We start from the raw sequence: 144179 nt of genomic DNA, 5'->3' as shown, positions 1-144179 counted from the left end.
GCAGACGAATATCTCTGGCATCTGTGGGGATTGCTCGCAGCGTCTCAGCCACACTGGGTTTGCCCCTGCTCGCAGCGCGTGTGTTGTCCCAGTCTATACTGCACAGGCTCTGGGTTGCTCTGCCGGGAACTGTCCAAGGCCAGCGCTGGGTTGTATGCACTTCCCAGGTCTGAGCAGCTCAAGTTCAGTTTCTCGGATACTCCACAAAGGCACAGACTTGGCTGGGTCTGCGTTTTGTGCCTTCCCGGGTCCGAGCAGCTCAGGTGACCAGGTGTTTGGCGAGCTCGGTCGCTGCGACTTATCGCCTCCCCAGTCCCTGCCACTCGGTTTTCTGGGTGTACAACTGGCGCACCTTCTCAGGCGGATATCGACCGGCCAAGCCCAAGAAGTCTTGATTAGCAACACGCCTGCCTGCAGTTTGTATCAGATGCCTTTCTGGGGCCGCGGTTGCCCATCCCCCCCACCCCCCCAGCTCTGCTGACCTCCCTGCCTCTTTCAGCGGGGGATGGGGTATGGGCCGACCACAGCCGGCTCGCTCTGCTCAGCCCTTTGTTCTGTGAGCGGGGCTGGCGGAGTTTTAGGTTAGAGCTTTCTGCCTTTTCGTGGGGAAGCTAGCCCAGTCTGCTTTGCTATCCCCAGTTCTCTCAGATTGTTCTCACAGCATTCAAGCCCAGTCCTCTCTCTAAGCAGTTCAGTCGGCTCCTCCCTGCCCAGCCCCCGCTTGCTAATGGTGTATGCAGGTGTCTGAGCTGCTTCTCTGCTGGGAGTTACCGTTTGGCGGGTAATCTGTGGGTTTTAATTATTTCTTTCTTTTTCCTCCTGGTTATGTGGCCCTCTGAGGTTCTAAGGCTTGCCACAGACTAGCCAGTGAGAGTGTTTCCTGGTGTTTGGAAACTTCTCTCTTTTTAAAGCCTCCCTTCCCGGGATGGAGCTCCGTCCTTACCTCTTTTGTCTCTCTTTTTATCTTTTATGTTTTTTCCTACCTCCTTTCAAAGACAATGGGCTGCTTTTCTGGGTGCCTGATGTCCTCTGCCAGCATTCAGAAGTTGCTTTGTGGACTTTACTCCACGTTCAAATGTTCTTTTGATGAATTTGTGGGCGAGAGAGTGGTCTCGCTGTCCTATTCCTCCGCCATCTTGTTCCTTCCTGACAGTTTCTTAGTTATATGACCCAGCAATTTCACTCCTAGATATGAGTTATGAGAAATGAAAATATATCCACAAAATCTTTAACTTGAATGCTCATAAAGGTTTATTCTTAATACAGCTTCAAGACGGAAACAACGAAAATGTCCATAATATGGTGAATATATCATACATTTTGTTATGGGAGATTATTGTATATGCTCAAATTTCTTTCTTTTAGTCGTGTCCAACTTTTTGCAACCCCTTTGCAACTACATAGTCCATGGAATTCTCCAGGCCAGATTCCTGGAGTGGGAAGCCTTTCCCTTCTCCAGGGGGTCTTCCCAACCAAGGGATTGAACCCAGGTCTCGTGCATTGCAGGCAGATTCTTTACCAGTTGAGTTACAAGGGAAACCCTGGGAGATTATAATTCCATACTAAAAATGGTTGAACTATTGATAAATGAATTTCAAGAGCATTATGCTAAGTGAAAGAAACCCAACACTAACTTCACAGTGATATACTGCATGATCTGTATAAGTACATTTGTGTGAAATTTAAGAAATGACAGAGAGCAACATAAGATGAATATCTATTGTGGGCTGGGGGTTTGAAGACTGACTCAAAGAATATGAGTGAAAATCGTGGAAGGATGGAAATTTTTATATCCTGATGGTGGTGGTGGTTATATAACTGAATTTGTCAAAACTATTCAAATCATACTTTTATAAAGTTGATAAATTTTTGTATGTTTATTATACTTCAGTGAAAGCTAATTAAATGAAAAAAATCAGAGTAAGCTCAGAGACTCAATATCTTCTATTTATTTTTAAATCCCCAAGTGAGAGGAGTCCTCTTGCCTTTCCTCTTCTTGAGTAATGAAGTTTTATGTGTTCTAGAGCTAAGTTTAAATCTTAAAGTGTCTCTGACACTTTCAGAATTCACATTCTACCTTCAGAATCCAGTGGCTTAGAGAAACAAGAGGAGCCGTTAGGGTACAAAGAGATTCAATAAATAATATAGCTATTATATCTAGAATAATGTTACAAATGAATGTTCCTAGAAAATATTATGATTCTGTAGAGTAAAAGTGTATCATCCTGAATAATGTTTAAAAATAATACCAATTTTTTGTTGACATATTTAATAATTGGTCACTGCTTTCCCGCAAAAACCATTCAATTTTCAAGTTATTTTCATTCTTTTTCACTCAGGATCCTTGAAAATTTATTCTATCAATTGACTCTGAGAAATCTAATCCCCACATTATCTACTGAAGCCTGGGATTTTTCATGCTAGAAAATCCTACACATTACAGATATTTTTACCCATCAGGCTCATTACATTTATATTTAATCTGTTTTGTGATTGTATAAAATTTCAAATAATGTACCATACTGGTGTTTAGATTTTCTGTGACTTAAAAATTGTATAATTAAATCACATTTTGGGTTTAAAAAAATGATCAGCAACACAGTTAAGCTGTATAGAATTTAGTTTTATAAATATTGTGTAAAAATAAAAATCACACATGGAGTTCATAAAAATTCTTTAGAATATACTACATCAGATTTTCTATTTCTTTCATTTTTGTTTTTCTAATAGAAAAAGAAAAGTAATTTTAAGAGTAACTGAAAATACATGCTGAAGGAAGAGACCTATGAAATCAGGTATTTCCAATCAAAATTGCTACTTCAATAATGGATATTTGTTTTTCAGATGTATGTGCTATAATATTAAAAATATCTTTGGGCTAAAATTTGTCTTTTCATGAAGAAAAATAATGAGTTATAAGGAAGAATAAAATAGATATTATTACTCCATGGGTTTCCTGGTGGTAAAGAATCAGCCTGCATTGCAGGGACCTGGGTTCACTCCTTGGTTCAGGAAGATCCCTGGAGAAGGGAATGGCAACCCACTCCAGTATTCTTGCCTAGGAAGTCCCATAGACAGAGGGGCCTGGTGGGCTACAGTCCATGGGGTCGCAAAGAATCAGAGAGCACTGAGCGACTAACACAATTACTCCTTGGTGTGGTGTTCAATGATGAGCTTATCTCTTTCTCTTAAGGATCTGATTGCATTTTGTTATGGAGAGTTCTGTAGCAAGGGAATATCTGAGGCTCAAACCGCGCACATAGATGCACACATTGGAACTCAGTTTTAAACCGATGTTTAGGGCCTTGTCCTCTTTCCTATTGCCAAACTAGTTTCCTTAAGTGTGGCTTTTGGGGTTGGATGGTGTATGTTCATCACCTTTACAAACCCCCACCCGAAAAATATTTTGTTATTGTACTCAGCCTGTTGGCATTACTTTGCCAACAAAGGTATGTCTAGTCAAAGCTATGGTTTTTCCAGTAGTCACGTATGGATGTGAGAGTTGGACTGTGAAGAAAGCTGATCACCGAAGAATTGATGCTTTTGAACTGTGGTGCTGGAGAAGACTCTTGAGAGTCCTTTGGACTGCAAGGAGATCCAACCAGTCCATTCTAAAGGAGATCAGTCCCGGGTATTCATTGGAAGGACTGATGCTAAAACTGAAACTCCAATACTTTGGCCACCTCATGCGAAGCACTGACTCATTGGAAAAGACCCTGATGCTGGGAAAGATTGAAGGCAGGAGGAGAAGAGGAAGACAGAGGATGAGATGGTTGGATGGCATCATCGACTTGATGGACATGAGTTTGAGTAATCTTCAGAAGTTGGTGATAGACAGGGAGGCCTGGCGTGCTGTAGTCCATAGGGTCGCAAAGAGTCAGACACGACTGAGCGACTGAACTGAACTGTGGCACAAATGCCAGTCCTCTCTTGTACCTTGGCCTAGCTTGATTTGTGGGAGGCCTGAGGTCCTTGAAAGGAAGAGCAGTCATTGTTTGAATGAACCACAACAGACCACAGAGGAAAGGAGCTCAGTAAACAAGCAGAACTGGCCCATTGCAAGAGGAGTGGAATTGTGGAGCAGTCCCAGAGAGGGTGGGGGTGGGGGGACTATTTTACAGTGGAAACAAAGCCAAATGGACTGACAGAGTTCATTCAGGAGCCAGTGGGAAGGTGTAACTGAAATGCCAGCAAGTGATGCCTAGGATTGAAGGTGTGGAATTGGGCTGAAGCTGCCCAAAACAACAGTGATGTTTACTTTATTTCTCTTGGAGAGGTAACAGGGTCAAGACTTACACATTCTATAAGAAAGATTTTGCCATTTTAAACAAATCAACACTCACAAATCATATCCCTCCCTGCCCCATGGTTCATCTGCCCCATGTAATCCTTTGGTTACAGAAAGCACTTCAGAACAAAAAACGCAGGCTGGCTGTAAAGCTTCTTTCACCAAGACCCAGCCTCGGGGCTAAAATGGAGAGTTCTGCCAGCCATCAAACTTAACAGCCTTTAAACATGTGCAACATTTCTCTAAGCAAATTGGTTCCTTAATATGGTAAAATGTGCGGCACCCAAGGGGAAATGCTGGTGATCTCATAGCCCAAAACTGATGGAGTCACAGCACTGTATTCCTGAAAAGCACTCATACTTTCCACTTTGATAAAACCAGAAGCACATACGAGAGTCAGTAGGTTTTGACATCCATTGTTTATTCTCAGTGAACTTTTCCTCCTATACAGCACAGCACAGTGGTTTAATTCATGGCTTATGAGATATTTTTTTAAATATAAACCATTCAAATTTTTTCTATATTAATCAGTGGTTTCTAAAGATCCACAGGGATAAATAAACCCTGCAAGCTGGCAGGGGCTTTTCATGGCATAACCACTGGTAGTTATAAACAGTAAACAAAACATAGTAACCATTTTAAGCACAAGAGATTGCTGTATCACAGGGGGCATAAATCATTAGCTTAATAATTTCAGCAGCAGTGTCTCTAAAGCAAAATTAATCCAACAGTTCCCCCTGTGGCAATAATGAAGTACTGTCATGTGAAAAGAGAAAAACAACCCAGAGAAGGCACGATTGTGCCTTGGCTGTGACTGAAAATCCAAGTTCAACAAATAACTGTGGAACTCTTGTCTCCGTGCTGCTCTTTTGAGAGGTGGGAAGAGGGTTGCCTCCAAACCCCAAGTCCATTCTTGTAGACATTTTGATGAGCACAAGCATTCAAATGGGTTCAAGGCCCCCATGGCTAGCATGTGCCGGAGTTAGGGCATGAAAGCGATGACATATTACAATTGAGAAGATGACAAATTTCTCTTAGCTGCATAGGCAGACATTATTCACAGATTTCGAGAGAGCCAAAAGAATGAGAGGCCCAGGACAGGACAGATGACAAAGCTCCCCTTCTCGGGGGCTCGCAAGCTAAATGGTCAACAATCTGATAGAAAACATTGCAATTTTCAATGTCAGGCCACTGGACCCAGCCACAAGGGTAGAACTGACTTGTCTTTCCCATGAACTTCACCAAGCACCAAAGTTCATTTAAAAAAAAGTGTTAATAGTTTGTTCATTCTAGTTAAGGGTCCTTGACAATAGGACATTACCAGGCAAAAAGAGTTCAGGGAGACTGTCTTGATCTCCCTGGTGTTCAGTCACTATTACAGAATCTTCCTTTTTTCACCCTGATTTCTTCATCTCTTTCATGAAATCAATATAGTCTTGTCATTATCCTTACAAAAGAAAGTTCTGATTGGACACGATTTTTTTTCTCCCCTCAATAATACCACTTCTTTAATGGAGCATATTAACTACTAACAATAGTCCCTATGTTTTTAGAGTACTTATTATGGACAAAACTACCTCTTCAAGCATGTCTTTGGTTTTAAAAGTATATGATTCAATCAAGCAGAAACTGTATTACTGGCACAAAGCTGACTTCCAACTTGACTGCCTTTTCCTTTATTGCCTATCTTCCTGTCTAGAATGTAAGCTTCAAGATACTGCTTTAGTTCACTGCTATATCTGCATGACCTAGAACAGCAGAGTGCCTGGCACAGAGCAAGGGAGGCACTGAAGAAATGTTAGATGAGAGAGAAAAACAATGGAGTAAATTTTTTTTCTCCATTAGACAATGGGGAAGAAAACTAACACTAGAGTTACGTGATACTTAAAGTCAAGAATGTCAAGTCATCCCTTAGGCCCTCCCCTTTCTCACGGTGATTTGCCTGTAACCCTGTGAGCTTGAGCACTTATGCACCCCTGGCCCTAAGTGCTCCAAAGGTCAGTGTTTCTGTTCTACTAAAAAATCCCCTCAAGTGTTTCTGAATCCAGTCTAAAATCCTAGCCCTTCTTCCCAATTGAACTATTTGCTTGAGAGTTTGGCTTGAGAATCTAAGGTCTGACCTGGAAATAAATGCTGATTACTCGTGATCTTGTGGCCAAACCAAAAGGCCAAAGGTCTTTTCCCTTTCTACTACTGTGAATTCAAAATGGTATTTTGGCCAAACAAAACATTCTATTATGCACTATAAAGGGCATGTAAGTCAAAACCTCTGGCCTTAGGAATAAGTTAAACTGGTCACAGAGAGCCTTGAAAAAAAAAAAAGCCTCTGTGCTTCATTTCTGATGATATGCTTGCTTTGTCCTAAGTTTGATCTTAGAATTAATTTTTAAATATAATGTTGTGTAGGTCTATGTTGGATTATTCCTGTATTTATGCTGCCATTATGTATTTAAACTTACTTAAATTTCTTTTCAGGGCTTCCCTGGTGGCTCAGAGGGTAAAGAATCTGCCTGCAATGTGGGAAATCTCATTTTGTTCCCTGGGTTGGGAAGATCCCCTGGAGAAGGAAATGCCTATTCACCACTCCAGTATTCTAGCCTGGAGAATTCCATGGACAGAAGAGCCTGGCTCAGAAAGTAGGATTTAAAGAACTAGATCAAATTAATTTGAAATATTAATTATACAAGCATTTCTAACATATTGTTCTGTCACTAGAATCTAATCATTTGAATCCACTAAGGCAATGAGCGGTAACTGTTCCCTATCTTTTCACAAGCTCCCTATTAGTTGAATGTGCAGAGCTCTTTTATGACTTATTTCTCCTAAAACCTCTGTTTCAGTATGATTTCAACTGAATAAAAATATCTGGGGGGAGTGTGGGAAGACTGATATTTGCCTTAACCCCACGTACCCTTTAGTGATGGCCCTGATGACAACACACATCTGGATGTTTTGAATCATCCCAATGATTGATTCGATTTCTCCACTCTTCACCTAGACTTTTGGCATTGCACAGACAGAGCTATATCATTTTGGGCTTTAGTCTGTAACTTGCTTGCAGCTGCATGCTTTGCACTACACTCTGCTTCACCTTTCCTCTTGGCTACACTTAGCCTGGCCTCTGAATGTTTCCGCCCCCTTTCCACTTCCATATGTCATTCCAGCCTAAGTGAGCACCAAGCCTCTTCTGCTCCCTGTCCAAGACACACTTCTTTCTTGAATTCTTGAACCCAATCATAAGTCACTGGGTGTCAAAGTATTCCTTTATAGCTTTATAGGAGATTGCAATGGGTAAGGTGTGATCAGAAATGCCCACTCCCCTAATCTAGCAATCGAAAGTGTTTATCGAGCACTTCCTTTATGTTTAACGTATAGCCAGGTCCTGAATTCTGAGGGCCTAACTTATGAATTTCCACTCTCTAATCCTATCTCCTCTCCCAGTGTGAGCTGCATGGAACAATTCAATTTCATTTAGCCAAAGCTGACTTCAATGTCTGTTTCTTGAAAGACATACTGCAAAGATGCCTCAGGGGTTACAAAGATAAATTGCATATATCCACTGACCTCAGACCAATTTCACAATACATGTAAATGGGATTCAAAATTATGAAAAACTTGAAACTGTGGAATTAAAAAAAAGATTGTACCTAATTTGAACCAATGAGAAATTAAATTTACTTATTTCTTGAAAAACTGCCCAATTTGAAGACTGAGTTAATTGCAAACTGTGTTTCTGTGATTGCCATCACCTATAGCACTAGTAAAAAGAAACACAAGCCCTCCTTTGTCAGTATTATGAGAACTCTTGGTTACTAGTATTCGAATTTCTGAAAGTGAGCTTTGGTTTTATAACCTAAGCAAACACTGTTATTATCATTTCAAATCTCATTTTTTATAGCCTTTCACAGTGTTATCCAACTTCATTAAGTGGTGCTGCCAAAGCTAGTGCTGAAAACAAACCAAAAATCAATAACTTTGGAATAGAAGTAAGATGGGATAAACCACTAGAAGGAGAACAAACAATCACCAACATTAATTTTGGAAAGAGCCCTCAGCAAAATAATAAAGGAAATGTAAAAAACAACTTCAAAGCAAACATACACTAAAATAATTATGAATTTTTATAAGTTCCAAAATGCGTGCTCCCTTTGGGAAAATTTGTTTTGAATTATTTGAGTTGTAAGTTATATAAAGTCTCCAGGAATAACATTTCTCTTATATGAAAAGCAAGTGCCCTGTACTTAAATTTTATTTCCCACTGCTCTCCCTTACAATCCCTACAGTTTAGTTAGCAAAGTCTCTTTATTATTCCACACATCCTCTGCCAAGGAAACCAGTATTATTCCTTTCACTATTTCTTTTATTATTTTTATGATGCTCCTCTTCCTGTTTTAAATATCTTCACTCTTCCTACCCACTAATCCAAATATATGGCCCCGCTTCAAAGGCCCAATCAAACTCCACCTCATCGGCAAAGTTCTACCTGACTTAGGACAGTCATAGGATTTTATAGTTGGAATGGATCTTAGAGATAATCTAGTTCAAATATTTTCCAACTGTGCAAAAGAGAGACATTTAGGAACATTTCAAAAGAGAGTCAGAAATGGAAAGAGCAGTTTAAGTGGGCAGCAGACCCTAGGGCCCTCACCCTCTTTCATCCAACACTGCTTTTATCATATCAGTTGTTTCACCTTTCCAAGAAAGAAATTGTATGAACAATAAATTCTGGAGATCTGGGGAGGTAAAACCCATGGTCCAAAATGATAAATAAACCAAGGCTGTCCACTGAATATCTTATCCTGGTTTACAAAGAGTCTAGGACAAAACTAAGCTAAAATTCTAGGATCTCTGAACTTCCAGCCAAGCTACACTGATTCACTTTATCACTAGAATTTCCTACTAATGACTCGATGGGCCTTTTGTTACTTGCACATTTGTGGTTTGTCTGTCCAATAACACTGAGTGCGACTGCCTCGTGACAAGGTGTAATTTTTTTCACTTTTTTCACTTTTTCCCCTTCTATTTGCCATGAAGTGATGGGACCAGATGCCATGATCTTAGTGTTTTGAATGTTTCATTTCCAATCAGCTTTCTCACTCTCCTTATTTACCTTCATCCGGGGACTTTTAGTTCTATACTGTTTATCTCATAAGTTCTAATTGTTCTATCTCTCTTCTTTCTCTATACACTCTATTTCCTTCCCTTGAACATGTTAGACTCCCAAATCTGCTTTTCTAGGAATGCCTTCTCATCACTGCCTTTATATTAGAGCAAACGGAGCCCACTCCTAAAATTCAAACTGTAGACACCTGCTCTGCCCTTCATGAGCTGAGCAGCCTGCAAGCCCAACAGGCTGTGCTCATCTGGAGCCTACATCCTTCCATCCAAACCACACTCGGGTACCCAGGATCTCAGAGTTCTTACTTGAATCTCACTGAGTCTTTTCTTCTTGAATCTGAGTTATATTAATATTTTTGATGTGTAAAATGTATTCTGAGATGCTGGAGGTGGCAAAGGAGTGGGTGATGGTGAGAAGGGGCAATTGCAGGCAACAGTAATGTAGACAGGACTTAAGCCTGAAGGTTGGGGCTTCCCAGAAGTGCACCTGAGACCTGTTCCAGGGTTGGAAGAAATAGGGGAAACTCTTTCTTAGCTTGTCTCCAACATTTTAGTACAGAATTCTAATTCAAACGTGGCCTTTAAGGTTGATATGAAGGCAATTTTGTCATGGTAGGAGGATAGACTACATTTCATTTAGCAATTCTGACTTGATTTCTAGCTTTTAAATATTTAGCATATGTTATGGGGTCTTCCATGTTTACTCTTACCTGAGGACCCGCAAATCTTAGGGAAAGACATGAGTGTTTTTTATCTAAAGTCAACATGAATTTCTGACTTTATACTGGTCTTTTTTAAAGATGCACATGAAACTTAAAATATCAAAAGCTAGGTCAATATCTTCCTTCTCATCTTATACCTGCTTGTCCATGTTTGTGGATGGCTTCATCACTTTTCTTAGTTAATAGCTTCATCATCTACATAGTCACTAGCTAAAGGTCTTAGAGTCACTTTCAACCTTTCTCTTACCTAACCTTCAGGATTCAATCAGAGATAAGTTATATCCCATGTCAAATATCTGACTTCATCTTTCTCCAAGCCTGTGAGCTAATCCATTTTACTGGCCATTTAACTGCTCTATTTCTGTCCTTCCCTCTTTAATCCTCTAATCACATTTCCACCAGAATCAGCATGTTCACTTCATCACCTTGTCCCCCATCCCTGCCCCATTTTCTACAGAAGACAAATCCATTTTCAGTTTTAAGATCTTCACAATCTGACCCCTGCCCACCCTTTCAACCTTACTGACTTCCAACAATCATTCTTGTCTCTTAGCCTTCATATTCTCTATACAGCCATACACATATGTTTTACAATCTAGTCAATCGGACTACTGACTAATCCCAGGCGATTTGCTCATTTATAAACCTGTCATATACATGTACATTTCACATACATGTACATTTACTTAAACTACTCCTGTCTTCACTGCTTCCTTCCTCCTTCGACTTCTGTAAACATCCAATTAATTATTCCTTTGCCATTCACTCTATGAAGCTTCTACAACAACTCTAGCAAAATTACTCTTTTATGCTCACTTAACATCATTTATGGACTTCCCTGGTGGCTCAGAGGTTAAAGCGTCTGCCTCCAATGCGGGAGACCCGGGTTCGACCCCTGGGTCGGGAAGATCCCCTGGAGAAGGAAACGGTAACCCACTCCAGTATTCTTGCCTGGAGAATCCCATGGACGGAGAAGCCTGGTAGGCTACAGTCCACGGGGTCGCATAGAGTCGGACACGACTGAGCGACGGAACGGAACATTATTTATACCACAATTACAGTGCTTCCATGTTTTGCAAGTTATGAATGGGCACCTTTCTGCGCCTTAAATACAAATTCCATTTATGCAGGGAATAGTCAGCACCCATTTCTGCATATTCTTCACTCCGTGCGTATTATCTTCATGCCTTGCATACTATGTCTCCTACATAGTAAGTGCTTTGTAAATATTTGTTCAATTTCTAAGCCAGATTTAAACAGAGATTGGTTTTAACAGAAATACAAAGTATACCATACATCAGATTAGGGAGAGAGGACTATCAGGATGCCTTTGTTCCAGTCCAATCTACTGAGCAACCTTCAAACACTGACTTTGTCACAAGATTCTAAGATTTCGCTCTCCAGAAGGGGTTTCACATCTCCTCTAAGAGCTGAAGTGCTGTGTCTGAAAAGCTTTTTGGGGAGCTCTGAGGAAAGGCATCATGGAGCTGCAAGCATTATTACAGAGAGGTGCAGTGTTCAATCCAGCACCAGCCACCTGTGGAGCCCCAGGTTTCCAAAGTTGACTCACACAGTTCAGCCACAGATTCCTCCAAATCACTTACGACTCTGCACATAAGCTTCTTGCCTGAAGGCCATCTGGATATGCAGAGTTTTCCATCCTCTAGAGTTTTCCAAATGCCTCCAATTCTTGCAATCAACTGCTCTGGCATAAATGTGGTTGCATTTCGTGTTTATAGCATTTCTCCTGGGCAGTTTATGAATCTGTTTCTGGCACTTTCCCTCAAATCATCTTGGGAATCACAGAATGAAGATAGGCAGTCAAAAATTCAGGCTGTTTAAATTTTCTGCCTGGGGATTTCCATATCCTTTTGGTTGGTAGAACTGTGACAATAAAAGGCTGTCATTTTACTCAACCAATATGCAAATGAAAACCACTTGAGTCTATCAAGTATCTAGATAATGGTGACAAACCACATGACAGTTTCAAAGCGACTTTCACGTGTATTATCTAATTTAATTCTCGTTAGTTCTGTGAGGTATGAGCCCTGTTTCACAGATCAGAAACAATGGTTCACAGATTTTTTTTTTTTTTTAAGTACAGAGCTGTTTAATTAAATGGTTCAGCTTGGAGTCCTGATGAACCTACTTGCAGGAAAGGAAGATTTCCTCCAAACACAGAGAACGGACTTGTGGACACAGTGGCAGAAGGACAGGGTGGGATAAATTGAGAAAGAGATCCAACCAGTCCATTCTAAGGGAGATCAATCCTGGATGTTCATTGGAGGGACTGATGCTAAAGCTGAAACTGGGGGGAGGTGGGAGGGAGGTTCCAGAGAGAAGGGATATATATATATATATAATTATGACTGGTTCCATGTGTTGTATGGCAAAGACCTACAAAACACTGTAAAGCAAGTATTCCCCAATTAAAAAAAAAAAAAGTCTACTGAACCTAAATCCCATGAAGTTTAGTACAATGTTACATAAGGAAGTAGCCAAATAATTAAAAAATATACCAGCTATCTTACAGATAAAAAAAGTAATTATTTGCAGAACTAAGCTATTTACAGGATAGTAAATTCTCATTCACATATCACAAACTGTGCTTATGAAAAAGTACAGCTCAATGAGGGGGGGAAAAAGTCTACATTACACTATATTAAGGGAGTGCTGCAGTCCATGGGGTTGTAAAGAGTCGGACATGACTGAGCAACTGAACTGAACTGAACTGAAAGGCAGTTTTGTATATTAAAGCATTACACTATATTAAGCACCAAAGAATTGATGCTTTTGAACTGTGGTGTTGGAGAAGACTCTTGAGAATCCCTTGGACTGCAAGGAGATCCAACTGGTCAATCATTAAGGAAATCAGTCCTGAATATTCACTGGAGGACTGATGCTAAAGCTCAAAATACAATACTTTGGCCACCTGATGAGAAGAGCAGACTCATTGGAAAAGACCGAGATGCTGGGAAAGACTGAAGGCAGGAGGAGAAGGGGATGACAGAGGATGAGATGGTTGGATGGTATCACCAACTCGATGGACATGAGTTTGAGCATGCTCCAGGAGTTGGTGATAGACAGGGAAGCCTGGTGTGCTGACATCCACAGGGTCGCAAAGAGTGGGACACTACTGAGCAACTGAACTGGTACTAATGCTAAAGGCAGTTTTATGACTGATCAGCAAGGTTTGTATGATAAACTGAAAAGTAGATGAACAATAAGTAAAAGAGAAACAATAATTTTCACCAGCCATTATTTCTTTAAAATTACCAAAGTTAACACTATAATTATGCAAACTATTTTATATATTCTATGTAAAAGTTGTCATAGATTTTTATAATGCTAAAGAAAGTTCATTCTAGGATATGTTGTATTCTGTGCCCCACAATATGATGTTTGGTTTTTATCAGTAATTATTTATACTGTTTCAAATATTGTTCATTATAAGGCACTAAAGAATATGAACTTTAAATATCAATTTAGCAATATTAAGGCCAGTCGGACACGACTGAGCGACTGAACTGAACTGAACTGAAGGCCAGTTTAATTTAGAGACTGGGGTAATTCAATGGTATTGATAGTGGTTAGATCTATTTCTGGTATTACCTTCTTGATTTGGGGTAATAATCTGTTCTTTTGGTGCCTCTTTTTTGGCCATGTGAGTATAAGCAAGACAGTGTGATCTCATTTTTCCCTGTATGTGATAAACAAAAGGTAGAAGTGGAGAATACTCATGGTCCATTTGCATGTCTTGTGCTAAGATCATTTCTTAAATTATGTGAGGATCTATTGATGTCAGTTATCTAATCAAATAAATTTATTTCACTTTCCTTCGACTTCATAAGAATTTACTGTTTAAATTTTTGTTGTTTAGAAATCAGTCCTAAATATTGATCAGAAGGACTGATGCTGAAGCTGAAATTGCAATACTTTGGCCACCTGATGCAAAGAATTGGCTCATTGAAAAAGAGTGAAGTAAGCCAGAAAGAAAAACACCAATACAGTATACTAACGCATATATATGGAATTTAGAAAGATGCAAATGATAACCCTGTATACAAGACAGCAAAAGATACACAGATGTATAGAACAGTCTTTGGGACTCTATGGGAGAGGGTGAGGGTGGGATGATTTGGGAGAATGGCATTGAAACACGTATGTTGTCATATGTGAAACGAATCACTAGTTCAGGGTCAATGCATGTTATAGGATGCTCGGGGCTGGCATGTGGGGATGACCCAGAGGGAGGATAAAGGGAGGAGGGAGGTGGGAGGGGGGTTCAGGAAGGGGAACTTATGTAAACCCGGGGCGGATTCATGTCAATGTATGGCAAAACCAACCAATATAATATTGTAAAATAATTTGCCTCCAATAAAAAATAAATTAATTACCAAAAAAAAAGAAAAAGATCCTCATGCTGGGAATGATTGAGGGCAAGAAGGAGAAGAAGGGGACTACAGAGGATGAGATGGTTGGATGGCATCACCGACTCAATGGACATGATTTTGAGCAAGGTCCAGGGGTTGGTGGTGGACAGGGAGGCCTGGTATGCTGCAGTCCGTGGGGTCACAAAGAGACAGACATGGCTGAGAGACTGAACTGAACTGATACTTAAAATTAATCAGCCTCTTCTCAGTATACTTTTCTTTCTAATATTAATACCTAAGAATATAAATCAATATATTGCATTAGCAGTATTTTCACAAGTTTTGGTATGTAGTGTCTTCATTGACAATCAGTATTAAATACTGAGTGATTGTCATTATGAATTATTTCACCTATAAATTATTTAGACTCATGTCTTCTGATATTTAAACATGGGGAAGGAAATAAAGCTATATATTTTTATTGATTTCTATTTTTATTTCAGTGTGATCAGTGAACATCATCTACCTAGACAATAACTGGTATTTTGGAGACTTCCCTTAGGTTCCAGTAGAGGTTCCAGTTCAGTTCAGTTCAGTCTCTCAGTCATGCCCGACCCTTTGCGACCCCATGAATCACAGCATGCCAGGCCTCCCTGTCCATCAAAAAACTCCCGGAGTTCACTCAAACTCATGTCCATCGAGTCGGTGATGCCATCCAGCCATCTCATTCTCTGTTGTCCCCTTCTCCTCCCGCCCCCAATCCCTTCCAGCATCAGAGTCTTTTCCAGTGAGTCAACTCTTCACATGAGGTGGCCAAAGTATTGGAGTTTCAGCTTTAGCATCAGTCCTTCCAATGAACACCCAGGATTGATCTCCTTTGCAATGGACTGGTTGGATCTCCTAGCAGTACAAGGGACTCTCAAGAGTCTTCTCCAACACCACAGTTCAAAAGCATCAATTCTTCCATGATCAGATTACTTCACAGTCCAACTCTCACATCCATACATGACCACGGGAAAAACCATAACCTTGACTAGATGGATCTTTGCTGGCAAAGTAATGTCTCTACTTTGTAATATACTATCTAGGTTGGTCATAACTTTCCTTCCAAGGAGTAAGCGTCTTTTAATTTCATGGCTGCAATCAGCATCCACAGTGATTTTGGAGCCCCCCAAAATAAAGTCTGACACTGTTTCCACTGTTTTCCCATCTATTTCCCATGAAGTGATGAGACCAGATGGCATGATCTTCATTTTCTGAATGTTGAGCTTCAAGCCAATCTTTTCACTCTCCTCTTTCACTTTCATCAAGAGGCTTTTGAGTTCCTCTTCACTTTCTGCCATAAGGGTGGTGTCATCTGCATATCTAAGGTTATTGATATTTCTCCCGGCAATCTTGATTCCAGTTTGTGCTTCTTCCAGCCCAGTGTTCCTCATGATGTACTCTGCATGTAAGTTAAATAAGCAGGGTGACAATATACAACCTTGACGTACTCCTTTTCCTATTTGGAACCAGTCTGTTGTTCCATGTCCAGCTCTGACTGTTGCTTCCTGACCTGCATACAGTTTTTATATATTTTAAAAACAAATCAGGAGTTTGGGATTAAAATATACACACTGCTTAAAAACAAGGGCCTACTGTATAGCATAAGGAAGTTTACTCAATATTCTGATATAACCTAATGAGAAAAGCATCTGAAAAAGAAAAAATATATGTATATGTATAACTGAATTACTTTGTTAATATACCTGAAACTCACACATCGCTATAGTCAAATACAAATTTTAAATTAAAAGCATGGGAATTCTTTTAAAAACTGTGTATTGCCACATTATACATGGTCCTAAACATGTACATTAGATTGGACTTGTTAAGTATATATTGTTCAAATCTCTTACAAATTTGCTAATTTTTATTTGCCTGGTCTATCAGTTTTTGAGAGAGTTAAGTTAAAATCTTCTACTATCATTCCTTTTAATGGCCTTTACTATTTTGAGCCTATTTTCTAGGTTGTGAATATTTAAAATTATTCTCTTAGTGAAACATTGCTTTTATCACATATGAAAGCGTTTGTAAGAATGATGTAAGTCTTAAAAACTATCAATCTTGTTTGATAATAATACTCTATACAAGCTTTCTTTTAATTAGCATTTGACTAACAGACTTTTATCCATGCTTTCACCTTTAGCTTTTTTGGTCCATAATGCTTTGAAAAGTTCCCTAGAAAATATTTTCTGTTATTTATTTAATATCAGAATTTCTATTTTTTAGAAGACAAGATGATTTACACATTTTTGTGAATTACTCATATATTTGGATTTATGATGTTTTTCTTTAATTTTTTTCCCCTCTTCTTCCTTCTATTAATTCAGTTCTAGTCATTTTTTTTCTTTCTTGTTACTGGTTTATGTCTACTATTCTGTTTCTATCCTTTAGTTTTTGCTCTCAAAAGTTTAGCATGTATGCTTAAATTAACAGTCTAAAATTAGTCAGTATTAATTCTCCTGTTCCTACAGGGAACAAAATTCCTTTTGTACAATCTATAATATTCCATGTTCACATCTATAATTTCATTACTAATTTTTTTACAGATTTATTGATATCATTCACACATCATACAATTGCCCATGTAACAGATACAATTCAAAGTGCTTGTATATATTTATATACTTACAGAGATCTGCAACCATCACCACAATACATTCTAGAACACCTTCCAAAGATATTCTCCATCCCTTAGACAGAAATCCACATGGCCCAACCCTCAGCCCTCAGTTCAGTTCAGCCGCTCAGTCATGTCCGACTGTGACCCCATGGACTACAGCACGCCAGGCTTCCCTGTCCATCAACAACTCCCAGAGCTTGCTCAAACTCATGTCCATGGAGTCGATATGCCATCCAACCATCTTATCTTCTGTCATCCCCTTCTCCTCCTGACTTCAATCTTTCCCAGCATCAGGGTCTTTTCTAATGAGTCAGCTCTTCACATCAGGTGGCCAAAGTATTGAAACTTCAGCTTCAGCATCAGTCTTTCTAATGACTATTTATGATTGATTTCCTTTAGGACTGACTGGTTTGATCTCCTTTCTATCCAAGGGACCCTCAAAACTCTTCTCCAACACCACAGTTTAAAAGCATCAATTCTTTGCCACTCAGCTTTCTTTATAATCCAACTCTCACATTCATATATGACTACTGGAAAAACTATAGCTTTGACTAGAGGGACCTTTGTTGGCAAAGTAATGTCTCTGCTTTTTAATATGCTGTCTAGCTTGGTCATAGCTTTTCTTTCAAGGAGCTAGCTTTTTCTTTTAATTTCATGGCTGCAGTCACCATCTGCAGTGATTTGTAGCCCAGGAAAATAAGTCTGTCACTGTTTCCATTGTTTCCCCATCTATTTGCCATGAAGTGATGGGACCCTCAGCCCTAGGAAACCACTAATCTAATTTCTGTTTCTATAGATTTGCCTACTCTGCACATTTCATATAAATGAAATCCTACAATATGTGATCATTTGCATCTTTCACTTTAACATGACTTTTCAAGATTTTTTCAGGTTGTAGCATGTATTAGGATTTCATTTCTCTTTTTTTGCTAAATAATATTCCATTGTATGGATATACCCTATTTTATTTATCATTCACCAGTTGATGGACACTTAGGTCATTTCTCCTTTGGTTAGTATGAAAAATGCTATTATGAAGGTTTGTGTACATATTTTTGCACTGACATAGGTTTTCATTTCTTTTAGGTATAAACCTAGATAGGAATGGGATTATTCAGTCACATATACCCGTATGGTTAGCTTTTTAAGGAACTGAGATGATTTTCAAAATAGAAAAGCCATTTTACATTCCTGCCAACAGTTGTCATTTTTACCACATCCTCTGTAACACTTAACCTAACTGTCCTTTTGATTGTAGCCTTCATAATGGGTGTGAAGTAGCCTTTCATTTTTCAGTTTGACTTGCATTTCCCAAATAACTAATGATTTTGAGCAGCTTTTCATGTACTAATCACTTGTATATCTTCTTCAAAGAAATCTCTCTTCAGATCCTTTGCCCATTTTTAATTGGGCTATTTTTCTTTCTATAATTGAGTTGTAAGAACTCTGTAAATTCCAGCTACACGTCCTTTGGGGATGAGATGACAACATGGGATGCCTTACTATTTACTTGCTCCTTAATTTAGCAAAGTTGAATAGTTTTTCAAATGTGTTTTATAGTTCTTTTGTTAATTTTATTCCTATTTCATGGTTTTTTATTCTATTGCAAATGAGACTTTTTTATTAATTTCGTTTTTTGTTTGTTCATTGCTACTGTATAGAAATATAATTGATTTTTGCATTCTGATCTTGTATCTGACGGGCTTCCCAGGTAGCTCAAGTAGTAAAGAACTCTCTTGCCAATGCAAGAGATGTGGCTTCAATCCCTGGGTCAGGAAGATCCCTTGGAGGAGGAAATGACATCCCACTCCAGTATTCTTGCCTGGGAAATCCCATGGACAGAGGAGCCCAGTGGGCTACAGTCCATGGGGTCACAAATAGTTGGACACAACTAAGCATGCACACACACATCCCTGTCTTATTCCTAAAGTCTGGAGAAAGCTTTCAGAGTCTCAATACTAACAATAATGTTAGTTGTGGGTTTTATTGTTGATGCCTTTATTAGGTTGAGGAAGTTCATTTTTGGTCCTTTGTTTTTTGAGCAGTTGTTTTTTTTTTTTTTTTTAATCACTAAAAGGTGTGGGATTTTCTCTATTGCTTTTCTAATCTGTTTTTAAAATCCTCTCAGATAAACACTATAATACTGTTTTACTGTCAAGCATATTTATATTCACTGACTTTTTACAAATTTTCAAACGTAGCCACTGCTTTTGTATTACATGCTTTCTCTTTGGGTTTAATCTTGCTGATCCAAATACATAAGATATTTCAACAAAGTTTATGAATGCAAGCCTGCTCATTGTTTGAGAATTTTTTAAATCTTTTTTCACTTTTCATTCTTAAATAATTGTTTAATTTGATGTAGAGCTATAGATTAACATTTCGTTGCCCTCATAATTTTAAAGATATCAATCCATGGTCTTTTTATTCCTCTCGTTGCTCATGAGAAGTAAGTTGCTATCATTCTTTATCAGTAACTATATTTTTCTTTTTATTATTTTCAAGATTTTTCTCTTTGAAGTTGGCAAACGACACCAAATTCAACTGTGCTATGGCTTTATGTAGATTTGTTTTGCTTGTCTAACTTAGTAAATAATTTGCTTCTGCAATCTGAAAAGTCACATCTTCCTTCAATTCTAAATAATTCTTTGTCTATATTTCTTGAATATTGTCCTTCATCAATTCTATTAATTCTTTCTTTGTTTATGTTCAACTTTACACATCCATGGAGGGTTTTGTTTTTGCAATGGCTATATTTTTATTTCTAGTAGTTCATTTTGTTCTTTCTCAAAAAACTTAATTAATATTTATAACCTATCATTATATTAGATTAATGTTTCAACTATTTAATAATTGTATATTTAGCTGAAGAACTATAAACATACTTATTAATTATTATCACTGTTTCTTAGTTCAGTTCAGTTCAGTCACTCAGTCATGTCCGACTCTTTGCGACCCCATGAAACGCAGCACGCCAGGTCTCCCTGTCCATCATCAACTCCCAGAGTCCACCCAAACTCATATCCATTGTGTCAGTGATGCCATCCAGCCATCTCATCCTCTGTTATCCCCTTCTCCTCCTGCCCTCAATCTTTCCCAGCATCAGGGTCTTTTCAAATGAGTCAGCTCTTCACATCAGGTGGCCAAAGTATTGGAGTTTCAGCTTTAGCATCAGTCCTTCCAATGAACACCCAGGACTGATCTCCTTTAGGATGGACTGGTTGGATCTCCTTGCAGTCCAAGGGACTCTCAAGAGTCTTCTCCAGCACCACAGTTCAAAAGCATCAATTCTTCATACCGTATAGTTATGCTTGCCTCGGTTAACTCTGCCTTAAAATTCTTTGTACCCCAAAATGTACATGTATATAAACATATTTTAAATACCATCTTCAGTGGGAGATTGTTTGTTGCCTCTGTTAACTCACAGCAAAGATTGTGTCTTTGTAAAAAATAACTTACATAGATAATATATAATACAAATATGTATAATATAAATACAGATCTTTATATGTATATATATATAATATATACAAACAGGGTACACATAAATAGATTATCCTCAGTGGGTAATTTATTTTTTCTTTTTGTGTCCCATGCATCCAGGGGTACAGAATTATCCTTAGAATAATTTTTTTCTTTCTTTCTTGTTTCCTTAAGTGTCAGTCCCAAAGGATTCTTTTGGTCTCTGACAAATTTTTCTATTTAATTTCAAAACTTGTTATTTCTGCTTCATGTATTTACTATAAGTTTTGACCACACACTAGCTTTTGATGGAGACTTGGGTCCTCAATTTTTCTCTCATGATATTACCTATAATTCTCTGTCTGTCTGCTGCTGCTGCTGCTGCTAAGTCGTTTCAGTGGTGTCCGACTCTATGCGACCCCATAGACAGCAGCCCACCAGCCTTCTCCATCCCTGGGATTCTCCAGGCAGGAACACTGGAGTGGGTTATAATTCTGTCTAGGACCTGGCAGTTCAGCAACACGTCGTTGCACTTGCCTGGGTCTCTCTATGGGGCTTTCTCTTCTAATGCCCTATCCTAAAAAGACTCAAGGCTGTACCTGATAGTCCTTTGGGCATCACTCCAAGGTTCATTTTGGATTTGAGTTATATTAATTTCTCATATTTAGACTTAGGGGTTTTCTTTTCTATGTGTTTGGCTATGTGCTTTCTTAATTAGTTTCAGTTCAGTTCAGTCGCTCAGTCGTGTCCGACTCTCCGCGACCCCACGATACATGATACTATATCTAGTGCTGCTCCATGTCTACAGATGAAGAGTGATCACAAAAACAGATTCATGCAAAAATAAATTCCATTTGTGCCCAGTAGAAATTTTGAGTATTAAATGGGAAGAATGGCTTGGAAAACTATTTCACTCTCTGATTTTATACTTTCAGGTACATTTTCTAGTGCTTATAACTGGCTATGATAGCAAAATATACAGAGATAATGTAGTTTTGTTCAGTCTTCTTGCTGTTGTTGTTCAGTCACTAAGTCGTGTCTCACTCTTTGTGACCCCATGAACTGCAACAAGCCAGGCCTCCCTGTTCTTTACTATTCCCTGAGTTTGCTCAAACTCATGTCCATTGAGTCGGTGATGCCATCCAACGATCTCATCCTCTGTTGCCCCTTCTCCTCTTTCCCTCAGTCTTTCCCAGCATCAGGGTCTTTTCCAAAGAGTTGACTCTTCCCATCAGGTGGCCCAAGTTTGGAGTTTCAGCTTCAGCACCAGTCCTTCTAAAGAATATTCATGGTTGATAGGATTGACTGGTTTGATCTTCTTGCTGTCCAAGTGACTAAGTCCACATTCATGCCTCAGTTTTGAACCAATAACCAATAGTTCAAAATGATTTTTCACATACATAGTGAAAAATCTGCAAGAGGTGTCTAAATAAGGAAAAAAAAAACTTTACTTCAATATTATGTCCAAAACTTTTGGTTTGCTTTTTCATATGCACAAAAGAAGTGCAGACCACAAATAGTATTCTTTTTAATTGAAGGATAAATGCTTTACAATGTTGTGTTAGTCTATGCTGTACAACAATGTAAATCAGCCATAATTATGCATATATCCCCTCCCTCTTGAGAGCCTCCACTCGCCCCTCATTCCACCCCTTAGGTCATCACAGAGCACAGAACTTAGCTACCTGTGTTATACAGCAGCTTCCCTCTAGCTATTTTGCACACGGTAGCAACTTCACTTTCACTTTTCACTTTCATGCATTGGAGAAGGAAATAGCAACCCACTCCAGTGTTCTTGCCTGGAGAATCCCAGGGACGGGGGAGACTGGTGGGTTGCCGTCTATGGGGTCGCACAGAGTTGGACACGACTGAAGTGACTTAGCAGCAGCAGCAGTGTATATATGGGCTTCCCTGGTGGTTCAGATAGTAAAGAACCTGTCTGCAATGTAGGAGACCCAATTTCGATCCCTGGGTGGGAAGATCTCCCTGGAGAAAGGAATGGCTACCCACTTCAATATTCTTGCCTAGAGAATCCCCTGGACAAAGGAGCCTGGCGGGCTACAGTTCATGGAATCGCAAAAGAGTTGGACTTGACTAAGTGACTAACACTTATTTACTTAGTGTATATATGTCAGTGTTACTTTCTCAATTCATCCAACCCTCTCCTTTCCCTGCTGTGTCCACAAGTCTGTTCTCTATGTCTGTGTCTTCATCCCTTCCCTACAAATAGGTTCATCAGTACTATTTTTCTAGATTCCATATATATTCATTAATATATGATATTTGTTTTGTCTCTTTCTGACTTACTTCACTCACAGAGAGCATTTTTATGGGCCACAGTCTCTCAAGGGGCTTCGCAGGTGGCCCTAGTCATAAAGAACCCACCTGCCAATGCAGGAGATGTAAGAAACAAAGGTTCAGTACCTGGATCAGGAAGATCTCCTGGAGGACAGCATGGCAACCCACTCCAGTATTCTTGCCTGGAGAATCCCATGGACAGAGGATCCTGGTGGGCTACAGTCCTTAGCGTCACAAAGAGTGGAACACAACTGAAGTGCCTTAGCACACAGCACGTAGTCTCTCAAAATGAATTAACAATTTCACTAATTTCCTCTCCACTGTAGCCAGCCAGCATGCCTGTCTTAAAATTTAAATCAGATCATGTCTCTCTCACTGGTTTCCTATCTCATCAAACATAGAACCTAGCCCTCCCTATGAATCTGAAAAGGCCTGAAAATCTAGCCTCTTAATACTTCTCATCTCTTGCTACTATCCTAGCTCATGTCACCACAGCTGTATTAGTCTGTTTGTTTCCTCAACATGCTATGCAAACCCTAACTCAGAGACTTCACTCCTTCAGTCCCATTACTTTGAATGGACTGAATGGGCCATTCACTCCCTAACTTTCCTTAGTCCCCTGATCAGAAGTTCCTTCCATGGCAGTCTAACAAAGTAGAAATCAACACACACACCCCACTCCCCAACTCTATTTTTTCCTTTCACAGCACTTGTTAGCATCTGACACAGTATCCATATACTTGGTTATCTGATTATTGTTTGCCCTCTTCCCATAGGATATACAATCCAGAATGACAGATTTGGGTTTTTGGATCCTTTCTCTTTTTCTAGGGCTTTCATCTCCAGGGCCCAGAAAATTGCTTAACACATAAAAAGGTTTAATCTGAGAGTTAATAAAGGAATACTATAATATATACTTTTGAAAAACAAAAAGATGCATGTAAAAATTTTTGTTTATTAAGACTATTTACTAGATATACATACATATTTGTATTAAAATTTAATGCATATTTCAATAGAAGGGATTTGATTTAGGTCATATCTGAATGGTCTAGTGGTTTTCCCTACTTTCTTCAATTTAAGTCTGAATTTGGCAATAAGGAGTTCATGATCTGAGCCACAGTCAGCTCCTGGTCTTGTTTTTGCTAACTGTATACAGCTTCTCCATCTTTGGCTGCAAAGAATATAATCAATCTGATTTCGGTGTTGACCATCTGGTGATGTCCATGTGTAGAGTCTTCTCTTGTGTTGTGGGAAGAGGGTGTTTGCTGTGACCAGTGCATTCTCTTGGCAAAACTCTATTAGCCTTTGCCCTGCTTCATTCCATGCTCCAAGGCCAAATTTGCCTGTTACTCCAGGTGTTTCTTGACTTCCCACTTTTGCATTCCAGTCCCCTATAATGAAAAGGACATCTTTTTTGGGTATTAGTTCTAAAAGGTCTTGTAGGTCTTCATAGAACCATTCAACTTTGGCTTCTTCAGTGTTACTGGTTGGGGCATAGGCCTGGATTACTGGAAATAGATTTAAGGGACTAGATCTGCTAGAGTGCCTGATGAACTCTGGACAGAGGTTCGTGACATTGTACAAGACAGGGACCAAGACCATCCTCATGGAAAAGAAATGCAAAAAAGCAAAATGACTGTCTGAGGAGGCCTTACAAATAGCTGTGAAAAGAAGAGAAGCAAAAAGCAAAAGAGAAAAGGAAAGATATAAGCATCTGAATGCAGAGTTCCAAAGAAGAGCAAGGAGAGATAAGAAAGCCTTCCTCAGTGATCATTGCAAAGAAATAGAGGAAAACAACAGAATGGGAAAGACTAGTATATGAAAAAGCAGAGACATTACTTTGCCAACCAAGGTCCGTCTAGTCAAGGCTCTGGTTTTTCCCGTGGTCAGGTATGGATGTGAGAGTTGGACTGTGAAGAAAGCTGAACACTGAAGAATTGATGCTTTTGAACTGTGGTGCTGGAGAAGACTCTTGAGAGTCCCTTGGACTGCAAGGAGATCCAACCAGTCCATTCTAAAGGAGATCAATCCTGGGTGTTCATTGGAAGGACTGATGTAAAGCTGAAACTGCAATACTTTGGCCACCTCATGCGATGAGTTGACTCACTGGAAAAGACTCTGATGCTGGGAAGGATTGGGGGCGGGAGGAGAAGGGGATAACAGAGGATGAGATGGCTGGATGGCATCACCGACTCTATGGATGTGAGTTTGAGTGAACTCCAGGAGTTGGTGATGGACAGGGAGGCCTGGCGTGCTGTGATTCATGGGGTCGCAAAGATTCGGACACGACTGAGCAACTGAAATGAACTGAACTGACTTAATATATTTATTTCATTTTATATTTAATATATTTATATATAAAATACACACACATGTTCATTATCAGATTCAAAAGTATGGGTTTATGAATTTAACTGATTAGAAATCCATAAGTTAAATAATAATGGAGAAAAAGTGTTCTTTTTTGCAATAATTTCTTCAAAGAACTTTTCATCTTCATCTCATACATGTGGGAAACACAAATAACCTCAAAAAAGTCTTATTATCTAAGTGATTGCTAGTACTCTCTCAGAATACAGAAGAGAACGCTCTAGGGCAATAATATCAGTGTAACCCCAGGAAGGAGAATCTACAGAAAGCAAGTGCTACTGCTTTGTATACTCTGAGAAACTGTTCCATACCATCTGTGAGTCAGAATAAGGATTAAAATGAATACTAGTTGTCAAATATTCTTAAGTTTTTATGTAAAGTGATGATGGTTGAAGAAAAAAGGCATTCCGATGCCTTAATAGATTCTCTCAGCTATGAGTGATTATTAAGTATTAGGGGAAATGCTATTGAAATATTAGCTTCCTGTCAAAGCATTAAAACTTAAATAACAATAAATAGCAGCAGATGGAGGGAGAAAATGTAGAAATAAAGTACTGTTTAAATCCCTGATTATCTAAGAGCTCATCCTTTTATTTAGCATTAATTAGAAAATGGTACTTTTACATAAATAGTAGGTTTTTTCAAATATTTTTTGATGTGAACCATTTTTTAAAGTCTTTATTGAATTTCTTACAGTATTGCTTCTGCTCTGTGTTTTGGTTTTTGGCCACAAGGCATGTGGAATCTTAGCTCTCCAACCAGAGATCGAAACCGCATACCCTGTGTTGGAAGATGAAGTCTTAACCACCAGACCACCCGGGAAGTCCCAAAGGTTGGTTTCTGAATGAGAAAAAATTTTTAAAATCTGAAAGAAGAGGCATCTTTTGATAATCAACATTCACCAACTCAGGTGGCTTATCAGTGGCATATGATGGAAAAACATCATGGAACTTTGAGAGGTAGGTTCATCCCTTGCTAGAGCAGAGACTTTAGTTATAAATGCATCATGCAATGTATCAGGTCAACATATCAAGCTGGAACTTGATAAGAAAAATTGGTGGATAACTGTACCTTTCCTTTTTTATTCAGTTAGTTGCATATAAATACATCAGCAATCTTTACTACTCTTCCCTCACTGGATCAAATTTGGTTGTTGACATAAGCCAGAGAACAACCAATCTATTATTTAATTTGTCTTCAAAACACAGAGTCTAAGCCAGAGTGAAACAATGAACAAGAAATCAGATTGCCTTTAGAGGCCATTTCTAAGGAAAAATAAATAAATTCTTGCAGCTGCCTCTTTTATATGCCCACTCCCTACCCTTATCTACTTAACTTCCTACACATTCAGGATAGATAAGCTATACTTATCTATAGTTTATCTATAGACAAATCCAGAGAGCAATTTCTTCTGTCTCTAAGGGAATAACAGTCAGAATGAGGAATTCTTGGTTTTCATCTCAAAATGCATTTCCCTAGATCACTTCTGTGATATTTCTCACTTTGTTTATACAGATTTATACTTCGTGTGCCAAGTTTTCATTGCTCTTTATGTCATGTGGCAAACCCGAGTATTTTTACCAAGATAATTCAACTGGTACAGGGCAGCTGAAATAAGCCCTTCTCTCTTGACTTTCTATTGTCATTGTACTCTCAAAAAATGAATCCCTGTTGAAACATAAGAGTTTAATTTGATTTTGGCACCTGGCTACCACTTGTGGGACCCTTGTTGTTCTTCTGATAGAGCTTGAATTGCTATGGCTTGGTCAATGTCTCTATTGATAGGAAGAGAGAAGAATACGAATAACTAACACTTACCTAAATTGCTTCTTGTCAAAATGTCCTCACTGCTTTATTTCACCTAAATTTGAATGGACCACTCAAAGCACTGAAGTATTCTACTGCGGGAAAAGCCAAGAAATAACTAAATATGCCAGTAATATGTAATTGGGCAACAAACATATTAAAGATGAGGTTAATATACATATTAAATATATATATATATATGCATTATTGGTAAACTTTTTACATCAACAAGAGTACAGTTTTTTTTTGCACTGCAAATTAATAGATTATAAAATCAGTAGGCTTTTCATGAAAGCAATTAAGAAAAATGGAGGCAGAAACAACTTCAATCTTTTAAGAATATTTTGTCTTTAAAATAACTTTCTGTAAAATCACCTAAACTGAAACATAAGTTAACTCTGATTCCATGAGTTCAGGGGAGTCAAATTAAACTTGAAAACATCTTTCATTTCTATAGCTACTTTATTATATTTACACAAGACTACAAAAAATTAATTGGGTGATTTAAGTGAGTCAACTGTCACATATATTATGAGGTCTGCATGTGTGTGTTATGAAGCAATACTGACTGACTATGAGTTCAGTCTTTTGCCAATTTATTTAGCCAAGATTGCTAGAAGTTACTTAATGAGCATGAACACACAAACTCTCAGTAAACCTACAGGAAGAAAAGTGGTCCATGACCTAAAAGGACCCCTCTGTTAGGCCAGGGAGATGATGAAGGATGTTATGTCACTGGTCCCTGTGTGTGATGCTTGTTTACGTTGCCAAGGCACGTGTGGCAAATTTGCAGAGTTGGGGCGGGGGTAGGCTAGGTGGCTAGGATAAAACCAGTTTTTAAAAAGTTTTTTTTTTTTTTAAAGAAATACTATGTATTTCTTAAAAGCCTAGGAGAAGTACTTTTCCCCAATTAAAATTTAAGAATGTATGAATATTTGCAGAATCTAGTCTCTGACCTCCCAGTACCTTTACCTATTCTTTGGTAATCTATGTTGATTCTTTCAGTTTATAGGCTATTACAGTCAGGGTTAAAAGGCTTAAAAATTATCTGTTGATTACATATAATGGTTAAGAGGAGCTGTTCAAGGAGCTGGCTTGCATCCTGGTTCCACCATTAACAAGCTCTGTGGCTTTAGGACATAACATTTAAACTCCTGAAGCCCCAGTTTCTTTATCTGTTAAATGAGGAAAATAAATAATGCCTACTGAAGAAAGAGTTGTAAGATTAAGTAAACTAAAAATAGAAATTAATATACTGTCATTCCCTCAGAAGTATTACCTTTTTACACTTGTCAGGGTTTTCAGTTTCAAGTAAGTAGAAACTGACTTTGGCTAAATTAAATAGAAAATAAAATTATTCATCAAGATACCAATAACTTAGAAAACCAACTGAAAGAGTAGCGAGCAAGGCTCTGGCAGAAAACCAAGGGAAGTTGTTTATACATCATAGTCTAGGACACAAAAACTGATTCCATTGCTACTAGATTCTTAATGCCACACTATTGGCCTCTCAACAACTCATGTTGGCTAGGAAAAGTCTCTAACTGATCCTACTCCTGTATTATTCAAAGCCACAAGCAAGAGAATCTTACTAGTTAAGCCAAAGACATTTATCCATATCTACGGACTAAAGAGTTAATACAGACCCCTTGTGTTTCTAGAGTGGAAGGTGGGCCTGTCTGCCATCTTATAACTCCTCCAAATAAGAATAGAAAGGAATATGGGGCACACCAATGACCTGTAAAACAAGACTCAAAACATTTCAGGGCATTAATATCAAATGAAATGCATTCTGTGACCACAATTCCGATTCTGTTAAATTAGAACTCAGGAAATAAAAGATATTTTTAAAAGCCCAGGTATCTGTAATTTTTGATGTTCATTTAAAAATAATTCATTCAAAACAGAATTCATGAAAAAATTATGAAATATTTAGAAATGAACAAGAATGTAAATATCAAAACATGAGATGCAATAAAATGGGCATTTTGAGGGAAAGTTATAGCCTTGAAATGCTTATTTTAGAAATAAAGTTGAAAAGTAGTGACCTAACTGTCCAATTAAGAAAAAAACAATAGGATAAACTAAAATATCATTACTTGAAATAATAAAGTAGACTTCTGATACTAAGGAGAGAAAACTCTCAAACAATTTTTAGGAGTGAAAACATGGATATGTCACAAAATAATAGGGATTTTAAAAACAAGAAGATAAAACCAACACTGAAAAGCTGATAAATTTAAAATTTTAGGTAAAAGAAATCAATTCCTAAAAATTAATTCCTTACTAACTGGATTCAAGAAATGAATCTAGAGTCGATAAAGTTCAGTGCATATTAAAGTAACTGAATCAGGCTGAAATTCTTCCTACAAAGAAAAGTATCAAACTCAGATGATTTAACTGACTTCAAAGAAGCAGGTCTCTCTACTGTATCACAATTACTTTAGAATGTAGGAAAAGAGGAACTATTTTCCAACTCATTCTATGAGTCCAGAATCTCCTTGGTACCCAAAGCACAGCAAACACAATAGATGAGACAGTTATGATTTTTTTCTCACTCACAAAGATATTTAAACTTCTGGGGAAAAAAAACAACAAAACTACCAAACTGAATTCAGCAGCAAACACAGACAATCACCTGTAACCAAGATGAGCTTTATTGCAAACTTGCAAAATAGTTTGTATCAGAAATCAATACATGTCATTCATCAAATAAAAAATTGAAATATGATATATCTTCTATGAAGATGTATCTTCTACGTAGAAGATATTTCATATCATATCTTCTATGAGCTTGCCTGCTGTCTCAGATGGTAAAACATTTGCTTGCAATGCGGGAGACCCAGGTTCAATCCCTGGGTCAGGAAGATCCCCTGGAGAAGCGAATGGCTATGCATTCCAGTATTCTTGCCTTGAGAATTCCACGGACAGGGGAATCTGGCAGGCTACAGTCAACAGGGTTGCAAAGAGTCAGATGTGACTGAGCAATTAACACATTATTTCATGAAGAAAACTTATAAAAAGTTATTTATAAAAACCCATATTCATTATAATGCCTCTTACCAAACTAGAATAGAAAATGACTCCTTCATCTTAGAAAATGTGTCTCCCCAAAACAAGAGATGATTCAGTGTGAGCGAGCACTGGGAAATTTTCCTTTTTCCTATATCACAACTTTTATTCAACATTTTCCTGGAAGTCCTACCAGCACATGATCAAAAAACAAAATTCAAAGAAATGCACACTGATTAACAAGAAAAAAAAAACTATCATGATTTTTAAATGATATAATTGTAATCTTTCAACATCTCAAAGAACCACAAACAAATTATTAGAAATCTTGAGAAATTAGGAAGAGAGCAAAGAAGGAAATCAATAAGCAAAAAAATCAATTTTATTTGTAAATATTCTCAAGAGTTAGGAAGTATAATTTGAAAAGGCGACAGTTTTCATAACAGCAATGAAAACCATACGACACCTGAGAATAACCTAATAAAAGATATGTAAGACCTGTATGGATGTGAGAGTTGGATTGTGAAGAAAGCTGATCGCCGAAGAATCGATGCTTTTGAACTGTGGTGCTGGAGAAGACTCTTGAGAGTCCCTTGGACTGCAAGGAGATCCAACCAGTCCATTCTAGAGGAGATCAATCCTGAGTGTTCATTGGAAGGACTGATGCTAAAGCTGAAACTCCAATACTTTGGCCACCTCATGAGACGAGCTGACTCACTGGAAAAGACTCTGATGCTGGGAGGGATTGGGGGTGGGAGGAGAAGGGGACGACAGAGAATGAGATGGCTGGATGGCATCGCCGACTCGATGGACATGAGTCTGAATGAACTCCGGGAGTTGGTGATGGACAGGGAGGCCTGGCGTGCTGTGATTCGTGGGGTCGCAAAGAGTTGGACATGACTGAGCGACTGAACTGAACTGAACTGAAGACCTGTATGGAGAAAATGATAGAAATCTGTTAAAAACATACATTAAAGATGTTGGAGAAACACCAGTTTGGGGATAAGAAAATTTAAAACTATAAAAATACTAATTCTTGCCAAATATAGACTGAAGCCAAGTGAAATTTGACAAGCTAATTCTAAGGTTTATGTAGTAGAATAACCAAGGTGTTCTGAAACAAAAGAAGAAAGGAAGCAAATTTCTGCATTAGATATTTAGAAATATTTCTATAAAACTGTGAAATAGGACACATGAGCAGAGAGAGATAAGTCTTCCAATAAAGAATAGAAAGATGGAATATCAATATTTAGGCAACAGTGATATATGAGAGATACATATATAGTAGCTCAACAGAGAAAGGTGGGGCTTTCCAAAAATCAGAACTATGACAAATCATTATCCATAAAGAACAAAAAGAAAAACAACTCTAGGTAGGTGAAAAATTTAATGTAAAAAGCAAAGCATTTGGTTGAAAACATAGGATAATATTTTTATGACTTAGTTAAGAAAGCCTTTTAACATACAATACAAATTCACTAATCTTAAAAGTAATATAATAAAATTAGCTACATTAAAACAATGAATACATGTTTATCGAAAGATATCACAGAATAACAAAAAAAAGTCACAAAGTGAAGGAAAATATTTGCAACACATACTCTTTTCTCAACAAAGAACTGGAATCCAAAATCCATAAAGAACTCCTATAAATTAATAATAAAAATAAAGAACTAGAAAGTCAAAAGAAAAACTGATATGAACATACATTTCACAGATAAGAAATGGCTAAATATATGTAAAGTTGCTTAACCTCATTAGGGATCAGGGAAATAACTATTGACACCAGAATCAGGAATCTTTGGTGGCTCAGACAGTAAAGAATCTGCCTGCAATGTGGGAGACCTAGGTTCGATCCCCTGGAGGAGGACTTGGCAACCCACTCCAGTATTCTTACCTGGAGAATCCCCATGAACAGAGGAGCCTAGTGGGCTACAGTCTATGAGGTCACAAAGAGTCGGATACAACTGAGCAATTAAGTGCACACACAGACACATATCCAATAAATGTGTACAGATTAGTAAGTGTGATCGTACAAAGTGTTGGAGAGTATTCATATAAACTGCTCCGGGTATTGTAAGTCAGTAAGTTGTTTAGCATCATCATCCAAAGTTGAGCACTGCATACTCCACAACCCAAGGATTCTACTCTTCTTATATCCTTGAGTCTCCTACTCTTAAATACCAGGTGACTGAAAAAATGTTTATAGAAGCACTCTTTATAATATCAGAAAACTGAAAACCATCTAGTGTCCAAAAGAAAAATAGATACAAAATTATGGTGTAGTCACATATTTGAACATCATATAACAATGAAAATGGAAGAACTATGTGTGCTCAGCCTCTCAATCATTTTCGACTCTTTGAGACCCCACAGACTACAGCCCTCCAGGCTCCTCTATCCATGAGATTTCCCAGGCAAGAATACTGAAACGGGTTTCCATTTCCTTCTTCAGGAGATCTTCCCATGAGGGATCGAACCTGTGTCTCCTGCATCTCAGGTGGATTCTCTACCACTGATCAACCTGGGAAGCCTCTGAAAGAAGTATTACTACATGTAATAACATAGATGAATTATAGAAGAATAATATTGGATACAAAAACAAGGCCCAGAACACCACATACAATATAGTATCACTTGTAAACTGTAAAACAGACTGAAGTATCAGTCAGTTCAGTTCAATCGCTCAGTCATGCACGGCTCTTTGCAACCCCATGGACTGTACCACACCAGGCCTCCCTGTCCATCACCAACTCCTGGAGTTTACTCAAACTCATCTCCATTGAGTCAGTGATGCCATCCAACCATCTCATCCTCTGTCGTCCCCATCTCCTCCCACCTTCAATCTTTCCCAACATCAGGGTCTTTTCCAATGAGTCGGCTCTTCACATCAGGTGGCCAAAGTATTGGAGTTTCAGCTTCAGCATCAGTCCTTCCAATGAATATTCAGGACTTATTTCCTTTAGGATGGACTGGTTGGGTCTCCTTGCAGTCCAAGGGACTCTCAAGAGTCTTCTCCAACACCAAAGTTCAATAGCGTCAATTCTTCGGCGATCAGCTTTCTTTATAGTCCAATTCTCACATCCATTGGCTTCCCTGGTGGCTCAGACGGTAAAGCATCTGCCTGCAATGCAGGAGACCTGGGTTCAATCCCTGGGTCGGGAAGATCCCCTGGAGAAGGAAATGGCAACCCCTTCTAGTACTCTTGCCTGAAAAATCCCATGGACGGAGGAGCCTGGGAGGCTACGGTCCATGGGGTCGCAGAGTCGAACACGACTGAGCGACTTCACTTTCCTTTCCTTTCCTCGTGTGACTCCTGGAAAAACGATAGCCTTAACTAGACAGACCTGTACTGCAAAGTAATGTCTCTGCTTTTTAATATGCTATCTAGGTTGGTCATAACTTTTCTTCTAAGGAGTAAGCGTCTTTTAATTTCATGGCTACAGTCAAAATCTACAGTGATTCTGGAGCCCCCCAAAATAAAGTCTGCCACTGTTTCCACTGTTTATATATACATGAATGAAAGAGAAAAGTTGCTCAGTCGTGTCCAACTCTTTGTGACTCCATGGACTATACAGTCCATGGAATTCTCTCGGGCAGAATACTGGAATGGGTAGCCTTTCCCTTCTCCAGGGGATCTTCCCAACTCAGGAATTCAACCAGGGTCTCCTACATTGCAGGCAGATTCTTTACCAGCTGAGCTACCAGGGAAGCCCGTGTACATATGTGTGTGTGTCTGTATGTGTGTGTGTGTGTGTGTATTTTAAAAAGATAGTTTAGCATATATGCTAACACAATAAAATTTATTAAAAGAAAGAATAAACACAAAATTCACAGAGAATGTGGGGAAAGAACAGAAGCTATGAAAGAGACTCAGATATATTCAAGGTATTATTTTAAAGCCCTTGTCATGATTTCTCCAAGTGTAACTGCATTATCCAGTGAAACTGTTTCATAATCAAGCAGATGGAACAATCCCTCACATTTATGTTAACTGCTTTGCCCTTGAAAACAGTACCTTCTTAGTACCAGACACTGAAGACCATTAGTGCTGGGAACAGAGAGAAATAAGATCCAGTCTGTATCCCCAGATAGCTCATTCAGGTCCCTTCATTCATTAACTCATTCTTCTCCCCATCAAATTTTCTTCAAGTGCCTATTATATGCAGGATCAGAAAGCACAGGGATAGAAGGTAAATAAACAGTCTCTGCCTTCCTGAGGGTTACAATTAGTTTTCTACTAGGAAAAGCAGGTGGCACAGTGGTGGAAGAATCTGCCTGCAATTCAGGAGACACAGGAGAACTGGGTTCAATTCCTGGGTCACAAAGATCCCCTGGAAGAGGAAATGGCAACCCACTCCAGTATTCTTGCCTGGAAAATTCCATGAACAGAGGACCCCATGCATCCTGGGAGTCTCAAAGAGTCTGAGTGACTAACACAAAGGAGAAGCAAACGCTGAACTATTCATCCAACGATTACTGAATTATATTTCTTATAAATTGTCATATTGGATAAGTTCAACCACTGAGGAGACAAAACACAATCACAATTTAAAGTGTTAAACACTGAGAGTATTAAACATAGGGCATTGCAACAGCAGAGAAGAGTCACCAAACCCAACCTTTGTAAGACCGGGGAGATGGAGTGATTGGCGGGAGGGCAGGTTGGAGTCAGGGAAGAAATTTCACAGAAGCCATCCATTTTAAACAAGTTACTGCAATGAAGAAGGAAGGGGATCATGGCTTTCATTTTCCTCTCCATATAAGCTGCAAGGAGAATTATTTTAAAAAATAATTATTTTCTACCCCAAATTATTTTGTTTTCCTGACATATAGGATTGTCCCAATTTTTATGATCCATCCTTCTCCATATGAATTCGGAAGGGTGTGCAGCTAACATGTGCCCTGGGCACCACCCTTGCAGCATCTGCTTCTAATTAGGTGATTCCGGCTGTCCCTGGGTGAATGACTTAGCATGACTCTGCAGCCTAATATTTTTTAAAGGAGCCTGATTATTTTATGACACAAAGAGTCATACTAAACAAAGCTAACCCATACTCTGTTGAAGAAAATATATACTTCCTAGCCATGAATAGTGAGGTTAAATGACTTATGCAAAGTGCAGGTACCGACAGTTGGATTCTAGGTTTTTTAATATATTTTTAAACTAAGGGCATGTACTTTGATAAGTCCAGTCCGAGTTTGCATTTTCGGAGGGTTTTTCCTGTAGGATGACTTCTTTCAGCAGCCTCCCCCGTTCATTTTTATGAGTTAAATCCAAGTTGCAAATAAATGGATCTGTCATCATTTTTCAGAACGTGTTGTTTTCAACATGACCTGCTGATTCTCCCAAGTGCTCACTGTTACTGCGGAGTCATGGTAGCACGGCCCATCAACCCCTTTTGCTTGCTTTTTGGCCACTGAACCCCTTGCCTTTCCTTTGACCTCCACCCAAGTGTATAGCCTTGCATCACGCTCTTTTCCAGATGTCTCTGCTTTTTATTTGATTCAAGTCCAAAATATTTTAACTTGAATTTCTCGACTTATCCTAAGACTAACAATGCTGCTGGACAAAAGCCCGACCTTGCACAGTGAAATCTAGGTAGCAGCACTCGCTCAGGTGCACAGCAACTTCCCCATCATATTTCTTTCTTTTTTTTTTTTTTACAGTGTTCTCCTTGTTCTTTTTTTTTTTTTTAGGTAATTAATTTATTTTTTATTGGAGGCAAATTATTTTACAATATTATATTGGTTGGTTTTGCCATACATTGACATGAATTCGCCCCGGGTTTACATAAGTTCCCCCTCCTGAACCCCCCTCCCACCTCCCTCCTCCCTCCTCCCTTTATCCTCCCTCTGGGTCATCCCCGCATGCCAGCCCCGAGCATCCTATAACATGCATTGACCCTGAACTAGTGATTCGTTTCACATATGACAACATACGTGTTTCAATGCCATTCTCCCAAATCATCCCACCCTCACCCTCTCCCATAGAGTCCCAAAGACTGTTCTATACATCTGTGTCTCTTTTGCTGTCTCGTATACAGGGTTATCATTTGCATCTTTCTAAATTCCATATATATGTGTTAGTATACTGTATTGGTGTTTTTCTTTCTGGCTTACTTCACTCTGTATAATAGGCTCCAGTTTCATCCACCTCATTAGAACTGATTCAAATGTATTCTTTTTAATGGCTGAATAATACTCCATTGTGTATATGTACCAAAGCTTTCTTATCCATTCATCTGCAGATGGACATCTAGGTTGCTTCCATGTCCTGGCTATTATAAACAGTGCTGCGATGAACATTGGAGTACATGTGTCTCTTTCAATTCTGGTTTCCTCGGTGTGTATGCCCAGGAGTGCGATTGCTGGATCATATGGCAGCTCTATTTCCAATTTTTTGAGGAATCTCCACACTGTTCTCCATAGTGGCTGTACTAGTTTGCATTCCCACCCATCATATTTCTGAAAACAGCCCCTCCAGTGTTCTTTCACTCCCCATGGTGTTGTTAAGAAAGTCAAATGAGATCCAGTATGTGAAACTGCTTTGTACACCGTAAAGGCATTCGGACAGATAACTTTCTTATAGCTTTAATCTTTAGTTGATGTAGCTTGGTTGATCTGGTAAACAATAAATTCAATGAATGGCTTATCTTGCTAGATCTGTGATATGGATTGATATAAACTGTGACACTTGCTTTATATACTTGTCTCCAGGAGCCTACTGTGAACCTTGATTCTCAACTGAGCTGCACATTAGAATCCACAGGGAGATTTTTAAAAATCCTGATGGCCAGGCCACACATCTCAGAGCAACACATCAGGCATTCTGGAAGTAGGATTCAGGCATCAGGTACGTTTTCTTTTTAAGCATCCCAAGTGATTCCAGTGCGTGGTCAAGCATGAGAGTCACTAGTCTTTGTTCCTTAACATCCTATGTGGACCTCGTCACAGCCCTTAGCACGCTGCATCAAATCTGCGTGCCCTTGTGTCCACCTGCCCTCCTCGACAATAGCTTCCTCCTTTATTTTATTTCACTTCTTTTCATATCTAGAACTTAGCACCATGAATTTTACACACCAAGTTATCAATAAATGTTAAATTAAATGGAAGAGAATTATAAATTGGTCAAGATCCCTTTGAATGATTGTTCCTATTATAATGACCAGGGAAAGGCTCAAAAGAGGTTAGGGAAAGATGACTGGGTAAAAGCTGAGCTTTTGTTTGTTTTAAATATTTTTTAAGCTATGGCTGTGACTTTTAAAAGATAGTCGGAAAAGCTATTACGTCATCTCTGAGAGAAGAACAACATCTTTTTGATATGCAGCATTTAACTTTAAGAGTGAAAGTTACTGAACTGAAAACCAGGTGGTGAATTTTTAAATAAATTTTAACCATTTTAATTAACTAAGATTTATTAGAGTTCTGTAACAAGAATTTTCTCTCGATGTTCTAAAACACTGGTCCCAGTACCTTAGTATACTTAAGAAGGGACTTGCAACTTTGTTAAAAGTTCAAAGTCCTCGGCATTAATCTCAGAATATCAGATTTAGGAGGTCTAGCATGGAACAAAATATTTGTTTGGGTTGTTTTGGTGTTTTATGAAGCCCGAAGAATATTTTATTCTCTACACAAATTTATACTATCTCAGGCTTTAATCAACATGTTAAAGATGCAATATCAATCAGAAATTACCATATCAAAAAATAATGCACTGCTATCAAAACTCTAATGCTAGAATATCTCTACAGTAAAAGATTTCCAAGATCAGTATTCTAAACCACATTAGGGGCCTTATTTTGTATGAAATTAATTAAAGGCATCATCATTCATCCTCAAGTAATATTGTTGGTCATATAAGATTAAATTAATACAGTCAAAACTAGCTAGCTCAATCTCCTTTAAAAATGTTTCCCTTCATGGCTATGCTCTTATTATTATACAATTTGGTTTGCTCCCAGTTGAAACTGGCTGCCAGTGTTGTCAATCCTACAAGAGCAATTATCAGATACACTAATATTCTTAGTTGTGATAACAGAATCCACTCTACTTACTTGAAGCAGAAAGGGTTTTATTACGAGCTTTGGGTGGCTCACAGAATCATCGGGAGGCCAAGGAAACAGACTTTAGGCGGAGTTCCAGGAATGACTCCCAGAATCACACTCCCAACCGGCCCACCCAGGAAGCTGATGTGTCTGCCAAAGTAAGGAAGCTGGAGATGCAGGAGGCTGCTATTAACAGCTCTGCCACAGCCCACTCTGAGAAATGGAGGCATCACACTCACTGGCTCTCAGGTCCAAACCAAAATCTTCCCCAGGTGCCTTTGATTTCTAGAAACCAAATTCCATGTTTGTTCCCAGCAGGAAGGGATTCTCCCTTGGAAAGTGGGATTTACATTGTAGGGAACAACTCACATGTAGACATGGTGTTCCAAAGTTTTGGGGTAGCTGATGCTCCTGTACCAGATAGGCCATTACAATGATTAACTTTTTGCATCCCAAAACACTCTGAAGTGCTTTTTGGCTTTTTGTTGCCTATCTTGATAAAAATCCCTAGGTGCTCCTCTAAGCATCCTGGCTGCTTCAAATCAGTGACTGGAACATTTTAGTTTCACTTGGACTATTTGTTTCACCTGTAGAGATGGGTTTCTTTTTTTTAATTTTTTATTGGAGGTTAATTGCTTTACAATATTGAGCTGGTTTCTGCCAAACATCAACAAGAATCAGTCACAGGTATACATATGTCCCCTCCCTCTTGAACCTCCCTCCCATCTCCCACCCCATCCCACCCCTCTAGGTTGTCACAGAGCCACTGGGTTGAGCTCCCTGTGGTGGGACAAATTGAGAGAGTAGCATTTTCTGGTTTTATATGGGCAATGAAATGAATTTTGATAGAAATGGTTGAGTCAGAGCCTCCATGTAGATACAGTTTAGGCTGACAATTCACCTTTGAAAGTATACAGATTTTTTTTTTTCTTATTTTGAGAGTATACTAAAGTTTTTAATTCTTGGGAGGGAGGAGAAGAGGCCGGAAATAGAATAGCCAATGTTAAAATTAATAATGTGTATCTATAGCAAAAAGGGAAAAAAAGATGTCAAAAGTGACAAGATTACCAACATTATCCTATATTAACCAGCATACAAGTATGATCCATAAATAAAAACATAGAAAGAAAGGGAAGGAAGGGGGGAAAGAAGGAAGGGCGGGAGGGATGGAGGGAGAAAGAAAGAAAACAAAGAAAAGGCTATTTACATTAGTTTAGATAAAGCCACCTGACATTTGGGATGGATGCCAATTAAAGAAGTAGGCAAAATCCAGTTGAATCTGAAAATTCTATAAAGCAGCATGAGTTTCCTTTAAACAAAAAGGGAGGTGGCTTGAAATTAATACTGGGCTTAGCTCATTGCGGCTCTCTTGTGTGAATTATCTAGTACAAATACAATGCATGTGAAGAGCTTCTAGGAGTCCATTATCACTTGCTATTGGAATCTCTGCATGTGCACTTAATGGAAACTTTCCAAATCATCTCATGAAACCCAGTTTTCTTACACTTTGCCTCTAGTGAAAAATTTTTTTTTCCTTATTCTACCACTTGGTCAAGACTTTGAAGTAGTCAAAAATCTTTATTCTCAGTAATCTTAGTCTACCTATCTGGGAACATAACTAGCCTCTTTGCTATTACCCAGGGGACCAGGATCTTTATAAAGTTACCTACCTTATCCCTCATTCCAAATACATTATCTGATTTAATTCAAGCTAAGAAAAAAAAAAAAAAAAAGGACTGATAGCTTAAGGTTCAGTATCATATCAGGAAATATCTGAGCCAAGTCTTACATTCAAAAACAGCAACAACAAAAAAGACACTAATGGTAGTCTAATGTATCACACAATAAACAGAAGATTTAATGAGGGTTAAAAGAAAGATAGATACACATATAAGAAATATATCTCTCCATTTACACCTGAAACTGAATGAATCTATAAAGGAATACGTATGAATATGATTGCCTTTCCAAAAAGTCCTAAGCCACATTTTTAAAGAACAAATAATTCATAAGGAACCCCCTATTTCCACCCCCCTCCATCACTAACTCAATTCCAACCATTACTGCATAGCTTATAGTAAGACAGAAAAGCCTCCAGCTGGGACTCCAAGTTTCCAGGCCTTCCATATCACCACCAGAGTCATCTTCCAAAAATAAATATTATGTTTGGTCACCTCTCAAAATTCTTTAAAGATTCCCAGTTACCCAAAGGATAAAGCCCAGATTTCTGATGATGAAATAGCAGACTCTAATTAATATAGCAACAGTTTATTCAGGTCCTATTCAGCCATAGGTCCTAAGGATTTTTCACTGCAAAGATATAGCCCTGCTTGGGTTTAGAACTGACCCTACACAAGCCAGTTATCCTTTTGGGAGGATTGGACTGTTCGGGTCTAGAACTTGTCTTGCTGCCCTAAGTCTGGGGTTCTGCTGTGTTCTCTCCAATAGGTCAGATTCTCTAGTGTATTGGTTCTAACTCAGATAGCACCAACTGAGCCTTGTGAAGACAACAGTAAGGGTAATTTCCTGAATCCTAGCTGTTTCTGCTCCAGGATTACAGCAACTTCACTAGTTTGTAACTAAGAGATCCTAATATGCTTTTGGCATACTCCACATCAGTGACAGTCCGACAGTCTGGTTGCTGATTCTCTAATGCACTACCATGTTGTTTTGTACATAAACCCTGGCCCGTGTTATACACCCTTGTTAGGCTTTCCTTACCTTCGTCCAATCACCCAACCTCGGCCAACCTTTCAAATGCCACTCCTATGAAGTCTTCATTAAAACCCTAAAACTTGCTCCCACTTGGCACATGCTTTGATTATAGAACTTCTCAGGTTGCATTGTAATTTTTTTGTTCTCACATATGTTTACCCCAAGAAGACTGAGACCTCCTTAAGGACTAGCTTAGCCCTTAATAGCTCCTTCCTCACTCACAGCTGAGACCATATGTGCCCTATAAAAATGTCCCTGGGGCGCCTCCAACATTTCATGGACTATGTCCAGGATCTACGCCCACTCTTTGTCCAAATCCCTCATCCGAGTCTAGTACTCACTTGCCTCATATCTAAATGCCTTATTCTTGGTTAAACTGGTGGATTCTGCCCCTCTGCTTTGCCTCCTAAGGTTGAGCCCTTAAACTGTCTTCCTGGCTTTTAGTTTTGGTTCCATCCTTGAAGCTACTTGAGTAACTTGCTGATGCACCCCTACTGGCCACAAATACACCAACCAATGTCCAGTGCAGCCTCTAGGGACTCTAACTTAGGTTCTGCCTATTCAAGTAGAGCATTTGGATAAAATAAACTAAGATGTTTGAGGTTTATGAAGCAGTTACTAACGAAAGAGAACAAAAGATTTTTCTTCACAAAGAGCAATTATTGATTTATGTCTTGAAAAGAAGGTTGGAGAGATACCTGCATGGCAATCCATGACTTCAAGTCAAGCCAAGGGCTCTAGAGGTTCCACAGATGAAACCCAAAGTGACATAAGGTAAAAACAAAGACCATTTCGGCTATTGATTTATTCGATGAAAACAATGACAACAGTAAGAACCAGTCATGGAAATATTTTATCACTTCATCCTTCACACCTCTCACCCAATCACACTGACTTTTCTAAGTTCCTCAAGCATATCATGGTTTTCTCATGCTGTTGAGCCACCTATACACACTACCTCAGAGGGTCTTGCTTCCACATCTATTTTTCCTCTCTGATCATCATTTTCAACTTTCAGATTTCAGATAAATATCATCTCCTCTTGGAATCCGTTTTTGGCTTCATTATTGTACACAGTACTCCTCTCATTAAAAGACATTTCTTTGTTTGCAACTCCCACTAGACTTTAAAACTCAGGACAGAGATTGTGAGTCTAGATATCGCAGGATCTAATACAAGTTGTACATTTAATTTATGTTCAATAAGTATTCACTGAGTGAATTAACAGATGACAGTCCTTACTATCTACACATCATATGGCTGGTCACAGGAGGCAAGAAGGCGTGTGCACAGATGAAGCCAAAAGACACTAGAGGAACGATGGGAAGGTGGGGAGGACGGACAAAGGCCACTGATCTGGTGAAGTCACTAACCAGAGCCTGATGAGTGACAGAACATCAGGGCCAGAAGAAACTGTCGATATCAAAAGACATAGCTGAGAGAACACAAGATATTGATCGACGGGAACACAGTAATAAGGAACCCTGGATCAGGAAATGTTCACAAGTGTTAACTTTAGAGGTATCTTTGGGAAAGCAACAAGTTCACATGAACAAGAACAGAGAGTCAGGACACTTTAATGATCCTATAGGAAGCCCACAGATGTAATACAGAAAGACTGGGAAATTGCACAGATCAGCAGAGTTTGTGTACAGGCATGGGAAGGAGAAAGGCAAATATCCAGTTTTAATAACTGGGTCATAAGATAGTGATTTTGTGTCAAGAGAAAGTTAAGAGGTCCAGTCATTAGTGCTGTACAGAGGCAACACCACAGAAACTCATCTTCCTGCTTTTCTTCTTCCCCTTAGTATATGCTGGACACAGAAGTCTGAGTTATTCCTTTATTATGTATATCAGATCCCATTACTTCTCTGCCTAAATGCCTACATTGGCTTCCCATCATACCTACAACAAAATCCAAAAGATTATTATAGCCTACAAGATAATACATGACCTAGCTCCTGCCTGCTTCTCTGACTTTATTTTGTAATATATTTCCTCTTACAATCTCAGGTCCAGTCGTCCTTATGCTCCTCCCTTCCTCAAACACATTAAGTTTGTTCCTGCCTCAGGGCCTTTATACATACTGTCTTTTCTAAAATTCTTTTCCCTAAAAATATTTGCATGACTTGCTTACTTCCTTCCTTCAAGTCTTTAGAGAAAAGTCCTCTCCTCGGAGACAGCCTTGCTAAACTATCATGCCACTGCCTACTCTTTATCCCCTATAATGCTATAATTTTTACAGTCCTTAATATTTCTTAACATCACACTGTGTATTTATTTTGTAACCATTCTCCCAGTAGAATGTAAGCTGATGAGAGCACAGACCTTGCCTGTTTAGCTAATTAGCCTAGTTTCGGTGCCTAATACAATGCAGGTACTCAGTCAATACTTATTAAGCAATGACATAAGTTTTCCTACATCTTCCATGGCCAATTTGGTTGTTTTCCTTTTCTTCCAACATGGCAGTTGGTATGGGGTAATCAAAATTTATCAAAAATTCATTTCTCACTTTAAAGAGATTTCACAGGATAATGGCAGCATCCTAAATCCAAATCTTTGGACAAACTCTCCTCAAAATCCATAAGATCAAAATATGGAGCACAAATAAAACCATACATGAATCGTGCTTTCAGACATATCAGGAGATGATAAAGACCATGAATTTTAAATTCTTGTAAACAGAGAAATAAAACTGAATTTCCAACAGAACTCCCACTGGAATGCCCACCATGGTTGCCAGCCTGTGGATGCAAACACTGGCAGCAGTGAGTTTTAAGAGGCTGTGGAAAAGAAGAGAGGAAGCAGTTAACAAAGGTAAAGCATAGAAAAAAAAGTCATTGCTATAAAAAGAAAGACTGTCACTATGCCCTAAACCACAGATCTGGTTTGACAGTTTATAGCAACAGCTATAGGAAGGCGTTTTGAAAGTAAGCAAGGCCCAGAGAAGGCAGTACCAGAGATGCAGGGCTTGTGGGGATAAAGAGGTAAAAACAGAAGGATACCTTCATACAGGTAGCTGTAAGAGGAAAAGAGGGAAATAAGAGGAGTATTACAGAGCTTCCCTGGTGGCTCAAATGGTAAAGAATCTACCTGCAATGCAGGAGACCCGGGTTTAATTCCTGGGTTGGGACGATCCCCTGGAGAGTGAAATGGCAACCCTCTCTAGTATTCTTGCCTGGACAATTCCATAGACAGAGAAGCCTGGTGGGCTACAGTCCATGGGGTCGCAAAGAGCTGGACACAACTGAGCTATTAACTTTCAGTTTTCAAGAAGCCTAAGAAACAAAAAAAATCACAAAACATGCCAATCTCTACCCATCCCTACCACCAACAATGTCATCCATTAAAGAAATTATGCTTCACTATTCTGAGAAAAAGGTTGCTACTGAACTAGGATGTCAGTCTATAACATTGCTATGAGTTCAAAAATGCAGTCAAATTGCATACAAAGCTACTGCTGGAATAGCCCAGAAAATTTGAATCAAATTATTTTACTGGATAAAAATTTCTAAAGCAAGCACCAAACATGAAGCATTGTATCATATCTCTCCAAGCTGAGTTAAATAAACTCAAATAACCATTTAGAGACTTAAAGTCAGAAGTATAAAAACTAATGGAAAAATAAACAAAAACATCAGGAAAAATGTAATGTCAGTTGCTTGGTTTCCTAGATGATAAAGTGACTTCAGAAACTGAGAATAAATTGCAAGGTACCAAAGGGATATCTGAATGGAATTTGAAGGAGGATGTAATAAGGAGCAATAAAGAAAAACAAAACAAAACAGTACAAGAGAATAAAAATAAAACAAAGAAAACATAAAAACAGTCCAGGGAAAGGTGTCTGAAATGGAAAATAGCAACAGAGAGTAACAAATCCATGGACCATACCAGCATTTAATAATAATAATAAAAACCAAAACCTCTCTACAAATAAAAGAAAACCTGTATCTACTGAAAGTGTTTGTCTCCTACAATGCAACCTACTGTGCTGGCAGGCATCCGTCTGGGTCCACCAGCATTGCCCTGTGGGACTTAAATGTGACTGATGGAAAAATGAAACTCTAGCTTCTGCTTTTACCAGTTAAGACCTTCATCTTGACCCAGGAATCTCATGTCTTCTACTAGTATCCACAAGACAACAGCAAGCTAATAACTTGTTAGCTTAAAAATATGGCAAAATTTAGACATATAATTGTTGACAACCAGAGAGTCTCAATACTACATAAATTATTTCAAAGCGTGGAAAATAAAACTTCTGAATTATTTTTATGAAATAAATGTAATGCCAACAGCTAAACCTAATAACGGTAACCCACTCCAGTATTCTTGCCTTGAGAATCCCATGGACGGAGAAGCCTGGTAGGCTACAGTCCACGGGGTCGCAAAGAGTCGGACACGACTGAGCAATGGAACGGAACGGAAACCTAATAAACAATGCAAAAATGAAAATTACAGACCAATATACTTATCAATATCAAAGCAAAAATAATAAATGAAAATTTTACTGACTCCAACACCATTTTAAGAAAACAATCCACCATAACCAATCTACAGTATTTATATCAGAAGTGTTAAAACTGTTCAAAATTAAGAAATAAAGTAAATTAATTTAACAAATTAATAGATCTAAGGAGAAAAACATATTGTTTTTCTTCATAGATGCTGAAAAAGCCTCTAATAATATTCAATATCCATTCCTAGTAAAACAGGATTGGTTGGCTGTTTCCTTAACATGAAAGAATGTACGTGCCTCTTTCCTAAACCCAATATACTGCTTAAAAGGAAAAGCAAAAAAAAAAAAAGCAAAAACTACAAGTATTGCTATCAAGGAGAAGAAAAAGGTAAGAGTACCCACTATTTCTACACTATTTAACAATGGTACTAGAAGTATTAGCTAATGCAATTAGATAAGAGAAAACAGCAAGAGACATAAAAATTGGTGAAAATGATTGAATAACATGAGTGTAGCTGGAAAATGGATAATAAAACTAACTAAAACAATAACAGAATTAGTCACATAACAATATAAAATAAACATGCAGACAGCAAAATTCTTCTTGTACACAGTTAACTAGATAAAAGATATAATAGAAAAGTTCCATTTAGAATAGTCACATGAAAATTAACGAAATATTCAAAAATGAACGTACAAGTTATATGTAAAACTGATGTGAGGAAAATGATAAAACACTTGTAAAGGACCAAAAACAGACATGAACAAATGGAAGGCTCTCCTTTGTTCTTACACAGTACATCTCAATATCATCAATTGTATCAAGTTCTTTCAAAGTTAATTTATAAATTAAATGTTATCCTAAAATAATATCCCTGGGATTTTTACTTAAGCTTACTTGCCTTACTTTTATTTGCCTTACTTAGGCAAAACGACAATAAAATTCATATGAGAGAAAGAAGCACATAAAAATAGCCAGGAAAACATTTTAAAGGAGAAGAGATGAGCAAGAACTAGCCATACCAAATGTTAAAACATACTACAAAGCTTCTTTAACAACAGCTGTTCAGTAGAATTTTCTGTGATGATGGAAATTTTCTGCATCTGCACTGTCCAACATAGTAGCCACTAGTTGTGTATGGCTAAATGAACACTCAAAAATGTAGCTACTGCAACCCAAGAACTGAATTTTTAATCTTATTTAATTACAGTAAATTTAAAATTAAATGCTACATGTGGCTAATAACTACCGAATTTAAAAAAAATAGCTTTATAATCAGTTAAGTATGGGGCATGAATAATGGGCCAATTCAAATAGACAATGTCTAGAAATAGATTCTCTCTTGCTCTTTTATCGTATATGTATGAAAATTTGTTATGTGAAGGGTACTATGTCCAATCAATGGAGCAAAGATGACCTTTTAAAAAATTGTGCTGGAACAAGTGGATAGTCATTTAGAAAAAGATAAAACTACATTTAGTCCTCATACCATAATCAAGAATAAACTCCGATCAGTGATTTAAATGTAATAAATGAAGCTATAAATGTTCAAGAAGAAAACATGGGTGAATTCCTCATTATTAACCTTGGTATAAAGGAAAACTTTATATGGCTCAAAGTCCAGATGTAATAAAAAAATTGATAAATTTGACCATACAATGTTTTTTAAACTGTGAATAGGAAAAAAATCTTAAGTAAAATCAAAGACAAATGAAAATAGAAAACTGCAACAAATATCAGAAAAATGCTAATATTATTCATATATAAAATGAAAATTGAGGAAAAAATATTTTATAAATGCCATGGAAAAGGGCAAAGGCATAAAAATATGATAAACCAAAAAGTGGCCCTTAAATGTATGATAGATGTTTCATTTTATTCATAGAAAGAGACACTCACATTAAAATTGAGTGAGATAACTTTTCTCATTTATTGCATTGGCATAACTTCAAAAGCTTATAATACAGTGTCAGTAAGATCCACCCAGAAGTTGCTGATGGGAAGACAAAATGTTACAACACTTCTGAAGGGGTATGGATTTGGCAATATTTAACACAACTGTATATGTATTTGTCTTCTGATGCAGTATTCCCACTTCCTGGTATTTTCCCTGAACAATATGAAGATACATGCAAGAGATTACTCACTGCCTCATTATTTATAGTTGCAAAATATTGGAAACAACCTCAGAGTTCAAACATAGGAGACTGGTTGAATATACCGTTACAAGCACACAATGCAGTAACATAGGAATGTAGGGCTGCAAAAGAGAATCCAGGAAACTTCAGTGAAGCAACAGGAGATTAAATCCCAGAATATATGAAGTGAAAAGAGCAAAGCGTAGGCGTATACATCAGTTTTACATTTCCTAAATCTGATTATTTTAATGTGGCTATATGGGAAATATCTTTGTTCTTAGGAAGCTAATAAAGAGTACAAGGAAATGATATATCAACCTACTTACAAGTGGTTGGATGGTATCGCCGACTCAATGGATATTAGTTTGAGCAAACTCCAGGAGATAGTGAAGGACAGGGAAGCCTGCTGCACTCCATGGGGTGGCAAAGGTCAGACGGGAGGTAGCAACTGAATGACTGCAAGTGGTCCAGAAAAAGCAACAAGAAAAAGAGAAAGAGAAGAGGAAAGCAAATATAACACAATGTTCAACGTGGTGAATCTGGATAAAGCTAATAAGAGCTACCAGGCAGAATCAGGACATCTCTTAAGCACTCCCAGAACAATCTGTTAGTTTCCATCTTTCTTCATCATTGATTGCAAGTTGCTGAATTCTCACTCACCTTTGTCTCTCTATCACTTCCAGCAGGATATGATACAAGTTCAATTCAGTTCAGTTCAGTCACCCAGTCATGTCCAACTCATTGTGATCCCATGAATTACAGCATGCCAGGCCTCCCTGTCCATCACCAACTCCCAGAGTTCACCCAAACTCATGTCCATCGAGTTGGTGATGCCATCCAGCCATATCATTCTCTGTCGTCCCTGTCTCCTCCTGCCCCCAATCCCTCCCAGCATCAGAGTCTTTTCCAGTGAGTCAACCCATCACATGAGGTGGTCAAAGTATTGGAGTTTCAGCTTTAGCATCAGTCCTTCCAATGAACACCCAGGACTGATCTCCTTTAGAATGGACTGGTTGGATCTCCTTGCAGTCCAAGGGACTCTCAAGAGTCTTCTCCAGCACCACAGTTCAAAAGCATCAATTCTTCGGTGATCAACTTTCCTCACAGTCCAACTCTCACATCCATACATGACACTGGAAAAACCAGAGCCTTGACTAGATGGACTTTGGTTGGCAAAGTAATGTCTCTGCTTTTTAATATACTATCTAGGTTGGTCATAACTTTCCTTCCAAGGAGTAAGCAAGCGTCTTTTAATTTCCTGGCTGCAATCAGCATCCACAGTGATTTTGAAGCCCCAAAAAATAAAGTCTGACACTGTTTCCACTGTTTCCCCTTTTATTTCCCATGAAGTGATGGGACCAGATGCCATGATCTTCGTTTTCTGAATGTTGAGCTTCAAGCCAACATTTTCACTCTCCTCTTTCACTTTCATCAAGAGGCTTTTTAGTTCCTCTTCACTTTCTGCCATAAGGGTGGTGTCATCTGCATATCTGAGGTTTTGACATTTCTCCCAGCAATCTTAATTCCAACTTGTGCTTCTTCGAGCCCAGCGTTCCTCATGATATACTCTGCACATAAGTTAAATAAACAGGGTGACAATATACAACCTTGACGTACTCCTTTTCCTATTTGGAACCAGTCTGTTGTTCCATGTCCAGTTCTAACTGTTGCTTCCTGACCTGCATACAGGTTTCTCAAGAGGCAGGTCAGGTGGTTTGCCATCTCTTTCAGAATGTTCCACAGTTTATTGTGATCCACACAGTCAAAGGCTTTGGCATAGTCAATGAAGCAGAAATAGATGTTTTTATGGAACTCTCTTGCTTTCTCCATGATCCAGCGGATGTTGGCAATTTGATATCTGGTGCTTCTGCCTTTTCTAAAACCTGCTTGAATATCTGGAAGTTCACGGTTCACATATTGCTGAAGCCTGGCTTGGAGAATTTTGAGCATGACTTTACTAGCATGTGAGATGAGTGCAATTGTGCGGTAGTTTGAGCATTCTTTGGCATTGCCTTTCTTTGGCATTGGAATGAAGACTGACCTTTTCCAGTCCTGTGGCCACTGCTGAGTTTTCAAAATTTGCTGGCATATTGAGTGCAGCACTTTCACAGCATCATCTTTTAGGATTTGAAATAGCTCAACTGGAATTCCATCACCTCCACTAGCTTTGTTCGTAGTGATGCTTTCTAAGGCCCACTTGACTTCACATTCCAAGATGTCTGGTTCCAGGTGAGTGATCACGCCATCGTGATTATCTTCATCATGAAGATCTTTTTTGTACAGTTCTTCTGTGTATTCTTGCCACCTCTTCTTAATATCTTCTGCTTCTGTTAGGTCCATACCATTTCTGTCATTTATGGAGCCCATCTTTGCATGAAATGTTCCCTTGATATCTCTAATTTTCTTGAAGAGATCTCTTGTTTTTCCTATTCTGTTTTTTTCCTCTATTTCCTTGCATTGGTCACTGAGGAAGGCTTTCTTATCTCTCCTCGCTATTCTTTGGAACTCTCCATTCAGATGCTTGTATCTTTCCTTTTCTCCTTTGCGTTTTGCTTCTCTTCTTTTCACAGCTGTTTGTAAGTCCTCCTCCAACAGCCATTTTGCTTTTTTTGCATTTCTTTTTTTTTGAAAGAGTAAAATATTTATTATTTTTTTCCATTTTACAATATTATATTGGTTGGTTTTGCCATACACTGACATGAATCCGCCCCGGGTGTACATGAGTTCCCCTTCCTGAACCCCCTCCCACCTCCCTTCTCCCCTTATCCTCCCTCTGGGTCATCCCCATGCACCAGCCCCCAGCATCCTGTATCATGCGTCGAACCTGGACTGGTGATTTGTTTCATATATGATAATATACATGTTTTAATGCCATTCTCCCAAATCATGCCACCCTCGCCCTCTCCCACAGAGTCCAAAAGACTGTTCTATACACCTGTGTCTCTTTTGGTGCACTTCTTTTCCATGGGGATGGTCTTGGTCCCTGTCTCCTGTACAATGTCACGAACCTCCATCCAGAATTCATCTATCTATCAGATCTAGTCCCTCACATCTATTTCTCACTTCCACTGTATAATCATAAGGGATTTGATTTAGGTCATACCTGAATGGTCTAGTGGTTTTCCTTACTTTCTTCAATTGAAGTCTGAATTTGGCAATAAGGAGTTCATGATCTGAGCCACAGTCAGCTCCTGGTCTTGTTTTTGCTAACTGTATACAGTTTCTCCATCTTTGGCTGCAAAGAATATAATCAATCTGATTTTGGTGTTGACCATCTGGTGATGTCCATGTGTAGAGTATTCCCTTGTGTTGTTGGAAGAGGGTGTTTGTTATGATACAAGGGAAGCTCTCAATTACAGTGTGAATGACTGATAAATTAGAAGAGAGAGGTCACGTGGATTGGCTTCTCCAGAAAAGGGATCTCATAGAAGGTTAAAATTCAAAAATTTATTTTAAAAATGGCTAAAGCTGGGGGGAAAGGAGGAACAGACGGTGAATATGGGCAAGGGGAAACAACTTCCCCTGCACAGGAGCAGGAGTGAACTAGGTAGAGCTGGAGACAGAACTGAGGCCTTGGAATGGAATTAGTATCAAATATGTTTGGAGAGCTGATGAAGAGAATCAGACTACAGAGCCTATAAATGGAGGCAGGAAGTTTGGGGAGGCCTGAGAAATTCCTCTTGGGTTCCCAGGTAACAAACAACCCAATATCCAAAATACACAGCTCCTCCTGTTGGTCTGTTCACACTGGGGAAAAAAGTAGGCCAATGGTGAGGACTCCGGCTGTTTCCCTTTTCAGGGCTGGTCCGTGATCAAGCAGGCTTCCCAGTTGTTCAGATCCTTCTTTTGAATTCTAACACAGGACTCCAGACAGATGGCAGCTAGGTTTGACTTTGCCATTACACAGCCACAGGAAAATGCTGCCATTCGCTAGATTTTGTTGTATTTTTTTTTTTTTTTTTAATGCACTGCCCTAACCACATTGTTTCATGCTCTGCAAGTTTTGCTTTGATGAGACAATGTGAAAAAATAAATGATAATCTTAAATAGGTTTTGGCTTTAAAGGGCAGAAAGTAAGAATTTCAGTTCCTATGATTAACTAGGTATGGCTTACACTCTGTGAAGTGCCAAAGCTTAACTTGAAAGATGTTAAATGCTTCAAGCTGTGCAAGCATGTGTTTCTTCAAATGGGCAGAAGTGAAGATCATGAACACAGGCAGAGCTTTAATTAAGGGGTATACATAGTTGCCTCAGTTACATACATAGGTGTTATCAGGTCTACAAATTATGTATTCATTCATTTTAATTTTCCTGTAAAAATCAACACTAATCCATGTCTATGGATTATGTCTATGGTATATGTCTATAAGAGATTCAAGATATGAGGATATGACTAGAAAATAGACAGTAATCAAATTGACTTCAGATTGGGTAATCATTTAAAACTAAGAGAACAAACTGCTATTCTTTACTCTTGCAGGCCCAGGCAGGGGAAGAAAAGAAATGAGTTGAAATTCAGAAAAAGATCATTTATACGTAGAATCTAAAATATGATACAAATGAACATATCTACAAAACAGAAATAGACTCACAGACATAGAGAACAGACTTGCAGTTGACAAGGAGGGAGGGGAGGGGAGGGAAGGATTGGGAGTTTGGGATTAGCAGATGCAAACTAGTATATATGGTATGGATAAACAAGATTCTACTGTATGGTACGGGGAACTATACTCAATATCCTGTGATAAACCATGATGAAGAAGAACATGAAAAAGAATACATATATATGCACATACATAAAAAACTGAGTCACTTTGCTGTGTAGAAGAAATTAACACAACATTGTAAATGAATTGTACTTCAATAAAATTTTTTAAAAGGACACAGCCATTCATTCTTTCATTTGATGCCTTGCTATTAGATTAAGAAGGTGATTATTTCTCAGCATGTCTAGAAAAATATATCCTCAAGATATCAATAAACACCTCTAAAAATTCCCATATCCCCAGCTGTCTACATGCTGAGGCATTTGCAAATTGATTATATAATTGCTCATTCAACAAATATTTAGTAAGTACTTCAGTTCAGTTCAGTTCAGTCGCTCAGTCGTGTCCGACTCTTTGTGACCCCATGAATTACAGCATGCCAGGCCTCCCTGTCCATCACCAACTCCCGGAGTTCACTCAAACTCATGTCCATCGAGTCGGTGATGCCATCCAGCCATCTCATCCTCTGTTGTCCCCTTCTCCTCCCGCCCCCAATTCCCCCCCAGCATCAGAGTCTTTTCCAGTGAGACAACTCTTCGCATGAGGTGGCCAAAGTATTGGAGTTTCAGCTTTAGCATCAGTCCTTCCAATGAACACCCAGGACTGATCTCCTCTAGAATGGACTGGTTAGATCTCCTTGCCGTCCAAGGGACTCTCAAGAGTCTTCTCCAGCACCACAGTTCAAAAGCATCAATTCTTCGGCAATCAGCTTTCTTCACAGTCCAACTCTCACATCCATACATGACCACAGGAAAAACCATAGCCTTGACTAGACGGACCTTTGTTGGCAAAGTAACGTCTCTGATTTTTAATACGCTATCTAGGTTGGCCATAACTTTCCTTCCAAGGAGTAAGAGTCTTTTAATGTCATGGCTGCAATCACCATCTTCAATGATTTTGGAGCCCCCAAAAATAATCTGACACTGTTTCCACTGTTTCCCCATCTATTTCCCATGAAGTGGTACTTAGGAAGTGTCAAATACTTTTCTGAGCACCAGGGATATGGTAGGGAGAAAACTGATGAAGATAGAATCCCTGCCCTCCAAAACTTACATTCTAGTAGTGACAGATAAAATGCTGAACAACATAACTAAGTAGAAAATACAATATACTGCTGTTGGTAAAGAAAAATGAAGCACAGAAAGACAGAATATGTTGAGGAGGTGGCAAATGTAATTAGGGTTTCGTGGGAAGTCTCTCTGAAAATATATTTGAGAAAGGACATAAAGGATGTGAGGGGATGAGCCACGGGGACAGCTGAGGAAAAAAAGTCACGAAAGGGAAGCAGGGAACACCCAGGACCTGCCTGGTGCATCCTTAGAGGGTAGGAGGGCAATGTACCTGGATCAGAAGGTTCAACTTAGAAGTCAGCGAGGAGCCTGATCAGAGCTGTGGCCATTTCGGGTAAGGATGCTGGCTTTTATTCTGAATAAAATGAGGAGCCAAGAAGGACTCTAAGTAAAAGAAGGACCACTCAACAAGAAAATCACTCTGGTGGTTGCAAAGAAACAATCACAGGGAAACAAAAACAGGAGCAGAGAGACAAGTCAGAAGGTACTGAAATAGCCCACAAAGAAGATGATGCTGTCTGCGAAAAAGGTTGTGCAGTGAAGTGGATGTATTTTGAAAGTATACTGATTTTTTAAAAATGGGTTTGCTTTCCTCTTAGATAAAATATTTACACTGAGGCAAGAGCTGTTTTTATGAAGTAACAGAAAAGAAGAAATGATATAAGCAATGTACTTCAGGAAAAGGATGGGTTTGGATGGGCTAAAGTTAGGAGGAAATGTGGAAACAGGGCAAAATAAAATCTCAGGATACCTAGAAAACCTAAAATGAGGCATCCTAGAAGGGGAAGGATATGAAGAGGTGGAGCGCTTCAGAGATAAATTGGCCCCTGTATAGTTTTTCCTAGAGCCTGTGTGTAACCCTACCTGTTAGGCCACTGGATTTTTCCACTGTCTTTGAATGTCAGCCCAGGTGGCTCAGTGGTAAAGAATCTGCCTGCCAATGCGGGAGACACGGGAGACACAAGTTTAATCCCTGGGTCGGGAATATCCCCTGGAGTAGGAAATGGCAACCCACTCCAGTATTCTTGCCTGGAAAATTCCACGGACAGAGGAGCCTGGAGGGCTGCAAGTCCATGGGGTCGCAAAGTCAGACACAATTAGCATGTACACACACACACACACACACACACACACACACACACACACACACCTCAACTCAGCCCCAACTTACAGCCTCTGGGCAACCATATCTAGGTTCATAAGAGCTGTAGGTAAATCAGGGAAACAGAAGTACAGAGAAAAGAAAAAGAAGAGAGAGAAAGGAAGATGTTCAAGAAAGAAAAAAAAAGGAGTATAGAAAATACTTTAATAGGTTACAAGCCATTCCCGTGGCCACTGTTTTGTAACATGCATGGTCCCATCAGCAGACCAGGTCAAGGGCATGCCAGAAAAATGACTGAGGGAGGAGGAAACATTTCTTTCTAGATGGATCTGATAAACTTTGTGCATGTAGGGTCAGCTCAGGTGGTGCAGTGTGTAAAGGATCCACCTGCCAATGCAGGAGAGGGAGGAGACGCGGGTTTGGTCTCTGGGTCGGGAAGATCCCTTGGAAGAGGAAATGTCAACCCACTACAATAGTCTTGCCTGGAGAATTCCATGGACAGAGGAGCCTGGAGGGCTACAGTCCATGCGGTGGCACGAGTCAGACACTAGTGAGCATGCGCACTCACAGGCACGCACATGCGTGTAGAGGACAGGATGTCTGGTACATTTTAAATATAATCACAGATTCTTATTGTAATCATTTTACAAAGATAAAGACACTTTATATTATCACTAAATCATCTTAGAGTGTTTTAATTACCTTTGATTGTACAGTTATTTTCAACTCAAGATGTAGAAAATAATTGATTATAAAAATCAGGACTGGATGAAATACCAACAAAAATTTCACTGGACTGGATTTATCTGACCAAGTTAGACAGCTCAGATAGAACATTCAAGCCTCTGAGTGGATTTTTTTGGATCAAGTAATCATACAAAAATGAGTAATCCAGTGTGGCTGTCTGAATTGATCAAGCAAACAAGGAAATTGTAACATTTCTCCCTTATTTGTGCTGTGTAGATACAGTTCAATTGCAGAAAGGCAGCTTTAAAAAAATTCTAAGGGGATCATGTTGGCATGGAGTTTTCCATGTCTTAATTCTCAGCATCTTCTCCTAATGACTTGTTTGAACAGAAATGTGGTTTGTGATCCAGGATTGAGGACAAATGGTGCTGGCTGTTTATTATTATTTTGTGGGCTCTTTCAGCTTTTTTATCGCAGTTCATGTCCCTGTCATGATCCTAACATCAGGTTGCTGGGTCATTACTTTCCTTCCTCCTCTTCCTGTCACACATCTGGAAACTCACCAGCCTTTCTCCTATCTAACTGCTGACCAGGTCTATTTAGAAAGCAGCACCAAGCAGCAATTGTGAGGAACCGCCCTTCTCCCTGTTCTTGAATTTCTCTCTTTCCCCGGCCCCAGCACATACTGTGCCATCTTCCCCGTGGCAGCAATCTGGGTTAACACCAGTCCTCACCATTAAGGCCACAGAAAGTGCCACCGCGAACCGTGGTGCATCTACACATTTGCATTGCCCTCTTCCCTGCTACCAGCTCTTCTCTACTTCATAGGGGGCTTACATCCTAAATCCCATTTCATCGCTCTTCCCCATTATATAAATAGTCACCTTAAGGTAATAATGATAACAGCCAACACACCAGGGTCTAATAAATGCCAGGCACTCTTTTTAGCCACTGTGAGTATATAAACAAAATGGCTAAACACACACACACACACACACACACACACACATACTGGCTCATTTGCTCTTCATGCAAGCATTGTGCAATAGACACTTATTGGCCACCTCTTATAGACGAAGGAACAGAAATACCATTAAGTAACTCGCCTGGTGTCACACAGTTCACAAGTAGGAACTCAAGGCCAGGCAGTCCCCAGGCTCATAAGGGCCTTATGTACATTGCTATAGTAATGTACACATTTCCTGGACTGCCAGCAGTTGAGGGGTTTTCTCTGCTGGTTTTCCTTTAATGATAGACTAGCTCTCATCCGCTGCATGGATGAAATGTGGTGGTTTCCTCTCTTCCCAAGACCAGGAGGGAGGCAAGGTCACAAGTATGGCCCCCCTTGGAGGTGTGACTGCAGAATTAGAACCGGCATTGACACTGCTGAGCCCTTACTTCCCCTAAGTTCCTCTCTCCCTCTGTTCTCAAAGACTGTGGAAGCATCAGAGGAACTAGAAGAGCAGTTGTAAGTTGTTAAATCCCCATTTTAGTGGCCAAAAAGTTACTGGTTGATGTGTGGTGTAGATCCAGAGGTCTAGCTCAAAGGAGGCTCACAGAGCTGATGGATTCATTCATAGCACTGACTAATGTGCCAGGTACTAGACTGGCTGCTAGTGTTCAGCAGGCTTGTATGTTTCATTGCATGACAATCTTTAGTTATTCTTTCATTCCTCTTATGCTATTTACTGTCATTAAACACATATTGGATAGCACCAGGTAAGTTTCTAAGTTGGAAGATATGAAGTTGAAATATAATCTCTAGGCTGCAGTTCCTCATGTCAACTGAGGAATCATTGCATGATGACTCTCACTGTATTCAATATCCTTTTTTATGGTAATGTATGTGTCTTTGTTCACACAGCCTCAAAAAAAAAAAATGGTAACTTCCTGAATAACGAAGCTTTGAACATTAAGAAGCACTTTTAATACAAACCTATAGCCAAGATTTGAATGATTAATCACTTTGGCGCTTTCATCTCTCTGACATTTTGCAGAATGCTCCATTTAAACTTATTGAACTTATTTGCAGAGCAGCAATGGAGATGCAGACATAAAGCACAGAGTTGTAGATACAGTTGGGGAAGGAGAGGGTGGGACCAACTGAGAGTGGAACTGAAACATATGCATTCAGTTCAGTTCAGTCGCTCAGTCGTGTCTGACTCTTTGCGACCCCATGAATCACAGCACGCCAGGCCTCCCTGTCCATCACCAACTCCCGGAGTTCACTCAAACTCATGCCCATTGAGTCGGTGATGCCATCCAGCCATCTCATTCTCTGTCATCCCCGTCTCCTCCCACCCCCAATTCCTCCCAGCATCAGAGTCTTTTCCAGTGAGTCAACTCGTCGCATGAGGTGGCCAAAGCATTGGAGTTTCAGCTTTAGCATCAGTCCTTCCAATGAACATCCAGGATTGATCTCCTTTAGAATGGACTGGTTGGATCTCCTTGCAGTATAAGGGACTCTCAAGAGTCTTCGCCAGCACCACAGTTCAAAGGCATCAATTCTTCGGCGATCAGCTTTCTTCACAGTCCAACTCTCACATCCATACATGACCATGGGAAAAACCATAGCCTTGACTAGACTGACCTTGGTTGGCAAATGTCTCTGCTTTTTAATATGCTATCTAGGTTGGTCATAACTTTCCTTCCAAGGAGTAAGTGTCTTTTAATTTCCTGGCTACAATCAGCATCTGCAGTGATTTTGGAGCCCAAAAAAATAAAGTCTGACACTGCTTCCCCATCTATTTCCCATGAAGTGATGGGACCAGATGCTATGATCTTCGTTTTCTGAATGTTGAGCTTCAAGCCAACCTTTTCACTCTCCTCTTTCACCCTCATCAAGAGGCCTTTGAGTTCCTCTTCACTTTCTGCCATAAGGGTGGTGTCATCTGCATATCTGAGGTTATTGATATTTCTCCCGGCAATCTTGATTCCAGCTTGTGCTTCTTCCAGCCCAGCGTTCCTCATGATGTACTCTGCATATAAGTTAAATAAGCAGGGTGACAATATACAACCTTGACGTACTCCTTTTCCTATTTGGAACCAGTCTGTTGTTCCATGTCCAGTTCTAACTGTTGCTTCCTGACCTGCATACAGGTTTCTCAAGAGGCAGGTCAGGTGGTCTGGTATTCCCATCTCTTTCAGAATTTTCCACAGTTTATTGTGATCCACACAGTCAAAGGCTTTGGCATAGTCAATGAAGCAGAAAGAGATGTTTTTCTGGAACTCTCTTGCTTTCTCCATGATCCAGCTGATGTTGGCAATTTGATCTCTGGTGCCTCTGCCTTTTCTAAAACCTGTTTGAACATCTGGGAGTTCACGGTTCACATATTGCTGAAGCCTGGGTTGGACAATTTTGAGCATGACTTTACTAGCGTGTGAGATGAGTGCAATTGTGCAGTAGTTTGAGCATTCTTTGGCATTGCCTTTCTTTGGGATTGGAATGAAGACTGACCTTTTCCAGTCCTGTGGCCATTGCTGAGTTTTCAAAATTTGCTGGCATATTGAGTGCAGCACTTTCACAACATCATCTTTCAGGATTTCAAATAGCTCAGTTGGAATTCCATCACCTTCACTAGCTTTGTTAGTAGTGACGCTCTCTAAGGCCCACTTGACTTCACATTCCAAGATGTCTGGCTCTAGGTGAGTGATCACGCCATCGTGATTATCTTGGTTGTGAAGATCTTTTTGGACAGTTCTTCTGTGTATTCCTGCCATCTCTTCTTAATATCTTCTGCTTCTGTTAGGTCCATGCCACTTCTGTCCTTTATCAAGCCCATCTTTGCATGAAATGTTCCCTTGGAATCTCTAATTTTCTTGAAAAGATCTCTTGTTTTTCCTATTCTGTTGTTTTCCTCTATTTCTTTTCATTGATCGCTGAGGAAGGTTTTCTTATCTCTCCTTGCTATTCTTTGGAACTCTGCATTCAGATGCTTATATCTTTCCTTTTCTCCTTTGCTTTTCGCTTCTCTTCTTTTCACAGCTATTTGTAAGGCCTCCTCAGACATCCATTTTGCTTTTTTGCATTTCTTTTCCAGATGCGAGAGACGCCGGCCCCAGCGGCGCAGAGGCTAGAGACGCCGACCCTGGTGCAACCGACCACGCAAAGAAGCGCTGCTGTGAGGAGCTACCCCATGCCTGAGGCCAGGGCCGGCGGCCGAGAGGAGCTACCCCATGCCTGAGGCCAGGGCCGGCGGCCGAGAGGAGCTACCCCACATCCAACAGGCGGTGGCTGCGCGGGTGCAGGAGGGCCGAGAGGAGCTACTCCACGTTCAAGGTCAGGAGGGGCGGCCTTGAGGAGATACCCCTTGTCCAAGGAAAGGTGCAGCGGCTGTGCTTTCTTGGAGCAGCTGTGAAGAGATATCCCACGCCCAAGGTAAGAGAAACCCAAATAAGACGGTAGGTAATGCAAGGGGGATCAGAGGGCCGACACACTGAAATCATAATCACAGGAAATTAGTCGATCTGATCACATGGACTACAGCTGAATGTGGTCCACTGGAGAAGGGAATGGCAAACCACTTCAGTATACTTGCTTTGAGAACCCCATGAACAGTATCAAAGGGCAAAATAATAGGATAGTGAATGAGGAATTCCCCAGGTCAGTAGGTGCCCAGTATGCTACTGGAGATCAGTGGAGAAATAACTCCAGAAGGAATAAAGGGATGGAGCAAAAGCAAAACCAATACCCAGTTGTGGATGTGATCGGTGATAGAAGCAAGGTCCGGTGCTGTAAACAGCAATATTGCATAGGAACCTGGAATATTAGGTCCATGAATCAAGGCAAATTGGAAGTGGTCAAACAGGAGAGGGCAAGAGTGAACATAGACATTCTAGGAATCAGTGAACTAAAATGGACTGGAATGGGTGAATTTAACTCGGATGACCATTATATCTACTACTGTGGGCAGGAATCCCTTAGAAGAAATGGAGTAGCCATCATGGTCAACAAAAGAGTCCGAAATGCAGTACTTGGATGCAATCTTAAAAACGACAGAATGATTTCTGTTCATTTCCAAGGCAAACCATTCAATATTACAGTAATCCAGGCCTATGCCCCAACCAGTAACGCTGAAGAAGCCGAAGTTGAACGGTTCTATGAAGACCTACGAGACCTTTTAGAACTAACACCCACAAAAGATGTCCTTTTCATTATAGGGGACTGGAATGCAAAAGTAGGAAGTCAAGAAACACCTGGAGTAACAGGCAAATTTGGCCTTGGAGCACGGAATGAAGCAGGACAAAGGCTAACAGAGTTTTGTCAAGAGAACGCACTGGTCATAGCAAACACCCTCTTCCAACAACACAAGAGAAGACTCTACACATGGACATCACCAGATGGTCAACACCGAAATCAGATTGATTATATTCTTTGCAGCCAAAGATGGAGAAGCTGTATACAGTTAGCAAAAACAAGATCAGGAGCTGACTGTGGCTCAGATCATGAACTCCTTATTGCGAAATTCAGACTCAAATTGAAGAAAGTAGGGAAAACCACTAGACCATTCAGATGATAGTTCTCAGGCACCATCAAAAGACCAAGAAGTGGGTGGTGGCCCAAAGTCTGGAAATCCACACCCCTTCTCAAAAAGAGTTAGGAAGTATCAACTACAAACAAAGCTAGTGGAGGCCATGGAATTCCAGTTGAGCTATTTCAAATCCTGAAAGATGATGCTGTGAAAGTGCTGCACTCATTATGCCAGCAAATTTGGAAAACTCAGCAGTGGCCACAGGCCTGAAAAGGTCAGTTTTCATTCCAATCCCTAAGAAAGGCAATGCCAAAAAATGTTCAAATTACCGCATAAGTGCACTCATCTCACACGCTAGTAAAGTCATGCTCAAAATTCTCCAAGCCAGGCTTCAACAACACATGAACCGTGAACTTCCAGATGTTCAAGTTGGTTTTAGAAAAGGCAGAGGAACCAGAGACCAAATTGCCAACATCCGCTGGATCATGCAGAAAGCAAGAGAGTTCCAGAAAAACATCTATTTCTGCTTTACTGACTATGCCAAAGCCTTTGACTGTGTGGATCAAAACAAACTATGGAAAATTCTGAAAGAGATAGGAATACCAGACCACCTGGTATTCCTTGAGAAATCTGTATTCAGGTCAAGAAGCAACAGTTAGAACTGGACATGGAACAACAGACTGGTTCCAAATAGGAAAAGGAGTACATCAAGGCTGTATATTGTCACCCTGTTTATTTAACTTATATGCAGAGCACATTATGAGAAACACTGGGCTGGATGAAGCACAAGCTGGAATCAAGATTGCCAGGAGAAATATCAATAACCTCAGATAAGCAGGTGACACCACCCTTATGGCAGAAAGTGAAGAAGAACTAAAGAGCCTCCTGATGAAAGTGAAAGAGGAGAGTGAAAATTTTGGCTTAAAGCTCAACATTCAGAAAACTAAGATCATGGGATCCGGTCCCATCACTTCATGGTAAATAGATGGAGAAACAGTGGAAACATTGGCAGACTTTATTTTGGGGGGTCTCTGAAATCACTGCAGATAGTTATTCCAGCCATGAAATAAAAAGACATGTACTCCTTGGAAGAAAAGTTGTGACCAACCTAGACAGCATATTAAAAAGCAGAGACATTACTTTGCCAACCAAGGTCCGTCTAGTCAAGGCTATTGTTTTTCCCATGAGCATGTATGGATGTGAGAGTTGGACTGTGAAGAAAGCTGATCGCCGAAGAATTGATGCTTTTGAAGTGTGGTGTTGGAGAAGACTCTTGAGAGTACCTTGGACTGGAAGGAGATCCAACCAGTCCATCCTAAAGGAGATCATTTCTGGGTGTTCATTGGAAGGGCTGATGTTGCAGCTGAAACTCCAATACTTTGGCCACCTGATGCGAAGAGCTGACTCATTGGAAAAGACCCTGATGTTGGGAAAGATTGAAGGTGAGAGGAGAAGGGGCGACAGAGGATTAGATGGTTGGATGGCATCACTGACTCGATGGACATGAGTTTGGGTGATCTTCGGCAGTTGGTGATGGACAAGGAGGCCTGGAGTGCTGTAGTCCATGGGGTCACAAAGAGTCAGACAGGACTGAGCAACTGAACTGAACTGAACTGAATCCTCTCACTCATTAAAATATGCAATCACCCAGCCTATTAAAACTAACCACAGGACATTTTGAGACCACACTCGGCCTCTGTGATGACCCACATTCTGTCTGTGGAGTGTACTTCTCTCTGAATCTGAATAAATCCGTATCTTACCTATCACTTTGTCTTTGACTGAATTCTTTCTGTGATGAGACATCAAGAACCCAAGCTTCATTAGGCCCTGAAACCAGGCACTGTGGGTTTGGGCTGAGTTCAAATCCCAGCCATGTGGGTTTCAAGTCCCAAGCAGGATTTTGGCTGGGTTTGAGTCCTAGCCACCTGGTTCGAGTCCCAAACTGGGTTTCAGCTGCGTTTGAGTTTCAGCACGTGGGTTCAAGTCCCAATCTGAGATAAACAGTTTCAATTGGCTTCTCAATTCCCTCACAGGAATATAGCGCTTACATTAGCATGTAGTCATTTTTTTTTTTTTTCATTTTAAAGTATCCCTGGGTAAGAATCCATTCAGTTCCGTTCAGTTCAGTCACTCAGTCGTGTCTGACTCTTTGTGACCCCGTGGACTGCAACACTCCAGGCTTCCCTGTCCAGCACCAACTCCCGGAGCTTACTCAGACTCATGATGAGCCCACATATTTCTGCTCACTAGAAAAAGCATTTCAAAAAGCCATGGTAACAGCTAGAATGAGAAAATGCAAGCTTCAGAGGCCCAATTTTACATTATGTTAAAAAGTATTTGAGGTCAAGAAACCACAAGGAAAGAGAAACATAAATATATTTTATCTAACTTTTAGGAAAATATACATAAGATAACTAAGTATGTGTCCAATAGACAGTTCCAAATATGTTGGGAATATTTAGAGAACTGACTTTTAAAGAAAGACAGAAGACCCCGATCTGGTTTTCTGAGGGTTCCTGGAAAGCCCACTATATAAAGATGAAATACATTTAAGTAACTGTTAAAGATTCAGCATTTGAAAATGTTTCAAGCTAAAACTAACCAGAGTAAGAATAATACAGGCCACTACAGTAAAGTGGGGAAAGGGATATAAAATTTTTATACACAGAAAGCCTTCAAAAAATGTATAGAAAGCTAGTACAAGGGTTCAGAGGTGCCATATGTAAAAATAAGTAGAAGCAGGGCAAAAGATTTTAGCTTTAGCAGTGAGTAAAAGGATTCTATGCCAAACCACAGGAAAATATTTCAGTGAAAAATAATGGGCTCTTGAAATAGATTTTCAGAATAAAGGAGCAAAGGTAAAAGCTGTTTTCCTGACAAAATATTAATAAGAAATTAGAGACAGGAGAAAAAAATAACATGACTCCAACTCCAGTGATTGTTACTTCCTTAAGGAGGAGGATCAAGAAAAAAGGGAGTTGGCCAGCACTGGGAACCCATTTCCTGGAATAACTGGAAAAATGTTTTAAAGTGAGATGATGGAAATTAAAACAGCAATGAAAAGGCTAGAAACAGATAAGGCAAAATAGATAGCAGGTCTTAATATGATACCCTTATTATTACTAGATCGATAGCATACTGTTCTACTATGTCAACATCTTTTGGAGCAAAGGGGTCATATAAAAGGATTAATAAAACAACCCTTTAAAACAATAAAGTAAACACATTCCACATGTTTTAGAGGAAATGAAGAAAAAATTAGTTTAGAGTAAGCTTGTTTAGGTATCTTATGCCAGGTTAGATTAGTAAAAATTCAAACCAGAAGTAAACACTATTTTTCCAAAGGTTGAGAATCTAAAATCAAAGGAGGCGCTCAGGCAGTGTGTACCAAAGATCTGGTAATTTTCTGGTTAATTTGTTTAATGTGGGTAGCTTCCAAGTCCTTTTTTTTTTTAAACTTGTACTATTAAAATTATCTTTCTATAGTATTAACTATGTAATACCACGTTCCCTCTTTGTACTTTCTGAATATAGCATGAGAAGTACAGGTATTTGATTAAGACTTTTCAGCAATATTTATATACCAATAAGTTATGAAATAAACTGTACAAATATATGTATTAAATTCATACAATGATGAATCCGAGAAAATACATACAGATCTACATCCTTTATATATATATTGACTCAGTTTGCTCCTTACAAAAAGCCTGTAAGTAGATTTATTATCATCCACATCTCATAAGTTGAAAACACAAAGGCTCCAAGATTTGAGTGATTTGCCCAAGATCACCGGAGAAGGCACTGGCAACCCACTCCAGTATTCTTGCCTGGAGAATCCCAAGGACAGAGGAGCCTAGTGGGCTGCCGTCTATGGGGTCGCACAGAGTCAGACACGACTGAAGTGACTTAGCAGCAGCAGCAGCAGTAGCAGTAGCCCAAGATCACAGAGCCAGTCACTCTGATTTGAATTTAGGCTACCTGAGGCCATGGTCTCTCAGTCACTATGTTATGTAGCTATTAAATAAACAGGGAGGTAACATAGCCTTATGAAGCTGAGCTGTTAAAAGTATGAAAGACATGGTGTGAGAGCAAAGGAAGGCATATCTTACTCTGGTGGGAAGCAGGTTTAGGAAATTCCTTGAAAGGTAAGCAGGAATTCACTTAGGTAATATTGATAAATTGGAGGTCATCTCTTACAGAGATGTAAATATATGGTGTGAGAAAGCATTCATCTGAGGAAGCGTGAGATAGCTAACAGTTAAACGTCAGTGGCACACAAAACAGAAGCATGTACACTCACTAACTCTTACTAATTTCTTTTTGCAACTTCACTGCAAAGTGAGTCTTCATATGCTAAATGTATCTTCCTTAATCTGAAGCCAAAAGTTTGTTTCCTTATGGAATAAAGTAAACTTCCATATTAACTTCAGGAGATAACTAAGCAATTGTTTGGTGCACTGGAGGTAGATTTCATTTCATCAGGATGGCTTAAGTGACTGGCTGATCATTATAAATTCCAAGTATTGTGACTACTGAACAAAAGCCTCAGCAAAATAGATAAAATATTTGATTCAGTTGTTGATAAAATATTTGATTCAGTTGTTGGCAAGTCTAAACTGTATGGAGACAGAGAATTTAAAAAAAATCATTTTTTTACACCCTTTTCTGTAGAATCCAACGTTAGAAATATTTCATCTTCCTACAGAACATAGCTCTCCTTGTTTCTATTAGCATTAACTGGTTCTACAATCCCTGTTTTTAAGTTACTTGAGAAATTTTTTAAATGCCACACTATCGTCTGTTTTCTCACAGAAACTTTAGTGAAATGAGTAAGAATACAAATATAGACAATGCTATAATGAAGCAGCTTCATCTATTATAAAGACAGATTAGCCTGTTAACAATTTAAACATCTGTTAGTCCCTCCCATCCTTAAAATCATTGGTGTCTTTTTTATAGTATTCTCAATGAAATATTAATAAGTTTCTTAAAATGCTTTAGAATTTTCTCTGAGTTAATGTTTAACATTTTATTGGATAATTCACATTTTAAATAAACAGAATTAGACAATTTTGAGACTGACCAAATTTCACGCTCACTTACTACTATCCCGATACTCTATTCCTATTTGAATTCCTTGCCATTTTCTTGGAATGAAACTAGACCTTAGTTTTGAAACTATGGTCGGGCTGCTTCATTCCCATCACTATTTCTACCACTCCCCCAATCCTGCAACACCACAACTCTTTTGCTTTCAATGATTCACACAGTTCTTGCTAATTGATAACACCGAGCTGTGCACTTCTGCTGAAAACCAAAGCTCCTTGAAGATTCAGCTCCTATACTTACTCATACCTACTGCTAAGATCTTCGCCTACTGATGCCAGAGTTAGTCATGTTCTTTAAAGAGCCCACGGTCCCTGCTACACAGCTCATTCCCCACAACTGCCCCTAAACATCATTCTCATAAGTCCTGCAAATGACACACTCCATAGCTAAAAACATACTAATCATGAAAAACACCCAACACCCTGCCTGATTACCACCACATGCTGGGAGCTCTGGCACTCCACCCCTCTACTCTTCAGGTCAACTCACAGCAATAAAGTTGCTCCCTAACTTCCCAGCACACACACGCTCCCAGATGCCAGCCATAACATTGACATTTCCCCGACACGTCCATCTCTCCAATGGGATTGAACTCAATCAGAACATCTATCTCAGGGACCCTAACTACCTGCTGCTGCTGCTAAGTCACTTCAGTCGTGTCCGACTCTGTGCGACCCCATAGACAGAAGCCCACCAGGCTCCCCTGTCCCTGGGATTCTCCCGGCAAGAACACTGGAGTGGGTTGACACTGCCTAATGGCAGGGACCTTAAATTACCATAGCTCCAGAATAAGTTCAGATGGAGGGAGTTGCCTCTATCAAGGACCATTTATAATGGGGAAGAACAAATCTAACTCCATATTAGATCTGTTCCTTTTGCTTTAATCTTTCTGCTCTGTTGCCCGAGCTTATTCATGCTGGCTCTGTACCTTGTGTAAAACAATGTTGCCTATAGCCTGATATATACAGGATAGTCTATTCTCAGGACTCTGACCTTTAAAAGTCCATTCTATAGAGATGAAAAGTTGCAAAACAAATAACATTTGTCTTGTTGAAGGTTTACAGGAACATCAGGAGCTGACCTACAAGGACAAAGCAAGAACAAAGGATTCCTACACCAAGAAGTTTGCAACAACTCACCACACTCCTCCTTCACCTTGCTTTTAAAAATGCTTGTGGTGTTTTAGAATGAGTGTGGGGTTTAAAAATGAGTGTGGGAGTTTTGGGGCACGATCCACCTGTTTCCTTGCATGGCCCTGCTTAAATAAACCTTTCTCAGCTACAAACTGATGTTTTGGTTTATTTGGCCTCACTGTGTATGGGGCACACAAATTTGTGTTCAGTAACACACTGACTGATGGATATTGTCAGCCTAAGATGTTGCCTTTTCAAAAAAATAAAAATGACGGAAGAAGGAAAATGGTCTCTCCAAGGCATCTGGAAAGTCTGAAAATGATGAACACCATGACAACTGTATTTTTACGTGGAGTTAAGTCCCTTAGTTGCAGCCATGAAATTAAAAGACCCTTACTCCTTGGAAGGAAAGTTATGACCAACCTAGACAGCACATTAAAAAGCAGAGACATTACTTGGTCAACAAAGGTCCATCTAGTCATGGCTATGGTTTTTCCAGTGGTTGTGTATGGATGTGAGAGTTGGACTATAAAGAAAGCTGAGCACCGAAGAATTGATGCTTTTGAACTGTGGTGCTGGAGAAGACTCTTGAGAGTCCCTTGGACTGCAAGGAGATCCAACCAGTCCATCCTAAATGAGATTAGTCCTGGGTGTTCATTGGAAGGACAGATGTTGAAGCTGAAACTCCAATACTTTGGCCACCTGATGCGAAGAGCTGACTCATTGGAAAAGACCCTGATGCTGGGAAAGATTGAGGGCCGGAGGAGAAGGGGATGACAGAGGATGAGATGGTTGGATGGCATCACCAACTCAAAGGATATGGGTTTGGGTGAACTCCAGGAGTTGGTGATGGACAGGGAAGCCTGGTGTGCTGTGGTTCATGGGGTCACAAAGAGTCAGACGCAACTGCGACTGAACTGAAGTCCCTCACTGGATACACCTACACAAAATTTAAATTAAAAATATAGCTTGATGAGATCCTTTTTTAGAATTATCTTGTATTAATTTCTGATACCTAAAGTGAAGATTTATTTTTCTTTTTATGGTTTGGATGAAACATGGTTCTGAGTGATTTTACATTAGTATTAGAAAATAGATAAGAAGTTAAGTTGCCCTCTCCTCATCATGTATTCATTTCTGCATAATATGCTTTAGTGGAATTAGAGACTTTCATTGAGGATTACTCTAAAATTCCAGTGACAAAAATAAAATGTAATTGATCTAATCTTCCCTTTCACTCAGATGACTATTACTTAAAAATTCAGACCATCTTTAAGAATTTTATATAGAGAACAATTTCTACTTAAGTTTAAAATGAGGAAAGATACCTTCTAGAATATGCTAAATTACAAAAATATTAATTATATGAAAGTTTGTCACTTCTGCACAAACTTCTTCTGGATAAGACTCTTCTTCACTCTAGAAGAATCACTTTACAGAGAAATCCTACAATATTGCTTTAGCTGTGTAGTAGGAATACCACAGGGAGAAGGAAATGGCAACCCACTCCAGTATTCTTGCCTGGAGAATTCCAGGGATGGGGGAGCCTGGTGGGCTGCCGACTGAGGGGTCACACAGAGTTGGACGCGACTGAAGTGACTTAGCAGCAGCAGCAGGAATACCATATACAGCACGGACCAAGTATTGTATATTCCTTGAGAGCATGATCCATGTCTGATTTATTTACTTTTTAAAATTTGCCTGGTCCCAAAATACCGAGGGACAGTGCCTTAAACACTACTAAATACTGATGCTGAATTAAAATAGTAAAGGTACTTGAAATGATTTAATTTCAATATATTATATTACTTTGACTTTACCATTTCAAAATGTAGCCTCTTTGCAATTGACCCAAATTCCCCAGAGTTTTCAATATACTTGAATTATGTCCAACTACCACATCATTAGCTGAGATAAATTTCATTACATGGGATTAATATAAGGAAGTAGATGGGTAAATTCACTGTAAGATATTTATTTACAGATTTATCACATCACATGAAAACGTGAGTTTAAGGCAATTGAGAAAATCCACTATTAAAGAAGAAGAATAAACTGGAACAGATTCTCCAGAAAATGTTAAACTATTTTGGTGGATTTTGGTTTTGTCAAATTCTTAAATATGTTTGGCCTAACACATTTCCCTTTAATTCCCTTAATATACCCTGTGGATTTCCACAGAAATGTGAACCGTATGTTTCTGATTCATTTATACTTAACTCATCAACATGTTTAGTAAGAATGATTTGAAGCACAAAGCCTCATGAACAGTTTCTGTGGGCTCTTTCACTTTACTTAGTAAACAATGAGAACCTGAACCCAGAAATCCTGGGGCCTCATTTAATACTCAGATTCCATAAAGAATGAGAGAGTTCTTAACTGGATCAGGCACACTTTGCCTTTGACGGCACCTCGCTCCAAATCTTGCAGCTGGGAGGAATTATTTTGATAGCTGGCTCTATTTTTTGTCACTTTTATTTTAGAGACTATAAGCCTTTGATGGTGCAAAAGTTGTTGGAGTTGGGACCAGCTGACACCCAATCAGCTCTGTTTGTTTACGCAGGATGAGGCTCCAACTGCCAGGGAAGTCTGTTCATCCAGAGAGTCTGAAAAGAAGGCTTTCCTCTACCAGTAGTAAATTAAAAGGATCAAGCAGTATAATCTTATAATCTCTCATGACCCAACCACTACAGTTATTACAGTTTGCTTATCTATATAGAGAGAGACAAATTTTTACCTCTCTATAGGATATGAGTGAACAAGTACAAAATTATCTACTTAATGACTTCATCAAGCTAATAATTCCTTGGTTTTTCTCATCTAATTCCAGTATATTAGATAAGGCATGGGGACACATGCATTTCCTTTCTTTACCAACTTGGAAAAACATACACTAAAGGTCTATGTCTGAGTATTTAATGAGAGATATTTTGCTCCCCCATTGGCTAGTATGTCTCTTAGCCTACCATCACATGGGATTTTATTTTTCTCATTAAAATGGCTGACATCTGGGTTTAGGAAATTAGCAACCATACCTCCTGTTCCTCCTCCTCCTTCATGGGCATCCCTCCAACAGCTTGTCAGATCCCAGTTTCCCTGTGGTTTGTGTTTATAAAAACCCTTAAGGCTCTGTAATACATTAGAGATAATCTGCTTATACTGATATCTACTTTTCCCTCCACCCACCCCTGCTATGTCCTTCTTCACCAAACCCCATTTTTTCCCCTGTTCCATCTAAGGACTCTTTTGGAGACAAAATCTTGGTCTAGAGGCATTCCTTCCTTCTGCTCCTCATTGAAAAACAGAAATAAAAGTCTTCTGGCTATGAGATATATGTAATTTCTGTAGAAGAAACTTAAAAACAAAGGATTAGCATACTGAAATAAGAATAATCTGAAGGAAATTCCTAGGAAGAAAAACAGCTCTCTTTCATCAACTTTCTCTGGAATTAGAGAGAGATGAAAGAGATATGTGTGGTATTTGGAGGGGGAAAAAAGTGTTCTTTTCAATACAGAGCATAAAATGTACCTCCTGAGTTTCATAAATGAAGGTCCTGAGCTTTTCTTTTATCAAATGAAAGAGTGGAAAAAAATTTTATCAGGAAAAAAATACAGTGAAAGAAAATCATGCAGAATGGGTCCTAAACCACTCGTTTAATAAAACATTCCTGGACCAAGGTGTTGTGGAAAATAAGGCACTAGGGATGGAAGTGTGTTATCCTTCATTTATAATCACTAAGAACTTTTTATTTCACCGTTTACATAAATCATTATGCCTTATTAAGATAAAAGTCTGCCTTATTAAGATCAAAGTCCAAAGTAGGGAGAAGAAGAAATTCCTAGAACATCTATATATTTTAACATCCTTTAAATGACCTGCCTCTTGAGAAACCTGTATGCAGGTCAGGAAGCAACAGTTAGAACTGGATATGGAACAACAGACTGGTTCCAAATAGGGAAAGGAGTACATCAAGGTTGTATATTGTCACCTTGCTTATTTAACTTATATGCAGAGTACATCATGAGGGACGCTGGGCTCAAAGAAGCACAAGCTGGAATCAAGATTGCTGGGAGAAATATCAATAACCTCAGATATGCAGATGACACCACCCTTATGGCAGAAAGTGAAGAGGAACTAAAAAGCCTCTTGAGGAAAGTGAAAGAGGAGAGTGAAAAGGTTGGCTTGAAGCTCAACATTCAGAAAACGAAGATCATGGCATCTGGTCCCATCACTTCATGGAAAATAGATGGGGAAAAAGTGGAAACAGTGTCAGACTTTATTTTGGGGGGCTCCAAAATCACTGCAGATGCTGATTGCAGCCAGGAAATTAAAAGACGCTTACTCCTTGGAAGGAAAGTTATGACCAGCCTTGATAGTATATTAAAAAGCAGAGACATTACTTTGCCAACCAACGTCCGTCTGGTCAAGGCTATGGTTTTTTCAGTGGTCATGTATGGATGTGAGAGTTGGACTGTGAAGAAAGCTGATGGCTGAAGAATTGATGCCTTTGAACTGTGGTGCTGGAGAAGACTCTTGAGAGTCCCTTGGACTGCAAGGAGATCCAACCAGTCCATTCTAAAGGAGATCAATCCTGGATGTTCATTGGAAGGACTGATGCTAAAGTTGAAACTCCAATACTTTGGCCACCTCATGTGACGAGTTGACTCACTGGAAAAGACTCTGATGCTGGGAAGGATTGGGGGTGGGAGGAGACGGGGACGACAGAGAATGAGATGGCTGGATGGCATCACCGACTCGATGGACATGAGTTTGGGTGAACTCCGGGAGTTGGTGATGGACAGGGAGGCCTGGCGTGCTGTGATTCATGGGGTCGCGAAGAGTCAGACACGACTGAGTGACTGAAATGAACTGAAATGTTCTTTTAAAAATATAGTGTATAATGTGAATATACTAGTTGAATAGTACGTGTATACATTTCACAGATACACGTGTATTAAAAGAAGAGGCTCCAAATGCCCTTTGTTTTGTTTTACTAACAGAGATGCCAAATCAAAAATAGGTGTAGGGTCTACCAACTTATGAAAATAAATCCTATCTGACAGAGAAAAGTAAATACTGTAAGATATCACTTACATATGGAATCTTAAAAATACAACAAACTAGTGAATATAAGGCTTCCCTGGTGGCTCAGAGGTTAAAGCGTCTGCCTCCAATGCAGGAGACCCGGGTTCGATCCCTGGGTCGGGAAGATCCCCTGGAGAAGGAAATGGTAACCCACTCCAGTATTCTTGCCTGGAGAATCCCATGGACGGAGAAGCCTGGTAGGCTACAGTCCACGAGGTTGCAAAGAGTCGGACACGACTGAGCGACTGAACAGAACAGAACAGTGAATATAACAAAAATGAAGCAGAGTCACAGAGAACAAACTCAAGGTTACCAGTGAGGAGAGGGAAGGGTGAGGGCAATTTAGGGGTAGGGGAGTAAAAGGTACAAAGTATTAGCTATAATAAGCTACAAGAATATGTTATACAATGTGAGGAATATAGCGAATATTTTATAATAACTATAAATGCACTATAACCTATAAAAATTGTGACTCTATATTGTACACCTGTGACTTTCATAATATTGTACAGCAACTATACTTCAGCCTATCAATCAATCAATCAAATCAAATACCGGGCTGGTAATTCTGGACCTGAGGCACAGTTTCTGACCTGTGACTATTCAGCTGTTTTCCCTTGGACAACTCACGTAGGTCTCTGAATTTCCATGTGAAGGTCCAAAATTAAAATAGGTACTGCCTGTGGACCCTATTGGCAAAATACCAACTGTACACATTAGAACTAGGGACTTGAAATTCACAGTGACTTGCCACTGAACAGGTGAATAAGACTGTCATCAAAGAGCTGGGAGTCTAAGAGAAGAAGAAAATGTAAAAGCTTAATAAATTTTCCGATTCTGTTGCAATCTTTATAATGTGGGTACCAAAACTGCTTGTCCGACTTCCTAGACAGTGACATGTTAGACACGGCAGTGTCTCCTTCTCAGGAGAAGTTTTTGAGTTTAAAGACACAGTTTATGGACACAGGTGAATAAAGTGGCTTCAAATCGAGAGCAAATAAAGGCTCAAGGTCAAAACTAAAGAAAGAAAATAATTAACAATTTAGAGTCAGCTTTTGTAAGTACTCGTCTAAACCTTCCATAGTTATATCTTCATATTTCTACCATAGAGAACTTCCTGGGTTGTATGGTTTATTCAAGGCCCACTTTCTTAATATATTATGATTCATAGTCTTAAATTAAGATTCTTGGATGTGTCCCTTTGGAGTTTAGAGAGTCAGTTTTTATGTTCATCCAACTAAAAGTTCAACCAGTTTATTACACTGCTCAGCTGCAAACAATATGGAGTATTTTTACTTATTAATATTTACTTTCAAAATTAAAATATCTTTATGGGACATACCTTCCTTAGTATATTTTTTGGTTTCTTGAAAAAACAGAAGTAGTTTTTAATTCATCTTGGATCCCTCAAAGCACCAAGCATGATTTTTTTTCACAGAGCAAGTGCTCAAAACAAATATTGAATGAATGAAAGTACATGAGAGAGAAAGGTGATAGTAACTTACCAAAATCAAGAAGAGTTTTCCAAAATGCAATTGGTAGACTGTTTACATCATTCACCCTTCTGAGACTTTGTTTGAATACACTGTATTGGGCTCCACTTCAAACCTATTGAATCTCCCATATTTTCATAAGCTCACCAAGAGATTCTGGGCATGCAAAGTTTGAGAACCACTGCCCAAGAGGAATGTCAATTCTGCACCCTTTTCAATTTCTAGTAACTATCGGGGCATGAAGGATAGTTTCTATTTTGAAATTTCTTGAGACCTAACCTTTCCTTTTGCTTCTTAGCTTATTTTGTTTAGAATCCATTCTGAATCCCAAGACTGCATATTTGTCATAATTTGACAGTAGGGATCTTACTGTAGAGGCAGGAGGTAAGGGGACCACAACTAATAATGACTACAATGTATTGAGTACTTGAAAAATGCCAGGTTTTGTTTTAAGCATGTTTTATATAGATTTCTTTATTTAATACTCTTGTTAGTTACTACTGATTAGGTATTCTTATTAGGTCCTTTTTACAGATAAGAAAACTGATACACCTAAACTAATAAGTAATTTCCCTATGGTCACACAATCAGTAAATGGTAGAGCTTGGGTTCAAACCCAGACAATGTGGTTCTAAAGTCTGCACACTTAGCCACTCGGCTAAACTGCTTGACAAGAACAAGTGATAAAGAACAAGGTTCTAAGGAGTTCGAAGAAAGAGATGATTGTATTGCCATAAAAAGATGACTTCTAACTGAGAAAATGTGAATGCTGTGTGTCTCTGACTCTCAGTTATTAAAGCCATTGTGAAGATATAATTTGATATTCTTTTCCTGAACAATAGTAGCTTAGCTACAAGCTTCCCTGGTGGCACAATGGTTAAAGAATTTGCCTACAATGCAGGAAACCTGGGTTGGGAAGATCCCTTGGAGAAGGAAACTGCAATCCACTCCAGTATGCTTGCCTGGGAAATCCCATGGACAGAGGAGCCTGGCAGGCTACAGCCCGTGGAGTTGCAAGAGTCAGACACAACTTAGTGATGGAACAACAACAACAGCAGAAGTTTAGCTGCTCTCAAACCCATGACACCCCAGTCACAGATGTTGTTCTTGGAGCTGGTGGCTCTGGTTGATCTTAGTATGAGCTGTCACCCAGGAAACTTGCGTTCTCAGTGTGGGGAAGTCTTATAGTTATAGGGAAGTTTAGATAATGGAGTAGATATCCAAGTGGAACTGAAGATTCCATAGAGGGCACAAATAAAAATATAAATTTAAGGGAGCAAAATTAACATATTCTTTGTGGACACACTAGAAAGTGGAGGCAAGGAATTTCTTACACGCCTTGATGCCAGCCCAGGATATATGAGACTTCTCCGAATCAAAGGAATATGGTAGTATAGACTCCAGACCAAGTCATTCTCACCAGCCTGAAGTCACTGTCTTAGAGAATCTGGTTTCCTTGGAGTTGGGAAAAGTCACTCCCTTAGGTTCAGAAGAATTGTACAGTCAGAGTAGGTGATGACAGGCACTTTCCATTTGTGTGTGTCAATCACTCAATCGTGTCTGACTCTTTGCAACCCCATGGACTGTAGCCTGCTAGGATTCTCTGTCCATGGATTTCTCCAGGAAAGAATACTGGAGTGGATTGCCATTCCCTTCTCCAGAAGATCTTCCTGAACCAGGGGTTGAACCCAGGTCTCCTGTACTGCAGGCAGATTCTTTACCATTTGAGCTACAGGGAAGCCCTACTTTACATTTCAGTCCTTTCGAAAGAGGAAGGATTAGCTCCATTCACTTTCTTCGCAGATTAAGACAAGACAGAGACAGTTGTGACACCAAGTTGTCATCAACAGGAGGAATATAATGTTAGATATGTCTTTCTGAGACAGCTTCCTAATGCTCTGCTTGTTCCCCAAAAGACATAAGGAACATGATCTTAGTAGTCAGGGGAACAGGTTAGTTTAAAAGGAAACTAAGACCCAAAACTCTCTGTGTTAGTGAGATGGACGCACATATCAAGTGTTTATCAAGCACATTCTGAATGCCCACTACATGCTGGGCATAATGCTAGTCTCTCATGGGAGAATTTCCTGCAGGTCATATGGAAAGGTATGTCATACGGCAAAGAGTCATGGCAATAAGACAGATCCTAGTCACTAGATCTGGTCAACAAACTCAGGAAAAAAACAAAGTAGATCATTCTTCTGAGGGATCACCTTGAACATTGATTAAAATCCCATGATAAGGTTAAGAAAAGAATAAAAGGATTTTTCTCTCCCTCAACAAGGTAGGATACCTTTTCAAAGCAAATCCTAAACATAAAATTGACAAAAGTAAAAGATCTCTCAAAAAATATGCAACAAAAGTAGCTTTCAGCAGGAATATCATCACATATATAAAATGAAATGTGAGTTGTTCACTATCAAGAAAGTTCAAAGCCCTTCAAGTGAATTTGCTTGAACTGTTTAACAGCAAAATAAATATGATGGGTGGTCTGGTATGGGCACCTGTCCAAGTCCAATTGCACTACATTTTCATAGCATCAATACTTAAACCACCCTTCCCCCCCCCCCCCCCCCCGCTTGTTGCATCAACAGCAGTGCATGGGATCATCTCCAGAATGCATGGCAACCAACATGTTATACAAACACATTTGCTTCATGAGGTAGACTCTGTCATTTTCCAGGAAATACAAACTAAGCAAATAAAGAAGGGATTTGCCTGTTGCAACTCAAAGCTCTACTACTTGAAATACGTTACATGGAGCTGAGGGATGAGAATTTATCTCATGAATAGTCAGGATACTTTGCAAAAGCATGAACATCATTTTCAGGCTCAAATGACAGAGAAGAGGCTAAAATGCAAGTATTCTGACTTTTAAACCAGTATGTTTTCCATTCCACAGGGTGCCTCTCAGTTCAATTTTCTGTATCACTGAAGCCTGGAATAGAGTTACTGAATATCCACCAACGTTTTTCCCCTCTTTTTAATATTGAAGGTGTGGCCAATAGGTCATATAGATTTGAATGCACACCTCTGCCATTAACTTGCTGTACTAAACAAGTCACCTAACTTCACGCAAGTCCATTTTTCTAGCCTATATCTACTAAATTGTAGGGGTTTTGAAAAAATTGGAAGAAGATTCTACCAAGCTATAAGTACCATGTAAGTATGTTTGTATTAACAACAATAATCTCCCTGAAGTTGAGGATTATATAAACACTTGTTCAATTTAAGCACCTTGCATAGAGTAGCAAGAGTAATTGAACAATATTAAACACTTGCTATGTGTCAGGCACTGCTCTAAATACTTTACTCATATAAACTGATGGAATCTTTAGCACAAGCCTATGAAGGCGTACTTTTTCTTCTCATTCTGCATGTATAATATCTGAGGCTCAGAGAGGTAAATGGAGGAACTGAGATTCCAGGCCCAGAATCTCTATTTCATGACCACTAACGCACAACAGCAACAGTCAGAACTGTACATGGAACAACAGACTGGTTCCAAATAGGGAAAGGAGTGCGTCAAGGCTGTATATTGTCACCTTGCTTATTTAACTTATATGCAGAGTACATCATGAGGAACGCTGGGCTGGAAGAAGCATAAGCTGGAATCAAGATTGCTGGGAGAAATATCAATAACCTCAGATATGCAGATGACACCACCCTTATGGCAGAAAGTGAAGAGGAACTCAAAAGCCTCTTGATGAAAGTGAAAGAGGAGAGTGAAAAAGTTGGCTTGAAGCTCAACATTCAGTAAACAAAGATCATGGCATCAGGTCCCATCACTTCATGGGAAATAGATGGAAAAACAGTGGAAACAGTGTCAGACTTTATTTTGGGGGGCTCCAAAATCACTGCAGATGCTGATTGCAGTCATGAAATTAAAAGACGCTTACTCCTTGGAAGGAAGGTTATGACCAACCTTGATAATATATTAAAAAGCAGAGACATTACTTTGCCAACAAAGGTCCGTCTAGTCAAGGCTATGGTTTGTCCCATGGTCATGTATGGATGTGAGAGTTGGACTGTGAAGAAAGCTGATCGCCGAAGAATTGATGCTTTTGAACTGTGGTGTTGGAGAAGACTCTTGAGAGTCCCTTGGACTGCAAGAAGATCCAACCAGTCCATTCTAAGGGAGATCGATCCTGGGTGTTCATTGGAAGGACAGATGCTAAAGCTGAAACTGCAATACTTTGGCCACCTCATGCGACAAGTTGACTCACTGGAAAAGACTCTGATGCTGGGAAAGGTTGGGGGCGGGAGGAGAAGGGGACGACCGAGAATGAGATGGCTGGATGGCATCACCGACTCTGCGGACATGAGTTTGAGTGAACTCCGGGAGTTGGTGATGGACAGGGAGGCCTGGCGTGCTGTGATTCATGGGGTCACGGAGAGTCGGACACGACTAAGCGACTGAACTGAACTGAATGCACAACATGTTCAATATAATGAACAGCACTGGACTGGTGGCCAGCAAACCTGCACTATTCTACTCTAGGGACGTCCTAGCCGGAGCCTAGAACCAAACACATGCTTAATAAAACACTTGCTGAACTCACTTGAGCAACACGGTCTTTCACATGTCTGTCTCCTGCTTCAGCCACCTACCTCACTGACCTTTGTGAGTCTCAAAGAGAAAACACATTTAATGCAAGTGTTAAGAGGCTACCTGATGGCTCAGCAGGTAAAGAATCTGCCTGCAATGCAGGAAACACAGGAGACGGAGTTTTGATCCCTGGGTCAGGAAGACCCCTGGAGGAGGCAATAGCAACCCACTCCAGTATTCTTGCCTGAAAAGTTCCATGAACAGAGGAGCCTGGTGGACTACAGTCCAAAGAATCGCAAAGAGTTGGACACAATTAATCAACTATGCATGCAAAATGCTACTAGCAATAAATGTTAAGAAAGAAATGATAGCCTTGCCTAGATAGCTAGACTGATCTGCTTCATTATTTTCTTCTTGGTCTAACCCGGTATGTCGTGAATTAGGTTTAGACATCAGAGCAGAAGCTTCTGACTATGTGCCCATGTAGGGAAGAATCAGAAGACCTTGAAAGACTTTCGCAAGGCCAAGGATCTTGCTGCAGCCCATCCAAATTCCATCATGGAACATGCAAGGCCCAAGGGATGGCTCAACTGCCAGATCACTTCCCGTGCTATATCCTGAGGCCTCCACATTTTTGGCCACTCACCCCAGCAGGCCCTCCCCGCTACAGTGGTCTGGCTGACCACTTTTAAGATGTGAAATAATGTAAGCCTGAAATATGACTATTACCACTTATCATGGGTTGAATATTATCCCCCCCAAATTAATGTCTATCCAAAACTTCACAATATTAGTTTATTTGGAAAAAGGGTCTTACAGATATAACTAGTTAATGATCTTGAGATAAAATCCTAGATTTTGGAATCCAATGACTGAGGTCCTTATAAAAGAAAGGAAAGGGAAATTCAGACCCAGAGACAAAGAAACAGAAACGAAGGCCATGACTCACCAAGGACAGTAGGAGCTACCAGATGCTAGAAGAATCAAGAAAGAATGACTCCCTAGAGTCTTAGGAGTGAGAATGACCCTACCGACACTTCAATATCAGACTTCAGGCCTTCAGAACTGTGAGGGAATAAACTCATGTCTTCTTATGCAATTCAGTTCGCGATGATTTCTTAGAACAGCCCTAGAGAACTAATCCACACTCTTACTGCTTATTCCATAAAGAATTAGAAAAGGTGTTTTGATGGGTTTAGAATTTACTGAAGAATCAGATTCTAAATCTAGAACTAAATTAAAAATTTTATAAATTGCACTCTATAAGGGGAGAAAATTCTACTAATCACATTCTACATGGAAAAAGCAGAAGTGGGCAACATTTATTTTCACTCTTGATGGTTCAATAATGAGAACAAAATCTACTTAAGAGTTGAGGGACTTTTTTCCCTTGTGTAGCATACTTCCATGTAATTATAAAACAGCATGCTATTAAAAGACACAGTCTATTTTTTTTAAAAAAAAGAACTTAAAGGAAATATATTAGAAAAAATGAATTTCAAAAATATAATAAAATACTGTCATATTTCTGCCATCAAACAACCATTTCCAGAAATATTTTCATTACTCTCAGTTACTACTGATCTATCTAGCCCAGTTTTGCACTTATTACACGGTAAAGTTTATTTAAAATATTCATTAATCCACATTTTTCCACAACCTAAATAACTAGGGACCATCAAAGATGATATTTTAAAACATATTTTTAACTGGGCTCATTTATACATTTTTGACTATTTTGTCCTATATTATTACCCAAAGTGTAACACAGAAGAGACCCTCAAATTTTAACTTAGTAGGAAAAGAAAAAAAACCTATAAAAATTTTATGCTTTTCAATCAAAGGTAGTGCTCCCAGCATGGTGCTCACCATGCGTGTGCAGCTGTGACTGAAAAAACTCAAGGTGTGATTAAACAGTCTTTTTCATATAATCCTCCCTTAAAGGTTTTTTAATTGGAACGCGGCCATCATTAACAGAGCCTGTTCACCAGAAGTCTTTGCTCCAAGTGACGAAAGGAGCCACCCAACTTCTGACTCCTTCATGCCAGGCTGATGCCTGCTACTGCCACCTCTCAATAGGGCACTGCTCCATCACACGTCAGTTTTAATAAAGCAAATAACATGATGATAACTATGTTTATGAGCCTTTGACATCCAGTGGCTTCAGAAGAACCTCATTTTTTCACAGCACAAACAAGAAGCACTGGGGCAGGTCTTCCTGGATGGAAAATTCTCCTATGTACACATGCACCCCTCTCTGCATTTCCACGCTGCCCTCCTGGCTATTTTCTGCTTTCCTGGCCCAGGAACTTGAGGACCACTTGAACTCTTTCTTCCGTATGTTCCCTGCCTCTGGTTTGTCACCAAATCCTTTCACTTCTTGACCGAAGCCGCCTCCTTTCATGTCTTGGTTCCAGCTTCTGTCTCCTGAGCATGATCAAGGACACCCTTGGGCACGCACACCTCCCCTCTGAGATACCTTCCACAGTCTGCGTCCAGGCAAATGTGCCTAAAACATTACTCGCGTCACGGCATTTCTTTGCTTAATATTTTGTTATGGCTCCCAACTGTCCACTAGATCAAAGTGCTAATCCCATAATGGGTTTTCAAACTCTTCAATAATGTAATTCAATGCATCTCTCAGTCTGGCTTGTTCTTGTAAACTCCAGGACAGCAGTGTTCCCACCGCTGCCTTTCCAGCTGGGGGAAGCGTGATGACTCTCTCAGCATGCCCTCAGTTCTTGGATTTTGAGCATAGAATGTCCTCCCTCTTTCCCACTGTTGTGTCAAAAAAAACAAACAAACAAAAAAACTGTACTCATTCTTAAAGATCCTGCTCAGGCTTACTTCCTCAGGGAGTCTTCTCACACTACTTTACTGCACATAATAATATTCCACCTCTGAAATAATTAACTCTCAAAGTCCTTAATTATATGTAACTGCCTGTCCTTCCATCTTTCTTGGTCCCTCGTTCTCACTAAATTGGCTCAGAGACTTTGCTGGGATCTGTGGGCTTTATCCTCTCGTTATCTTCCCAGTCTACCTGTCCTTTCTCAGCTTGATGCTGTCCCTACTTACCTTATACAGTATGACAGTCTCATCAGTTCAATCGATAGTCCCATCTCCCCTTGCTCCTCTGCCTTGCCAACTCCAAGACAAGATTAATAAATTGTTCCATTTCTTCAGTTTCTTTTCAGTAGCTATGGGTATAAATTTGATGACAATGTATATCCGCTCCTTTAAATTTTCTATATGCATTTATGACTACTTAGTAATTCTTCCCCATTTTTATACAGCTGCCTTTTCCTTTCCTTTACAGATTTTCTTAAGTCCTATTCTTTTCATTGTTAGAAAATGGCCATTATAAAGTACAATCATGCTCGGTTTCACGATCCCCACACTCCAATGTGCCTATGCTCCTTTCCAGTCTTACAGGGAAGAGCATTCCTACTCTGTGAGGCTCTTGTTCCCTTCCTCTTCTATCTTCTTTGAATTCTCGTCCAAGCCATTGTTCTCCCTCTCCTTGCATCTCTTGTCAATTTGTATAATAAGCTCAAACCACCCCCATATTTTCAAATACCCCTTTTTAAAGCTTTGCCTCCTTCTGGATTTGACAAGTAAACTTCTGAAAGACGACACTGGCTGTGCTCACTCTTCCAGTCCAGATTCCCAACCTGAGCAACCTGAGGCCTAGCCTCACTGCTTCATGGAAAATGTTCTCCAAAATGTGTAAGTGTACATTAGCATACTATTCAACCACTAAAAGGAAGGAAAGCCTGCCATTTGTGACAAGATGGATGGACCTTCAAGACATGATATGAAGTGAAATAAGTCAGACAGAGAAAGACAAACACTGTATTATCTCACTTATGTGTGGAATCTAAAATCAAACAAACATATAGAAACAGAGATTAGACTTTTGGTTACCAGCGTTATGAGCAGTGAGGGAATTGAGTGAAGGTGGTCAAAAAGGTACCAACTTTGAGTTATGAATAAGTACTGAGGGTATAACATACAACATGATGACTATAGTTAACACTGCTATGGAGTATATTTAAAAGTTGGTAAGAGAGTAAAGCCTAAAAGTTCTTACCATAAGGGAAAAACATTTTTTATCCATATGAGATGATGTATGTTAACTAAACTTATTGTGATAATTATTTTACAATACATGTAAGTCAGGTCATTATGCTGCATACCCTAAACTTATATGGTGCAATATGTCAACCATATCTCAATTAAAAAAAAAAATGTTCCTGGTCACCTCCCTCCTACCTATTAAATCTAATGGCCTCATTTTCATTCTATAGCACCCACAGGTGTTTACCTAAATAACTGTCTCAAAATAATTCTTCTTTGCTTTCATGACATTCCTCCATATTTCCTTGTACCTTCATGATTCCTCCTGAGAATTTTTCACTGATTTCTCTTCCCTGGCCTAGTCCTTTTATATGGGTCTTCAAAAAGTGTTTTTTCCTAGTTTCTCTTCCCTCCTACTACCAATTTTCTCTAATGGTTATTTCTTCAATTCCCGTGGTCTTATCTGATTCCCTGATATTGATGACTCCCAAAGTTTACTTCCACCCTCAGTCTAAGCTTTAGACACCTATTTCCAAGAGTCACCAACTTCTGTTGACACCTCAAATAACCCGGGCAACGGTGGACTCATTATCTTTACTTTTGCTCTTTCTTCTATGTTTTTTGCGCTTGTTATTGCTGTGTTTAATTGATCAGTTGTGTCCAACTCTCTACAGCCCCATGGACTGCATGTAGCCCACCAGGTTCCTCTGTCCATGGAATTTTCTAGGCAAGAATACTGGAACAGTTGCCACTTCCTTCTCCAGGGCTTCCCAACCCAGAGATGGAACTAGCATCACCTGGACTGCAGGCAGATTCTTTACGGCTGAGCCACCAAGGAAGACAAAATGTCAAGAGCACTGGTAGGTTGCCAGCTATATTCTGAGCACGAAAACAAAGATAATTGACAAGTCTATATTCTTTTTTTTTAATTTATTTATTTTAATTGGAGGCTAATTACTTTACATTCTTGTATTGGTTTTGCCATACATTGACATGAAACTGCCCCAGGTACACATGTGTTCCCCATCTTGAACCCGCCTCCCAACTCCCTCCCCATCCCATTCCTCTGGGTCATCCCCGTGCACCAGCCCCGAGCATCCTGTATCATGCATCGAACCTGGACTGGCGATTCATTTCACATATGATAATATACATGTTTCAATGCCATTCTCCCAAATCATCCCACCCTTGCCCTCTCCCACAGAGTCCAAAAGACTGTTCTATACATCTGTGTCTCTTTTGCTGTCTCGTATACAGGGTTAAGGTTACCATCTTTCTAAATTCCATATATATGTGTTAGTATACTGTATTAATGTTTTTCTTTCTGGCTTACTTCACTCTGTATAATAGGCTCCAGTTTCATCCACCTCATTAGAACTGATTCAAATGTATTCTTTTTAATGGCTGAGTAATACTCCATTGTGTAAATGTACCACAGCATTCTTATCCATTCGTCTGCAGATGGACATCTAGGTTGCTTCCATGTCCTGGCTAGTGCTGCAATGAACACTGGAGTATATGTGTCTCTTTCAATTCTGGTTTCCTCGGTGTGTATGCCCAGGAGTGCGATTGCTGGGTCGTATGGCAGTTCTAATTCCAGTTTTTTAAGGAATCTCCACACTGTTCTCCATAGTGGCTGTACTAGTTTGCATTCCCACCAACAGTGTAAGAGGGTTCCCTTTTCTCCACACCCTCTCCAGCATTTATTGCTTGTCACCCCCATTGCTTATATTCTTAAAGAACTTATGGTTCCTCTCTAGAGCTTGGAGTATAAAGCAGGGTGATGAGAAAAAAACACATTTCAATGCCACCTACTTAATAGTTAGAACCTACTACAATTAACCAAAATCCTTCCTGTTTTTACCATTTCAGTGTATGTAATTGTAGACTCAGTTATAACGTGTAGTAGTAACACTGAGATTAATAACAGTGATGGGGAAATGGGTTCATTCCTGGAAATCATCTGCATTTGCAGAATTTGCGTTTGTTTGTGAGGAAATAATCCAGTGATGCATTTTATTAAATTATGAAACATAAAAATGATAATATGACTGTACATATAACTGTAGTCTTTGGTTGTGTCCTATAAAGTATATTCAAAATCTTTGGGGAATTTGGGGAAAGTCACTTTTCAGTGACTTACTAAAGTAATTCCACATTTTAAAAACTATAGCCAGTGTTCCCTCATTTGTCCTATTACTTATTAGTCAGCATATGATTTAGACTGCCTGAATGGTACTTTTCCCAATAGTAGTCATGCTTTTTAGTTTTCTCAGTTAGTATTTACATTTTTGTCTTTATTTACTACCATAGTATTATCTGATGCTGTATTAGGTTATGTATGCTTGACTCCATTGGAGATACTTATTCAACCAAATGATAGGATATTCAGAATGTACTGTGCTAAATGCTGTGGGTGAGTAAAGGGTATATCAAACTTTAGTCCTTCCCTTGGGAGTTTACATTTTGTAGGGAGACAAGAAGTATACCTATTTATAATGTAAGGTAAATACTACTAACTTCTTTAGGAAGGTTTCAGATACAATTTTGACAAGTTTAGAGGAGAAGCATTATATTTCTAGCTATGGAAAATCAGGGAAGGTATATATAAAACAGATGATGATAGTTATTTAAATGTAATTGGTAATTCCCAGCTACTGGACCCCAGAAATATCCACAAGCCTTAGAAGAGGGTCCTGAGTTGCTCTGTCCCCTCCCTTCAGTGAAGTCTGGTGCTTCTCTATGGGGATGAAATGTACCCTGACTGTGCCTGCTCTTGGCTCTTTTCTTGCTAACCTTGTTCTGGCTCTGTCAGGTGGGTTCCTAGCCCCTGCATAAAGGGATTTCTCCTCATGATAAATATGGGGCTTCTTGCTTTAATGGTGTCATGCTTGTGACTTTAGACATTCAAGTAGGCTTATGCACTTGCACAGGGTAAGCCTGCACTAGATGTTTGCAGATTGAGTGCTGAACAAATGGCTGATGAGTGAGAATGAGTGAATGGCCATCAGACAGGAAACAAATCAACCCAAAAAGATCAGTTGCATCCTGATTTCAGTATTAAATGTAAATTACCTAAGAGGACTCAGCCTTATTTTCTGAATGCCATTATAGGTGTTTGATAAATGTTTGTTGTACCTGGTGTTCCTCAAAAATCTCAATGTGTGTATTCATATTATAGCATTTACATTGTTAGGGAAAATTCAGTCTCCTTGTAAAAGGGATAATCCTGTTTCACTACTGGATAAATAGATCATTATACAGTGTTTCCAACAGTTTTCCTAGAAATGACCCCTTTGGGGTTCAAAAAAGGAACAAAAGTGATTAGATTTTATAAATGTTATGCCACTTCTTATTACATATAGTATTCAATAAAAAGAAAATCCCACAAGACCGTTCTGTTTGTCCCAGGGGTCTAATACCATAAAATTTCATTCTTACAGCATCTACATTTTGCCATTTGTTTGTCAAAAATGGGGTGGAGGTAAAAGTATTCTTTTTGCCAGTTTATGTGATGCCATAAAGCAGCATTTTTCATTTTTCAACACTTATTAGCTCAGCTCCCCAGCTGTGCAGCACCACGCCCTGGTGTGAAATTGAGAGCGAGAACTCTGACAAGTTTATATTGGCCTAAATTTATAACTTTTCTTTTAGATGGGGGAAGGGTTGTGTGTGTTTTTTTTAAAAGAACATTATAATTGTGTGATTTTGTATCACAAAACTTCTATTGTGTGGAATAAATAGCTTATGAGAATGATTTTGAAGATACCATGTTTGGCTCCCCTAAACAAATATAAACAGCTATGTAAACAGAGAAAAAGTGATGTTGGAAGTTAGTTAACTAATGAACTGATTGACCCATTTAATCTGGGTGTTTTTATATCCTGCAAAATATATATATAACCTAGTGCCTTGCATGACAAATATGCTAGAAATTGTGAGCCAGTAGAGAAAAAAAATAAGTTCAAACTCTACTTAAATAGTTGGATTTTACTGTGATTATTTCTATAATCACTTCAAATCTATATTTTCCTTGTTTTTTGGAAAGAAATTTCAAAAGGAACAACTTTAAATTGCTTTCACAGAAGGTTTGGTGTGGTCAGCAGAAAATGGGTTAAAACAATTACTGTAGCATGATGCAGCACATTAAAATGAAATGATTGACGACAAGCTAAAAATTTTAAGATAAACAAACTTAATCCTTGGCTTTTTCTTTCCTGCTCTCACACACACCCTAACATGTGATGAACAAGGGGGAGATTCTTTAAAGCATTTTTAAGATCCATCTTGAGTAAGACAGTACAAGTAAACTCAGATAAAGCTTTTTATATTTATGTTGTGTGAAAGGCTTAAAAATCAACACAAAATCAAGCTTTCAGTCTTCTAGGAAACAATACTTTACACTGAGAGGTAGAGTAGAAGAGCCTTTACAAATCCTATACAAGGCTTGAAAAATATGATTACATTCTCCCAGCTATGATTGGTGGTGGCTGGAGTGGGGAGATCCATGTGTTAAGACTTGGATAATGCTCAAGCTGGCACTGATAGTGAATAAGAATGTTTATGTGCAGTCAGAGTAAACCAGAAGCAACTTTAATGGGCTTCATAGCTTAGTTTGCACATGTTTAATGCAAAATAACAATAGGAAATCTCCTAAAATAATTTAAAAAATCCAGGGCTTTCTTCAATGTAGTGAGTCCTTTTAATCCTAATCCTAATTTTATTCCAGGTGGAAAGCCAGCACACTGGACATTTCAGTTTCAGCAAGCACGTATAAAAGTGACATTAACTTTTATGCCAAGTGAAAAGATTATTCTATAGAAATAAAAGAGGCATCTTTAAGAGAACTCACTGAAATTCCATCATTTCAGGCATTTTTAAGAGAACTTACCCAAATTCCATCATTTAACTTGGTTTCCTTGAAGTACAAGGAAATTGCAAAAGCAGGCAAATAAGTCTAGGATGCAACCAGTTACATGGAGAAACCTGTTTTGGAGCAGAGGGAACTGCATCTGGAAAGAGGAAGAAATGGTTTTACATATGTCACTTGGAACTTTGAACAACAGAAGAAAATAAGAACAATCTCAAGTAAAAACCACATGGCCAAAAGTTATACAAGGGGTCATCCCAACCAGCCTTTATACATAGACCATATTTTAACTTGGGAAGACACAAAGGACAAGCTAACTTTTAGAAACATCTCAGATCACAGTTGATTCTTCTTTCTAAATAGAGGAGTGACATGGTCATGTATGTAACAAGGTAGCTCTGGCAACATAGAAATAACTTCAGTTCAGTTCAGTTCAGTTCAGTTCAGTCGCTTAGTCGTGTCTGACTCTTTGCGACCCCATGAATCACAGCACGCCAGGCCTCCCTGTCCATCACCAACTCCTGGAGTTCACTCAAACTCATGTCTATCGAGTTGGTGATGCCATCCAGCCATCTCATTCTCTGTCGTCCCCTTCTCCTCCCGCCCCCAATCTTTCCCAGCATCAGAGTCTTTTCCAGTGAGTCAACTCGTCGCATGAGGTGGCCAAAGTATTGGAGTTTCAGCTTTAGCATCAGTCCTTCCAATTAGGTCCTTTTTAATAGACGAGGGAGAGACAAACACTACCTGAATTTAGGTAGTGATTTTTAGGATGGAGGGAGGGCAGATTTGGACTGGGTTACCCACTGGAATTGGAGATGAGGTATAGGAAATAATCTAAAAATGACTGCCTGCTGGTGTTCTGATGAAATTATTCCCAGGTGGTGCTAGTGATAAAGAATCCACCTGCCCATGCAGGAGACGCAAGAAACACAGGTTCGATCTCTGGGTTGGGAAGATCCCCTGGAGAAGGAAATGACAACCCACCCAAGTATTCTTGCCTGGGAAATCTCATGGACAGTGGAGCCTGGCAGGCTACAGTCTGTGGGGTCACAAGAAAAAGACAAAACAGCGACTAAACCACCACCACCTAACTTGGCTAAACTTTGGAAGAGAAGATTATAGATAGATAGATAGATACACACACACACACACACACACACACACACACGTAAATGAAGAGAGAGATGTGTGTGTGTATATATGTATATTTAAAAGACTCTGACTTCATTTTGAGAAGTGGTGAATACTAGATAATTTTAAATTAATAAGACACATGGATATGTGAGTAATCCCTGATTTTGTATCACTTAGTATGAGATTTTTTTCCTCTACTTGAGTTCAAATGACGGCCATCACAATGCAACTTCACTGGACTAGGCACAAGATAACCAAAAGGCTTAAGTGTGTTTAAGTGAATCAACAGCAAAACAGCCAGGCATGACAAAAACCCTCCTAGGGATAAAATAAAGCACTTTTTTCAAACAATGTAGGAGGTAGTCAAGACAGCTGAGCAGAGCAGCCTGGGCTGTAGCCATGTGGCATATGGTGACATCTTTTGAGGACTGGATTTAGTCAACCACAGGTTAAGAAAGAAAATTATTATAAATAATGACAGCCTTAGAGAACAACAGCCATAGCCACAAATTAAAGTTCTCTCTTCAAAGGACTTCATTTTAAGGTTCAGATCCCCAAATTATTGGCATGATTAGCATAAACCTTGAATATAAAGAGAAAACTTTTTTCTAACTTGTGACATGGACCACTATAGAAAAGGGGAAAAAAATACTTGTTTCTTTACAGTACTTGTGTGTCTTTCTTTCTTTCTTCTTTAGATCATGTGAATCTCTGAAATGAAATCCCTAGAGAGGCTTCTTGAATTGATCCTATTGAAAATGCCTTGGAGATCAGTGGGACGCAGTTAAGAAATGGCTGCCATTAGGTACAAAGAGTCTGGCCGAAGTTTTAATACCACACTCCCTGGTTTTCTTCTTTTCCTTACTTAGCAATGAACAAGCCCCTGAATGATGTGATGAGGGAAACTTGGTGCTTTGCACAATGCACAGCTTATAAGAAAAACTGCATGTACCTTGTGTTTATGACCAAGGCCATGGGTCAAAATGAAAAATCATGACCTGTGTGAACTGAAATAATCAAGACATTTCATTTGCAGTATGTTTTTATGTTTTCTGGAAGTTTGTTTTGAGACAAGGAATATATTTATTGATAGTTCAATCTTTTCTCTGGTCTAACGAATGGCTTAAAGACAATGATGAGATTTGAGTCTGTGTGTGTGTGTTGAAGGAAACACGGAATTTACTTTCTCTAGCCCCATTCTACCAAGTTTTCCCTGAATAAGCAACAAATTGGTGGTAGCTATTACCCCAAGTGGTTTCCAGATGTTAACCATGTGACTGAGCAGAAATGTTCTCTGACTAGAGAAGTGATGGGAACTGTTAGTTTATGTGATGATTTTCATAACCATGAAGCGCACTTTTTTGTCTATCAACTCCACCTGCACGATGTAAAAAACCTACATAAATGGGATACTTTTCATGGAGAAGAGGAAGATTTAAACCTAAATAGCATATGTGAATCTTTCTTTTTAAAATAGGAAATAAACGAACAATGGAAGCTGGTTATTCCTTATCTTTTAAACTTTTTTTAGATTTAAAATTTTATGTTTGTGCTCTATAGAAAGGGATATACATTCTTATAGTCTATGTTATGACAAGCCTTTTTTGATGTCTTACATAGTCTAGTTAAAATTTGCTGCTAAATTGTTTTCAGCTAACGTTGAACACTGATGTGCTTTATATTTTTTTAAGAAAAATAAATAATTCACACTTTTGCAAGTGGAAGGTATGTACTTTTTCTGGCTTTCATGAAATTATATTATTACTAGAAGCAAGTGCCAGCTAACTTTATGGGTGGCATTTCTCACAGAGAGGGAGGACATGAATCAATATTTTTATTAGAGTCAACCCACTTGTGTTCATAAACAAAATATTATTAATGTTTTTCCATTTAGACTTCCATGCTAGTAAGAAGAATATACAAATTGTTAGAAGAAAGAAATAAACTACCCGGATAAACAGTTTTTCAAAGACCATCACTGTTGCAAATTGAAGCAAGAAGTTGTGATTTTTGCCAGTGAAAGTTCCAAAAACTAGTGTTCAGTGTTTTTAAAAATGGAAATTATTAAGTAGATTGCTTATTTCTCTCTTGTGCTTTTCCTAATGACACAGCTGTGGTGAATGTTATTTGTGAACGTCCTTTGTCTATTACACATTCTATAATAATTGTGTAAATATAAACTAATGGGGAGAATGGGAGAAAAACTTAAACAACAGTTCTATCTCCACATGTGAGGATGCATGTGTACATGCCCCCCCCACACACACACATACATATACAACTGCAACCTGCCTTCAAGTGAGAGAATCATTGCACAGGTTTCAGCACAGTGGCAACATTAAATGGAAGCTCTTTATATTTTGACTTAAAAATTATAGCCGTTTATTAAGTCAGAAGTCTAGGCATAGCATGGCTCAGCTGGCTCTTTGCTCTATGATTCAAAAATCAAGGTTTTCTCAAAGTTCTGAGGATAAACCTGCTTTGAAGCTCATTCAGGCTGTGGGGCAGAGTTGAGTTCCACGTGGTTGTAGGACTGAGTGTCCCAGTTTCTTGTCAGCTATTTTCACATTCTGGAGGCTGCCTGCATTCTTTGGCTTATAGTCCCGTCTCCAGCTTGAAAGCCAGCAATGGGGAGTCAAGTCATTCTCAAGGTCTGCAGCATGTCTCCACCGGATCTTTTGCCTTCCTCGTCTGCTTTCGAAGGCTCCTGTGATCACACAGCAACCAGGCTAGACAAGATCTTTATTTTTATTGGTATTTTAGGGCCATGGTGGGGGAGTGGGAAGTGGGAGACAGGAAAGTAAATGGTCAAATGCGCAAATGCGGGGTTTGTGGTTGCCGTGCATACTAGAGGAGCAGGTAGGTGTGGCATTTGGGCTCCATAAGGATCAGACAAAGGAAGAGAGATAGATTTGAGATTTGAAGAATGAATGAGCAAGTAAAGGAGGGGAGAGATATCCCTGGCTGAGAGATTAGAAGGGGAACAGGGAAAGGGGCCCAGAGTGGGCACAGCACATCGGGCGAACGCTTGCTGTTCAACACGATGGAAAGAGTAGGACAGACTGGTTGTCTCCAGGAATATACAAGAAAATAAACAGAGGGTGTTCCTGAAAAGTGTTTCAAAAACTGCTTTTGTAAAAGCAAACTTTATATTAGATGTAGAAGCACCTTTGAAAGAAAGAACTGTGAGGAATCTTTTTACTATCGAGGCACTGGGAATAGAAAGAGGGAAAAAACCATTTGTGTCTTCCAAAAGGTTAAAGAAACAGACACTCATTGAAATACAAATTATACCATATTTAATTTGTCTGATATATATAGACTTGGAGATGTATATCATGCTTTCTTAAATTGAAGCATTCTCATAAAAATGACCTCATTTCCTTGTTCTTGCCATGCTCAGATATGCAAGTATCATCTTCCAGAAAAGAGTTTTCTAAATAGGGTAACTTGATCTCAGGAGTTTACCGGATAGTTGGATTACAGAAAGAAGATATTAAAACTTGTTTATATCTTATTTTTATCCCAAGCTTTCAGATTTCTACTTTTATTTATGTTGCATATGCATATAATGAATTACTAAATAATTCATTATATAACATAAATAAATATAAGAGATATGCTAAAATCTTTTTAGTGATAGAGTACATATAATGAAAAAATTCTGGAGACAATCTCTATAGAAGTTAATCATGTTTCTCCTACCAACTAAGCTGGATGATATGGTAGCTAACGCAAGGTGGACAATGCTAAGGTTTAGCTGAGGATTTAAGCAGAGGCTTCTCATAAGCCCTGCTTGTTGAGAACAGGAAGGATATTGTCAACATTAATCTCATAATTAAACACAGAAGAGCATGAAGCACCTGAGGTCCACACTTTTCTAGGGAGTCGTTTGGTGGATTCAGAAAACCCCCAAAGTGCACTGGGGTGTGTGTGTCTCCCTTTCACTTGAGGTGGCCCATAACTTTAAGCTGAATCACAATCTCTCTTAAAGGAGACCATGACCACTCCCTCTGCAATGACCATCAATTTAACAGCCTTGTCACAGGACAACATCCTATCTTCACAGGCTGGTTGACCTGTGTGCGCCAATCACAGATGCCACATTTTAAGCAACACCCTGGATTACAGCTCATTCTTTTCCTTGTCCTTATGACCTAGTTCTTCTTTTCACTCAGGTTCATACCCTAGGTTTGCTTTATTCCCACTACAGAATTTCTTGACAAGGCAGTTTCTGATTTTCAAAAAGTTCTGCTTTCCAAGTGAAGCTGGAAACCGGTCTTAATATTGTGATCCTCACTTTGGCCTTGTCTGGTTGTCCACATTTCTGGCTCTTCCTGGCTACTGCCAACATGACCAGCGTCAGGTATATTTCTCCTGGGCTGTAGAGTTTCACCCTTCTTTCATACTTTTACTTCAAAACATAACTCAATTAAAAGTACAATTCAATTCCAACAAGTAATATTTAGGACTCCATTCTAGGCATCTCAGGAAGATGAGCAAAAAAGGTCTTGCAGGTAAAATAGATCTTGCACCGAAGGAAATTATGGTTTAGTAAGTAACAAGGCTGACAGGAAAAATATTTAAATTTAGGTTTTGTACCTCAAACCAAATGCACCTTCCACCACACAACACTGACAATTTGATCTAAATAAGTTGAAATTGTGTGTGGGTTTGTAGATTTTCAACACTGTTTAATAAAAATGTATCTTTTCACATATATTCTTATACTCTCTTAAACTTTGCAAAGTCAAATGAAACAAAATGCATACGAATGAAAATATGTAATGAGTGCCAAATTAACTTTCTGAATAATCACTGCCTTAAACTCCTGTTTCGTCCCTTGCATCTATCTACCTAAATAATGACAGAAGCACATAACATAAAATTTACCTTCTTAACCATTTTTAAGTGTACAGTTCAGAAGTGCTAAGTATAGTCACAAGGCTATGAAATAAATCGCCAGAGCTTGCTCATCTTTTAAATGTGAAATTCTATACACATCAAGGGTTCCCAGGTGGCGCTACTATTAAAGAACCTGCTGCCAATGTAGGAGACAAAAGAACTGCGAGTTCCATCCCTGGGTTGGGAAGATCCGCTGGAGAAGGAAATGGCGCCCCACTCCAGTAATCTTGCCCGGAGAATTCCCTGGTCAGAGAAGCCTGGCAGGCTACTGTCCATGGGGTCACAGAGCCAGACACAACTGAAGCGACTTAGCACAGCACAGCACATACACATTAAACAGCAATGCTTCTTTTCTCACTTGCCCTGGTCCCTGGCAACCATCATTCTAATTTCTGTTTCTATTTACCACTCTAGGTACTTCATGTGTGAAATCACAGAGTATGTGTCCCCTTGTAACTGGCTTATTTCACTCACTATAATGTCCTCAAGCTTCTCCCATGTTATATCATGTAACAGGATTTCTTTCCTTTTTAAGACTGAATAATATTCCATTGTATTATATACATTACTTGTCTTCACTCATCTCTTGATGGACATTTAGGCTGCTTCCATCTCTTGACCATTTTGAATAGTACTACTATAAACATAGGAGTACAACTATCTCTTCAAGACCCTGCTTTCAGTTATTTTTAATATATTTACTTGTATCCATTTTTGACCTATACAAAGAAAATTTTTCCCTTAAAGGCTCACACTTTGCCAGCATTTTGTTAAAAAATTCTCTGAAAGTATAATTAGACAAAGGAATGGTATTTGCCTTTAGAATATGAATTGAAAAGGATTTTACAGTTTCTGTATATTCTAATAAAATATAGATATGACAATAGAAAATCCATTGTCATACTTTTACATAAATATTTCCCATTGATCAATGATAGAGATAGATAGATAACTAGAAAATAGTTCACTTCAGAATAAACTGCACTTATCTTTATAAATTGCAAAGATGGATTTGTATGATCTGATTGTTTTTTTAAAAGATCCTTTAAACTCTCTTTTTCCTGGTTTTTAGAAACCATCAGGAAGAAAGTAGAGACTAAAGGTACTAAAATCAGCCACACAAGGAAGAAGGAAAATTATATTTGCTGATATTTCTGATACTACTAAACAAAAGTTTGTGCAGTATAATAAAGAGTTTTGAGCCATAATATTAAAAGCATAATTAAATATATTTATAGAAGTGGCATGTGTCACAAATTAAAATTCCTTCATGATCGTAGAATCACAGAACTTGAGAGCTTACCAAGCCCTACTCCTTGATTTCACAGTTGGAAAAAGAGACTAAATGGCCTGTATAATGTTACATAGCTTGTTACTCCTGAAGTTGGAATATCACTTCAATACTCTGCTCATTGCATGCTATTATGATCACATCTATATTTCATCTGTTCTTAAATGAATGTGGCAGGATATAAACGTTCAGGCTGTATTGATAGGGAAATTGCTCTTTTTACTTTCCTTTCTTTTTTTCCAAAAAATATACGTGTATGGCGCGTGTCATCTTCCCCCCAGCCCATGGGACAGTCTGAAGACTGAGCCTTCCCTGCCCTCAAGGGAGTAGGATCTGGTTAGGCGTTGCTAATAACTCTTGGCCAGAAATTGAAGAGCCATCAAGATCTGCAGCCCATGGGATCGCTAAGAGTTGGACACGACTGAGCGACTTCACTTTTCACTTTCATGCATTGGAGGAGGAAATAGCAACCCACTCCACTGTTCTTGCCTGGAGAATCCCAGGGACGGAGGAGCGTGGTGGGCTGCTGTCTATGGGGTCGCAGAATTGGACACGACTGAAGCGACTTAGCAGCTGCCGCAGCAAGATCTGTCATACAAGAGTAAAGAATGGATGGGAAAGTCCACAGACATTATGAAGATCAATAGAGGGATTCCCAAGAGGAGTATAAGGACTGAGAGGAAGTTGACTAGGAGGTGTCTCCAGAAAGTAGCTTAGGAATATGGAAACTCGTCATGGAAAGTGCTCAAAAGGGAGATGATCCCTTTCCAAAGAAGAGTCATACGGCAATGCAGAGAACTCTGTTCCAGTGTCCAGTCACACAGACTGACACCCAGCCTATGTCTGAGGCAGAAACTTCCACTGTCCTCACCCAAGGCCTGGACACTGCTTTGATGTGAATCACTGTTGATAATACAACAGGAGTGATAAGTGCCCCTGCTCAGGACTGTACTTGGTCCACATTTGAGTAAGTCATGTATCATCCCTACCAAGCTGCCCCAGCCTAGCAGACAATGCCCCCACTGACCTCCTGGTCTGCAAAGACCCCATGTATGTATGCCATGTATCTCTAGTAGGAATAGCAGGGTAAAGTAGGAGGACTCCTCACATCTGTATCCAGAAGCACTGAACTGAGAAAATTTAAGGTCCCTAAAATTGAGAAAAAGACTATACTAAAGTTTATAGTCTCATATAGCCATTCATTTCTAAAAAGTTCAGTTTTATTGTTTAATAAGAATTTAGGATCCTTAAGTATTTTCCAGTTTTTCTTTCATAAAACATAAGGAGAAAGTATAAAGGAATTTACTTTGCTAACTTACAAAATTTACAAAGTTACCTAATGCTGAGACATTCTGTCCATCCTGTATCAGTTACATAAATATATGTGTGTGTGTCAGTTATATATATATGTGTGTGTGTGTGTGTTTCTCTGTCCCTTGAAATAATGCAACAGATAAAAACCAACCAATGGAGAGGGTAAGATTTGATGCTCTAGAATGATGAAGCAAACATAAAAGCTGTCTTGTCTTCATGACTAAAGTGATTCCATTTAACTGCGATCATTTGAAAATACCAAATATACTACTCTAAATGGCTATTATTTCAATCTACTTTTTTTAAACTAATAAACGTGTCCTCAAGGATTTCTAAATATATATCAGCAAACTAAATTCCAACACTACCATTTACATCTTTAGATTCAAATGGGGCTTAAAACCCTGCAAAAAGGGAGGATTGTTATTGGTTTTTTGTTTTTGTTTTTGTTTTGCTTTTATTTACCTGTTCTTCTGCGTTTAAACAATGAAGTTACCAAAAGGGTATCAGAAACTGCAATACTTTGGCCACCTCATGCGACAAGTTGACTCACTGGAAAAGACTCTGATGCTGGGAAAGGTTGGGGGCGGGAGGAGAAGGGGACGACAGAGAATGAGATGGCTGGATGGCATCACCGACTCTGTGGACATGAGTTTGAGTGAACTCCAGGAGTTGGTGATGGACAGGGAGGCCTGGCGTGCTGTGATTCATGGGGTCGCGGAGAGTCGGGCACGACTGAGTGACTGAACTGAACTGAAAAGGCATATAGATTAGCGGAGAGGAAATGAGTAACAAGAAGAGATACACAAAGAGTAAAAGAGTGTATGAACAAAAATCTCCCAAGGACAATGCATCCCCCAAGTTCAAAAGGGCAAAAGATCCACCATAAAAAGAAGCAAACAACCATCCCAAAACTTAGTTACATTTCAAAGCAATGGATGAAAAGACCATGAAAGTTACAAAACAAAGTTACAAGAAAGGAACAAAACATTTTTTTCAATAGTTGCCTACCAGATGGCATTTCTAAATACAGTAATCTAAAACCTTCTGTTTGTTCTATAAATAAAGATGAAAGGAATAGCAACAATAGCTAAGCATTGAAATCACTGGAAACAAAGGGGTATTTTGATTAGGTTTGGAAAAATCTGGCTTATTCCAATAATGATGCTAAATCTGGGAAAGCTCAAGTTTTAGGTGACACTCAGAATCCCAGCATTCAGGTACCTGCTTTAAACTAATGCTCCTTCAAGGTGAACTGATGCTCATTTAAGGTATACGAGCAAATCAGGAATTCAAACCAGATTTGGGGATATCTGAAGAAACACAGGAACTCCTAATCGATTAAGACTCTGAAGAGCTACAGTTTAAATCCCAGAAGCACTTTTTTTTTCCTAAAATAAAATAGTTGGAACATACACTAATTTTTGTGAACTCGTGTATAAAATGTATGTAACAGTTAAAGTCCTGAACTTTGGAGTCAGACAGAACCAATATATGAATCCAGGCTCTACAAATGATTAGCAGTATGACCTTGAGCCAAGTTCTTTAGCCCTCTGAGCCTCACTGGCCAAAAGAGATAGTAATATTACGCAGTTTTGTTACTGACGAGGTTTTGTGGGCTCCTTAATCAATAGGAACTGATAAGAGGCTGGACAAAAAATTCAGACAAGGCTTTACTGGAGTCCCTGCTGCAGCAGAGGGGAGGAAGAACAAGCAACAGGTTTCCTTACTCCCTTGCTCACTTGGGGGTAGGGGGAAGGTCCATAGTGGTGAACTAGCTCTTTATATATGGAGAGGGTAGGGGTGTGCCCAGAGGTTGGGCTGGAGGAGGGGCCTAACTGGTTTGCCTACTGCTTTGATGGTGCTATGTGGAGGAAGCATGTGTGGTCCCCTGCTTTAACTCCTAGCTTTTCATAAGTGGCAGTTGGCCTTTCTGTATCTTGTTTTCCATAATTTTCCCCAACTGAACATGCACACAGTTATTTTTAGTCCCTTATAGTTTCTCTGTATTAATATTTTGCTGCTGGAGGAGACATCTATCCAGGTGCAAGCACTGCAGCAAAGGGTCCCAGGCTCCAGGTTCCAGCTTGTCTGTTTCACAGGAATTTACTTATGACAATGCTTCACACTTAGTTAAGTCCCAATGAATTTCAGGAGTTTATTACTATTATTAGCAAAACTAATCATCATAATTATGTTTCTGATTTCTTGTCATTTCAAATGCATGGGGGTAGGGCACAGCAAAGTTTTTAAGGCAGTAAATGGAGTTCTAAGAGTAGAACTCAAAGCCTTACCTGGCATATATCCAGCGGTCTCTCCTATAGCACCACCCTCTTCTCACCTGGCTCTTGAAAGTTATTCAGAATTCAAGTGGGAAAGTCAGTTCTAGAGACAGAAGCAATTTCTGAGAATTGGCTATCAGAGCTCTCTCCATCCCAGCCTGTCCTCCTTAATTACTCTGTTCTCAGTATTCTCTGCTGAAGATCTAGAGACTTGAGAAATGACTCAGCTTCTTTTTGATCTGCTTAACTAATGGCATTTAGGGCCATTCCCATGGACAGCATTGGTATAACACTGTGATGCTGCTGCTGCTGCTGCGTCACTTCAGTCGTGTCCGACTCTGTGTGACCCCACAGACAGAAGCCCACCAGGGTCCCCCGTCCCTGGGATTCTCCAGGCAAGAACACTGGAGTGGGTTGCCATTTCCTTCTCCAATGTGTGAAAGTGAAAAGTAAAGTGAAGTCGCTCAGTCGTGTCTGACCCTTAGTGACCCCACGGACTGCAGCCTACCAGGCTCCTCCATCAATGGGATTTTCTAGGCAAAACTACTGGAGTGGCTTGCCATTGCCTTCTCCGATATAGTCACTAGCTGTGATAGCTTAGAGCTTATCTTGGCATCTGATCCAAGAAGATAAGCAGTTTGGTCAACTGGGAGTAACAAAATTACCTTGAGCAAATAAACGTGACAATTGCTTAAATATGGTGCAGTCTACAACGAATGGAAGGCTAGTGTTTAAGGGCACTTAAAAGTTCTGCAGTTTCTTGTTGAATTTTACAGGAGGCAGGAGCCGCCTGCCAGGGCTGCATGCACACCTGCTCAGTCATGTTTGACTGTGTGGGTCCTGGACCGTAGCCTGCCAGGATCCTCTGTCCATGGGATTTCCCAGGCAAAAAAACTGGAGTGGGTTGCCATTTCCTACTTCAGGGGATCTTCCCGACACAGGAATTGAACCTATGTCTCTTGAGTCTCCTGCATTGCAGGCAGATTCCTTACCCCGGCACCTCCTGGGAAGCCCCTTCTGAGGCTGTAGCCATCAGTTATTAAAAGATCTCTACTGTTAGGCCTTGATATAGAAAGCTTTCAAGCTTTTTTTTTTTTTTTTTGTATCTTAAAAACTGTGATAAAATCTACACAACAAAATATTTACCATTTCTAAGTGATAAGTTTCAGTGGCATTAAATATAATACATTCACCATGTAGTATAACCATCAATACTATTTCCAGAAATTTTTCATCATTCCAAACAAAAACTCTGTACCCATTAAACAATATCTTCTTATTCCCTGCTCCCCTGAGCCCTTGGTAACCACTACTCTACTCCTCTTGATGAATCTGCCTATTTCAGATATTCACATAGGGTTTCCCAAGTGGCCCAGTGGTAAATCATAACACCTATATGTCTCCAAATGAAAAAGCAATCTTGAGTTTTAGGACTGCAGTTGAAAAATCCTACAGCAAATAAGTATATCCCTTAGCCTTACCAAAGGAGTTACCTGTATGACACCAGTCTCAGCAAATCCAAACCCTCAGTACAACCTAACCAGCCTCAGACTTCACCCAGAGGCAGGGCTGCGCAACCCCGCTGCGCAGGCGCGTCTCCAGGCGCGCCCCCTGCGCGCCTACGTGCGCGGGCCCGCAGGACGGCGTAGGGGCGGGGCCCGCGCAGCTCTGGCGCAGGCCGCGGTCATGGCGGCCACGTCGGGCTCGGCTCGTTTGCGACGCTGCATGGTTTCGCCGGCTGGGAGGCACAGCGCCTCGCTGATCTTCCTGCATGGCTCAGGTGGATTACAGTTTTCCGTCCAGGTTACTGCAGCATGGGAAACGCCCCCCTCTTCGGTTCCCCCACGTTGCCCTCGTGGAGGCACGCGTGACCTTGCCCCCTCGCTAAGCCCCGCGGATGTGGACACAGGAGCTGGTAACCTGTCCACAGCCGTATCCCCTCGTCTTCCTTTTTCTTGTCTTGCGGCCACTGCCCGGCGGCCCTCGCTTCTGGCCTTTGTGCCCCGTCACTTGGCCAGCCCTCTGTTCCCATTCTCCATTGCAACCCTTGGCCACACATATCCCTACCTGCCAGCCCCCGCCCCATCCCTTCCCCCAAGTTTAAACAGAGCAAGTTAGATCCGTTTTCTCCTAGAGACAGACACAGTAGCTAGTACTTTTCAGAGTCAGCTATTAGTGATTTGAGTTTTAGCCGCAGTGGGTTAGTACCCCTTTCCTTGAGGCACTGTGCCAGGGCTAAGGTGCCCTCCGACCCCCATTTGTCCTTCCCCTTCCTTCCTTCTCCTCTTTACCTCTCTTGTCATTCAGCCCCCAAAATAAAGCGGAGCCCCAGAGGCAGGTTCTCTTTCCACTGCCTGCCTTTCATAAAGGTACTCAATTCTGTGTAGCGTTTTTTACACTCACCTGTAGTTATTCTTCCCTGCTTCCCTTCTTTCTCTTTCTCAAGAGAGGCAAACTCTTGTTTGAATTTTTGCATCCGTAGTGCGGCCTGGGGTAAGTTCTTGGGGAATGTTTTTTAAAGAAATGAAACGCAGCCTGTGTCCTCAGGGGGCCCACCAAAAGGTAAAAACAATTCATTTAGTTTGACTCTGCAGTGGAGAGCCCAAGATGGCATGACTTACTGCCAAGTGAATTTTAAGGGGGAAAGAAATGGTTAGGCGTTATCAAAGCTTTTGGAAGATGAAGAGCTTGTTAGGTTTGACAGAAGAATGGTCTTTTGAACCAAGACTTGTGTAGGCTTAAAGAGGACAGTGATTGGATGGTGGAGGGGATTGCAGAGATACAGGGTGGAAACACGGAAATACTCTCATTTTAAAAAATGAGTCTTGGTAGATTGAATAGTTTGTCCAAGGTTACTTGGCTATTACTATCAGTGGTGGTAGAACTGGAATTTGAACCCAGATCTCTGAGTCCAAAATCAGTGCTCTGGAGAGGTAATGTGAAAAAATTGTGATCTAGTGTATATCATTTTGGAAATAGAGAAGAAAAGGGCCAGAGATATTTAAAGGGAAATACTTGGCTGATGAAATATACTTAGAAGATGAGAGGCCTAAGATGACAGCGATGCTTATAACTCAGAGACTAATACTGATGATACTGTGTGGGGCTGCAAGGGTGTTTATAAACACCCAGAAATTCCCCAGTGCTACAGTCCTTTTAATAAATAAATTATTCCACAATATCTTTAGGAAATACTCTGAGACTTTTCTTTGTTTCTTCCTGGACCACTGTGCTCAAGCTACTTTCTTTACTCCTTTCAGTTTCAAATTACTGACATTTTAAAATTTGTGACTGTATTTATCTGAAACCCAGATTTATACCTGCAATTTATTTTCCCCTTTGTACTTTCTACAAAGAGTTTATCCAAAGAATCCTGCCACTTATGCAAGTATATTACAATTCCTATGTATTTTGTGCTCCAGGTTACTGGGAATATGACTTTACATTAGATAATGATATATGTGGTTGTGTTAACAGTATATGCTTGACTTCTGACTGATACAAATGTGGCAAACCAGTTTTAACAATTTCTATAGTCTTAGAATCAGGTGCTGGCTTTCTAAGGATTGGCCTTTGTGAATGGATGAATCCATGCTCTTTTGTAGCATTTAGTTTTGCTTTTCAAAGTAGAAAAGTGTTTAGAGGTAGAATTTTTTTTTTTTTTTTGCTAAATCTTAAAAACTTGAGGGTCTCTTACAGGATACGACAACCATAGAACATCATGTGTGAATGTGTTATATATAGCCAGCTTAATTTATTAAGAGCATTTCCAGTTACTGCAATACCAATACCTTCTTTCAAGATGATGAAGGCATGATAACTTAATTAGCTTTATTCACTTCTCAGGTTAGATTAATTCACGCTGTTGTATGTTTCACCTGATTTAATGTCTGTATTTCACACAGAGCTCTAAGATTCACATAGGCCCAAACCCTATATGACTTGCTTTCCCCCCGTATAGTAAGTCTTAGAGAATTGACTGAGTTGGCTCTTACTGAAGTCACCAGTAACCTCTGTGTTGCTAATTATAATGGGCATTTTTCAAGGCATCCCTTTATTTGCACTGTCAGCAGCATTCAGCTTTCTTCTTGAAACCCTCCTGGTTCTTTCTGCTGCTGTTTGTTCTTTGTGGCTTATTTTGCACGTTCATTTTCCTCTCCCTGGCCATTGATGTTACTTCCTCAAAACTCAGTCCTTGCTCCTCTTCTGTTATTCCCTCTACATTTTTCTCCCCAGGCTAAATTCCATGCAAGCCCACAGATTCTATTTTTATCTCCATTCTTGTGACACAAATATGCGTCTTCATTTTAGATCTCCTTTGAGCGCTAGACCCGTTTATCCAATTGCCTAATAGTCATGCATGCGTGAATTCATTCACTGAAGAAATACCTATTATGCGGTCACTGTGCAAAGCACTGTTCCTGACTCTGGGCGTACAACAACGAACAAAACAACACAAACCCTTGCTCTCAAGGGCCTTTCATTCTACTGGAGGAAGTATTAATGGTAAACGATTGTACATTCTTCGGAAGGAAAGAAACCAAGATTAGGAGAATGAGATGGATGGTGGGATTACAGTTTTAAATAAGGTGATCAGAGTAGATTTCACCGTATAGATGATCTTTCAGCTGCTAGACTTGAGTGAATCATGTAAATATTGGGTTAGACTGTACAGACAAGGCAAAGACCAGGAACAGTCAAGGAATGGCACTAAGGCTAGGATGCCTGGAGTGACAGGAGCAGGAAAAGATACCTGAGGAGGATTCTGGCAGCAGATAGTGTGGGGCAGTGATCAGCAGACTTATGTAAAGGGTCAGGTAGTAAGTATTTTAAGTTTTGTAGGTTGCATAAAGTCTCCTTCACATATTTTTTCTTTTTCTCTTCTGTTTTTTGCATTTTCTTTCTTTCTTTTCTTTTTTTTTTTTCTTTAAAAAGCCTTTCTTAGCTCTCAGCCCTTAGGGACCTGGATTTTGTCCTCCAACTGGCTGTAGTTTGCTCAGCTCTAACGTTTTTGCTGTCACCCTCGAAACCTGTCACGATTGACCCCTCGTAACTAATCTATTTCTAGTTTCTGTTAATTTCATCACCTTCCCTGGTGGCTCAGTGGTAAAATCCACCTGCCAATGCAGGAGATGTTAATTTTATCTCCTTATTATGTCTGGTATCTATTTCTATATACTCCGTAGTCTAAGCGACTGTCATCTGAACAGCAGCCACCGGACTGATCCTTCCACATCTCTGTCCTCCTTCAGGCCCGTCTTCGCACAGCTTGCAGAATAAGGATTCCGGAATAACCCTTAGAAGTGTGCCCCCTTTCTGCAAAGCATTGGCTTCTCCATGTTCTCACTGCTCTTCCTCTCATTTTCTGCCTTTCAGTTCTTCGATGCCCTACTGCTGCTCCTTCCCGTACAGGGTTTCAGCATCTGCCTTATGCTGTCCGAGCTGCTTTTCCTTCTGCACTTGACTCTTCACCATCCCATAGATCTCAGTTGAAACCATTCCGCAACTATCTACTGGATGCCTAGTTTGTGTCAGTCCTGTTCTAGGCATCAGATGAACAATTAGGTCATGGGTGAAGCGCAAAATGAACCTTTCCTTATGGAGCTTATATTCTAGTGAAGTTATCTGAATGCTGTTGGGGGTGATTCTGAATATAAGAAATCCTTGAAGCACCAAGTGTCTTTCTTTTGCAGTGGTTACATTTGCAGCCACTTTCTCTCACATTTCTGAGTATGGTTATTTTACTGATGTCTGTTTCTCACAATAAACTATACACTCCGTGAGTGCAGGAACTCTTTCTCCCCATCACCTGTCACTGCCTCTCCAGCAGTAAGCATAGTGTCTCACACATTAATAGGTATTCAGTAGACACTTTTTAAATTGCTGTCTTAATGAACTGATTGATTACAAACTAAGAGTTGTTAACTTGAAATTTGTCTCTTTAAGACTACACAAAATGAACCTATAGTTTAATTTTTTATGGAAATACATGTATATCCATTTTTGCATGAAGCTTGGTTATTTTTCAGCCATGGGATGTACAATCATTATTTTAGATTATGTAAACATGTTGTCAAAATTAAATTTTCATTTCTTCAAGTTCAAAAAAGTATGCCACATGTGTCTTTTGAAGACATTTATTGATTTAACCAAGAAAATTGTTTTAGACTGTTCCAATTACGAAAGTTTATAAACAGTTTAGGAATTTACTATTTTTAAGAATAAAATAAGAAATGACAGTGTTTGAAATCAGATATGGAATTTTTTTTTTTTTTTTTTTAGAAAAATCAGTTTATTTATTCCTATTATATCCTGTAAACAGATGGGAAAACAAAAAATCAAGCTTAAAAAGGGCTTTGAGTGATCAATGGGTGGAGTCAGGAGTAAAATAATCAGAATTATTGCTAACTATTGATGCTTGATCATTAGTCCACACTGATAAATTGGTTTCTGTACAGTTTATTTATGAAGAGTTTTTTATTTATTGTTCCAGCCTATGTGACCTGAAAGTTATAGACTGTTTTTAAATACACTGTTCTGTCAAAACACTGTGCTGGCAAAATGTGTTAACTTAATCTAGATTTTGTGATTCATCAGGTGATTCTGGACAAGGATTGAGAACGTGGATCAAGCAAGTTTTAAACCAAGATTTAACATTCCAGCACATAAAAATTATCTATCCAACAGCTCCTTCCAGGTATGCAGTCATTTAAATCATAACTCAGCATAACTCTGTGGCATAAAATATATATACATTTATATGTATACACACACACAGCAGCTGACTAGTTTTTCAGCTTAATTCAGTATTTAAAATATTTTAAATTGAGGTCCTTTTTTTTCCCAGAGCAATTTTTTAATTCATTGTTTATCTGAAACTAAAATGTAACTGATGTCCTATATTTTATCTACAATTCTACGTACTTGTTACCGCCAGAGTTTGACTCAGTTAGTTTGGGATGTGGCCACAACAGAAAGATTTTTTTATGTTTTAAAAGCTTCATTCTACTATGAGTTCTAGTACACAGCCAAAAGTGAGATCTGATAGTCTAGCCATCATGAAAGCCTGATCCAGGACATTTGTGAAAATGTAAGACATGCTGTCAGTTCAGTGTAGATGTACAGAGCAGGTACTGGGAGAGACTGAAAATTAGGGTGATGGGAAGGCAGTGATATTAAGATAGGAAACCTAAAATTAAATTGTATATACAATGATTGATTATGCAGTGTATTATATGAGGCATTTTTAATTCAGCACACTGGCAGGATGTTCATGAAGTAGCATTAAAAGGATTTTACAGAATTTAGTATAATTAAGGATGCCCTGGTGGCTCAGAGGTTAAAGTGTCTGCCTCCAATGCGGGAGACCCGGGTTCGATCCCTGGGTCGGGAAGATCCCCTGGAGAAGGAAATGGTAACCCACTCCAGTATTCTTGCCTGGAGAATCCCACGGATGGAGGAGCCTGGTAGGCTACAGTCCATGGGGTCGCAAAGAGTCGGACACGACTGAGCGACTGAACAGAACAGAACTGAACAGAAGGATGCTGTACTAGCCATGGATATTTATATCAATACTGATATTTTCACTGTGTAATGACTTCACTGCTGACAAGAGTTTTTTTTTTTAAGTATGTTTTGTTGCAGTAAATGACATAAGAAGTGTAGTTCCTAAGAGATTGCAGTTATTTATTCTAGGACCTGACCAGTAATAGGATTAATCTAACGCGTCTGCCTCCAATGCGGGAGACCCGGGTTAGATCCCTGGGTTGGGAAGATCCCCTGGAGAAGGAAATGGTAACCCACTCCAGTATTCTTGCCTGGAGAATCCCATGGATGGAGAAGCCTGGTAGGCTACAGTCCACGGGGTCGCAGAGTCGGACACGACTGAGCAACTGAACAGAACAGAACAGAGTGAGCATGAGGTCAGTGACCTGTAAAGCATCATGGACCACTTTTCACCAGCAAGTCCTCCCAAATTGAGCAAGCCTGCAGTGCCACTAAGTTTGTGGTTTTTAGTTTGGATTCCAAACCTTAGAAGGCTGTTTGTGTGTTATTAGAAGAATCTGACAGTTATAGTGTACTCTGCTGTTTCAAGGTTTCTGACTGATACTCTATCAAACAGTCTACTCTGTTTAGGCAAGGAGTTTGGGCACAGATTTATTGACCTTGCTTTTGTATTATAATATGGCTTCATCTGGTAGCACGGAGTAGCTGCTGCTTTATATCTATTGTAACACTTTTCTTGCGCTTCCCATAGAAAATCTTATCATCTCCTTTGTCTACTATCTTTTAAATGGCATAAGGAGGCAGTGGTAGATGCATGCCTTTCTTAACTCTCTTTTTAAATGTAATTTGTACTTGATAAAAGTTAATTTTAATAAACTTTAAAACTGCAGCAAATTTCCATGCTTTGACATTTTCCTTCACACTTTCTGACATTGTCCACATTTTATAGTATTTATCTTCTCTCCTGTTTTTCCTTCCATCACCTGCAAAGCTGTAAGTTTTTCTCTACTGTAGTATTTTGTTGATTAAATTATTCCTACCGGAGTATGCTGAAAATATGATCTGGCTTTTTAAATCTTTCCATTGATGCCATCTAATTGGTATGCAGGGTTAAATGACCTGTTCACCACAGTTTTGTCCTAGAATGAATCTAGTCTCCCATGTTTGAAATGATGCTTCCTGTTATGTAACTTCACCCAAGCTAGATATTTATGGAAATAAGTAAGAATGAAATGTTGAAGCAGGTTTAGCTGTGTTGGCTCTGGTTTGGAATGCCAAACATATTTCCACAGAGGTTAAAGCAGTTTACACTGTTACCAGCAATGCTTGACAGTTCCATTCATTTCACATCCACATAAACAATTTCCACTGTCAGTCTTTTTAACTTTAGCCAGTCTAGTAGCTGTGTCGTAGTGTCTTCTGCTTTTCATTTGTAGTTCTCTAATGCTAATGATACTATTATTTCTTATATTTATTGAGCATTTGTATATCCTCAAAAGAAACATCCAATCATATTGTTTGCCCACGTTTTTATTTGTGTTTTACTTACTGATTTATTAAAGCTTTTATTTTTTTAAAACACAGACATCTTGTCCCTGTCTGGTTTGCATTTTCACTGTCTTAATGACATCTTATGACCAGAAGTCCTAGTATGTTTCTTTACAAGTAAACGTTACAGTGAAATGCAAATACCGTAAGCATACAGGTCAATCAGTTTTTATGAATATATGCTCTTGTTTAATTGCGTCAATTACGAGAACGTTTCCATCACCCCAGAAAGTTTTCTTGTGCCTCCTTGCAAGCCATTCCTACCGCGCATAGGTTACCATTGTTCTGATTTCTGTCACTGTAGCATCGTTTTGCCAGTTGTTGAAATTCAACTAAATGGGATAATTTAACCTTCTGTGTCTGTCTGCTTTCACTCAACATAGCGTTTATGTGCCTATCAGTAGTTCATTTAAAAGTTTTTGAGTAGATGTTATGTGTGAATATACCACACATTTATTTATGCATTCTACTGTTGATAGACATTTGGATTATTTCCAGTTTTTAAAAACAATGATTATCATTGCTATAAGCTCTTTTGTGTAAGTCTTTTTGTGAACATATTTTAATGACTTTTTATCTAGAGTGTTCTGTTTCATTGGTCTGTTTATCTAGTTTTATGCCAATACAAAACTGTTTTAATACAGATTTATAGCAAATGTTGAAATCAAGTGATATAAGTTCATTTTCAGCATTCTTTCATTCTAGGTTCTTTGCATTTATATGTAAATTTTAGAATCCACTTACCAGTTTTGCAGGACACCTGTTTGGGTTTTGATTAGAATTGCATGTAATCCATAGCAGGTTTATTTACAGGAAGTTAACATGGTATGTCACCATTTTAGATCTTTGTTCATTTCTCTCAGCAGTGATACAGAATTTTTAGTAGAGAGGTCTTTTGCTAAATTGACTCACAAATATTTTATGTTTTTTCATTGTATTATAAATTGAATTTTTAAAAAGTTTAGACTTCTAATTTGATTGTTACAAGTACATAGAAACACCTTTTTTAAATTTTCTTTTATTAAAGTATAGTTGATTTACAGTGCTATCATAGTCTCTGCTGTACAGTATGGTGACTCGGTTATATGCAAAATACATTCTTTTTCTATAATTTTTTCCATTATGGTTTATCACATGATATTGAATACAGTTCCCTGTACTCTACATAAGAAACGCATTTTTGGATCTTACTCTTATGTCTTGCTGTCTTCCTAAATTCACGTATTTCTAGTAGTTATCTAGTAGATTCTTTATGTTTGTTGTGTAAGCAATCATATTGTCTGTAAATAAAGGCAGTGTTCCTTTTTCCTTCCCAATCTTCCTTTTACTTTATTATCTTGCCTTACTGTGCTTATTTGAGCATCTGATAAAGTGTTTAATAGAATCAAAGAATGCCTTCTTGTATAATCTTAGAGGGGAAGAATTCAGTATTTCACCATTAAGTATGATGTTGTTACAGGTATTTTTCTGTGCAGCTTTTATTTAGGAAATTTATTTCTTTGCCTAATTAGCTGAGTTTTTTTTCCCTGAATTGGTTAAATCATTTTTCTGGATTTTTGAGATAATCGTGGTTTTTACCTTTCATTTTGTTACATTGGTGGACATTCAGATGTTAAACCGCCCTCTCATTCCTGGCTTAAACCCCACTTGGTCGTAATGTATTATTTGTTTTATCTGCAGCTGAATTTGATTTGCTAGGATTTTGTTGAGAAATTTTAATCTGCATTCGTGAGGGATATTGATCTGTAGTTTTCTCTTGTAAATTTTTGTTATCTAGATTATACTGTCTCTTTTTATTTTATTAATTTTTTGGCCATGCCATATAGCCTGCAGGATCTTAGTTTCCCAACCAGAGATTGAACCCAGGCCCTCAACAGTCCTGAGTCCTAACCACTAGAAAGCCAGGGAATTCCCTAGATCTCTTAAAATGTGTTAGAAAATGTTACCTTCCTGTTTTCTGAGTTTGTATTATTTTTTCCTTCAGTGTTCAGTAAAATTCACTAGTGAAATTATTTGGACCTGAAGTTTTCTTCTGTGAAGGTTTTGATAATAAATTCAGTTTCTTTCATATAATGAGAATATTCAGATTTTCTGTTTCTTTCTGTATCACTTTTGATCATTTGTGTTTCTCATAGAATTCGTATGTTTTATCTAATTTACCAAATTTACTGATATAAAGTTGTTCATGGTATTTTTTTAATGCCTTTAGGATTTATGCTGATATTTTTTATTTCATTACCAGTATTAATAATTTGTATCTTTTTTGTTTATCTTGTCAAAGGGTTATTAATTTTGTTAATCTTTTCATAGAGACAGTTTTGGCTTGGTTATTTTGTGCTCTTTTTCTGTTGTTTATATTTGCTTTTACATTTGTTATTTCCTTCTATTTATATTAAAGCTCTAAATTTCTCACTAATCACTGCCTTAGGTAATTCCCACTAATTTTCTCTTTTGTATTTTTAATATATTGAAATCTTTTCTAAGCTCTCATGAAAGTGAAAGTGTTAGTTGCTCAGTAGTGTCTGACTCCTTGCAACCCCATTGTCTGTAGCCCATCAGGTTCCTCTGTCCATGGAACTCTCTAGGCAAGAATACTACAGTGGGGTGCCATTTCCTTCTCTGAAAGAATACTGGAGTCAGTTGCCATGCCCTCCTGCAGGGGATCTTAAAGTACCCCAAACAGCAGGTTTAGTGTGGTTATCCATCCATGGGTTAGAAATTCAGAAAAGACACAGTGCTAATGTCTTGATTCTTTTCTGTGATAACTGGGGCCTCTGCTGGGAAAACTTGAAGTCTGGCTATGACTAGAATCATCTGAAGATTCACTCGTATCTGGCACTCAATACTCGATAATGGCTGGGATCTTCCTTTGGTCTTTTGGTCTTGTTACCATAACAACCACATGAGTTTTTACTATCTGATGTCTTGGACATCCTGGCAGCATGGAAGCTGATGTCCAAGAGCAGACGCACTCAGAACCAGAAGGAAGCTGTATTGCCTTTTAAGACCTAGTCCTAGAAGAAGTTGCACAGTGCTATTTCCTCTCTAGTCAGAGGACCGCTCAGAGTCAAGGAGAGAGACATTGACTCTCCCTCATGATAGGAGTATCTGAGTCACATTGTAAGAAGAGCTTGGGGGATGAAAGATACTTTTCTGGCCAGATATGGAAAACAAAGAGTTCTGCAAGCTTCTTTAACCCATAAATTATTTAGAAATATGTTGTTAATGTCCCAGTATTTGGGGTCTTTCTAGGTGTTTTACTGCTGTTGATTTCCTGATTTTGTTTCTGTTGCTGCCAGTATTCTGTACAGCTTCATTCTTTTGATACTCACTGGCACTTGTATTATGGTTGCACACGTGGTTTCTCTTGGTGGCTCTTATTGTGTACAGAGTTCTATAGATGTCAGTAGTCCAAGGTGATTACACTAAATTTTATATTTTTATTTTAAATTTGTATGTTTCCTTATGATTCCAGGTCATTTTATTAGTTACCACAGAATGGCTGGTGGTACCGCCAAGCGTGGTTTTGGATTGTTCTCTTTCTCCCTTTAGTTCTGCCAGTTTTTCTCTCATGGTTTTTAAGCCGTGTGAAGCATATTCCCAGGCAGGTTTACTGTCTTCCTCATTAAAAGCTACTTTTACCTTATAAAATGCTCACTTTTCAATCTCTGGTAATTCCTTGAACTGTACTTTGTTTAATAATCATATAGGATTTATCAACTTCTCTGTGTTTACTGCTTGTGTAGCATATCTTTTTTTTAATCTTTTTACTTTTAACATCTATGCCATTATGTTTAAGATGTATTTCTTATATATAACATAATTTGGGCTTTGTCTTTTCCTTAATCAGTCTAGCAGTTTCTGTCTTTTAAGTGATTTCTTTAGACCATTTGTATTTAATGTAACTATTGCTATGTTTGCATTTAAATTTATTGCTTTTTATTTCTCTTTTTCCCTTTTCCATCTTATTTGGATTCAAGAAAATTAATAGTTTATTATTATTTATTGTTTTATTTTTCCTGATTGTTCTAAAGACTATAGCATATATATCACGTCTTTTACCTAGAGTTAGTTTTTTACCACTTTACACAAAAGGTAGAAGCCTTATAGCCATATAGATCCCTTTATCTTCCCCTCCTTGATGTTATACATGCTGCTTGTTGTATGTGTTTTATCAACATACATTGAGAACTGTATCAAACAAGGTTATAATTTCGCTTCTAACAGTCATGTGTGCTTTAAAGAACTTAAGAGAACAGTAGTCTGTTTTGCTTATACTCAGCTGTGGCCTGTTAGAGCAGATCAGTATGTTTTGATTAGAGTGTGAATTGCCACTTTGGCTATAAGGTATTCCTTTTCTCAACCCTATTTAATAGATGTTTTTAATCAGCTGAGTTAGGGCATATTCAGTAAAAGTCAGCATTTAGCTGCTGTGTTGATTTAAATGGAAAATATTGCTTCGTTGTTTTATTATGTTAATTTAGACTGTATTTAATTGAAGCACTCAATAAAGATTTTTATTTCTGTGACATACTTTAGCTGTATTTGTAATTAGAGGTTCTGTTGGTTTGAGTTTACTAGTAGAATTTCCATTTTAAAAATAATAATTTTTAATAAGCTATTAATAATTTATATGATATAGTTTCTTAGTGTTTTGAAAAATTCTAAAAGTAGTAAGATTCAGTCGGTAGTACCTCTACTGTTTTTCCACGTGAAGTGCATGTTTATATTTTTCAGTAAACTTATATTCTGAAACAAGGTTAGGCACTTTTGATTTAGGTTTAGTAGTAATGGGTTCATCTTTACTTCATCACTTAGGATTCGTACCTGAAGCATGATATTAGGAGATCTGTCTCCTGATAACAGTGGATCTGTACTGCAAGTACACTTCACTGGCAAGGAACTGTCCTAAAAGAATGCTATTTTGAAGAAGTAGTTTACTTCCTTGTAAGTATTTTAAGTATTAAGTATCTATTAGTATGTTATTAAGTATCTATTAGTATGTTATTGGGCTTCCCTCATAGCTCAGTTGGTAAAGAATCTGCCTGCAATGCATTAGACCTGGGTTCGATTCCTGGGTTGGGAAGGTCCCCTGGAGAAGGAAATGGCAACCCATTCCAGTATTCTTGCCTGGAGAATCCCATGGACAGAGGAGCCTGTCAGGCTACAGTCCATGGGATCGTAAGAGTTAGACACGTGTTCTAAGTGTGTTATTCCTTAGAAATACGTCCTTTTAAAAAAATCAACAAAAGAAAAATTTGACCTTTTTCTAGAAATCACAGAGTGGATTTTTACAAGAATTAAAATCAAAAGATATTCAGAGGAAAGCTAAATAATTTTAGATATCCTTATTATTTCTAACTGACAGAAATTATTCCCAAATCACAAATGCTTATTGACATGCATCGTTCAACAGATACTTATTCTTGGCACTGGGGGTAATCACTGTGGAAAAGGACATTCCAGGGAGAGGAAATGTCAGGTGCTGAGTCCTTGGATCAGCAGTGAGGCAGCTCTGAGAAAGACCAAGGGAAGTGTGACTGGAACCTCGGGAATCCTGGGGGAAGAGCAGTGAAATGAGGACAGAGAGGAAGCCTGGAACCTAGTGACAGCATCTGAAAGGTTGTGAATGACCTTTTGATTTTATGACTTTCAGGGAACAAAACTTGGTGACAAGCTGAATGGCAGCTTCTTTTCATAGACCTTGAACGTTTATTCCTGCTTAATATTTTACCAGTGTGTAATGGTTTGATTGATCGATTGATTGAGAAGCCACACAGACGTTCTTTGCCAAATATACTTATTTATGGTAATAATGTCTGAGCTGTCTTATGCCAGCTAATGAAGTGATTTATTTGAGGAAGAAAGCAAATGAGTATAACATATGTGCCAGTTTGTTTAGCTACTTTAAAAAAACAATCTTACTTTCATGCTTTACTGAAAGGCTGTTCTACCATCTTAGGCGAATTATACATTCTTGATTGGTTTCTTAACCAAACAATCTAAATTATTCTTTGTCTCATCACATTTTCCCTATTATCTTCCGTTGGACAGAATTAGTTTTGTTAGAGAACCGAGAGAACAAAAAGCTGCTAAATTGGTAAAACTTACAGTCTATGGAGCATCTATCTCTAATTGAGTAAGGCAGTGTCAAAGACAAAAAGTTAAGTGTCATTTTTTTCTATTAATGGCTGAGTTCCCAGAATGATTCATATTTTAGCCTATGATATCATCCTTATTTAAGTGCTTAGACAGACAAGTAAACACTTAAGAGAAATAGAATAAAATGAAAAGGGAAGTAGAAATAAGTCACAAGAGTACCAGTCTAATTCAGGCTTAGCCTGAGTGTTGTATATTGTTTTCATTCAGAAGATCATTGTGGTTTTAGTGGCAATTTCATTGGTTTGGGATTTAATTTTGTCTAACAGTGGCGTTAATGCTATATGGAAAGCACTTGCTTTCCTTTTCTGAGTCCTGTTAGGAAAGTTAATCCTGAGAGGGGGTTCTGGGAGGAGGGGTGGATGGAATGCTTTCTCCCCTTCTGATTCCAGTTTATCTCCCTGTCTTGAGCCAAGCAGCTTCTGAAGTCAGAAGGCCTACAGGAATGAGGGAGAATTTAGGCTCTGTAGGGGGAGTCCCCATCCAGAGCTGAGGCAGGATTTTATCTCACCTACTGAGAGCCTAGGGGGTGATGCAGGAGGAGCCTTAGGTAAGGCCCAGAATGTGGCAGATCCTGGAAAGAGTGCAGTCCGCAAAAATCTTCATTTCCTCCCAGGTTCATGTCATAAAAATGTTAATTCCCAGGCAATAATGCAATATTAGTTAAAATCCCACAAAGGACTTTTAAGGGGGATTATTTGAAATTATTTTAAAATTTACTAAATACAGGATTACTATTTCTTAGAGAGATGAAGATTAGATACTTAAGAATAGGCAGGACAAGTCTGAGAGATACATGGTGGTGATGGTAGGGAGAGGGGGACCACCTGACTCAACCTCAGAACTTACTCTAAAACCATTGTGATGGTGTGATCCCAACACAGGAGCATATCAGTAAACCAGTGGAACAAAATAGAGCCTTTCTCAACCAGAATTCTTCCAGTGAGTCACAAAACAGAGAAGATGACTTGTCACTTTCTTGATTTTTGCCAAGGATAGAACTAGTACCATTCTTGATGCCTCAGAGAGAAGTCCATTCATTCTGTTCCGTCGCTCATTCGTGTCCGACTCTTTGCAACCCCGTGGACTATAGCTTACAGGCTTCTCCGTCCATGGGATTCTCCAGGCAGGAATACTGGAGTGGGTTACCGTTTCCTTCTCCAGTGGATCTTCCCTACCCAGGGATCAAACCCCGGTCTCCCGCATTGGAGGCAGACGCTTTAACCTCTGAGCCACCAGGGAAGCCCAGACCATTCATTATATGTAGTAAATGTATTAGGCATTACGGTTTAGTCCTCTTGTAGAACCTAGGGCAAGAGATACTAGATTCTTCAGAACTATAATATGGCAGAGGTAAATTCTTGTAAAGGTGAACTTCACCTTTATGAGAAAAGGTGTTTTGTTTTTGTAGCAGTGCAGGCACAATTGGCACATAGGGGAGAAAACGAATTTCAACCCTTAGGTCACATCACGCAGAAAATAAATTCCAGAAAAATTCAAAACTTAGATGTAAAAATGAAAGCAAAATTCTTAAAAGATAATCTTGGATTCTACATGTCACAATGTATGAATTGTGAATAAAATAAATCAGAATACCCCCAAATTTAGTTTAATTTAAATTAATTTAGTTTAAAATTATACCTCTCAGAGTACATCAACTGTAAAGTCTTTGATTTGGCTTAAAGAAAGATACTTTATATACATATGTCAATATGCAGAAATCTATTTGGAAAAAATACTTGAAATACAAATGAATGGTATTTAGGTGAATATTATACAGATGCACTTTGAAACTAGTGAGAAAAAAATCAAAATTCCAATAGGAAAAAATAGCCAATGATATGAATAAGTAACTCCCTCATATAGAGTTCTGAAAAGGCAGCACTGATCTATAGTGGCTTTGTTGGAAGGGAATGGGATTTGCTTGCAAGTGGACAGGATGGAATTTTCTGAAGTAAAGAAAATATTCTGTATCACTATGGAAATACTTTGTCAAAAGTCTTTGAACTGTGTATTTAAAAGGTGTACATTTATATATGTAAATTACATCTCAGTAAAAGCTGTAGTTAGTACCTTTCAGTGGTAATATTTTAAAGTATGTTACTATCATAATTAGAGCTGTTGGGCAAAAAGATGTTCTCTGACTTTTCTTGTAGAAAGGTGAATATTTATAGCCTTCATGGAAGCAACTCTGAAACCTCTATTAAGATAAAATTATCAGATTATACCTCTCAGCCAATAGGACTATTCCACAAACTGTTCCATAGAATAAAAGTCTTAAGTATGTAAAAACATCTACACAAATGTTTAATGTAGAACTGTCCTTAGTGGCTATAACTTCGGTACCAAATAAATGCCCATTTGTAAGTGAATGGCCAATTAAATTATGAAGCATCTTTATTACAAGATACTATATAGCTATTTTTTTAAATTTATTTATTTTAATTGGAGGCTAATTACTTTACATTATTGTATTGGTTTTGCCATACATTGACATGAATCTGCCCCAGGTGTACATGTATTCCCCATCTTGAACCCCCTTCCCACCTCCCTCCCCATCCCATCCCTCTGGTTCATCACAGTACACCAGCGCCGAGCATCCTGTATCATACATTGAACCTGGACTGGTGATTCGTTTCACACACAGATGGCTAACAAACACATGAAAAGATGCTCAACACCACTCATAATCAGAGAAATGCAAATCAAAACCACAATGAGGTACCATTTCACGTGAGTCAGAATGGCTATCCAAAAGTCTACAAGCAATAAATGCTGGAGAGGGTGTGGAGAAAAGGGAACCTTCTTACACTGTTGGTGGGAATGCGAACTAGTACAGTCACTATAGAGAACAGTGTGGAGATTCCTTAAAAAACTGGAAATAGAACTGCCATACGACCCAGCGATCCCACTCCTGGGCATACACACCAAGGAAACCAGAATTGAAAGAGACACATGTACTCCAGTGTTCATCGCAGCACTGTTTATAATAGCCAAGACATGGAAGCAACCTAGATGTCCATCTTCAGGTGAACGGATAAGAAAGCTGTGGTACATATACACAATGGAGTATTACTCAGCCATTAAAAAGAATGCATTTGAATCAGTTCTAACGAGGTGGATGAAACTGGAGCCTGTTACACAGAGTGAAGTAAGCCAGAAAGAAAAACACCAGTACAGTATACTAACGCATATATATGGAATTTAGAAAGATGATAACGATAACCCTGTATGTGAGACAGCAAAAGAGACACAGATGTATAGAACAGTCTTTTGGACTCTGTGGGAGAGAGCGAGGGTGGGATGATTCGGGAGAATGGCATTGAAATATGTATATTATCATATATAGCTATTTAAAATGATGGGTAAGACCTACATCACGAGGGTTTCCATGAGGTATTGTTAAAGGAGAAAAGTATAATGCACATAAGAAAACCAAATCGGCTTATTTCATTTTTGAAAGCATATAGTGCTCTTAGAAGGCAAATATAATGTAAAGAAGCATCTTTTAATGTATGTGCAGGAAAAACACTGAAGGATATATTCGAGAAGGTTGACATAGTTTACCTAGTGTGAAGGGCAAGATATATGAGGGGGCAGGAGAGGAGAAGAGGAATGGAGAGATAAGCACACGAAAATAGTAGGACAGTCACCATCAAAGCAGTACACATGCAGACAATGTAGCCCATATTTGCAATAGTTCACATATGTGCAGAAATTAGGCCCCGATGGCTCAGTGGATGAAGAATCCACCTGCAATGCTGGAGACACAGGAGGTGTGGGTTTGATTCCTGGAAAGGAAATGGCAACCCACTCCTGTATTCCTCCCTGAAAACTCCCATGGACAGAAGAGCCTGGTGGGCTATAGTCCATGCAGCTGCAAAGAGTCAGACACCACTTAAGCGGATCAGCACAGCACAGCATAAACTAGGAGAGAATGTTAGGGTTTTATGTACTGGCATATAGATATTGGTAATATACATTCAAATTTTAGAAAGTATGTTACAGAGTCAAGTTTATAGCACAGTTATATTGTAGTAAATGAAAGAATCTCTTCAGATGAGTTCTTGTTAAATCTGAGTCGGAGCAACATTCTTGTTTCTAGATTTGCTTTCTCTGAGAAAGTTTCCAGAATACTTCTCTTGACTTTTAGGTTCCTCAAGTGGATATCCATTTATTTTGGAGCATTAAGACTAGAACAGAGCAACAGTTGTATAGTTCCTGTTTCCTTCTACACCGCACATTGATAGTTTTAATTGGATGTTTCCCACACTCAGCTCGGTATAGACTGCAGAGTTCTTTTGCTACTGTGGATGACGGAATGAAAATTGAGTAGCCCTAGCTCCTTGGGTTTGCAGGGATTCCACTTGGTTTTTCACTAAAGAATTTGCAAGGAAGCACAATCAGATCTCAGCTGGTGTCTTTTAGCCCTCCATTTTTTTGTTTTGGCTATACATTTTATGCTTTTATTTCACTGACTGTGAAGGGTGAGAATATATAGCTAATTTGAGATGGGGCTAACCCCTGTGGCAGAAAGTGAAGAGGAACTAAAAAGCCTCTTGATGAAAGTGAAAGAGGAGAGTGAAAAAGTTGGCTTAAAGCTCAACATTCTGAAAACTTAAGATCATGGCATCTGGTCCCATCACTTCATGGCACATAGATGGGGAAACAGTGGAAAACAGTGTCAGACTTTATTTTGGGGGGCTCTAAAATCACTGCAGATAGTGATTGCAGCCATGAAATTAAAAGACGCTTACTCCTTGGAAGGAAAGATATAACCAACCTAGATAGCATATTAAAAAGTAGAGACATTACTTTGCCAACCAAGGTCCACCTAGTCAAGGCTATGGTTTTTCCCAGTGGTCATGTATGGATTTGAGAGTTGATCACCAAAGAATTGATGCTTTTGAACTGTGGTGTTGGAGAAGACTCTTGAGAGTCCCTTGGACTGCAAGGAGATCCAACCAGTCCATCCTAAAGGAGATCAGTCCTGGGTGTTCATTGGAAGGACTGATGCTGAAGCTGAAACTCCAATACTTTGGCTACCTCATGTGAAGAGTTGACTCATTGGAAAAGACCCTAATGCTGAGAGGGATTGGGGGCAGGAGGAGAAGGGGAGGACAGAGAATGAGATGGCTGGATCGCATCACCAACTCAATGGACATGAGTTTGGGTAAACCACGGGAGTTGGTAATGGACAGGGGGGCCTGGCATGCTGCGATTCATGGGGTCGCAAAGAGTTGGACATGACTGAGTCACTGAACTGAACTGAAAGCAATAGAAGTGTTGATCTAGAAGAAACCCTGCATCTGTAGTCAGCATTGCTTTAGATTTCTTTCAAATTATAGTGTATACTTCTGTCACTGTTTGAATTTTCTGTGACCTTCTTACTTAGAGTATAAAACCCATTTTTTCATAAACAGAAAGCAAGATTTGCCAAGTGAAGAGCTGTATCTTTTGTTGAACTGTCCTATTACTTATCTTTGAGAAACCATTGGTTCTCCATGTGTGTCATATATATTTATATTTCCCCGTAAACTTCTCTTTATTTGCTACAGGAAACTGAAAGTATTTCAGTTCCCTTTATTTACCTTTACCAACATAGGGCTAGTCACCAGACCCCTTAAGCTCTTTGTAACTGATTAAAACAGAGTATCTGGAATACCTTGGGATGCACATGCCTGTGTGTTTGCACACACACACACACACACACACACACACACACACACTTGAATCCAAAGCAAGATTCACTAATACTGTAGCCATCCTACCTGATATTTAAATGTAAAGCATCTTATAAGATCAATCTTGTTCAACAAGACACCCAGCTCAGGAATCTTATCACATAGAATGTTTTGTAAGTCCAACAAAGTCCAATTTGAGACCTAAATTGAGTGTTGCAGACAGTGTTGGGATATCTGTATGAAGAGCACTTCCAATGAATATTTGTATCCCATTAAATTCTTTAATTTCAAGTTTCCTGAGAAGATTTAAAAATAAAATAGCTCCAGCTCCTGATTAAAAAAACAACCTGAAGACCCCTATTCTAAAGATAATCTGCCTGGATGTGATCAAGAAACCTTTAAATTATTAACTCAGCCTTCAGACTTCTGTGCTATAAACTAAACATCGTTTAAAAGCATTTTGGTGAATCATATTTTCTGCTCTTGAGGCCTGACTTTTTACATGGACAGCCATTATTTATTTAGCTGTGAATGCTTAAATATTGATCCTTACACTTAACAAAAGATAAAAATTAAAGTATAACAAGGTAGAAGTTTAAAGAAATAGTAGACCTGATTAATTAATCATTTAAATTGAGTGGAAAAAAATAGCATGCACACAAATATACCAAATATAATTATCCTTTTTTCATTGGGACTTTCTGAAGAGTATGAAACTCAAAAGATGGAGAGACTATGATGAACTGGCATTAATAAATGTTAATGGAACCAATGTAAGTATAGGAGAGTTAAGACATGCATGGGAATGTCTTTAATATGATTTCTGTAACTTTCAAAACTTGAAAATTTGTAATTAATTCAAAGCACTAATATTTTAGAAATTAAAAAGTGTTTTAAGTTTTTTTTTCTTTTTTGGTTTTAAACAGGCCATATACTCCTTTGAAAGGAGGAATCTCCAATGTATGGTTTGACAGACTTAAAATATCAAATGACTGCCCAGAGCACCTTGAATCAATTGATGTAATGTGTCAGGTGCTTACAGATTTGATTGATGATGAAGTAAAAACTGGCATCAAGAAGAACAGAATATTAGTAGGTAAGATTTTTAGATGTTGGCAATTTAAATATTTTGATTCACTTGTTTAATTCTATACTTTGAATTTTACTTGGAACGTTATTTGGAAGCTCTTTATATATCATATGAAACCTATTCATAGTTTCCCAGATAGTGCAGTGGTAAAGAATCTACCTGCCCTTGCAGGAGACGCAAGAGATGTGGGTTTCATTCCTGGGTCGGGAAGGTCCCCTGAAGGAGGAAACGGCAACCCACTGCAGTATTCTTGCCTGGGAAATTCCATGGACAGAGGAGCCTGGCGGGCTATAGTATGTGGACTTGGAAGAGTCAGCACGACTTAGTGACTAAACCACCACCATTGTGTTGTAAATAAGTTTAGAATGCACTTTGAAATCCTGTGTAGACAGGACTTGAGCAAATTAATAAACGGCCTTTGTGTTTATTGAAGTACTAAGCTATTCATTGAGTTAAGAAGCAATGTGATACAATGGATGGCATCCATTCTTTTCTGTCTTGGCTTCAGTATTCACTTTTGTTAGTTATTGAGTACTCACTTTTGCTGGCCCTCCAGCCCAGTGACACCACCTTGCTGGGCCTCTGTTTCCTCATCATTGTTTAACTGTGTTTCTGTGTTTAACACCGTGTCACAGAGATAAATATAGAACATTATAGGAGTACTGCGAAGAACCTAGTAAAGGGGTACCAACTCAGTCTGGGGCATTATGAAACAGTCACAAGACAGAGCTCAGGATACATGAGTGTATAACAGATTCTGTCACTCGATCCTTTAGCAAACATTTTCTAAGGACTGTATGTCAGGCAGGAAGTCGAATGCTCAAAGAGACACAGGTAGATATCTATGTGCCCCAATTGCTTACAACCTAGAAAATCCCATGAGGTACTTGTAATAACTGTCCTGCCAACTAGCCTTGACAAGTGCCCTAAAGCTATATAACTGGCTGCTCTTCAAAGGGAATGATCATGTATATTTATTTTTATTTCTCAGCACCCATTGCAATGCCTGGCACAGAAATGAACATTTATAATCAGTGGCATGATCTGATCGTAAAGTGATGATTTAAGTAATTGGAATTTAGATGAAGAAGTCATAAGTATTTGGAGCTATTAGGGAACAATTAGGATGGCTATCTAGATATAGAGAATGATATGAATGGTACATAGAAGTAGAAAAAGTAGTGCTTGTTGTTGTCTGACTGGACGTTAGATAATTTTAGCAGACAGTTTGTTGTGTGACTGGAAAATGCCTGTTGATCTCATAGTTAGACTAACAGCTGGAAGAGCGTGATGGCATAGTGACAAAAATGGGGCTATCTAGATATAGAGAATGATATGAATGGTACATAGAAGTAGAAAAAGTAGTGCTTGTTGTTGTCTGACTGGACGTTAGATAATTTTAGCAGACAGTTTGTTGTGTGACTGGAAAATGCCTGTTGATCTCATAGTTAGACTAACAGCTGGAAGAGCGTGATGGCATAGTGACAAAAATGGTTCAAATCTGAAGTCCACCATTGCCTAGCTGGCTCATCACTTAATAACCTGCACTGATTTTCTGCTGCCTCATCTGTAAAGTGGGAATAATGGTACAGTAGCTATTTTACTGGGAGACTGAGTGAGTGAGTGGAGTTGCTCAGTGGTGTCTGACTCTGCGACCACATGGACTGTAGCCCGCCAGACTCCTCCACCCATGGGATTTTCCAGGCAAGAGTACTGGAGTGGATTGCCATTTGCTTCTCCAGCCAGGAAATCTTCCCAACCCAGGAATCGAACCCCGGTCTCCCACATTTCAGGCAGACTCCTTACCGTCTGAGCCACCAGGGAAGTCCCTTACTGGAAGATGATGTCTGTCAAGTACTTGGCTCATTTTACAATCTTTGTTCCATTATGAGATTCCCTTTTTAGCCACTAGGTGGTGATAATTTGTTGTTAAGAGAAAATTGACATAATTTAGGTTTAATTTTGATCTAGGATGTATAGAATCTGACAAATGATAATGACCAGATTATAAGAATTTTGATAATATAAGCGTATTAGCAGAATTGAAGCATGGATAATCATGTGCTTCTGGAATTATCCCTAAATATTTCACATGGATGCTGTAAATACCCATCATGATGAAAGTGGTTAAGGGAATAATGGTTAGTTAATACAGTTGAATGTTATGTCACTGAATGTACTGTATATACATGTTTAGAAGGCACTTGGTATATGTAGTATGTGCTCAATGAATAAAAAATAATAATTATAGAATTTCATAACTGTTTAAAGACATTCAAATCAGTATTACAAGAAAGTAAGGTATAAATTGTACATATAGAGTGAGTTTAACTGCTAAAATAAATTTTTAAAACATGTCAGAATTGTATATGAGTAGTGATATTTTGGGTAACCCATTTTCTTTATTTTTATATGATGGAAATACTTTATTCAGTGGGCATATATTAGCATATTAATTTTTAAAAAGATTTAAAATTGAAATGAAGGGATGGTTGCAGTTACCAAGATGGAACCTAGCTCTGCAATTTCCAGGCTCACTTTCCTGACATCATGCATGTTTCTTCTGATGATCTTAGAGGTAAACTGGAAAGCGATAGCATCTTTTGACCTTCTTTCAACATATATATGTCTAAATAACTTGCGTTTCTTCAACAGCAATTATCAGAACTTTTAAGACTTGGGATTGCTGTTTTAATAGCTTTCCATAGAAGATGATAAATATTTTATTTATCCTATAAACTTTATACAAGAGAAAATATACAAATATGGTTGGCATAATTTATATATTCCCAAATTTTTGAAACGTTAATTACAGTTCAGTCTGAAGAATAATTATATATAAATCAAATGGGAAAATTGTTGAAATTTGAATGTAGGGTGGATTTTGTTGCATTTTAAAAATCGTATTCAGCTGATGATAAACTTGAATTGTAAGTTCCCCATTCCCTTGCCCCCAGCTTTGTTTTCAGATAGATTAGCTTGGTTTTCCCAGTGTAGTTTTTATACATTGTTACTGTTTTATTTCATTTAAAGAGTTCATAAAAGCTAGGTTTATTATTTTTTTAACATGTTTTATTCAGCCTGTTAATCTTAAATGCATGTTGAAATGTTAACTCTTGACATTTTAATACTTTGCCAGCAACTATAAATATACATTGTAAGTATTACCTACAATGAGTTTACTATTTGGTATTTGCTCATTGAACAGTATATTTTATATTGCATTTTAGACACTTAGATGGAAATTGAATTCAAATAACTAGTCCTTTGTGTTAAATGTTCTTCTATTAAAGAAAAAAAATGCATAAAGTCCCTTTTCACACTGGTGTCCAAAATGTTAAAGGTGACTGTATTGTCAGAGATCACTGGTGAGGAATTGCAGACTACCTCACAAGATTATAAATGGATAAGGGACTTAGATTGAATCTTAAAATAATAAATTTTCAGTGAGTACATTTTTCTTCATTATAAATTATGAGAATTGAACTTGAGGTTAAATGTCTTCTGGATGCCTTTGTTCATAATGACATTTCATATGTGGGAAAGTGTTTTCTTTTTAGTTTTTGTTGTTGTTGCTGTTAGATTGGACCCATCAAGGAACTCTGAAATCACATTAAGTGATTAGATTACCCTAGTCAATAAAAATGGAGTGATGGGCTGAGTGCATTTATGTGTAAAATTTTCTCAGTAGTGTGTTTCTATAATAATTTTTAAATATATTTTTGCTTTTCAAACCTATTTTTGTTCACATTTTGTCTTTGTATGATTTTTTTAAGATCTTTACCACATTAGAATTACATATCACATTTACTTATCTTAGCTACCTTATTTTCTTAATGAAGCATTAGTTTCATTTTTGCTCAGTTTATGGATTTTGGAGCTTTTTTCCCCGTCACTGGTACGCAGTGTAGGTTATCTAGAACTGCGTCGTCCTCTAGTGTAGCTCCTAGCCACATGTGAGTATTTAAACTCAAAATTTAACTAGGTGAAATTAAATTAACATTTAGTTCCTCAGTCACACTAGTCACATTCAATATTTTGCTTAGGTACACTTGCCAAAAGTATTATTTACGCTCTTGAATTTCTCCAAAAATAAAAACTGTGTTCCTGCAGACTTGCTGTCTATAACGTGTGGATTTCTTTTAAATCATGAGACGTCTCTTCATTCTCAGTCAAGCTGGAGGATATCACACCACATCTCTAAGTGGGGCCACCCTCTCTGCTGTGTCATGTCATGTCCCCATCTCCACGTTTTGTGATGTGTCTCTTTTCCCCTCGAACAGAAGGATCCATGTATTTTAATTTGCATATTCCAGTGACTAGTGTCACTCCAATGACAGTGATTGGTTCATAAAAGACAGTAAATTTTTGTTAAGTGAATTAAATTTTTCCAAGCTTTTTTAAAAGTACATATAAGTATATATGGTTTAATTGTACCATCACAAGTTAGTTTCCAAAATAATATGATAATACAAAGATGTTTTAACTAGCTCACCAAATTTTTGATCATCCTTCCTAATTCAAAGATCACTAAGCATCTGTTATATGAAAAATCTAGCTTATAGTTTGGTAACTAAGACAAAAAGGTGCATGTTATTAATTGTAGTGTGAGTACTCCTATAAGTATAAACAAAATATAAGTAGACATTAGATGTTTAAGTAAATAACACTTGTGTTATGACTCATATATTTTGAATTATGATAAATATTTTTACTTGATGATAAAGGTTTATTTCTTTGTACAATTCTAGTTCCTTTTATAACAAATTATTTTACTAGTGATGACATAGATGGAATAGTGTTATTTACTCATGGCAGGTCTTTTTCCGTAAGATCTAAAGTAGACTAAATTTTTCTTAGTAGACTAAATTTTGCATTGTATCTCTTTTAGGTCTCCAGATATTTATGAAAGATTGGCATAGCTATATCTTGTTCCAAATTATCATTATTCTGATTTTACTGATAAGTGAATTTTTGCTTCTTTTAGGAGGATTTTCTATGGGAGGGTGCATGGCAATGCATTTAGCCTATAGAAATCATCAAGATGTGGCAGGAGTATTTGCTCTTTCTAGTTTTCTGAATAAAGGATCTGCTGTTTACCAGGTAAGTTTTAGATTTTAAAAGCAAAGCAGAAGAAAAAAATGAGACATTAACACATTGAAACTAAAACGACATTGATAATTACACAATAACGGTTGCTTCACAGAGCATTCCTGGGAATTCATGGGCAAATTAGCTATATTGATTAATTCCAGCTGGTCATTCTTGTTTAGGAAATGCCTTGCACAAAGAATATTTTTAATCAAAGTCTCAAAGGAGAAAGGATAAAAAATACATATATAATATATATGCATTCTGTGTACATATTAAAAATGTAGATGATTATAGCTAGGTTTGCTAATTATGACATAATCAAACCAAAGAATAAGTTACATGCTGCTGCTGCTGAGTCACTTCAGTCGTGTCCGACTCTGTGTGACCCCATAGACGGAAGCCCACCAGGCTCCCCCGTCCCTGGGATTCTCCAGGCAAGAACACTGGAATGGGTTGCCATTTCCTTCTCCAATATGTGAAAGGGAAAAGGGAAAGTAAAGGGCTGACACGTATTTTGCAGCGTTATTCCTAATTTATGAATGGAATAGTGATACAGCCTCATTACCAGGAATAGAACCAGCAGGTACAGAAACGAGAACAAGAATGCCATTTTTCCCTTGTGTTCCTCCCTCTCTCCACTCTGTGTGAAGAGGGTTGTCTTCCCAAGACACAAGGTTTCTTCAGGAAATGCTTTGACTACTTTTGAAACAGCCCTGTATGGAGTAAATTTCCGTTCCGTTCAGTCACTCAGTCGTGTCCGACTCTTTGTGACCCCGTGGACTGTCTCCGTCCATGGGATTCTCCAGGCAAGAATACTGGAGTGGGTTCCCATTTCCTTCTCCAGGGGATCTTCCCGACCCAGGGATCGAACCCAGGTCTCCCGCATTGGAGGCAGACACTTTAACCTCTGAGCCACCAGGGAAGGTCCCACACAACTGTAGTTCCTTAGTGCCATCAACCAGCTAAGCTCCTGAGCTTGGTCCATCAATATATACCCCGGACATCACTGCCACTACCGCTTTTTCCCCTTTAAATATTGAAGCTTTGGTGAAATTGAAATTTTACTGCCCTCCCTGACTTCCAAGAATATATACTGTTCTTAAATGAATTTCTTAAACTTCTCCATGTTTATATTCTCTTCTCTAGGCTCTTCAGAAAAGTGATGGTGTTCTTCCTGAGTTATTTCAGTGTCATGGTACTGCAGATGAGTTAGTTCTTCATTCTTGGGGTGAAGAGACAAATTCAATGTTAAAATCTCTAGGAGTGAGCACAAAGTTCCATAGTTTCCCAGGTGTTTACCATGAGTTAAGCAAAGCAGAACTAGAGAAACTAAAGTCATGGATTCTTACAAAGCTACCGGACTAAATCAAGATTGATATGTTAATATACAAGTAATGTCTTTATGAAAAGTGTTTTTTACTGTTCTGATTTTATGAATAATTATTAAAATATTAAGAAATATCAACAGTTTACTGGCTGACTTGTTTTTGACACACTGAGCACCATAGATAGTAGTGTGAGCTTATTAATGGTGAACATTAATTTAGGCAAACATCTGTGTATTATTTGTCAAATTCTTTGTAAATATTTGGAGGCCTTGTAAGTAATTGAATATTGAAATTTTACAATAATTGAACTAGCTTAACAGCAATGAGAAATTGTGAAAGGATTTTAGCATGATATTTTGATTATCGTTTTCTTTAAATTGCCTTTTTAAAAATGTTTATGTATGTGTTCACATTTATTTTATTTTTGAAAGAATAACATTAGCACGTGTGTGCTCAGTCAATCAGTTGTGTCCAGCTCTTTGTCATGTTTATGGGATTCTCCAGGCAAGGGTACTGGAGCGAGTTGCCATTTCTTCCTCCAGGGGATCTTCCCAACCCAGGGATCGAACCCATAGCTCCTGCATTGGCAGGCAGATTTTTTACCACTGAGCCAACAGGGAAGCCCAAATAACATCATACCCCTTGTTTACAAAGTGGTTTCCCATTATCTCACCTGATCATCACTAGAGCTTGATGAAGCAAACAGAACCAGTTGTTACTGGTATTTGATAATAGTGATAGAAAGAATACAGACTTTCCGAAAGCCTGCCTCAAGAGCGAAGACTAAAATCCAGGCTGTCAGGTCCCAGCAGCGCCCCCATTCTATGAACCCAGACTGCCGCTCTGCTCCAATCCTAGGGCTCAGTTGCGCTCCAGATCCTAGCCAGTACTCAGTATGGCCCGTCTTTTTTTAAAAACTTTGTCCATTCTAGTGGGTATATAGTATAACACTTTGTGGTTTTAATTCGCTTTTTCTTAAAGCTATTTTTATATGCTCATTTGCAATCTATGTAAATTATTTGATGATATCTTTGTTCAAATCTTTCGTGTGTATTTTATTAGGCTATTTTTCTTACTGCATTGTAAGAGCTGTTTATATATGCTGGGTAAAAATCCTTAGTTAGATAGATGTTTTACCAATATTTTCTTAATCCATGGCTTGCCTTATTTTCTTTAGAGTGTAATTCAAAGAGCAGAAGTTTTTAATTTGATGAAGTCCAGTTTATTCATTTTTTAAAATTTATACTCTGTGCTTTTGAAGTCATATTTAAGCAATCTTAAGAAAGCCAAGGTCACTAAAATTTTCTCATATTTTCTTCAACTAAAACACTCCTTTAGTGCTATAAATCTTCCAAGTTTTGTATTAGAAGCATCCCACAATTTTTATATTTTGTGTTTTCACTTTCATCCAGATAAACTCTTTCTAAATTCCCTTTTGATTTCTTCTTTAACCTTTGGGTTGTTTAAAATTGTGTTATTTTGTTTCAGTATACTGGGAATTTTCTAAAGATCTTTGCTGTTGATTTCTAATGTATGGTTAAGAAAGTATTCTTTATATGATTTGAAACCTTCTAAATTCATTGTGGCTTTTTTTATATCCCAGAATATGGTCTGTCTTGGTAAATGTTTTGTGTACCCCTGAAAGCAGTACATGCTGCTCATGTTAGGTGGCATGTTCTATACATATCAGTCAGGTCAAGTTGGTTGATATTTTTGTTCAAATATACTGTATCCTTACCTATTTTCTGCCTCTTTATTTTATAAATTATTGAGAGAGGAGAAATGAAAGTTCCAACTGTAACTGTGAATTTGTTTCAATTGGCAGTTCCTTCAGGTTTTGCTTTATGTATTTTGAGACTGTGTTATTAAATGCATAAACATGTAAGACGATTATGTTCCTCTGATGAATTGGCCTCTTTTTCTTTATGAAATGGTAATCCTTATCCATGATATATTTTTTGGGGGGAGGGTCTCTGAAATATTCATCGTGTGATACTGTTATAGCCCCTCTAGCTTCCTTTAGACCCTAGCTGATACTGGATCGTGAGGTTGTACATACTGACTAGTGGGAACTCAGACTTTCCCCAGCCCTCTCTGAGCCTCAGTGATTGTTCCTTTTAGGTGGCTCTTACTTTTCCTACACACATCTGATGGTGAACACTCTGTTAAAGATTTGAGAGGGCCTTCTGCAGAGCCCTGGCAGTCTTCAAACTCTCGAATACTCTGTCCTGTAACTCTAAGCTTCTGGACTCCCTCAGCTCCCTCTGAGTCTCCTCTCCACGCTGTGGCCTAAAAATCTCTTCACACAGTCAGCTGGGCACTTAAGCCTTCCTAAAAGATGACCATCCTGTGTAACCAATGCCCAGTATCTGAAAATGCAAATGTGGCCCAGCTTCTTAGTTGTTTCAGCTCAAAAACTAAACCTGGTCCCTCTTATTCCATCTCGGCTATCTTAGTTATACGCAGAAGTCCCTTATTCTCCTTTTATTTGAAGCTGTAAACTGTAGATTTGAAGAGGAAGGGATTGAGGAAGAAACGGAAGGAGAGAAGAGAGACTAAAAGTCCAGAATTCCCTCGGAGACGACTCTGCAGCGTTTTAATTACCTTAAGCTTTTCATGGACTTCAACTTCGGGAAATTTTAAATGGTCTGCCTTGAATATACGTGGTATCGCCCATGTTCTCATGTTGAAAGCCCTTACGGCTGCAACTTGCCCTAAGAGTGGCATATGTACGTGTCATAGATAAGGGTGTCAGGCTTATGTATGTTGAGTATAGCCATACCAAATATAGTATAAGAGGAATCTAGATTTTTTTTTGGTGAATGTTTGTCCCAGAACTCAATTACGTGTGTGTGTACTAAGTCGCTTCAGTTGTGTTGACTCTTCGCAACCCTATGAACTGTAGCCCGCCAGGTTCCTCTGTCCAAGGGATTCTCCAGGCAAGAATACTGGAGTGGGTTGCTGTGCCCTCCTCCAGAGGATCTTCCCGACTCAGGGATTGAACCCATGTATCTTTACGTCTCCTGCGTTGGCAGGCGGGTTCTTTACCTCTAGCACCACCTGGGAAGCCCTTAATAATTATGTATTCTGGAATAAATCTCAGCCTCTGCCACAGTATGCGCCTTTGTAAAAGTGTTTGAAGATCAAGTTTTACAGCGTATGTAAAAACCTTTAAAATAAAGTTACAGAAAGAAGGTATTGCTAGACTTGTTTTACCAGAGGTAGAGGGATGTGTGCATGTAATGGTTATAAATCTGTCTCCACATAGAAGATATATCTAAATATTTTATGTAGATATCTTCCATCCAGTTCTAGTCCCCTACTCATTAGGCTAATAGGATATTCAGCCTTAGTTATCTTTTACTGTTTTACCTCATTCCAAATTATGCCAGTCTGGGGCCCCCTTGCATAGAGCTATATCTTCAGGGGAGTCCCTCCAATATCCATTGCTCACTCACCTTGAGATAACTATTACCCATATGGTGGTCTCTTAAAGCCATTCAGCTATTTTCTTCCTGTTCTGTTGCTTTACCCACATAAACATTTCCTAAGGCAAGAGAGTTGAAATAGTCTTGATACTTTCTTACCTGGGAGAGGAAGAATGGCAACAAGAGGAAAGCATAAATCAGTCTCACAATAAATTATATGTTTATCTGTTGGAGAGATTGGAATTTTGCAAAAGAGGGGAGAGAAAGCTAGAATGTAAGTGAAGGAAGACATTTTATATTTCTAATGTTTGAATTTTTATAATGGGCTTTATTGGTTTTGTAATCCTTAAAGTGAAGTGAAATGTTTATTAGTGGCATTTTTCTTCAACTAAAGACTGAACAGGAAGGCTCATCATCAGTAGTTAGAAAATTAAATGTTTTCTTTATAGGAAGTTAATTTAGTTAAAATAAGGCAAAATGTACTGAGAACAAACTATGAAGCATACCAGCAATTTGGCTGTTGACAATTTATGGTACTTTGATATGTAGAATAAAATATCCCGATATCACTCAGCCAGAATATGCTTAAACCATAAGTCTTTATCATATAAAAGGAATTTCTTGATACACAATAATTGAGAACAGAATTACCAAAGCCATCCAAACATTTCAAGAAAACTCAGTTTATATAATACACAAAGACTTTGTATATAATTTTAACATAAGAAAAGCTATAATTATATTTACAGAGAACAAATGTACTGTTATGTATATTTTGATTCTACTTTATAATTTACCCTTATTAGAAATAGTTTCTGTGGGTACACACGGGTATAGTCTTCCGAAGGGAAGTGTAGTCTCAGCATATTCTTACACTGAGGATAAGATGCACACCCCCACTTGTGTTATCTGTGTAATATTTGTTAAATTCTGCCATTTAGCTGCAACCAGAGCTCAGTGAGTTTCATACAGCATTGCATTAAGACTACTGTGAACAGGATTCCAAACACCAGAATGAAGTCAACCTGCAACATTGCTGTCAGCTGTGGATCCCAGGGCAGTGGTCCAATCCAGCCAGACAAATCATATGACCTAGTAAGGATGTGCCTTAGGAGGCCAGCTGTCCTTATGTTTCTGCATTAACCCTCCTACTCAGACCAAAGCATTCACCCAGGCATTGCAGGACCAATTGCACAGACTCCACCTTGGCCTGTGATGCCACAATCTCAAACAATGTATCCACAACAACCACAGCCATGAATTTAAGTGGACCTGAACACTTCGAGGAAAGAAGTAGTATCATTGATTGTTTTAGCTCAAGATAGGCACAAATTTCATACCAGTTTTTCAAAGTGGATGGTTTCCATTGTAAGATCACATCACTTAGGCTGTATGTAAATAACAAATTGGTTATCATCTCTCTAGTTCAGTCGCTCAGTCGTGTCCGACTCTTTGCGACCCCATGAATCACAGCACACCAGGCCTCCCTGTCCATCACCAACTCCCGGAGTTCACTCAAACTAATCTCCAGCTCACCCAAATAATCAAGGTAGCTTCATCTTGGAGCAATCTCCAATCATCCTAGACCTGCATGAGCTATTTGTGGTATTTCCTAAGACACTTGAAAGCCTAACATGGCAGGTGAAAGTCACTTTTTTCCAGTGATACAAGTTAATACCTACGTTACAATTGTCAGGCCCTTCAAATGGGACCTCCATCAGCCAAGGGCACAGATAACAGTGTCTCTAGCATGACCTGGCCAGCTGAGAAGCCTGAGCTCTTAGTTCAGTTTAACAATTGAGTTTAGTCCTTGTTTTTGCAGAAAATGCCCGAGGGAAGTCACCCCGGCCTGTGCTCCTTATCCCCACCACCAGGTGTGTGGAATTTGTCCAAACCACAGAATGCAAGAGGGACGGTTATGAGAAGGGTGCAGGAGAGAGAACTCGAAGGCTGGGGTATGCTGACAGGTGTTTTTTGTTAGGGAAGGGTTTCTTCAGGAGCTGGGGGCCCTCCGTTGCTGTTTCCACAGACGTAGTAAGGTTAAGAAGTTGTTCAGTCACTTAGTCATGTCCAGCTCTTTGTGACCCCCATGGACTGCAGCATGCCAGGCCCCCCTCTCCTTCACTGTCTTCCAGAGTTTGCTCAGATTCATGACCACTGAGTCAGTGATGCTATCTAACCATCTCATCCTCTCTTCAGTCTTACCCACCGTCAGGGTCTTTTTCAACGAATTGGCTCTTTGCATCAGGTGCCCAAAGTATTGGAGTTTCAACATCAGTCCTTCCAGTGAATATTCAGGGTTGATTTCCTTTAGGATTGACTGGTAAGCAAGTCTTGAATCTTCGGTGAGGTTCAAGAAGGTGGCAGGAGGTAGAGAGGTGGCAGGCCCAGTAGTCAGTTAAATTTAAGATGCTTGTAACAGTTTGGGAAAACTCACCAGGGTGTTTTTAAGCTTGAGGAAAGCTCCAAAGAAAGACAACAATCAATGTCCCTCTCATCCCCATAAGTTCCTGGAGTTAAACACGCTCTTTCCTGTTGCTTTCTCTCCATTTATGCATAATATATATCCTATTCCAGCAGCTGTAACTTCATCTTTTCTCTAGCTGACCATTATTTGCACCCAGACCTTTCATCCAGGCAGGTTGGGTACAAGCAGGACAAAGGTATTTTTATAAAACCTAGAGAGACCTGTCATGCCCCCCACTTTGGCTCCCCACTACAGAGGGACTCAGCAAACACTGTGCTCAGCCAATTAGTCATCTTATTTGACTAAGATCATGTCATTGAAATAAATCCATATTTGTAATCCCGAGTAATTTGAATTTCCTGTCTGCTTTTACATGCAGCCTCCAGGTTTACCAACCAGACTTGCCTGATCGCCAATAGGGAAAAGAGGGAGCATCACACTCAGTGGTCAAGAAGAACTTCAGAATCTCAAAAGAGCTTTATATAATCTCCCAACACTTTTGTTCTGACCCTTTATTCTTTACCCAGGAAACAGCTGAGAGGAGATGGTCCCTTTTTGAGGACAGCTGTGTTCCTTGACCAGACTGCCTTACCAAGGTGTGTGGACCAAAAGAAAGTGAAGGAGGCAGAGCCAGACATCTTTTGAGTCAATTTTTTGACAAGAAAGAACCCCTGAATTCTCAACAATACCAAATCCCAGTGAACTGCAGGGAGTGTTCAAAGCCTGCCGAATACCTGATTACCAGCCCATTGTTGAATTGTTTTGCAACAAAAGGCACCCCATTGCCAGACTGAAAGTCGTCCAGAAATATAAGCCAAAAATATAACAGATTAGTTTCATGACCCACTGAAACGGCAACACATAGGCTAAACAAGTATTAATAAGCAGTGAGGCACCACCAATAACCTCAAGAAGAGGTCAAAGGTCAGCTGTAATCAATGTGTCAGGACCAAGTTTGGGCGATGCCCCTACCACGTGGTTGCCTTTGCTGTCAGACAGCTAGGTCAGCTTTAGTCAGGACTCAGAAGTTTGGCATGCAAGGGTAGCCTGTGGATCAAAAACATAAGTTCCTTTACTTTGTGTCCAACATAATAGTTGATGTGTCACCTGTCTAGTCTAATGATGGTTCAAGTAAGCAACGCTGACAGTCTGGCAGTACCGGCTCAACCAGCAGCTTGGTTCCAGTCAGTTTCAGCAGCAAATGGGTCCCCCTACATGCATGACTCAGACGGTTCAATCAGCAGGCACTATTTGTTTCCTGGGTTAGCAGTGCCAAAGGGGATTGTCTTGAATCTTCCAGTCTGTGGTTTTTCCAAGTGACAGTCCAAATAATCAGGCCATGGCCACAACCCAAGAATCAGTAAAAATATAATGAGATTTATCAAGTGTCACATTTGCCAGAGCTATAATAATGACCTTGAGTTTCTTGAGCAGAATGACCCTGTCCACTTTGAATTCTGAATAAGCTGGCCTTGAGCCTGACCGTTTGCAGCTGCCCAGTGGACATCACCAGATGTCAGCTTAGCCAAACCATCAGTGAAGCAGGCCCAGACATTATGGGGAACCTCTGTGAATCAAGGGCACCGTTGAGCCAGCAACTTTGCTACAGGTGGGGAGTGAAATAGCTGCCTTTTTTTCATGTAGTGCCAAGATGCTTCTGGGGCCAGGCTGGCTGCATGTTCGAAGGTACCATTTCCATTACTGGATCCTTTTCACTGTGTTAGTCACTGAGTCTGTCGATCTATCCCAAAATGGAAATACCAGGACAGAGAATCACAGTTCCTCCAGGGGTCAGGCACTCAATTTCAATAAGACTCAGTAGTAAGCTGACAGTTGCTTTCAGAAGAGATAAAACTGGTAGTTGTGTCAAGGAGGCAATGAGTCTAAACCCTAAGGGGCACCTCCAAGTGGAGGCCACCTCCCCTTGCCGGAAGCTCCAGTTATCAGCATCATCAGTCACAGAGACTTGTAGCTCAAAGGGATCACTGAAGATGTAGGGCCCCAGAAGTATCAGCACCGCTCTACGTGCAGCTCTTCCTAAACAGGAAGAACCCCTTTTGGATCTTATTGGCATTTACAATATAAGCATGTAAAACATAAATACCAGTTACACATTCAGCAGTGGAAGCCAGAACAATAATACATTGAATCAACACAGAAGACTCCACTCTGTGGGTCATATTAACTTCCCTTTGTTACTGTGAACTCTGTCCAAACTCCAGCAGTTGAATTTGGCCACACTAATGGGACCCAGTTGGATGGTAACATAGTTGCCAGTACCCACTAGAGCCACAAAAGTTTGAATGGCTTCTCTTCCCAACATTCCCTAACCTGTTTGATAGATTGTGACGTCTCATCCCTTTTGGGAACACAGCAATATTACCTACCTCTAACCGTCTTGCTCCTTAAACCAGCTGAGGTCAGAGAAAGGAGACTGGAGGGTCACAGGGGCGTGGTGAGGGAGAGTGACTCCACGCAGTAGCAGTCAAGAAGTCACGTTTCAGTTTGGGGAGGCATGCAATAATTTATTTAGGTTGTTGGAGTCAGTTTCTTGGTCTTTAGGGGATCAACCTTATCAGCATTGTCAACCAAGTGTAAGCCAATAGAAGCCTGAATAACAATCAATGACCTATCTGTGGTTTCCCATGGGAAATTGTCTCAGAGAAATTTTCCCAGAGGGCCAAAGCTCCCTGAAAGCAGGCAGGGCCCACTGCAAAAAAGTAAAACCAAGCTCCAAGGCCTTTTACTCCTTTCTTCAAATAGATCTAAGTTTGACATAAGAGACTGCAAGAGGGTCTGAGCCATAAGCCAGCCCAGCTGTTCTGTTCCTCCCTAGGGAGCATCCGTGCAGGATCCTCCCCATCTGCCAGATGAACCAGAGAACATTGTAAAGACTTGACTGAAATCTCCTCAAAGGAATTGTGAAGTTCACGTCTTTCATATTCAAGGCAGGTACTTGTCTCTGTAACTGTTGTCTGAAAGAGAAAAGATCCTTCTGCTGGTTCAGAATGAATGTTAGTGTCAGTTATTCTAAAGGGGTGGGCCCATGACTGAGATTGACCAAGGTCCTTCCACTGGAGGAGAATTAGCGATGAACAGGGTACCAATTGGATAGTTGTCTGGATCCCATTCGTTAGCCCACAACAGCCTCCCTGACTGTAACTGAAAACAAGTTTGTATGCCCGATGCACAGTGAGGCCAAACAAAATGAAAACTCAGAGTCTGGAGCAGAGAAAGGTTTATTGCAGAGCCATGCAAGGAGACAGGTGGCTCGTGGCCAAAGAACTCCGAACTCCTTGAAGGGTTTCAGCAAAACCCTTTTAAAGGCAAGGTGAGGGAGGGGTGTGGTTAATTGTGGCAAACTTCTTGATGTAGGAATCCTCTGTTCTTGCAGCTGCCCATGTAGGTCAGGTCAATATGTTCCTATAAATCTCCAACAAGACAACTGTTATTCTCTGCTCTGCAACTTTTTTCTCTCTATGTAAACGGAGGTCAGAGCCCTGAGACTAGTTCAGGGTATAGGCAACAGTGGTGCAGAACCAGCATGACTCGGCACAGGAAGAAGACTAGATCTAATATGGAGTCAGATTTGTTCCTCTCTATTATATAATTTCTCCTTGTTAAGAGCAACTAAACTGGAAGACCATTTGACCATACAATTTGTTCAGTGTGTTTGCTGCCACTTCCCTTGGACTTCCCTCAGATTCTGCTCACCACCCTGCAAAGCTTCGTTCTTTCCTTTCTAGAAAATGAGTGTGAAATTTAATTTGAAATATTGGGTGGATATTTCACTAAAATGTAAAATATTATTTTAAAATACACTTTCTTTGTGCTTATATACATTACCTTTGTGATATTATTTTGACCTTTTAGTCTTGGATTGGTTGCAAAAGCCATATGTGATTTTTATATTGGGAATAGAATTAATGGGTCTATGATGAATAGTGGACATCCTGTTTTGAAGAAATCATATTTTGGGCAAAATGCCCATAAGAAACATGTTTTTGCCAATAGTTTAGTTCAGAGCCTCTGGGATCTTTCTTTTCTTTTTTTTTTTTAAAGAAGTGATGAGAAAGTTTGATGCTTTTTTATTCTATTTTGAATTCACTTTAGAGCTGATTTCAAAACAGCTTGTTATTTCAGTTTTTGTTATTATAAAAAATTCATACTTATTTGTTTGTTTTATTTTGACATTTCACTACCTACTCTTAAGGCCATAGTATTATTTTAACTAAAAATTCACTCTGTTTTCATTTTCTGTTTCTTTCTTCCCATCTCAATTTTTTCTAGTCAGTTGATGGTTTGTCCAATAGAAATTATAGAAACATTTGACATATTAGTTACTTGACATATTAATTTTGGCCACTTCTGGTATGCTTTCTTTTGCCAATGAAATTATTTAAAAAAATTTTTTTTTGGGGGGGTTGTTTCTGAGCAACGGAAGTCTTTCCCTTGGGCATTAAGTATTAAGCCATTTTCTCTATCATATAGCAAGAGAGAAGTTTTAAAACCTAAGTTCACGGCATGCAATTGGCAGAAGCAAATAAATGGTTCCCTTTAAAAATTTCACTTCAACAGCAATAAATCTCTAGTTAAATTTCAAACCAGAATTTTTAAATGACAAATGAAAAAATATACTGATTTCAAATAGTAGCTAAAATTCTTTTTTTTTTAAGCATTTCTTAATTATCCTGTGAAACATCAAGTGAGTTTTAAGGCAGCCAGTTAACATTGTCATAGTTCTGCCATAGAATCAAAGAGTTTTTACTGCTGGAGGGAATTCAGAGATCATGGTTTTACACATATTGAAACTGAGATCCAGAGACAGTCAGTGATGTACGCATAGTCCTGAATAAGCAGGACCGAAACTTTCATTATGCCACATTATATCCAGAAGGTATAGCTAAATATTCACATAAATTTCAAACATTTTAGGTTCAGAGTCATTTCCTCTTCTTTGTAGACATTTTCTATTCAGGCTCCTTTTGGCCCTATTTCTACCATTTTGCTAAATGAATGTAGTGGTCTCTGCCTCAGTTTAATAGCAGACCCAGTCTCATTTTTAAGTACTGGCACAGATTTAAGACTTTGTAATGACTTCTGTCTTTATATCAGCACCATTTCTATCAGAGTTCTAATTTCTGAATCCCACAACCTACTCCAGTCTTTATCTTATTTGATATCTTTATAGAATGTGACACTTTGATTAACCCCTGATTCGGGTGACTCAAGCCTTCCAGTCTGAAGGCTGTATTCTCTCTCTGGGTGATCTTCTACTCTTATAGCTTTGAAAAGCTGGCTCCGTAGCTACACCTCTGGTCCCAGGCTCTCATTGTCACTCCACATCTGTGTTTTACACTTCCTGCTGGAGTTTCCCACCTGGTTGTCAGACAGCCAGGACACATCTTGTATTTTCAAAACACTGCAAAATTTTCACACTTTTCAAATGTGATTTGAATTAAAAAAAAAAAAGAAATCTCTCCAAGTTTCTGCTCCCTCACCTGTAAATGGATTTGTTAGGAGATTATATGCAAAGAGCCCAGCACAGCAAGTGGAGAATTATTACTTTGTTGTCCACTCCAGAACCTACTTCTGCTGTGATCTGCTTTCCATGACCTTCCTTCTGCATAATAATGTCTTTGTGTCATACCCTTCTCTTCCCCCTCTCATCTTTTCATCAAGTCAGTAGCAAAGCCTTCTGATGTTATATCTATGAGAGATGTTTCCGTTTTGGCCTCTAAAGCAACCTCATCCTCTCTGCCTTAGTTCAGGTGATCAGTCTGCCTCTGGTCTCTTTTCTCTGTTCGTTCTCCAGGATGCCGTCAGAGTTAATGACCACCTCTTCTACCTAACAACCCCGCTGTTTGGGCAGGCTTCCCACTGTCTTTAGAGAAAAATTAAAGTTGTTTTTATCTAATCCCTTTACAACCTAGTACCTAGCTGCTATTTCAGTGTTCTCTCCTGCCCTTCCTTTCTCCCAAACCACAGTACATGTGAATACACACAGACACAGACACAGACACACACACACACGATATTTCTGCCACACCAAAATTCCTTAAACACACCAAACATTTTCACAGCTTTCAGTTCAGTTCAGTTCAGTCTCTCAGTTGTGTTCGACTCTTGGGGACCCCATGGACTGAAGCAGCCCAGGCCTCCCTGTCCATCACCAACTCCCGGAGTTTACTCAAACTCATGTCCGTTGAGTCAGCGATGCTATCCAACCATCTCATCTGCTGTCATCCCCTTCTCCTCCTGCCTTCAATCTTTCCCAGCATCAGGGTCTTTTCAAATAAGTCAGTTCTTCACATTAGGTGGCCAAAGTATTGGAGCTACAGTTTCAGCATCAGTCCTTCCAGTGATTATTCAGGACTGATTTCCTTTAGGGTGGACTGGTTGGATCTCCTTACTGTCCAAGAGACTCTGAAGAGTCTTCTCCAACACCACAGTTCAACTTTACCTTAACCTATTACCTTTAGCACAGCTTTACCTTTAGCATATTCTTACTTCCACTTGGAATACTCTCTCCTCCTCCTTCAAATGACAAACTCTTAACACTTAAGACACAGATTTTGAGTGACCCAATCCTTGCCCAATTGTCTTTGACAGAAGAAAGTGTTGTGTTCTCCATGTTTCTGTATTTATTTGTTATATGTTGATCCCACCAACTGTGAATTTTGAACTCAAAGGCAGGGGGCATTTATTTATTTTTTTCCTCTTCAGTACTTCCCTGGTGGCTCAGACAGTAAAGAATCTGCCTACAATGTAGTAGACCTAAGTTCAATCCCTAGATCAGGAAGAGCCCCTGGAGAAGGAAATGGCAAACCATTCCAGTATTCTTGCCTGGAAAATCCCATGGACAGAGGATCCTGGCGGGCTGCAGTCCATGGGGTCACAAAGAGTCAGACACAACTGAGTGACTTTCACACCTAGTAAAGTGACTGGCAATAGAAAAAGAACAGACAACAGAAAAGCAATGCATGGCTGATAACATAATTACCATTTCCTTCTGGCTTCTTTAACTGTTAGATTTCTTTGGATGTCCTTTTCCATTTATTTATAAGAATTTAGTGAGAATTCTCTGGCAGTCCTGTGGTTAAGACTCCCTACTCTCACTGCCAAGAACCTAGGTTTGATTCCTCATCCAGAATTAAGACCGCACAAGGTGCACAGCGTGGCAAAAAAAAACTAAGAATTCAGGGATATGGTCCTTTCTTTAACTTTAGTTTCCCATGAGGTTAGATTTAATTTTTAGGAAGACAACATTTTACAGTCAAAATGTTGGTAAATATAATACTTGCATTCCACTCTCCACCCAACCCCAGCAAACATGGATCATCAGGCAACACATTTTTCCCTGAGGAACAGGTAGTTTCTTCACCCTTCTGGACACAGCACTCCGAGTAGCCACTATACCCTGAATCATGTTGGCAGCTGATATGGAGCCTATTTGGGATAATGCTGCTGCTGCTAAGTTGCTTCAGTTGTCTCCGACTCTGTCTGCGACCCCAGAGACGGCAGCCCACCAGGCTCCCCCATCCGTGGGATTCTCCAGGCAAGAACATTTGGGATAATAGGTAGTTAAAATATACAGGGTGAACCGAATACAGGTTGAACTGAAATCCTGGTCCAGCTTCATTATTAAAACTCCGAAATGCATGTTATGTATTTTGTGTGGTGTCTTGCATGACATAGATATTCAACAGATATCCTTCTTTTAGTGACTATTCATTACCAAACTGTTTCCCCCTCATTTTCTCTATTCACACATCAAGTAGGCAATGTCCAGACTACTATGGATGATTGATATAAGAAGAAAAAACATAAGGAATTGAGTTAACTAGGGAAAAAATTAATAAATAAGGAAGAGTTTTGTTCAGTTAAAATTTTGTATGCAATGAGACAGTTAACTTGGAAAACTAATTTAGTGTCTTCTGATTAAGTTATAACAGTTAGGAAGGTAAGCTAGATCAGTGTATATTTTAAAGCAATTTTAAATTTATATAAAAACAGTTGCAAGTACCATACAAAGAACTTTTTTCCTGAACTATTTGAGAGTAAGCTGCCAACAAGATGCCCCATCATTTCCAATACTTTGGTGTATTTTTTCTATAAAAAATAACATTCTGCAGATCCATAATAATCAAGAATTTCATATAACCATAATAATTGAAAAGTTCCAAATAATACATTACTTTCTTTTTAATTTTAATTGGAGGCTAATTACTTTACAATATTGTATAGGTTTTAACATACACTGACATGAGTCCAAGGCCAAATTTGCCTGTTACTCCAGGTGTTTCTTGACTTCCTACTTTTGCATTCCAGTCCCCTATAATGAAAAGGACATCGTTTTTGGGTGTTAGTTATAGAAGGTCTTGTAGGTCTTCATAGAACCATTCAACTTCAGCTTTTTCAGCATTACTGGTTGGGGCATAGGCTTGGATTACTGTAATATTGAATGGTTTGCCTTGGAAAGGAACAGAGATCATTCTGTCGTTTTTGAGATTGCATCCAAGTACTGCATTTTGGACTCTTGTTGATCATGATGATTACTCCATTTCTTCTAAGGGATTCCTGCCCACAGTAGTAGATATAATGGTCATCTGAGTTAAATTCACCCATTCCAGTCCATTTTAGTTCACTGATTCCTAGAATGTCTACATTCACTCTTGCCATTTCCTGTTTGACCACTTCCAATTTGCCTTGATTCATGGACCTAACATTCCATGAAGCTCTATACAGTTAGCAAAAACAAAACGAGGAGCTGACTGTGGCTCAGATCATGAACTCCTTATTGCCAAATTCAGACAGAAATTGAAGAAAGTAGGGAAAACCACTAGACCATTCAGATATGACCTAAATCAAATCCCTTATGATTATACAGTGGAAGTGAGAAATAGATTTAAGGGACTAGATCTGATAGATAGAGTGCCTGATGAACTCTGGACGGAGGTTTGTGACATTGTACAGGAGACAGGGACCAAGACCATCCCCATGGAAAAGAAATGCAAAAAAGCAAAATGGCTGTCTGAGGAGGCCTTACAAATAGCTGTGAAAAGAAGAGAAGTGAAACACAAAGGAGAAAAAGAAAGATATAAGCATCTGAATGCAGAGTTCCAAAGATTAGCAAGGAGAGATAAGAAAGCCTTCCTCAGCAGTCAATGCAAAGAAATAGAGGAAGACAACAGAATAGGAAAGGCAAGAAATGTCTTCAAGAAAATTAGAGATACCAAGGGAACATTTCACGCAAAGATGGGCTCGATAAAGGACAGAAATGGTGTGGACCTAACAGAAGCAGAGGATATTAAGAAGAGGTGGCAAGAATACACAGAAGAACTGTACAAAAAAAGATCTTCACGACCAAGATAATCTCTATGGTGTGATCACTGACCTAGAGCCAGACATCTTGGAATGTGAAGTCAAGTGGGCCTTAGAAAGCATCACTATGAACAAAGCTAGTGGAGGTGATGGAATTCCAATTGAGCTATTTTCAAATCCTGAAAGATGATGCTGTGAAAGTGCTGCACTCAATATGCCAGGAAAATTGGGAAACTCAGCAATGACCACAGGACTGGAAAAGGTCAGTCTTCATTCCAATCCCAAAGAAAGGCAATGCCAAAAAATGCTCAAACTACCACACAATTGCACTCATCTCACACGCTAGTAAAGTCATGCTCAAAATTCTCCAAGCCAGGCTTCAGCAATACATGAACCATGAACTTCCAGATGTTCAAGCAGGGTTTAGAAAAGGCAGAGGAACCAGAGATCAAATTGCCAACATCAGCTGGATCATGGAGAAAGCAAGAGAGTTCCAGAAAAACATCTCTTTCTGCTTCATTGACTATGTCAAAGGTTTTGACTGTGTGGATCACAATAAACTGTGGAAAATTCTGAAAGAGATGGGAATACCAGACCACCTGAACTGCCTCCTGAGAAACCTGTATGCAGGTCAGGAAGCAACAATTAGAACTGGACATGGAACAACAGACTGGTTCCAAATAGGAAAAGGAATATGTCAAGGTTGTATATTGTCACCCTGCTTATTTAACTTACAAGCAGAGTACATCATGAGGAACGCTGGGCTGGAAGAAGCACAGGCTGGAATCAAGATTGCAGGGAGAAATATCAATAACCTCAGATATGCAGATGACACCACCCTTATGGCAGAAAGTGAAGAGGAACTCAAAAGCCTCTTGAGGAAAGTGAAAGAGGAGAGTGAAAAAGTTGGCTTGAAGCTCAACATTCAGAAAACGAAGATCATGGCATCTGGTCCCATCACTTCAGGGAAACAGTGGAAACAGTGTCAGACTTTATTTTTGGGGCTCCAAAATCACTGCTGATGCTGATTGCAGCCAGGAAATTAAAAGACGCTTACTCTTTGGAAGGAAAGTTATGACCGACCTAGATAGCATATTAAAAAGCAGAGACATTACTTTGCCAACCAAGGTCCATCTAGTCAAGGCTATGGTTTTTCCTGTGGTCATGTATGGATGTGAGAGTTGGACTGTGAAGAAAGCTGAGCACCGAAGAATTGATGCTCTTGAACTGTGGTACTGGAGAAGACTCTTGAAAGTCCTTTGGACTGCAAGGAGATCCAACCAGTCCATCCTAAAGGAGATCATTTCTGGGTGTTCATTGGAAGGACTGATGTTAAAGCTGAAACTCCAATACTTTGGCCACCTCATGTGAAGAGTTGACTCACTGGAAAAGATTCTGATGCTGGGAGGGATTGGAGGCAGCAGGAGAAGGGGACGACAAAGAATTAGGTGGCTGGATGGCATCACCGACTCAATGGACATGAGTTTGAGTGAACTCCGGGAGTTGGTGATGGACACGGAGGCCTGGCGTGCTGTGATTCATGGGGTTGCAAAGAGTCAGACACGACTGAGCAACTGAACTGAAATAACTGACATGATTCCACCCCGGGTGTACATGTGTTCTCCATCTTGAACCCGCCTCCCACCTCCCTCCCTATATCATCCCTCTGGTTCATTCCAGTGCATCAACCCCGAGCATTCTGTATCATGAGTCGAACCTGGACTGGTGATTCATTTCACATATGATAATATACATGTTTCAATGCCATTCTCCCAAATCATCCCACCCTTGCCCTCTCCCACAGAGTCCAAAAGACTGTTCTATATATCTGTGTCACTTTTGCTGTCTCGTTTACAGGATTATCGTTACCATCTTTCTAAATTCCATATATATGTGTTAGTATACTGTATTGGTGTTTTTATTTCTGGCTTACTTCACTCTGTATAATAGGCTCCAGTTTCATCCACCTCATTAGAACTGATTCAGATGTATTCTTTTTAATGGCTGAGTAATACTCCATTGTGTATATGTATACCACAGCCCTCTTATCCATTTGTCTGCAGATGGACATCTAGGTTGCTTCCATGTCCTGGCTGTTATAAACAGTGCTGTGATGAACATTGGAGTACATGTGTCTCTTTCAATTCTGGTTTCCTTACTTCTATTTAATTCTCATTAGATTAGGTTCCCATTCAAGTTTCATCAAGTGTTCAGTTATATCCTTTATATTAAAAAAAAAAAGAAGAAGAAATCCACACCAAATAGCTCATTACATTTAGTCACTATGTCTGTTTAATTGCCTTTATCCTGGAGCAGTTCCTACGACTTCCTTGACTTCTGTCACTTTGATACTCTTGAAGCTTTTAGTTGGTCTTGGTCTTCAGCCGTGTTCCTGGCTAGTTTCGTCACTAAGTCTGACTCTTGCAACCCCTTGGAATGTAGCCCACCAGCCTCTTCTGTCCATGGGATTTCCCAGGACAGAGTGGGTTGCCATAGGCCAGTTATTCTTGTAAACTGAGTTATTCTGAATTTTCCTCCCAATTACATTTGGGCTAACTCCTCTTATGCAGAAATATACAATTGACAATGTTTACTCCTCATTGTATCTTATCAAATGGCTCATGGTTTCAATATAGCCCATATTTAAATATGTTTATTTTGATCATTTTATCAGTATAGCGACTAAGGATTGTTCACTCTAAGGTTACTTCTGTCCATTTTGCAATTAA

General features: G+C 39.1%; 1 protein-coding gene and 1 long non-coding RNA gene across 3 annotated transcripts; one reads left to right on the top strand and one right to left on the bottom strand.

Annotated features, from left to right (window-relative positions):
* Positions 1-29749: 29749 nt before the first annotated feature.
* On the bottom strand, positions 29750-99512 carry LOC129551684 (uncharacterized). Its single transcript, XR_008685121.2, has 6 exons — positions 99316-99512; positions 97835-97925; positions 86918-87038; positions 81025-81146; positions 47802-47931; positions 29750-31048 (listed from the first exon to the last, which is right to left on the bottom strand). It is a non-coding gene; the product is annotated as an uncharacterized LOC129551684 (long non-coding RNA).
* Positions 99470-129365, top strand: LYPLAL1 (lysophospholipase like 1). 2 transcript variants are annotated; one of them, XM_055419882.2, is made up of 5 exons: positions 99470-99602; positions 104420-104519; positions 119646-119815; positions 124797-124912; positions 126050-129364. In XM_055419882.2, exons 1-5 carry the CDS (start codon positions 99509-99511, stop codon positions 126266-126268), a joined length of 699 nt encoding a protein of 232 aa, XP_055275857.1. In that variant the 5' UTR covers positions 99470-99508; the 3' UTR covers positions 126269-129364. The 2 variants fall into 2 exon arrangements, with proteins under 2 accessions (XP_055275857.1, XP_088701669.1); XM_088845543.1 differs by lacking the exon at positions 99470-99602 and adding an exon at positions 99634-102328 and having other exon boundaries at positions 126050-129365.
* Positions 129366-144179: the final 14814 nt, after the last annotated feature.

Source organism: Moschus berezovskii, chromosome 17 (assembly GCF_049115385.1).
Source record: "Moschus berezovskii isolate FMDL1 chromosome 17, NW_MosBer_1.0, whole genome shotgun sequence".
Taxonomy (NCBI): domain Eukaryota; kingdom Metazoa; phylum Chordata; class Mammalia; order Artiodactyla; family Moschidae; genus Moschus; species Moschus berezovskii.
The sequence above is the reverse complement of the archived record's forward strand: the minus strand, read 5'-3'. Positions and strand labels throughout refer to the sequence as shown.

What these genes read in the sequence shown, in the direction of transcription:
- LYPLAL1 (XM_088845543.1), top strand. Translation starts at nt 102,217, where the DNA reads ATGCGGTCACTGTGCAAAGCACTGTTCCTGACTCTGGGCGTACAACAA. An exon ending in GAAGAACAGAATATTAGTAG is followed by an intron (nt 119,816 to 124,796) that starts GTAAGATTTTTA and finishes TGCTTCTTTTAG; the next exon opens with GAGGATTTTCTATGGGAGGG. An exon ending in AAGGATCTGCTGTTTACCAG is followed by an intron (nt 124,913 to 126,049) that starts GTAAGTTTTAGA and finishes TCTCTTCTCTAG; the next exon opens with GCTCTTCAGAAAAGTGATGG.